At 32.2% G+C, this 144,179-nt stretch overlaps 4 protein-coding genes across 11 annotated transcripts in view; 1 reads left to right on the forward strand and 3 right to left on the reverse strand.

Annotated features, from left to right (window-relative positions):
- Positions 1–3,896: 3,896 nt before the first annotated feature.
- Positions 3,897–7,268, reverse strand: LOC134704864 (uncharacterized). The gene has a single exon (XM_063563653.1). The coding sequence runs from the start codon at positions 7,266–7,268 to the stop codon at positions 3,897–3,899; it is 3,372 nt and encodes a 1,123-aa protein (XP_063419723.1).
- A 17,130-nt stretch (positions 7,269–24,398) lies between these two features.
- On the reverse strand, positions 24,399–92,218 carry LOC134691350 (uncharacterized). Of its 5 annotated transcripts, none has more exons than XM_063551840.1 (30): positions 92,135–92,218; positions 89,574–89,646; positions 89,029–89,090; positions 88,244–88,373; positions 87,550–87,656; positions 86,776–86,866; positions 83,708–83,820; positions 77,412–77,592; positions 76,585–76,613; positions 75,551–75,679; positions 72,543–72,624; positions 71,784–71,885; positions 70,900–71,012; positions 57,060–57,163; positions 53,671–53,947; positions 53,297–53,382; positions 52,595–52,643; positions 51,450–51,578; positions 50,170–50,415; positions 48,871–49,045; positions 47,832–47,991; positions 46,658–46,902; positions 45,046–45,127; positions 44,273–44,306; positions 41,658–41,774; positions 39,646–39,795; positions 35,602–35,700; positions 28,183–28,299; positions 26,345–26,410; positions 24,399–25,288 (listed from the first exon to the last, which is right to left on the reverse strand). In XM_063551840.1, exons 1-30 carry the CDS (start codon positions 92,174–92,176, stop codon positions 25,283–25,285), a joined length of 3,396 nt encoding a protein of 1,131 aa, XP_063407910.1. In that variant the 5' UTR covers positions 92,177–92,218; the 3' UTR covers positions 24,399–25,282. The 5 variants fall into 5 exon arrangements, with proteins under 5 accessions (XP_063407910.1, XP_063407901.1, XP_063407930.1 ...); XM_063551831.1 differs by having other exon boundaries at positions 72,531–72,624; XM_063551860.1 differs by lacking the exon at positions 39,646–39,795 and having other exon boundaries at positions 72,531–72,624.
- A 9,029-nt stretch (positions 92,219–101,247) lies between these two features.
- Positions 101,248–134,979, reverse strand: LOC134691370 (F-box and leucine-rich repeat protein 13-like). 4 transcript variants are annotated; one of them, XM_063551888.1, is made up of 24 exons: positions 134,804–134,979; positions 132,437–132,540; positions 131,690–131,786; positions 127,651–127,695; positions 122,766–122,833; positions 121,743–121,863; positions 120,727–120,760; positions 119,975–120,084; positions 114,288–114,389; positions 113,870–113,968; positions 112,160–112,185; positions 111,104–111,266; positions 109,794–109,894; positions 109,112–109,241; positions 108,540–108,638; positions 107,884–108,004; positions 107,328–107,487; positions 106,325–106,444; positions 105,931–106,057; positions 104,671–104,808; positions 103,895–103,975; positions 103,118–103,200; positions 102,181–102,261; positions 101,248–101,861 (listed from the first exon to the last, which is right to left on the reverse strand). In XM_063551888.1, exons 1-24 carry the CDS (start codon positions 134,879–134,881, stop codon positions 101,765–101,767), a joined length of 2,385 nt encoding a protein of 794 aa, XP_063407958.1. In that variant the 5' UTR covers positions 134,882–134,979; the 3' UTR covers positions 101,248–101,764. The 4 variants fall into 4 exon arrangements, with proteins under 4 accessions (XP_063407958.1, XP_063407950.1, XP_063407967.1 ...); XM_063551880.1 differs by lacking the exon at positions 127,651–127,695 and adding an exon at positions 129,232–129,321; XM_063551897.1 differs by lacking the exon at positions 127,651–127,695 and adding an exon at positions 130,948–130,962.
- A 4,912-nt stretch (positions 134,980–139,891) lies between these two features.
- LOC134691412 (uncharacterized) overlaps positions 139,892–144,179 on the forward strand; it is a 5,281-nt gene continuing 993 nt past the window's right edge. Inside the window, exons 1-5 of the mRNA XM_063551941.1 lie at positions 139,892–140,384; positions 140,803–141,036; positions 142,285–142,514; positions 143,334–143,485; positions 143,869–143,985. Coding sequence (XP_063408011.1) covers positions 140,051–140,384; positions 140,803–141,036; positions 142,285–142,514; positions 143,334–143,485; positions 143,869–143,985 — 1,067 coding nt within the window. The 5' untranslated portion in view covers positions 139,892–140,050. The remainder of the gene's footprint in view (positions 140,385–140,802; positions 141,037–142,284; positions 142,515–143,333; positions 143,486–143,868; positions 143,986–144,179) is intronic.

Raw genomic sequence — 144,179 nt, forward strand, 5'->3', positions numbered from 1 at the left:
GAAGAAATCGGGAATCTGCTTAAATTTTGTGAGATAATGAAGTCATATACACATATACATGTTTTATGAAAACATGTATATGTGTATTTCTTCTTTTTCAATTTATGACCAAAATAATAGCAATGCAAATATAAGGTAAAATTCTGAGTTAGCCTTTTCCTGTAAAAAAAAATATCTAGGAAAACAATCCTCATACCTTGTTTACTGTGCCCTGACAGAAGTACAATGTAGGCCCAGTAGGACCCCTCATACCTTGTTTACTGTGCCCTGACAGAAGTACAATGTAGGCCCAGTATGACCCCTTTTTGGCCCCAAAATATAGCAGTTTTACAAAATTGTTAAAATGTAATCTTTGAGCTATTTATTGGAAAGTAGTAAACTTCTGTAAATTATTATTAGCTGTTTTTGACAATACAATGCAAATGTATTGGATACAAGCATTTTTTAGTCATGCTAAATTACTGAAATCTTTGAAATTTTAGGATTTTGATAAATTTTTAGACAGTTTCCATCTGAAATTGAAGTGGCTGCATTTGTGTAACTGTTTATTCATAATATTTAAATGTTAGTAGTATTTGATAGTTATACATAACATATATGAAGTTTGAAAATGAACAAGGATGCGCCCACTTTCATTTTTGACAAAAACCATCTGAAAAGTGACATATTATGGCATATTTAATAGATTTTTCATATTTAAGCTTGAATTTGATAGTTTTTAGAATGTCTTAATCAGTGCCAATCTTTCACATATATACATGTAGTAATTGAGTCGACTGAAGTAAACACTTAAGTGTACAAAATCTTTCATTGGATGAACCTGAATTTTGAGGTCAAAATTGACCCTTATTAATCATCTCCTTTAGGAATGATCCTGGTCAACTGATCCATTCTTTGAAATTTATTTAAATTAACTTATTCTAAAAGGATACAATTCAACACTGTAATTATATTAGATATTTGAATATTGTTTAATGTTTAATATTGGTATCAATATCACTTTTGTTATCAGTAAATTAAAAGCGACCTAAATATTATATATATACAAAATGTATGTCAGTGATTTTCCTAGTGTTTAGGGGAAGGGGTCCATGTAATTGGGAATAAAAGTTTGTGAAATGTAAGTTTTTGGGGAAATATATTAGTTCATTTATCAGCTATGTACAACCTGGAAGTGGGGTTTGGGGACAAAATCCCTGGCAAGAAAATTTTGTAAATTAGGTACTAAGTCCTGCATTCTGAGAAGGAAGAAGTTATAATTGCATGAATTGCAAACAAGACTCAAGAGATTTGTAGACAAATAACACAATAAAACACCAACAAAATCTTGCAACGATGTCTAAATACAATTGGGAATTTTAGAGCTGAAAATTGGGAAAATAAGATCATATTTTTGTTTGGGACAGAGGCCAAAATTCTGACCTAAATATGAGGGTTAGAAAATCCCTGCATGTGCACTTTTATGGATCTACAATTAACAGGCTATTATTTGAACTTGGAATTATTTTAAATTATGGAATTTGCATAATTTCTTGTGTTTAAATTTTTTAATAAATTCCATTTTTATTTGGTATAATAATCTTTTGAGCAGTTATTAACACTTTCCATACAATGTATTTTGGTTTAAGATAGTGTTGTGCACAGCACAGTACATTCTATTGAAAATATACTATTTTCTTTGTAATAGAAAGTGTTGTGCGCAGCACAGAACATTTCAGTACAGAATAAACATGGAATTTATTAAAAATTTCAATAACAATCAAGCAAATTCCATAATTAAAAAAAATAGCCTGTTAATTGTCAATTCCTGTATAACATGTCCATTGGCATTGCACAAGGTCATGTTTTTCTCTGACTGTTTATAATTTCTGTATACCAAATTCATTGGATGTGCAGTGATTGATAATTTAGTCTTATGCTAAGTTCACACGTAATTCGAATTCGAATTGCATTAACTAATCGAATTAGTTTAATTCGCTTTGAAACGTTTAACGTCCTAACGTCAATTCTAATTCGAATTACAATACGCGTCAAATTCGCTTTACTGTCCAAACAACTATAACTTTTAATTTGTATTGACAAAAATGTATTTCTAATGGGATAATCAGATAATTAGCATTAAATGTACATGTGAACGAAGCATTAGATCCATGATTTTTTGTTTTTTTGTTTTTTTGTATCAAAATGATGACTTAAGTCTTTTTCAACTGATTTTTACATCAAATGACCGTGAAGGCTTTCTGGTGAATTGCTGTTGTCTAGATGTGTCTACAGTGATCTATAGCTGTTAATTTTTGTGTCAATTTGTCGTCGACCAGTAAAGAGTTGTCATTGGCAATCACACCACATCTTCTTTTTATATCCACAACCTATCAATATTTTTATCCTATTTTGTCTGTAACTAATGTTCTTAAGACTTAAAGTATCAATTTTAAATACTAGTTTGTTTTTTTAAATTTTATTTCACCTACAATGTAAGTACATCTTTAAGAAAAGATTACTCAATGACTTCATTTACAAATGTACACCAATGGATCTCAGATAAACTAGTGAATTATATCAAACTGAGGATTTATAGTGTAATGTGTCTGGATGTTTTATAGTTAACATTGTTACATCAAGGATTTGTATAGTTCTAACTATACAAATCCTTGGTAACATGTACATAATAATTATAAATAATACATTTTGTATCATGTTTATGTTACATACATGTACATGTGCTGTGCATGAACATCATGAAGGTTTTGCTTATTTCTGGTTACTAATATATATCGGTCATATATATACATGGTATAGTATGCTATAAACTGTACTTTGTTTTATAGTAAATAGCTGTCTCATTGGCTATAATGAAGGGAAGCAGGACGTTTTTCAGGACGTCGGGATCAGGTGTTGGGGATTTTCGGATTTATCCTTTCTGGATCGGGGGATTCTATTTTCGAATTTCGGGATATATAGGGATTTAAATTTCTTTAAATTCGGACCTCTGGATTTCATGTTTTTAAGCCCTGGATTTCAGGACCAAGAGCCCTCCAACCCCACCCCTCCCTTTATAATCTTTCAAATGCATAGTTCATTTTTTAATTTTTATTAAGTTCTTTATGTACCTATATCTTCTAAATAACTAGCTAGTAACATAACTGCTGTCTTTTTGTTTTCATCTAGTACAGGTGTATTGTTCTCTGCAGCAGTGAGTAACTGAATGCCTGTTACCTGTTACCTATTCTGTACATTCCACCTTTATCAGATGAACCACTTCAGTCGGAATATCCTCTTGAAGTGTAGAATCCCTTATATTCACTATTGGATTAAAACATCTTCTTTATACACTTATATACACCGCCACCACACTTATTTAAAAGTATTCAAACTGTATATACAGTCATATTTTAAAATCTAACACTTGATAGATTCATCCATTGTTATTTTGTCCTTTATCTCACTCGAGTCTCTCTCCTCATCGATAGAATATATATACATCACATCTATCCACCAATCACATAGACTGTGAAACTTGCTCAGCTCAGCAAATGTCTAATTCACAATCCTTATACTTAAACATACTCATCAAATGCAAACTGTAAGTCCTAACCCTTACACTTACTCTTAGTATATACCCCTAATCAGAGAGCCTTATTACATAATAAGATTATTCATAGACTTAAGGTTATGAACCATTACATTGTTATTTGTACTTAAGACTTAGCACCAAATAAACATTTAAAATCTAAAAATAATATGTAAAGTTATTACTGATCATATAAGCGTTAAAAAGACCACTTAACTTTAACAGTCAGTTTAAATCTTGACTTATCATATTCATCTATACCACACTCAAAAAATAAATTTCACTATATATGTCTCTTTAACTTGGAAGACTATATGAACAGTCTTTATAGTAACAAACTAGTTCTCTTCTGATGTAGACCAAAACATAAGCTGCTTGACAGACGCTCAATTGTTGTCCATAATTGTTTTAAAAACTGGAATTTTGTACAGTCCACTATTAATTGTAATAGATTATCTTCAAAGTTAAATAAGTCATCCACAAGAAGAGCATTTATCTTATCATTTAGTAGATTTCTTAGTAGCATAATGAATTTCCTTCTCACTCCTTCCAAAGAGTTACATTTTATAAGAAAGTGCATTAAGTCTTCAGATTGTTTAAAACACAGAGGGCATAAAGAACTTGATCTATTTCCATTAAATTTTGCTCGATCAGCTTGAAGAGTGTAAGTCCCACTTATTATTTTGGCTTTGACACATGCTCTTTTAACGGATAAAAGTTCTGAACCACAACTCTCCCAGATATTATGAACTACACCAACTTTAAAGTTATCAACATTTAACATTTTCATAGATACTTTTGTCCTAGCTTCAAGAATTAAAATGTTTTTCCAATAGTCATTCACTGCGTTATAAACCAATTTTTTCCAAATATGCTTTTCTGGGACTAAGTCCATTACCTCTATAGGGGATGGTAATTCATACATTTCTGTTAATTTTATAATTTGAATAAACCAGCTTTCAGAGTCTCTTGTTTTTAAAGCAAGCTGTCTTTGAGCGATACTGCGTTCAACTGACCCGTGATTATCTGCAATGTTACGAAATAGGGAAAGCATTTTTTTGTGAATTTCAGATTCTATAGGAAGCTGACCAGTCAAGACTAAAACAGCAGAATTCGCAGTGCGTGACGGCAGATGCTGGATTTGTTTCAGCAATTGTATATAGTAAACAGATAGTTTTGCTATATCAGTTTTTGTTAATCGAATAATATCCAGGCCGAACAGTAGCCTCGGAATGACAAAGCACTTTATCATATGAACTGAGACCTTCGGATTTATCCCATTCAGGCCATAGAGACCAGCGCCCATCAATGCATACACTGTTTTACGAGCAGTTTGTATTCTATCTGGTACAACTTCTTTAACTCCAAATTTAGAATTTATGTCCCTTTTTATTCCTAAGTGGGTAGCATTAATTGGTGTATTTAACTTTTGGTCGTTCATATACCAGGAATGTTCTGACTTGTCTCCTATTTTCAATACACAAGATTTCTGTTCACTAATCGTATATCTAAATTTATTTGCATGGTCCATTTGAATATTAATCATAGTTTGTAGATCATATGGATCATTAGCTATCAATGTAACATCGTCTGCTACAGTTGGAGCACCACAGTATATTGAACCTATGTACGATCCAATTTTGTTTTCCTCATAGATTTTCAGTAAAGAGTTGATAAAAACTTTATACGCAGTTGGAGACCAAACCCCTCCTTGACGGACACCTTGTTTTTCTTTAAACCCACGTGAATAATTTCCTTCCCATTTTACTTTTGTAGTTAAGTCTTCATACCAAGCCCTAAATAATAACCAATTATCTCCAGATATGTTCATTTTATGCATTTCTCTAAAAAGGCCAGCATGCCATACTATATCAAACGCTTTTTTAGCATCAGTTAATCCAATATATATGGGTAAACGTTTTTCTTTAGCTTCTATTCTTAGTTCAGTTACAACCAGTCCCGCTACAGTAGGGGATTCCCCTTCAGTGAACCCTTTTTGTAATCTACTTTGCTGATTTTTAATGGAGCTTTTGTTACGGGATAAATGTAGCTTTTCTATAGTTTTTCCAATAGCACTAGTTATAGTTATACGTCTATATGAATTTGGATCTTCTTTTGGTTTTCCTCCATTTTTAAACAGAGGGCATCCTATCCCAATTTTTAAATTATTTGGGACAGCAACAGTTTTAAAAATTAAGTTTATCAATTTAGTTAGTATATTTATAACTGTCTGTCCTCCATATTTCAAGTGTTCTATGGTGAATTTATCAACATCTGGAGCTTTTCCATTTTTAAAAGATAAAATACATTTATTCAATTCGTACTCAGTCACTTCCTGAATCGGTTCTCTTGTACTTAAGAAAATATCAGTTAATATTTTAATGTCATTATTAACCAAATTAAAAAATTTACTATCGAATCTGTCTTGCACAGATGGTGAGGCCAAATCTTCAAAGTATTCGGCCCAAGCTCCCAGAATAGAGGCTGAATTATTATACAGTCTATTATTAACCTTCAAGATTGAAGTAGTAGATGGCCTCGAGTTTCTCTGCTTATTTACTAATGCAAAAAATTGTTTATCATTATTCTCATTTAATTCCATAATTTTGGTATACGTATTTTCTCTTTTCTCAGCAGCCAATCGTCTTTGGGCAGAACGAAGTTTTTTCTTTTGCACTTTCATTCGAATATAGTTAATGCTAAATTTATTATCTTTATTACCTTCATTTTTCCATTTCCAATAGTGAAATTTACCCTCCTTAACAATTTCAGTCATTTCTGGGGTCCAATCCCTTTTTCTCTTAAATAGTTTTTTCCTTTTTGGGCATAGACTTTCAGCAGTAGTCACAATAATATCAGAAAATTTTGTTAAAATGTTCTCTATATTTTCAGAAGTTTCAACCACAGCCACATCATTAAATTCAGTTAATCTCTCTTGTAGTAAATTTTCATATTTTTGTTTATCAATTTTATCCCATTTTATACGTAAGGGTCTAGGATCGCTAGTGCTTATATCCATCCTATCAATACAACAGTTAATTGAAATCATAATTGGATCATGAGTGGATAGATTTTGAAATTCACGATTAAATGACAAATATTTCTTGACCAGTGCACTAGTTTCAACAAAATAGTCAATTTGAGATTCATCTCTATTATTGAAGTGAAAAAACGTACTCTGCTTTTTGCAAGTGGAAGGTATTGACAGTCCATTTGATTTTAAGAATTCATCAAAGACAATGTCACGAGGTATTTTACGCTCATTTCTATGCAGTGAGGCATTCATGTCACCTCCTATAATTATATCAGAAGTAGGTAGATATTTTTCTATAATTTCACTTAGCTCATCTAGTACAGATTTAAAATCTTCAATAGTGATATTTCCACCTCTAGTTGGCATATAGACACATATTAGCACAAGTGGCTGTTTTATGTTGAGACGGATAGCTATTACTCTATTACATCCATCCGGTAAAAGTTCAACAAGATTTTGTAATGTTTTGTTAACACAAATTGCAACCCCAGCATGCCCCCTCCTCCTTTCAGTTGGGTCACTAGTCTTATCATCATCAAAGCATTTTACAAGACATAAAAAGTCAGTTAAAAATTCCTGTAAAGCTTGTTTTTCCCTATTATGTAACCAATGTTCCTGTAGCATAATTATATCAGCTCTTTTCTCTAGCATAGATAGATACATATTATTAGATAAAAAACCTTCAATGTTAAAAGATAAAATGTTCAGCACGCTATCTGTACTTATTTCATTATCATGAGGCTCTTGTACATGTATATCCTTTCCTACATTTTTGTGGATTGACCCATTGTGGGCATCATTAAATTGTCTCTCTGTGTGCAACCCAACTTTTCCTGTTGAAGACGTAGGAACCTCGGCGGTACTTGTTTCATTTGCTTTCTTGGGGGTATATATATTTGCTCCGATTTCTCGTGAAATCTTTTCCTTGCTTGTGTTTGACATTTTGATTTCCCTCTGGAATGAATATTCCCTAAAAAATTATCACTATTGTTTGTTTGACCATTAACCACAGAATTGATCTCATTTTCACTACCACTAGTATCAATGTGAAGACTATTGGGTTGGGATTCATCGTGCCGAAATGACATGCCCCCATTAAAATCTGCAAAATCATTCTGAAATTTACAGTGCTGGTTTTCGCTATGTCTATCAAATTGAGACCTTTCATTTCTACTGTACTTATTAGCATTATTTTGCCTCCCTCTATTTTGCCTTTGTCGAGACCGTGTTGATTGATTATTGTTGTCAAATCTCAAGTCCAACAGTTTATCACTTAGATTACTTATTTTATTATCTTGTTTACTAATTTCCAATTCCATTTGCCTCATCCTTTGTTCAAGAAACCAACTTTTTAAGTTTTCTGATTCGGATTTATTACTATTATCACTACAAGGGCTTTGCCTGTTAAAGTCCGCATTCACGCTTGAACTTTGTTTTTGTTTTTGAATTAACAAAGAATGTTCTAAATCCCTAATGTCATTTTCCAGTTTTATAGCATACGCTCTACTTGCTGCAAGCTCTTTTTTCTGAGTGGACACTTCTGTTTGTAACTTATAAATTTGACTGTCCTTTTGCTTGATTCCTTTATCTTTATTAGTAATTTCTAATTTTAGAGAGATTATTTCTTCTTTTAAAATGTTAGAACCCATTTGTACGGAACTATAGGAGCTATCACTTCTTGAATTATCCTTATTTATATCCGCATCATTTGTGGAATTATTATTAGAAATCAGTCTATTGTCTTTATGTATTATAGTAACACCAGAAACAACCGACCCCCGAGCCATGGGGTTAATATCAGCACTTGAGAGGGACGATCTTGGCATTTCTTCCCCCTTACTCAAGTCATTACTTTTATCAGAGATAGACCCTCCTACTACACAATCAGCCTGCAAGGCTCTCAACTGTTTGCAGCTTATACAGATATACTCTGCTGTTAAGTCATTTTCAATTACATGAATGTCACTTAGACCAAGTTTTTCACATCTATAATGGACCCATACATTACATATGTCGCACTCTACTGCCTTTGAGTCATTTCCACAGACCTTCTTACATGTTGGACATAAGATGTCACTTTGAATAGTTTTTAGCTTAATATTGGAACAGGTCCCCACTGTCTGTTGTTTAGAACTAACCACTGAAATCTTACTTAAACTTTGTAACCTTTTCTCATCATTACTTGCTGTGTCCAGATTACTTTGTTGCGTGTTATCTAAAAACATTTTACAATATTCTCTGATCTGATTGTTTATAAGACTAAATTTGGAGTTACGGTCAAGAATACACAATATGTCCCCGAGAGCAGTGGTTATAAATTCCTTTATATATGATTGGTTGCCATTCAGAAGGACTTTTGTTGTGGTGTTAAAAAAGTTCAAAACAAATAATTTTGTGCTTCCATTATGGATAGCCAGTGATTCAGATACAATGGCACCTAATTTATCCTTAGTCTCAGTCTTATTTATCTGCAGACCAGTGTTATTTACAACAGACTGTGTTATAACTTTGAATTCTTCATAAGCAGCAGCAGAGAAGATAAGGACCAGATTGCCTGGACTTATTTCAGTTTTTACAGTATACAACCGTTCGGCAGCATCGAGCTTCTTACTAACAGCCTTTCTTTTATTTAATTCATAATCAACAGTTTTTTCATTTATACTACTATTACTACTAGACTTCTTGTTTTTTGTTGCAGTATTAGATACAGTTTTACAGGGAGTAAACATTACTTTCTTTCCTTTAACTCGATCACTTCTTCTTCTGGCAATTTCCATTTTACCCCAAAAAGAATTTAATGAGTGTGGTAATAGATTTACACAAAAATATTTTTGAGCAAAAATAACTTATCTGCTAACATGTGCTAATCAAGGGCAGTTTAAAAATTAAAGAACTGAGTATAAAACACTTTAAAGTAACACAAACTTAAAAGTACTGGCTTAAAATTTAATTTGAACTGTACTATCAGAAAGGCTATATAAAACTGAAGTCTGTGCTGGCATTCAAAGGTGGTGTTTAATAAATCAAATGCAAATACGCATACAAAATATAAATATGCAAACACGCATAAAGAAACAATGTTATTTCACCAATTGTCATATAAAAAATGAACACCACAATTACCTATAAAGGTAAAATAATTTTAAATTTATACAACAAAAAATAATACAAAAAAAATATTGCAAACAACATTTCACTAAAGTTGCAAGCTAAGACATGTCGAGAAAAAAAAAATTTCAACATAATGCATATGAAATAAGACAATAATTGATAGGGTGGGCGGGAGGGATAAAAACGTGGTTTCCAAATTGGATCGATAATTGATGTGCTAAACATATCTCTTTTAAGAAAGAGCTATATTGGTGAATCTAAAACATGGAGTACGCCCCGAACAAATTAAACAAAATGACTAGCCATTTTTAACCAATTTGAACTGTACTATCAGAAAGGCTATATAAAACTGAAGTCTGTGCTGGCATTCAAAGGTGGTGTTTAATAAATCAAATGCAAATACGCATACAAAATATAAATATGCAAACACGCATAAAGAAACAATGTTATTTCACCAATTGTCATATAAAAAATGAACACCACAATTACCAAGGCAACGCAATGCCAAGCACAGAAATCAGAAGGAAGGACAAAATAAAATTTATCATGGATGTTTATCAGTTGGAAAGTTTGCAAAAAAGTCCCATCTTGCTTGAAATGTAATAAAGTTTGTCAGTAGAGTGTTTGATGTAGCCCTTGTAGCAAGAGGAAGTCCAATTGCCTATTGTACAAATTTCTGAGTCTGAGCATCCAGCAGCTGATGCACAAGTTGCACCGCCTCTACGCAAGCTGTGAAACGAGTATTGTGAAGTGTCTATTCCACAACGCACTAAGAGTTTGTGAAGAATTTTGTCTATGTCTGACTTTGAAAAGGCACAAATCTTTCCCTTACTATCACTTAGACCGAAAGCGGGTTCTCCTGGTAGTGCAGGCAACATTGTTACCATTCTAGAATAAGCCAGTACCGGGCATAGAGTACAATCCTCGACTCTTTTAAGAGGAATCTGGTGAATATTTTTATGTTTTTGACTAGTTTTTGACCACTGTATATCGATAATTAATCCTTCCTCAGTAATTTGAATATCACCTCTGGTTAACTGCTCCTTAGGGTTAAACGTTGTCCTTGAATTGTTAGCGAATTGTGATTTTCTAAGCATAGCATAAAAGCTTATCATAATAACAGCCCACATCACAGCATCCTGTACACTTGTCATATCTAGGACTTCAAACATGCGGTTCAAATGATATGGTTCAAATGGTAATTTTATATTTGAAATATTAGTATTAAGCTTGTCAATACCTGACAAGGTTAGCCTGAGCGACGGTGAATTAAACTCCTCAGTATCAAAATTTAACAGAATGGCCCACGTTTTAACACCTGATAAGTAATTTCTAACGGATCCACTATTCTTAAAGTTATCTGACAAAAAACACACATATCCGCAGAGTGTCTCTTGATCAACAGGAAATGCTGATCTACAAAATTTTTCACAAAACAAAAGGTATGTATTTAGCTGAGTCCTCAAATTTTTAAAAGTTCCCGGTCTGAAAGCTGCTTTTAACACTGTTCTTGCTTTCCGACGAAGTGATAGCCATTCGTCTGATCTGGTTTCTTAAATTAAATTGAAAAGTCTAACTTAAATAATTTGTCCAGCACTTCAATATCTAACATACAATTGTCATCTAAAGCAGTTGACAGTTTTGCATAAGGGTTTTCAATTGATGTCCAACGCGACAAAATATCTGCTGCTCGATTGTTTATTCCTTGAATATGAATCGCTTTGATTTGAATGTTATATTGCGCACAAATTAACCAAATGTTTCTTGCTATGCTAAGCATGATTTTATCACGACATCTACCTGTATTAAGTAGACTGACTGAAGATGAATTGTCACATTGCAACACAATACGTTTATTTTGCAGTTTTTTACCCCACACTTTTAAACTGATCAGGACAGCCAAAAGTTCATAAACACTAATATGGTGGCCTGACCAAGATGTATGTATATCACTATGAAAGTACTCAGTGATGCCACTATTATAAAAAATACCACCTATTCCTGATAAAGACGCATCAGTTTGTATTAATTGGTCCGGTGTGGTCCAGATATGCTCTGGAATTGTGGTTTTTCCATTGAACCTTGTCATGAATTTTAAAAACCATTTCAAGTCTTTTTTGGCTTCGCCATTCAAATTAATATGATGACCTTTGCGTGATACAGTTCTGAGTAGAGCAAGCAAGCGTGCAATGAATAACCTTGCAGATCTAATACAATCAGCTATGTAGGACAACTTTCCAATAATTGATTCAAGCTTTTTTCTTGTGATAGTTTTCTTAGTCAATAATTTCTCAATAACTCCTTTTATTTCACATAATTTGTCCATGGGAATAGAAATTGTCATATTTACAGTGTCAAATTGTTTTCCAAGAAATACCATATTTGTGTTGGGTGCACAACATTTTTGCTCTGCAACTTTAAAACCAAGATCATCAATTAAATTTTTGAGAATGTGAAAACCATTCCCCGCAAATTCTGTCGTTTCAGCTGAACCTATATCATCAATATAGTTAACACCATTGTAACCCATGTTTCTGTACATGTACATTATAGCATTTGTGGTCCTTTGTGCTGCCATAGCCCCTGTACGCAAACCGAAGGGAATTTTAGTGTCAAAGTATAACTGGTCATTCCAGACTAGTCCTAATAAATGATAATCATAGGGATCAACCGGTAACCAACGGTAACATCTCTTTATGTCCACTTTGTACAATAGACAGTTGGGACCCTTTTCGTTTATAAGCTGTACTAAGTGATCAGTGGCAGGGTAGTGTAATGTGAACGGGTCACCCATGTAAGTATGTTTTGGTATGCCATCATTGACTGAAGTACCTATGGGAAAGGACAAGTCCATGATAGTTCTTCTCTCTATTGTATCTTTTTTGGGAACAGAAGACAAAGGTGAGGTAGCTAAAGGAACTTGAAAAGGGTTGACCTTAAAAGGGCCAACTAAAGCATTATATGATAATTCTTTGTTTATGTATTCGTCTATGTGCTCACTAAAAAACAATGCTGACTTGTGATTTCTAACAATAGTCTCTGGAAATTCATGTTTGCTATAGCCAACAGGCCAACCAAATTCTAAAAAATCAACAATTTTATAGTCATGATAACCATCTAACAATTTTCTCCATATAGGAATGTTCATTGTTGAAGGAACATGTATTTGTGATCCAATATAATTTGGAACCCCTGATTTAAAAACAATATCATGAAGAACAACAGGATTTTGACACACCTGATTAATATCATCATTTACATTATTATCTACCAGTGTAAAGTCATTTACAATTTTTCTACATGTATGATCTACACAAGTACCAATATTAACAGTACTTTTAAAACATTTATCTATATTTGATCTGCTTTGAAATTTTGAAGGCATAATAAATGGTTTTGATTTTACATTGATTTCATTATGTGTGTAAGAATTGTCAGTTTGTGTTGATACATCAATAGTTTTAGCTGAATTACCACATACTTTTCCTAGTCATCTGTGTGCAGGAAAGTCATGTTGCCAATTTTGGACATAGTCTGAACCTCGACCTCGACCTGCATTACCCTGGAACTGTTTTTGACTTTGACAGTCTTTAGCAGCATGATTCATTATAGTTTTTCGTTTAATCCAGCATGAACTACAGAAATGTTCCTCCAATAAACCCAGAGTATTTTTGTGTAATTCTTTTTTGTTGCATGAACCTTTGTTGTAAGCTGAACAATAAAACCTAGGATGAGACTGATGCAAGCGACGTGCTTTGCAAAATTCAAAATTGTCATTCCATGAAGCACGACCAGTTTCTATTTCTCGTAGTACATCTTTGTGAAATGCAAGCACATCAGACCATATAAATTGTTCACTATAAAACATAAGCTGTGTCAGATGTTCAGCACGTTTGTCTCTATATTCTGCGGGTTCAATATTATGTATAATGTAATTTTCTCCCCTGACAAGAGCAGGCATACTTAAGGACATGAATTCGATATCGTCACTCCCGGCAAACTCATGAGGCCATGCGATATGAAAAATTGCCTTATCACTAGATTTTCTAGACGAACCAGATTTTGAAAGGTTTTTATTCTTTTTGAGTTTGAATTTAGGATAGTTAAGTGTTTTGAATGTTTGTGTGAAATGAATCTCACCTTCTGATTCTGTATCACTATCGGAATCATCGGATATGAATAATTTGCTCACTAATCCTTTCTGTTTTTCTGTTATTTTCTGTTTCAAGTCTTCGTCTTTTCTCAAGGATTTTAAATCAATTTTGTTAGTTTGGTCCTGTTTTTGTTTCACGTTAAAGTCTGTTTGCTTAAGTTTCTTTTTCAGAGTTTTGTTCTTTTCGACAAGTTCACGCAATTTAATTTCTTCTAAAAGTTTTTCATTTTCTTGTTCTAGAGCTGACAAAGTCTCGTCAAGGCTTTGTTTCGGGGTTTTGGGTACATTACCCGCCATGGTTTCCAGCGCGCCATTTTCACTTTTATCGGGGGTGGAAGAAAGATTTTCTAAAGACATAGCATCAGCACCCTGTCCCTGATTACGTGTATCAAAAGAAAAGTCATAAGATATGTTCTTTGGACATCTGATCCCCGTTGGTCCTCTATGATCAACAACTTTGATCCCACAAAAGCTACAAATCCTTTGGGACATAAAAACGTGGTTTCCAAATTGGATCGATAATTGATGTGCTAAACATATCTCTTTTAAGAAAGAGCTATATTGGTGAATCTAAAACATGGAGTACGCCCCGAACAAATTAAACAAAATGACTAGCCATTTTTAACCAATTCAAGTGTTTTTAAAAGGTAAAATGAAAGACCTTACTACATACAATAAAATCTTACTACATACGATAAAATCTAAAAAACAATTATCAAGCGATAAAAGGTAAAATGAAGAATGAGAACGAGTACACAGACTGTGAAACTTCTCGATTTGGATAAAATAATGGACGATAAAAGTTCGTTAAAAGTTCATTAAAATTCTGTAAACATTAACAACACATTGTTATTGTTATTATTGTGTTTCTCGGGAAAGGAGAGATAATTTCAGGTGAAGTAATTGACTTAACACCTTTGCTTTATTAAAGTTTTGAAATTATTTCCAAGATGGCGCTGGGTGACGCTATTGAGTATTGTACCTGTCCTTCACTTGCAAAGAATTTCTGCTAAAACCACTATTAAATGACAATAAATTGTCAAATACTTGCACTAGTGTTTGAGTAATGACACAATCAACTAATAAGTGGGTGCGGGTAAGTGTAGGCGACAGAATAGGTCAGCTCAGAAAACACGTCCACCTTCCTCCACGTCCGGTTTACCTCAATTTTGGGGCCCTTCATAGCTTTTTGTTCGGTGTGAGCCAGGGCTCCGTATTGAAGGCCTATTGTGGTTTACTTTTATAAATTGTTATTTGGATGGAGAGTTGTCTCATTGTCACTCATATCACATTTTCGTATATCTATATACATATATATATATTTATTCACACGAAGCACATTTTGATCACATCCATTCTCTTTAGTGGACCCTTGGTATCATTGACCAAATAAATACAATTACTAGTACTTTAACCACTTCTGACCAGTCAGTAGTTTTTCCTTGCATGTGGACATATAGACAGTCATTTAAAAATGTAAAAAGACTAGAGGTCACATATAAAGACTATTGAATAGAGAGACAGACTTGTTGACTCATAGACAGGCCGTACTGTGACCTATAGTTGTTAATGTTTGTGTCATTTTTGTCTTTTGTGGATAGTTGATTCATTGGCTGTAGAAAGATTTGTGTAAATGTAAATGAACAACAAATTTGTATATTTATAAATAAATCTTATTCTAACACTGTTCGGTTTAATTTCCAGACTCTATATAAACATAGTGAAATCTATGATGGGGGAAAGATTGGCATGGGGGAAAAGTTACTATATGTATACGTATTGTCAACTTTCCGCAGGGGAAGAATCACAACGATCCAAAATTTCCCCGGGGGAAAGATTGGCTCATGCCAGTCTTTCCCCCGGGGGAAAAACTGGCATGGGGGAAGAATGACTATATAACCCCGGTGCCAATTCTAACTCAAGTTGTCTGTCAACAACATAGACTTGAACATGAACCAATATATCGTAATTACTAGAGCTATTTTTTTTTTAAATAAGACAGATGAATGATACGATTCTCAAAGTAAAATTAATGATATATCCTTATATAAACTTCGGCGGAAACACTAAGCCGAAGATTGTCATGCTGAATCACTTGTCTTTCACGGTCACCAAGGATTAATTTTGTATACTAGTAATAAGACTATACAAATCGTTGGTGTCATCAATATGACTGAGGGAAAAAATATATTTAGTGAATAAAAGAACAAAGATAAACACTAACAAAAAAAAAACAATCGCGAACACCAGTGAGCCCATCAAAAAGAGATCAAAAGGGTGTACAAGCTTAAATATCTCCTTCTGCATTTCTGATATCTAATAAGAATTCAAAGTCTTCAACACATGCAGGATTTTCCTTCATTATTACATAAACAACATCATCAATGGTCCATCAAAACGAAGCCCAAAGTCGGATGAAGACACGCCCTCCATCATGATGCATGACCTTGAAAATCAATATTTGGATCGCCGATCAGTGATTTTTTGCGTACAATAACAATGTTTTAAATGTTCATTGCCTATATCTAGGCCTGTTTTGTGTCCCCAGTTTTGGTCTTGGTTTTTTTATTCCGTCATACAACTCATCTGGTACACCTATGCCTAGTCGTGAGGAGGATTGTGGACGAAAGAAGTGAGAACAGGAGCTACTTACCCTTCCGAAATCCCGAGGCCGTCCCAGTACTAGTTCTTCGGGTTCGTTTTTTTGGGATACGATTGCTTTCAAGCAAGGTGTAGACTTATACCAATGGCTCAGAGCAATTGCCCTCACGTCATTCGTTTTATTCTAAACATTAAGGAACATCTCAGATTCCTATGATTGTCTTGCTTTAAAAGGTAAAAACAAACAATAGGATTGAACTTAAACAACTTTCCTATAATATTCTTTTCATAATCTTCAAGTTTGATAATTCCCTTGACTTATATGCGTATTTTTAACAACACGGAAAATCAGAATTAAGCAGTATTTATATTTAGTGTTTTTATAAATTTAGAAACACGTCAGAGGGAATTTTGATAACATGCGAGAGTTCTCTGAGTTCCGATCGATAAATCAAATTCTGTCATATAAGAACAGAAGTGGAGTTTTTCTTATATTGTACCGTTATGAAACTGATATCTGAGATTGTACTTCCATAAAGAAAGAGACAACCATCTATGTCGTTTAATAAACATTTAATATACGTTCTTGCTCCAGGGTTTGTTTTGGAAATTATGCGCATGCCTATAGTTTTCTCGACTTCAAGGGGTTTTAGATTGAATGGTTGCACTGGATTCCCCACTCAATTATTTAATTTATAACTCATGGGATCTTGTCTATGTATATCTGCTATTGAGGGTTACTGTTGTTGCATAATTTTAAATCATATGCATCATTTATATTATAATTAATGTAGTCCTCATCGTAGCACACCCCTTCAGGCGAAATGGAGTCTTCCATATTATCGTTTCGAGATGTCTCCCTTCCGGAAGTGTCCGTCAATTCTCAACCAAAGCAGTCAATTCTCAACCAAAGCACTCGTCCTCTCAATAAACGTCGTATTATTTTAAAATCGATCACAATTTAAACCGATAAATGTGTACGGAAAGGAGTCATGATCACTGACCCAAAGGAAATTAAATATTTAAAGAGTTAGGAATGGGGTTCCTCATAGAATTAACGTAGGAAACTAGGTGATAAGATACGAAGTGAAATACCTTAAGTTCTCTCACTCTGAGTCTCAGTGACTGCTGTGGAAAGTAGACTTGGAATTGATAGTACAAAAATAAAACACAATACGCCTTGTTACATTGTTCATACACTTTTATACGGTGATGGCTATTTTGTAAACTATTTTACATGTGCAGTTGAACAGTTGAATTAGTTTTGAAAATAATATCCAGCAACATGTGTCATTGAAACAACGGCAATCGTATCCCTCAGAGCAATCTGCTCTTTGATTATCCCACTTGCCAACTTATAGGAACGTCTCCATCCGTCCGTAACAATTCTTGTAAACAACTTGAACTTAGAATCAACATCCTGGATTAGATTTTAAACAAACTTGGTACAATGAATGTCAATAGCAAGATCTTGAAAGCTATTGATTTGTAAGGTCATTGGTCGAAGGTCAGTGTAATTTTAGACTTAAATTTGTTTCAGCAATTATCATCCTTCTGAACACTCTTAGTCTAGAATTAAAATTGCTAAACGGATATCAACCAACTTGGTACAATGATTCTTGAATATCCATAACAAGACCTTGTACTCTATTGATTTTCAAGGTCATGGTTAAGGTCATTTTAGGACTTATTCTTTTAAAGCATTTTTTGGTATAATTGAATGTCTACTTCTTCAATAATCTCTTTCAACTTGTTCATCTTTTGGCAGTTTTGCGCCATTTCGGTACCAGTTACGGGAGTATACAGGGTCGGGTAGTGCAACGACATGGGCACTGTTTGGATTTCATGATTAAGCGCATCATAATAAAGAAAAATTTCATCAAAATAGAGAAAAACCTCATCATAAAAGAGAAAACCTTCATCAAAATAAAGAGAAAACCTTCCGATGATCAAAATAAAGAAAAAACTGAGAAAACCCTCATCATAATCAAGAAAGACCTCATCATGTTATAGGAACCTGATCAGAATAGAGAAAAGGCTCATCATAAAAGAGAAAAAGGTCACTATAAAAGAGGAAAAGCTCACTATCATAGAGGAAAAGCTCAACATGATAATGAAAAACCTCATTATGATAGAAAAAACACTCATTATCATAAAGGAAAAACTCATTATCATAAAGAAGGAAGTCACGGCGTTCCATGGTCATTCTTTTAGTCAAACAAATAGGGTGTATCGATTTATCATTTACACTCTACCGGACTACTGCTTTGACTAGGAACCAATGATTTAAAAGCCTAGGGTGAATAGATAAATCAAACATAAGAAACTATAAATACTAGTACAAAAAACGAACTGCTGACCTTTCTTAAGAGCACACTTTGTTGTTCTTTGGATTTATGTTGCTCAGGTGTTTTTTTGCTACAGTTAAATTGTTTTCCCCTTCTTTCTTTAGGACTCCTCTTGCACAGAGGGCCCGAGTGAGCTATTCTCATCAAATGACGATTGTTGTCTGCATGTTAACTTTTACCAAAACGTGTCTCTTAAATTTTTTGACAAGGTATAACTTGTCCAATGATCTTCCCTGGTAAACAACATTGCAAGATCACATAGGATTAAAACGTCCCGTTTAATGAGAAGTACTAACAAAAGGTCAACGATGCTCAGTACTTATTTGCATTATCATAAGTAAATTTCATTTCCATGAGAATTGGTCTCACAACCCACGATTATGTTTAAATGTCTTTGAAATTTTTGCACAGTTGACATTTTGGTACTATTTTGCAGACATTGCAGTAATTTGAATGATTAAATGATGGATTCGGAAAGAACAGATAATCAGGATTAATTCAGACAACAACGTATGTTTAAGTAAGAAAATAATTAAGTGAAATGACGTTTGATTGTTGCTTATACAAAAGTTAAAGCATACACTAATAATTAGTATAACATATCTCTTCTATTTGGGTTTCAAAAGTTCTCTTCATATGAAGACTTTATATGAAGAGTTTCAAAAGTTCTCTTTATATGAACAGACTTACATTTTGACCCCTAATGACTTTAATTATTCATTTTTATTTTATTGTTTTATCAATAAATATATCACATCTTTTCTAATTTACATTTACAGTTTTTGTTTCTCAGCAGTAACATATCCTCTGCCCTTCGTATGGTGTTTACATATCTTAGTCAAGTTAAACGTTATGCTCGTGCTTGTTCACACTATACGGACTTCATATACAGGAATGTGCTTCTTACACAGAAACTGCTCCATCATAGTTATGGGCGAAAAAAAAAGATTAAAAATGACTCTCCGTAAATTTTATGGACAGCATCATGAATTGGTTGATCCATACGATGTGTCTTTGTCCAAAGACATTTTAACCACGTCTAAGATTGTGGTTAGCCATTACATCGTCTGATATTTTTTAAGTACCGAAAGTGACTTATTCCCGATTGTGACTGTTTTGTTGAATGTGAATTCAAATTGCTATATGACAATGGATGAATCTATCAAGTTTTAGATTTTAAAATATGACTGTATATACACAGTTTGAATACTTTTAAATAAGTGTGGTGGCGGTGTATATAAGTGTATAAAGAAGATGTTTTTAATCCAATAGTGAATATAAGGGATTCTACACTTCAAGAGGATATTCCGACTGAAGTGGTTCATCTGATAAAGGTGGAAAGTACAGAATAGGTAACAGGTAACAGGTAATGACGTTTAATTCACGGTATTTTGCAATCCAAAATTAATGTATTTAGTTTTAATGTTATATTTGTTATTTTTAATCGGATATTGTCAAATGTCTTATCGTTTGTAGTTATTTTTTTCTGTTCTATTCGTTTGTTAGAGAAAAGATAATAAATCACCCAGTTCATTTATAATATTTTAGTTTGAGTCAAATAAACTTACACGATGTATTTGGGTTACAGTTTGATTTAGAAGAAAATACCGACATAGCTAGGTAACACAATTAATTATCTAACTACTACAACGATTTTATATCAATAATTACTAGTATTTTATTCTTAATTGTTATTAATACATGTAATATCAGTTCCATCAAAACTGTCATCTTTGTTTGGCTTTCTTTGCTATTTTGGCATAAGCATCACTGAAGAGTCTTATGTAAACGAAACATGCGTCTGGCGTATTAAATTATAGGCCTTGTATATTTAATGACTATTAGCGTGTCGTAATGTTCTATTGTATTGTTTATTTGTGTGTTTCTCTGTCCTGTGTGTTCTTACATTTATTTGTATTGTAGTCCTGTTATTTAATTTTGTCATTTTAAAATGATATCATTTAAAATTTCCATAAAAGCGGGAGTTTGGCTAACCACAAAACCAGGTTCAACCTACCATTTTGTTTCTTAAAATGTACTGTACCAAGCTAGCAAAATGGCCATTGTTATACCGGTATTATAGTTCGTTTCTTTGTGTGTTGCATTTTAGTGTTTCTGTTGTGCCGCTGTTCTCCTCTTATATTTGATGTGTTCCCTCAGTTTTAGTTTGTAACCCTGATTTTTTTTCTCAATCGATTTATGAAATTCGAACTACGGTATACTACTGTTGCCTTTATTTGTAATATGTAATACTTAGCCACTGAAAAACTAGAGGCTCTAAAGAGCCTGTGTCGCTCACCTTGGTCTATGTGCATATTAAACAAAGGACACAAATGGATTCATGACAAAATTGTATTTTGGTGATGGTGATGTGTTTGAAGTTCTTACTTTACTGAACGATTTTGCTTCTTACAATTATATCTATCATGAACTTTGCCCATTAGTAACAGAGAACTATATTTGGTAAAAATTTACATAAATTTACCAAATTAATGAAAATTGTTAAAAATTGACTATAAAGGGCAATAACTCCTTAAGGGGTCAATTGACCATTTAGGTCATGTTGACTTATTTGTAGATCTTACTTTGCTGAACATTATTGCTGTTTACAATTTATCTTCTTGTCAGATTTGCTCTAGATGCTTTGGTTTCATAGTTATAAGCAAAAAACTGCATTTTACCCCTATGTTCTATTTTTAGCCGTGGCGTCCATCTTGGTTGAATGGCCAGGTCATCGGACACATTTTTCAAACTAGATACCCCAAAGATGATTGTGGCCTAGTAGTTTCAGTGGAGATTTTGTAAAAGATTACTTAGATTTATGAAAAATGGTTAAAGATTGACTATAAAGGGCAATAACTCCTAAAGGGGTCAACTGACCATTTTGGTCATGTTGACTTATTTGTAGATCTTACTTTGCTGAACATTATTGCTGTTTACAATTTATCTCTATCTATAATAATATTCAAGATAATAACCAAAAACAGCAAAATTTCCTCAAAATTACCAATTCAGGGGCAGCAACCCAACAACCGATTGACCGATTCATCTGAACATTTCAGGGCAGATAGATGTTGACCTGATAAACATTTTTATCCCATGTCAGATTTCCTCAAAATGCTTTGGTTTTTGAGTAATAAGCCAAAAACTGCATTTTACCCCTATGTTCTATTTTTAGCGGTGGCGGCCATCATGGTTGGTTGACCAGGTCACGCCACACATTTTTTAAACTAGATACCCCAAAGATGATTGTGGCCAAGTTTGGATTAATTTGGCCCAGTAGTTTCAGAGGAGAAGATTTTTGTAAAAGATTACTTTAATTTACGAAAAATTATTAAAAATTGAATATAAAGGGCAATAACTCCTAAACGGGTCAACTGACCATTTTGGTCATGTTGACTTATTTGTAGATCTTACTTTGCTGAACATTATTGCTGTTTACAGTTTATCTCTATCTATAATGATATTCAAGATAATAACCAAAAAAAGCAAAATTTCCTCAAAATTACCAATTCAGGGGCAGCAACCCAACAACCGATTGACCGATTCATCTGAAAATTTCAGGGCAGATAAATCTTGACCTGATAAACATTTTTATTCCATGTCAGATTTCGTCAAAATGCTTTGGTTTTTGAGTTATAAGCCAAAAACTGCATTTTACCCCTTTGTTCTATTTTTAGCCGTGGCGGCCATCTTGGTTGGTTGACCAGGGCACGCCACACATTTTTTAAACTAGATACCCCAAAGATGATTGTGGCCAAGTTTGGATTAATTTGGCCAAGTAGTTTCAGAGGAGAAGATTTTTGTAAAAGATTACTTTAATTAACGAAAAATGGTTAAAAATTGACTATAAAGGGCAATAACTCCTAAACGGGTCAACTGACCATTTTGGTCATTTGACTTATTTGTAGATCTTACTTTGCTGAACATTATTGCTGTTTACAGTTTATCTCTAACTATAATAATATTCAAGATAACAACCAAAAACAGCAAAATTTCTTCAAAATTACAAATTCAGGGGCAGCAACCCAACAACCGATTGACCGATTCATCTGAAAATTTCAGGGCAGATAGATTTTGACCTGATAAACATTTTTACCCCATGTCAGAGTTGCTCTAAATGCTTTGGTTTTTGAGTTATAAGCCAAAAACTGCATTTTACCCCTATGTTCTATTTTTAGCCGTGGCGGCCATCTTGGTTGGTTGACCGGGTCACGCCACACATTTTTTAAACTAGATACCCCAATGATGATTGTGGCCAAGTTTGGTTTGATTTGGCCCAGTAGTTTCAGAGGAGAAGATTTTTGTAAAAGCTAACGCCGGACGACGGGAGACGGACGACGGACGCCGGACGCAAAGTGATGAGAAAAGCTCACTTGGCCCTTTGGGCCAGGTGAGCTAAAAATAATCTTGGGTACAAGGTAATCGTACTATATTTCAGTCACATACTTTAAAAAAGCTGTACGCAACCTATATAATATAGGAAAGAAAACTACTTCATTTATACATGTGATTTATATGATATTAGTTTTGATACGTTTTATTTCATTATTTGTCGTTGGTCATTCCTTAACTTACAAATTTATTTCAGATGACAACAGTACAACTGAAATAAGATAATTGTAATAATAGCTTTCACTAGTTTAATAATCTTATACAATATCAGATTTCACAGAAAAAGGGAAATCACAAAAAGGACTGAAAACCGAGGAAAATTCAAAACAGAAAATTCCTAATCGAATGGCAAGATAAAAAGCTCAAACACATCAAACATATGAAATGACAACAGAATCTCAAAAAAAATAATGTTATAAACGGACAATTCAATAAAAGTTTGATAAATAAAATGTATCACACCAAACATTCTTAATTTTCAAGGACTTGACTACAGACTTTATTTCCCTCTTGAATGAAATAGTTATCAAAGGTACCAGGATTATAATTTAGTACGCCAGACGCGCGTTTCGTCTACATAAGACTCATCAGTGACGCTCATATCAAAATATTTATAAAGCCAAACAAGTACAAAGTTGAAGAGCAATGAGGATCCAAAATTCCAAAAAGTTCTGCCAAATATGGCTAAGGTAATCTATGCCTGGAATAAGAAAATCCGTAGTTTTTCGAAAATTTCAAAGTTTGGTAGACAGGAAATTTATTAAAATGACCACATTATTGATATTCATGTCACAACCGAAACTTTTTCATTAAAATTATCATAGAAAAAGCGAACAGCTACCTAATACAAAAAGGACTTTGCAACCTGGAGTGCTTCAAAAGGAAAAAAAAACTTCATGTTTTCTCAGTAATGTTGAACAGACTCTCATCTTTTGATTTCAGATTCATGATTGATAATGATTTTGTCTTTTAAAACAGCTAACAAATCTCATAAGCAGATTTGTTTTGCTTATTTTACAACAATCAATTTTCTGTTATAATAACGACAGCATTATATAATCCAATCAACTGACGTAAATGTTTAATATTCTACACGAAAACAAAGTGTGGTCACATTTGGCATATCGACGACGACAAAATTTAATCATATAGGTTTTGTTCAAATAAGGTTAACTGAACAAATGATACAATTGCAAAGGCTTTTATTTTAAATATAAAACGTACATATTTTTATTTACATATTCAAAGTAATTTATCAATATACTGTAGACATAACATACTATGATTACAAATCATTGCAAACACAGAATGTTAAAAAAAACCTACACACCAATAGGACAAAACAAGCGCAACTCCAAAACAAAATATTGCTTTTCATCTGGTCTCAACTAACCTAATACTTTTATGACCAGTTGTCAGTTGAATGCATTCATATAATTTTCAGGCATTTTTCAATGAGACCAATTTCGTTTAAATACAATTTTATAATAAACAATAAAATTCTCCACGAGAATCATAACAGTTTCATGAATACGAACTAATAAATGAACAATATTATCAGGAACATTTACTCATTTGACATCATGACATTAAAACACAATGACACCTACTATCTTTGGCGGGGCACCACACAAAACAGTGCTGAAATGACTTTACAGAGGTTTTTTTCTCTTATTTTTACTCATTTAATTACCCTTTTCTGCATTAGATACATAAACAGCTAGCCCATTTTTCAGTGTATTATTTAATAATTGCTTGCAAACTTTACGAGTTACATAATTTTGCAGTTTTTTACGATGCATAAATTCTAAAACAATTAACTTAATGCCATACAATTTAAAGTTGTAAACTTATTTATTCTTTTATCTCGGCTTCTCTAATGTCACAAAAGTGCAAACCACGTTTAAATATATATAAAGTTTCTATCACACAACAATTCTTTGAATTCTCAGTACAGCATGAGCGGATTCTTGGTACAACATGAGCGGATTCTCAGTACAGCATGAGTGGATTCTCAGTACAGCATGAGCGAATTCTCAGTACAGCATGAGCGGATTCTGGAGACGACATCATTCCTGTTAATTTTAAAAAGAAATCAGCTAATTAGCATAACTAAATGTGATTTCATCATTACCCTTTCTTTATTATAAAGGCATTGACAGAACAATTTGAAGGATCATTAGCTTGAAACTACAAGCACTAAATGGAGACTTAAACTATGTCAAAAACTTTTAATAATTTAACAAGTTTTATAAAGAAACAAGACGGCTAAGCATCAGTTAATTTCAAGAATACTTTCTACTACATATCTTTTCCACATGTCATTGACTTAACTCGTGATACCATTCTGAGCTATGCATAGACAGTAATAGCATATATACATCACAAAATAGAAATGAAACAGACATAAGTTAACTCACTCATTACGATTTAATAACGAACGTTTTTTTCTTCAGCATCTCCATACATTAGCATCTCCTCTAAATGTCTTACTGGTACCCTGTTGAATGCCATTCACACATATCCCAAATAAAGTCACAAAACTTTAGGAAATTTCTGTTCATGTCAGTATGCACTTGCAGGTAACTTTTCTAAGATTTCTTTAACGGTTCTGTAGAACCTAATAATTCACACATTTGCTGCCATATATGGCCAAACGTTTTATCATGCATTAACAATAGACGTAAGCTTTCTAGAGTGTCTCAATTCAATGGAGTTACAATCATGAATTCATTGATCATACTTTAGAATTAAAATTTACGTGATTTTTCCTCAGTTTGAAACGAAATGATCCATGCATAAATGGCAAACCATTAATTGCAACCCCTAACGTTTAGAAGACAACACAATCTAGACTAAACTGGGGTGATTGGTGAGAACCCCTACATTTGGCAGGAAATATTGATGTCGAACACATTTTCCACGCGGGAGATAAACTCACAACCTCAATAAAGATAGTCGATGAACTACTTCGACCACCCGGCCATCGATGCCCCTAGTAGTTCAATGATATGGCAGATGACAATCACTTACACAGTCCAATAGGCAAAATGACATAAAATAGATTAAGAAATATACTGTTGGTCAATATGTTTGTGGATATTTTAACCGTAGTCATTATAAATACAAACCATTGTCTGCTGACTTTTATCGCTACCATTTTGTTTTTCCTGCATTTCAACCAGTTTCTGAAGAATCTGGAAAATCAGTTGAAAAATCATGCAATAGACTTATCATATTTTTGTTTAACCAATGTCGATAACTTTCATATACATCTTTCTATAGTGATCATCTTAGTTTAATACATTATTTTATTTTAATTCTATGATGATGTAACGAAAATTATGCTTTCAAGATAAACGGTCAAATGGACAGATAATCAGTAGACCAAATTTATATATGCTACATTGGCAAAACCAAGCTTACAATCCAGGATGATAATATATTTGGGGGTAAATTATAAAGTGATTTGAATATGCATGATGTCAAATATACACTAATTGTGTGAGTTTTATTGGCATTCGCTCATTCAAGACTTTATCGGAGTACATACGTAAATTTTGTATTTGTTTACCTACCAATAATGAGTTTTACCACTTTTTCGTGTTTTTTTATTATTGTTTTTTTTTATGTTGTTGGGTTTTTGTTTTGTTGTTGGTTTGTTGATTTATTCGATAATAACTGTTCTTTCCTGGATTTGGATATTTCAGTTTTAAACGGGAAACTCCACACTTGTTCCTTATTGTTAATTTTCCATTTTTAGATGGCGATGTTCCTTTGGCACCATCTTACGGTGTTTATATTTCACAACTTGTTTGCTATGCCCGTGTTTGTTATGACGTTTTTGATTTTAACGAATGCAACCTATGTATTACTGGTAAATTATCAAACCAGGGATTTTGTTACCATAAATTACCGAAAACCTTTACTAAATTTTTCCATAGATATAAAGATTTGGTTTTTAAGTTTGGTTGTACCTGTAGAAAACTTATTTCAAACGGGATAGCACATCCTCATTTTCAAGGAAATGTTGTTAACCGTGCCCGGAAGTTTAGAAATGATCCATGTAAACTTGTCGCTCCTTTAAATAAACTTATTCTAAAAGGTTAACTATTCAACACTGTAATAAGATCATTGAATATTGTTTTTATTGGTATAAATATTGATTTTGTTATCAGTAGACTAAAAGTTTACTAAATATTACTAGTATGTTATATACATATACATATTCATGGATCTACAATCTGTCGTTACCTGTAACTTGGCATTGCACAAGGTCATGTTTTTCTCTGGCTGTTTATGACGTCTTTATACTAAATCCATTTGATGTTGGATGTGTACGGATTGATAGTTTAGTCTAAGATGCATGATTTTTTTATTAGTGGTTAGTGGCTTTGAACTAGCTGTGGGATAACTGTGAGTACTCTCAGTTCTGTTCATTGTGTCTTTTTGTGTCGGGATGTATAAGTACCCGGCCACGTGAACTTGTATTTTTGTCCATCTGATGAGCTAAGCCTTTTTCAACTGATTTTTATAGTTCGTTCTTATGTTGTACTGTTATACCACTGTCCTAGGTTAGGGGAGGGTTGGGATCCCGCTAATATGTTTAACCCGGCACATTATTTATGTATGTGCCTGTCCGAAATCAGGAGCCTGTAATTCAGTGGTTGTCGTTTATTTATGTGTTACATATTTGTTTTTCGTTCATTTTTTTTACATAAATAAGACCGTTAGTTTTCTCGTTAGAATTGTTTTACATTGTCACATCGGGGCCTTTTATAGCTGACTATGCGGTATGGGCTTTGCTCATTGTTAAAGTCCGTACGTTTACCTATAGTTGTTAATGTCTGTGTCATTTTGGTCTTTTGTGGATAGTTGTCTCATTGACAATCATACCACATCTTCTTTTTTAATACACGGTAGTATAAAAGCATTTCAAAATTATTTCAATCGTAGATAGAAACATTACCATTTGATTTCTTTCTTGTTGTTCCTCGAACCTTTCTGTTTGAAATTCCATCTGCATCTTAAGTTTTTCTTGATTTGCCCTCATTATATCCTGAATTTTCATTTGTTCTTGATGAACCTTTCAAAAAGTTAGAAGAACGCATGTGTTCATGAACATATTGTAAAAGCAAAATGTTTAATTGGATCAGGTAAAATAAAAAGTCATCTTTAAGATTGTTCAGTAAAACTGAAATAATTCCAATTTAAATACTTTTCAAAAAAGCAAAAACCTTTAAAACAGAAATTTTGTTTAACCCGATAAGTAATACCACAGCTCACTAGACCAAGATCGAACTACGATATGTGAAAAAAAATGAAAATTTACAATAATACGGTCGTGGTGAGGTCTTCAAGATCGTGATGGGCGGGGCATGTTCAAAATAATTAGATTCGGTTGTGGCGAAATCAGTTCGTAGAAGAAGTGTAGTTAGATCGCAAAGGTCGCTTTCCAATCGTAGCGAGAGCGTATTGAAAACGTGATTCAACTCGGTGAGACTGCGCTACGATCTCACAGCGACTTAACTACGACCTCACTACGACCATCACGTTCTCACCGCGATCCTTCTTGATTCAACTACGCATATACAACGTTCACACCACGCCAAGACCATGGTACGATTCTAGAACGCAAAAACCGTCCTAATCACGCCCCTCTTACGATCTGAATACGTTCATGCTACGACTGTCAAGCTCATTGTCATTTTTACATGAAATATATAAAAGTTTTCCATGTTTTGTTTGGCTGTATGTAATTTGGACCTCTTGTACATTTTCTCCAACGGTGTAACCATACTTGACTAATCTGTGTTATCCCTGCTATCGTTCAATAAAACATCCTCATTTAAGCTTGATGGACTTGCAGCAAGAGGTTGTGATTCAGGTTGGATTGGTCGGTCTGACATCTCTGCTAGATCAGGATTCGTCACTATCATAGCTACCTCTGACTCTACGCCCACGTGTTCTGGTAGATTTTGGTGGCATGACTGTTGTTTCCGAGAAATTTACGTATTAATGAGACATAGAAGGAATAGAAGAGTACTTATAAGGAACACGATATTGACGTTATTGCTGAGAACGTAGTAAGATTGCGATGACGCAACGTTAGATTTTGCTACTACCACGCAAAATAGCGTTAAGTAATTATTTTTTTTATAGAAATGCTGAAATAAATATTTCAAATTATACATGAATATAAAGATTGATTCTTAAATTTTTACATTATAATAGAGAAAGAATAAAAATATAATATTCATAGGCTTAGGAAGACACAGATTATCCGAAAAACGTTTACTTTAGCGTTGTCCCATGTAACAATCTAGAAACATAAAACTCTAAAAATTCGCGAAATGTTCACGCAACTCTTCAAAATTTTGTATGAACATTCTATGACGTGATATATTTCAGTATTGGTTAACATGGCTGTCTCTATTTAAAATTTGCATACACATCTTCAAAAGAATATGATGTTCGGAGATGTCCCATCGGAAAATTAATTTGGAAACTCGAAACATTTCTGTTAAAAAATAAAATTTTGACAGATAATTCATTAAATTGTAAGCACGATCGTTTTGTACTAAGTGTTAGCTCCCAAAATTCGAATTGAAAAAAAAAAGAGATACATATTTCATTCAAAACAATAGATTTGCAATGTCTTGCGGAAATGTCCGAGGTAAACTTTCATGCCTACACAAAACTTGTATCGCAAAAAAACCAGATTTGATTTCGTGAAGATTATTTTTCAGCTCTGATAACTTTACCAATAAAAAGTACTTTTAAAGTTGAAGTTGGTACACCAAAAAGCATGAAGATTACAGTGTTATATATAAACTAGAGGCTCTAAAGAGCCTGTGTCGCTCAACTTGGTCTATGTGAATATTAAACAAAGGAAGCAGATGGATTCATGACAAAATTGTATTTTGGTGATGGTGATGTGTTTGTAAATCTTACTTTAATAAAAAGTCTTGCTGCTTACAATTATCTCTATCTATAATGAACTTGACCCAGTAGTTTCAGTGGAAAATGTTGAAAAAAATTTACAAATTTTATGAAAATTGTTAAAAATTGACTATAAAGGACTTAGGGGGTCAATTGACTATTTCGGTCAGATTTACTTATTTGTAAATTTTACTTTGCTGAACATTATTGCTGTTTACAGTTATTCTTTATCTATAATTATATTCAAGATAATAACCAAAAACAGCAAAATTTCCTTAAAATTACCGATTCAGGGACAGCAACCCAACAACGCGTGTCAGGTTCATCTGAAAATTCCAGGGCAGATAGATCTTAATCTGATAAACAATTTTACCTATGTCAGATTTGCTCTAAATGCTTTTTTTTGCAGTTATAAGCCAGAAACTGCATTTTACCCCATGTTCTATTTTTATCTGTGGTGGCCATCTTCATTTGATGGCCGGGTCACGCCACACATTCCTTAAACTAGATACCCCAAAGATGATTGTTGCCAAGTTTGGATTAATTTGGCCAAGTAGTTTTAGAGGAGAAGATTTTTGTAAAAGATAACTAAGATTTACGAAAAATGGTTAAAAATTTACTATAAAGGGCAATAACTCCTAAAGGGGTCAACTGACCATTTCGGTTATATAGACTTATTTGTAAATCCTACTTTGCGGAACATTATTGCTGTTTACAGTTTATCTCTATCTATAATAATATTCAAGATAACAACCAAAATCAGCAAAAATTCCTTAAAATTACAAATTCAGGGGCAGCAACCCAATATAGGGTTGTCCGATTCGTCTGAAAATTTCAGGGCAGATAGACCATGACCAGATCAACAATTATACCCCCATGTCAGATTTGCTCTAAATGCTTTGTTTTTTTTTAGTTATAAGTTGGTTGACCGGGTCACGCCACACATTTTTTAAAATAGATTCCCCAATCATGATTGTGGCCAAGTTTGGTTTAATTTGGCCCAGTAGTTTCAGAGGAGAAGATTTTTGTAACGTGTTGTAATCGTAGAGGGATCGTTGTAGAAGCGTAATGAGGAGGTAGTATCATGGTGAAATCAACGAAAATATACATGTTCATGCCGCTCATACCGCGACCTCACCAGGATCTGAATCAATTTAAGAATTTTAAGGTTCAAAATTACTCTGAGTACAGAAAATCCTGCGCATCTGTAAAACATTTCAGGCATAGCATGCCCTAGATAAATAATTTTCAAATATGTTTTATGTTTTAGAAAAAAAAAAAAAGTTGGGAAACAGGTTTGAGAACTTCCCCACAGGTAATAATTGAAGTGAGCTGTATTAATTAACATGGATATGAGATGGACAATAGATACATGGCAATAATTGGTTATTTAAACTGTGTCCCTGAGTGGACCATATCAAGGTAAACTCAACTGTTTGTTAATTTAATCATCTTCAGCAGGGACAAAAAAAAAGTGTACTGCAAAATCCAGATAAATTATGAATTTTCTAAATCATGCAATGAATTTGATTTCTATTATCTAGGGCATGCTATGCCTTAAAACTTTTCCAGATGCACAGGTTTGCCTGTACTCAGAGTAAATTTTGAGGTGAAAATACGGCCATTTTAGCCATAGGGTCCACATAAACCTTAATGATAGTAGTACGATCTGTGTAGATCGCAGTAAGGTCGTAACACAGTCGTTGTGAGGTCTTCAAGATCGTGATGAGCGTGGTCAACTTTGAACATGTTCAAAACAATAGTGGTGGGGTCGAGGCGAAATCAGGTCATAGTAGAAGCGTAGTGAGAGCGCACTAAGATCGTAGTAAGATCGCTGCACCACCATAGAGAGAGCATAGCGAAAGCGTGATTCTATTCGGAGATACTGCGCTGCGATCTCACAGCGACGTAATTACGACCTCACTGCCACCATCACGTTCTCACCGAGACCTAACTACGCTTCCACTAGGACTATTCCAAGCTGTTCACGACCATAGCAAGATTGTAGCACCCCCTTGCCGTCCTCATCACGCTTTTCTTACGACCTGACAATGTTCGTACTACGACCCTCATTCTCATTATCATTTTCACATTAAAGGTGTTAAATCTCTCCATGTTTTGTTTGTCTGTATGCAATTCTTGTCCATTTTCTCTAACGGCTCAATCATGCTTCTCGTTTTAATATATATTATACCGTTGGTTTTCCCGTTTGAATGGTTTTACACTAGTAACTTTGGGGCCCTGTATAGCTTGCTGTTCAGCGTAAGCTAAGGCTTCGTGTGGACGGCCCTACCTTGGCCTTCAATGGTTTACTTTTATAAATTGTTAATTGGATAGAGAGGTGTCTCATTAGCACTCATATCTTGATATATCTATGACACACCTGTGTTATCTTTTTTATCGTACACTAAAAATATTGTCATTTAAGCTTTATGGACCAACAATAGGTTGTAATTTAGGTTTGATTGGTCGGTCCGACATCTCTGTTTGATCAGGATTCGTTACTATCAGAGCTGCCTCTGCCTCTACAACAACCCCTACCACCACGCCAATGTGTTCTAGTAGATTTTGGTGGCATGACTGTATTGTTTCCGAGAAATCTGCGTATTAATCAGAAATAGAAGGAATGGAACTGTATTGAAAATTATGGAACACGATGTTGACGTTATTAATGAGACGTAGTAAGATCCCGGTATGAACGTAGTATAATCGTGGTAGTGCTATAATCGCAGTAGAAGCGTGGTAAGATCATGTTGCAATCGGATAACTTAATTGTGGTATGGTCGTAGTGAGAACGTGATGAGCGTAGAAAGATCTTGATAAGCATAGTGAGGTCGCAGAATAAGCGCGGTGAGAATGTGGACCATTTCATTGACTGATTTGGTCCACATAAGCTCATTCTTAATAACTTAAACAGGTAAAAACAATGATTAACATGTATTTCTACCCTATAATATGAAACCAAACAGACCATAAAACAATTGCATGAGTGCACTATCTATATTTATCTATCAATGATATGACCATCAGCAGTTTTATGAGGTCACCTTGATGGATAATTAGATGGTGTGTAGACTAAAAAACACATGAAATGTGATAAATATTATCGAGCCCATTACAGGATCGTTGTAGAAGCGTAATGAAGACGTAGTAGCATCGTGAAAGCAACGAACATTTTCATTTTCATGCCGCTCATACCACGACCGCACCACGATCTGAATTTATTTTAGATCGCGGTGAGCGTGGTGCGATCCTGGTCTAGTGGGACTGGGGATTTAAAGAGATATATCTGTAAATAGTAACTTACAAGTGAGTTATGCAATTGTGTTACACGTATTTAAGTTCATGATATGGAATGTAAATAAATTCGTTTTGCATCTACCAATAATACAGCTTCAAATGACACATTTAAAAATATGTGTGAAATGTGTGTATGCTCATTTTTATAAATTTCCTGTTTACAAAACTTTGAATTTTTCGAAAAACTAAGGATTTTCTTATCCCAGATTACCTTAGCCGAAAGTTTTTGGTATTTTGTATCCTCAATGCTCTTCAATGTTGTACTTGTTTGGCTTTATAAATATTTTGTTATGAACGTCACTAATGAGTCTTATAGAAGACGAAACGCGAGTCTGGCGTACCAAATTATAATCCTGGTACCTTTGATAACTATATGCACTAGAAAAGCTATTTTGTTATTGACATGTAAGGATGTTAGCTGTCCAGAGTGCGATTGTTGTTCGTATTTTATGTGTTGAACAAATGAATGCAGCTCATCCAGACAATGTTATAGACAGAAGTACACATATACACACGATATAAAAGACAAACTAACAAAAACGTTAAAACTGTTCATCTGATGAGTTAAGCCTTTTTTAACTGATTTTTATAGTTGGTTTTTATGTTGTACTGTTGCAACACTGTCCAAGTAAGGGGAGGATCGGGATCCTGCAAACATGTTTAACCCAGGCACATTCTCTATGTATGTGCCTGTCCACAGTCAGGATCCTGTTATTCAGGGGTTGTTATAAGTTTGTTTTACATTAATGTTTGCATATAAATTAGGCCGTAAGTTTTCTTGTTAGAAGTGTTTTACAATATCATTTCTTGACCTTTTATATCTGATAATACGGTATGGGCTTTGCTCATTGTTGAAGGCTGTACGGTGACCTTTAATTGTTAATGTCTGTGTCATTTGGTCACTTGTAGACAGTTGTCTCATTGGCAATCATAGCACATCTTCTTTTTTATAAGAAGACATAAAAATCAATACATTCTATCAACCTATTACATCTGTGAAATCATTTGTTTATGAGTATTGGAAACATGTGACAAATCTAGTGCATTTTATAAGGAATAAACTAATTATTAAATGTTAAAAGAACGCAAGTGTTCATGAACATATTGTTAATGCAAAACAGTTATTGGATCAGGTATAATAAACTGTCATCTTAAATATCGTTAGGTAAAACTAATAATTCCAATTAAAAGACTTTTCGAAATAGAAACAAATCTTTAAAACAGAATTTTGCTGAACCCCCTATGTTAAAGAGATATAATTTTAAATAGCAACATACAAGTGAGATTTGCAATTGTTACACGAATAACCCAATCGCACTTTCACTTTCTATGATCAATGGACTGTGCAATTGATGTCGTAACTGTAATTTGGCATTCAAATTAAAAAAGATCATGTCATAAGGAACCTGTGTTTTTAGTTTCAAGTTGATAGGACTACTTCAAAAATTACCTTGACTAATAACTTTAACCTGAAGCGGGACAATCAGACGGACAGACGCACGGACGAACAGACGAAGGGACGAAGGGACGCACACACCAGAAAACGTAATTCTCATAAATGGAGCATAAAACAACATTTGTAAAATGTGTGAATAGACATAGCTGTCATTTATCTGCGAGTACTCTCAGATCTGTACCTAGTATCGTTGTACCTGGTTGTTGGGATGTACAAAGTACCCGTCCGCGTCCACTTGTATTTTTAACTATCAGATGAGTTTAGCCTTTTTCAAGTGATTTTTATAGTTCGTTCTAAAGTTGTACTGATATAACCGTGTCCCAGGTTAGGAGGAAGGTTGGGATACCGCTAACATGTTTAACCCGCTACATTCTGTATGTAAATGCCTGTCCCAAGGCAGGATCCTGTTATTCAGAGGATGTCGTTTATTTGTGGTTTTCAAATTTTTTTCTTCAGTTTTTTGTACATAAATAAGGTCGTTTGAATTGTTTTACATTGTCATTTTGGGGGCTTTCATAGTTGACTATGCGTTATGGGCTTTGTTTGTTGTTGAAGGCCTTACGCTGACCTATAGTTGTTAATGTCTGTGTCATTTTAGTCTCTTGTGAAGAGTTGTCTCATTGGCAATCATACCACATCTTCTTTTTGAATATGGAAAGCTTTATTGTTATCGACTTGAAATGATGTTACCTGTGCAGAGTGACTTTGTTGATCATTCTCAATCCTATACAGCTCATGCAAACGCTCATCCATTTGACAGAGTTTATTCATCTGTTCTTCCATTAGCCGCTAATAATAAATAAAGGGAGACATACAATATGCATCCAGAAAAAGCTACGTTAAATGTTTGTTAAATAAAGGCAGCACAAAATTGTGTATGGAATTTAAATCACAATTGAAAAGAATTTGTTTAGTTGGTCATTGGCAATTATTGATTCCTTTGTACTGTCAAAAGTTATCCAATTTTGGTAGTAATTGCAAAGAAATGATCCAATCAAGAAAGAAAACAAAGGCTTAATCCTTATCCAAAAAATGTTCGCCTGTAAATTTTTATTGGTTTACATTAAACGTAAACTAGGTGTCCCACTCAGACAAAGCTGAACTTTTTTTCTGGCTATTTTTTTAAGATCCATTTTGGTTATTATGCTCTTCTACGGTTTCTGTTTCCAAAACCAGGTTTGATCCACCATTTTCTACCTAAGAAAATGCCTGTACATACATGTCAGAAATGACAGTTGTTTTCCATTCGTTTCATGTGTTTGAGCTTTTGATTTTGCTTTTTGATTAATGACATTCCGATCTGAATTTTCCTTGAGTGAGGTATTTTGTCTTTTTACTATTTTTTCACATGGAGAATTGTGGAATGCATGCAGGGTTGAAAAATCTAACGTAAGGGTACCCAAATGTCACCGAGTACCCAAATTGCACCCATTTAGAAAAAATAGCAACGGAAATCTAGAGACTAAACAATTTGTATTTATATGATTCGATTCTATGCACGTCTTTCAACATAGGTAAACATATTTAGATATACACAAAACGTTCACAGTATTTATCAACAGATGGACTGTTTACTGAAAAAGCAAACTGTACGAAAACGTCATCATGCGACGTCATCAAAACGTCATCTTTTTGAATTTAGCAAATACAATATATTATAAGTATCCATTTCGTAAAATATGAAGAGTAAGCATGGACTAATATCTAATTGTTCAAAATATTTGAAGAAATTAAACAAAAGCTCGGTTATTAGACTTTTGACGATATGAATTTAAGCATGGATGCAATTTGGGTACTCTTCATTACAGAATCATGGATAGTTTGGAAGTTGATTCAAACCCATTTTTTTGTGACTCAATATGGATTAAAAATTAAATTGGAGTACCTATACAATAAAGAAGGATAGGGCTACAAAATAAACACATTAAGGACATTTATTTCTTGATCATAAAAAATCGTAGGTGAAAAAACTGTCAAAATAGGTGCAATTTGGGTACCGTCACGAGTTTTTATATGATGAATTTCAGACTAGTTCATTGATAGTTAAAGTGTGTTTTGATAATAAAATTTGAAACTCTCAATGGATATATTAAATGCCATTGGAATTAACAAAAAAAAAAACAATTTCAATATAAATATTCTGTAATTAAAAAAAAAAATGTGTGTATGGAACAGTTTAAAATATAAGAATTACACACACATGATATTAGGGCTAGGAAGACAGACTTAAATTGAATTTTGTTTTTCTATTTCTTAGTGTTCCTCTTTAAAAAAACGAATAAATGATTAATCTCATTTTCTTGGCTAGATATTTTGTTTTAAATTGTCAAAGAGAAACCAATTAGAGGGAAAACAAGAGTGCACACACTGAAATGTCCCCTCTCCTTTACCAACCATTTATATTATGTTGACAGTCCAAAATATAAAGCTTTGCTACAACTATCACATAAACTTAACATGATCCAAGAAAATAAGGTCACGGTCAAATGAACCAAAAGAGAAATACATGTATACCTTAAAATCATACAATACTATAGATTAAGTTGACCTTTTGCTTATCACACTTCTAGTCTCTTAGAAACACTTAACCAAGATAACTAAACATTGAACAATGAACCACCAAAATGAGGTCAAGGCCAGATGAACCATGCCAGGCAGATATGTACAGCTAACAATTCGTCCGTACAACAAATATAGTTGACCTATTGCTAATAGTTTAAGATAAACTGTTATCACAGAGATAAGTCTCGCCTTTTGTAATTTTTATTATGTAAATGTTGAAATCCAAATAGCAATACTTTGACATCTTACACAAATTATGCAAATTTTCAAAACAATAAACCATGACTGAGTTACATAGCTAAATCATCTTCTTGTAAATGAGATGTGCCAATGCTAATAAAACTATATACCAAATACCATTGACTTATTATAATTCGTTCACAAACCTAAACACAGACAATAACTTGTTAACTATGTAAATGTTTCAAAGTCAATGAACCAGGAAGAGGGAACGAGGCCAAATATTCTCCATGAAAATGAGATGTGCCAATGCTTAAACAACTGAATACCAATAAACATTGGCCTACCACTAACGATTCCCCTTGAACTGACCTAATCATAATCTAATACATGATAACTTAGTAAAATTTTCAAAGTCAATAGACCATGACTAAGGGGTCGAAGCCAAATTATCTCCATGGAAAAAAGTAAAATCACAAAAATACTGAACTCAGAGGAAAATCAATTTGGAAAGTCCATAATCACATGGCAAAATCGAAAAACAAAACGCATCAAAAACGACTGGACAAGAACTGTCCTATTCCTGACTTGGTACAGGCATTTTCAAATGTAGAAAATGGTGGATTAAACCTGGTTCTATAGCGCTAACCCTCTCACTTTAATAACAGTCTCATCAAATTCCGCTACATTTACATGATGCGTTAAATAAACAGTCACAATTAATAAAATAGTCAAAATATGGGTACATCAGTCATCATCGTATAACAATTTTAAAAGGAACAATTTAACAGGACACAAAAACATCTACTATCTACGAACACATGGATTGATTTGAGTGGAAATGAGATATGCCAATGCTTAAACAACTGCATACGAAATATGATTGCCCTACCATTTGTGGTTCACCATAAACTAGACCTAATCACAAACTACTAATGCATTGTTGACGCCGCTGTTGCGTCTGCCGCAGACGCCCGAAACAGCGTGCTTATGTCTCTTTTTTTACTCCGTCAAGGCGAGACAAAAAAAAATTAATACACAAAAACTTACCACTGAGCAATGAACCGTAAAATTGAGGTCAAGGTGAAATAAAACCTACTCAACTGACATATATATCAAAAAATAATTCTGTACACCAAATATAGATGACCTATTGCATATAGTATAAGAAAAAAAAGACCAAAACTAAAAAACCTAACTTTGACCACTGAACCATGAAAATAAGGTCACGATCAGATGACACCTGCCAGTTCGACATGTACACCTTACAATCATTCCATACACCAAATATACTAGACCTTTTCCTTATAGTATCTGAGATAGGGATTGACCACCAAAACTTAACCTTTTCACTATTCCATGAAATGAGGTCAAGGTCAAGTTAAAACAGTCTGACGGGCATGAGGACCTTGCAAGGTACGCACATACCAAATATAGTTATCATAAGGCAAATATATATACAAAGTATCAAGCATCCAGGTCTTACAACTACTTAAATATAACGCTTTTATGAAGTAAGTTGACGCTGCTGCCGCCGCCTCAGGATCACTTTCCTTATGTCGAGCTTTCTGCAACTAACTCGTAGGCTCGAAAAAAATGAAGAGGAATTTTTACCTTGTATTTGAAAGTCAGATAACCGTAAAAATTAATTAAGTTGTTCCCGTTTGTTGTTGTATATCATATTTGTCTTTAATTATCATTGTTTGTAAATTACCAAGATAGTTAGTTTTCTAGTTTGCATTGTTTTCCAATTTGACACACATCTGTCTATGTATTGCTTGCTCCGCGGTGTTGTTATTGCACGTTGTCGAAACCCGAACGTTGAACTATATTTGCTTAAGTCTACGTCATTTTGTTACTGGGGGAAGCATAACACATCTTCTTATTTTTATATTTATTATATATTTCGATTATGTAAAACTTATCGACCACAGACATGCTGATATTGTTATTTTCCGGAAATTTAATGTAGTTTTAATAACAAATAATCACCATTAAGCGTTCACTTGTTCGACTCATTTGCGCATACTCTCCATTGCCTCTACTTGCAGAGATACCCCCTAATCCAATCTCTTCTCTTCCCAACCCTCTAGTACGTTCCTTCGATCTTACTTTCACCGTCATTAGTTGTTCTTTAATTTTCTGTGAAATAGAACATGCATGTAAACGACTAACGCCTGAAGATTTCTTCATATTCAAAAACTAATAGTTCTGTACTATGACATCGGTACCATTGATACAAAATTGTAAACACCGAATCCAATATTGTTCTTGAAAATACAAAAAACAGGAATGTGTCCAAAAGTACACGGACGCCCCACTTGCACTCTCATTTTCCATGTTCATTGGACTGTAAAATTGGTTAAAAAATCTAATTTTCTAAAATTAGAAAGTTTATACCATAGCAAATTTATGTACTAAGTTTCAAGTTGATTGGACTTCAACTTCATAAAAAAAAAACACAATGCCCCTCTACTATCGTAAGTGGAGCATAAGTATATCATGCTTCGCTCTCACCCTATATGGAATTTACTGACCCCATTAATACTGTATTAGGTCAATAGCGCACTATGTAACTTATAATACACAGTTTATAATAAAAAATATTTCATGTCTCCACTTTTCCCATCAATATATACTGAAATGAAAAAAAAAACGATTTCGACAATTCATGGTGTTATTAGACAATAAGTTACATTGCTCGATTATTTGAAATACAGACAATGTTATAGGCAGAAGTACAGATGGAAAAACGATATAAAGGACAGACAAACACACAAGAATATATAAAGATCAATACATTCTATCAATCTATCACATCTCTTCATGAGTATAAAAAGACTTGTGACAAAACCATACCTGTCAACCTGTGACGATTAAAATGCAGGTCATGACCTGCATTGAAGAATCAAATCTCAGGTCATAACGCGTACGAAGATTTTCGAGCTGAATTTCAGTATTTATGGTACATTTTTTTACAATGTATATCAAAGATACCAAAACATCAATGCATGTTCACTTGGTTCAGTCATTTTAAATCTTATTAATTTTTGTTTCATTGCACTCTTAAAGATTTTTATAAATTTGTGTGTTTCATTGCACTCTTAAAGATTTTTATAAATTTGTGTAACTTAGTCTTGTATCCTTTACTTTTTGTAATCATCAACCACTACCATTTAATTTTTGAAATGTAATATTGGGAAGTGTAAGGTTACTAGCTATGTTGGCTTTAAACAAATCATTTTGTCAATTATAGGGAAATTAGATTATGATAAAATATAGTAATACAGTAAAAGAAAGTATAAATGTAAAAAATAATTTACTTTTTTTTAAATATTGTATAAAGGTATTAAAATATTGAAAAGTTATTTTTCAATATGTATTTGAATTTTATATTTCTTATGATATTATCCTTTTCACCTATAAAACGTAAATATAAGGAATAATTTTGAATGGTGACAAATAAGGGGAAGTAACTAGTTGAAATATGTTTGTTTATGTTTATAGTGCAATTTATTTACGACCTAAAGCTTAGGTAATTGGTGTTAATGAACAGTGTGTTTGACACCAAAGCTGTCAAATGAAGCCATGCACTTAATGGGTCACTTAATTTGACAGTTTACATAGCTAGATGAACTTCCTGTTCATGGAAGAATTACGAATTTGCCGGTATTTCAAAGGAATATTACTTATGAAATCAATCTCAAGGCTAAGAAATACGGGTGAAATCGGGTCATTTTCGGAATTCCCGGGTTATTTCAATGACCCGGCAGGTGTCCCGGGTGATCCCTCAGAATTGTGAAAATCTCGGGTCACACCCGCAGAAAACGGGTCAGTTGACAGGTATGACAAAACTGGTATATTTTAAATGGAGTTAAATAGCTTGTTTTCAGCTGATAAAACGATCCAAAGTTTGTTATTCATACCCCTGTCCTTCCAAATATTATGCAAGTTATTAGTATAAAACCATTTCAAATTAACTCAATCGTAGATAGAAACAATACCTTTATATTTTTTTTTTGTTGTGCCTCGAATCTTTGTGCTTGAATTTCCAACTGCATCTTAAGTTCGTCTTTATTTGCCATCATTATATTCTTGATTTCCATTTGTTCTTGAAGTACCTTTAAAAGAATTAAAATTCATGAAAATATTGTTAATACAAAAATGGTTATGCATCATCAAGAACTATGTTGCATTCAATTAACATTTTAATTGGATCAGGAATAATAACATTTCATCTTTAGCATCGTTAATTTAAACTGAAATTCTACCTTCAATTTAAAGATTTTTCAAAATAGAAAAAAAAAATTAAAAGAGAAATTTTTTTAAACCCCATAAATTCAAGAAATAGAAAAACAATTTCACACAGTAACTTTTATTATTGTTAAATCTAACAAGAGTGCACATGCTGAAATGTCTCGCCTTCTATATTAATCATTGATATTATGTTGATAGTCCTAAGTATAAAGCTTTATTACAACTGTCACATAAACTGAACATTAACCATGATAACTAAACAAAGACCTATGAACCTTGAACATGAGGTCAAGGTCAGATGAACCATGCCAGGCAGACATGTACAGCTAACAATGCTTCTATACAACATACATTGTATATAGTTGACCAATTACTTATAGTTTTAAAAAAATACACCAAAACACAAAAACTTAACACTGTGCAATGAACCGTGAAAATGAGGTCACGGTCAAATAAAACCTGCAAAACCTACATAAAGATCATAAAATATTTCCATACACCAAATATAGTTGTCTTATGGCATCTAGTGTTAGACAAAAAGACCAAAACTCAAAAACTTAAATTTGACCACTGAACCATGAAAATGAGTTCAAGGTCACATTATATCTGCCCGCTAGACATGTACACCTTACAATTATTCCATACAACAAATATAATAGATCTATTGCATATAGTATGAAAAAAACAGACCAAAACACAAAAACTTAACTATAACCACCGAACCATGAAAATGAGGTCAAGGTCATATGACACCTGCCAGTTGGACATGTACACCTTACAGTCCTTCCACACACCGAATATACTAGCCTTATTGCTTAAAGTATCTGAGATATAGAGCTGACCACCAAAACTTAACCTTGTTCACTGATCCATGAAATGAGGTCGAGGTCAAGTGAAAACTGTCTGACAGACATGAGGACCCTTGCAAGGTACGCACATATCAAATATAGTTATCCTATTACTTATAATAAGAGAGAATTCAACATTACAAAAAATCTGATTTTTTTTTAAGTGGTAACTGAACCATGCAAATGAGGTCAAGGACACTGGACATGTGACTGACGGAAACTTCGTAACATGAGGCATCTATATACAAAGTATGAAGCATCCAGGATATTTGCCAGTCATGTCCTAAACTGAAACTATAATGTCCTAAACTTTTAATTGGGATTTAGGTCAAATTTTATTTTTCTACATTAATAATTTCGGTCATTTCGTTGAGATCAACTTTCAAAATCGACATTTTGAACATATTTTTGTTTAGTTATCGACTTCCTGTAATTAAACTGCCACTCCAATAAAGTGTTATAATCCTGAGGGCTCTCCTAATAACTATATTAATGCCTCGGGGAGCTATTGGCTAATGATTGCTAATCTCTTTACCTGTGTTTTTAATTCATTTAATTCACACCTGGCAATTAATCACAAGCTCCAAACTATTATTATAAAGAAATAAAAATTCCATACCAACTGGCTTCAACTGTCTTCAATATTTAATTACTCAACAAGTCAGACAATTGTCAATTATGATTTAAAATCAAATTAAAACTTGGTTTAATTTTGTAGATTTTTTTTTTTTACTTCTAACACACGTGCTTTGTTTACTATGTAATACGCATGCTTGAAATTCTCTTCCACAGATTTAGACAATTAATCGTAAATTTTAAATAATTTCATCCTAAATAAAGCCAGTGCAACTACTTTAATTAATATTCTTACACTATTAAAGATAAAATATTAAAAAGCCGATGATTTCCTGTGATTTGGATAAACAAAACTAATCCCGGAAATGAGTCCGGAATTGTTCGTTTTAGTATTGTCGCAGTACATCCAGTTTGAATTTTGACTTCAGAATCGAAAGAAACGTAAGCGATAACTGAGAATATTATCGTTTTGAGTCATTAAAATCATTTTATTTTTAAACTGCTGCCTTCCCTTAATTGCCCTTGATCTATTTTTGGAAAATGGTAGGACAAATAATGAAGTAAATGCGATGCGATGCATCAGTGAAACAAGTTTGTTGATGCTACGAACATGACGATTGAGTATGAGCATACTCATAATGAGTCTCATGCAGTAATGTGATTTTGGCAATCATCTTTTGAAAAGGGGTATCAACTTTTAAGTTGTATGAAAATGACCGAAATTAGGTGAAAAAATTTCCGGATCCTTGATCCAGGTACCTTCTAAAATATAAAGCTTTTAAGAAGTTAGATAACGCCGTCGCCGTAGCTGCGGCCGCCGCCGGATCACTATCCCTATGTCGAGCTTTCTGCAACAAAAGTTGCAGGCTCGACAAAAACACAACAGACAATGTTGGATTTGAACTGATTTTAAATTAAGGTGAATATATTTTTCCTACCGTTATTTTTTCTTCTTTGATAACATCGATGACCCTATTAATGGAAGAAAACATTAAGCATTAAATGACAGTAAAGCAAAGTTTTCATTCACTTGCATAGTAAAACTATGGGCATGTCCAAATACTAAACAAAGAGGAAGGTCTTCCGAAATTTACAAGGTGTTCATGCCAGGATTGTATCCCTACATAAAAACCTGCTCTTAAAAGGTAATAAGGAAGAACGAATGATATATGTTTTACGGTCACCATCACGAATTGGTTAACTGATACAACATTTCTGAGTCTCAGCTCTCTAGCGAAATGGTTTCGAAGTCTTGAATATTTAGAAATCAGAATCGTCGTCTGATTTGTTCTTTAACAAGTTGTGTCATTTTTACCATTCACATATAAAGTGATGGACGTATCGGACGAAACTGTTATCCTGGGGATTCATAGCTACTATCGGAGTTCATGGGATTCCCACCATATTTTGTTTGTTACTTTGATGTGTCGTCTTTAGCAATTTATGTGATTTAATATCGGTAAATTACTGTTGCAGTTATAATCAAAGACCTTGTTGCATAAATATGTATTTACCATTTGGTTTTTGGGCTTCTTTCAAATGTCAATTCAATACATCCATTAGACATAAAAACCACAAAGTTTTATTTCTTTTCATTTATATCGTAACCAATAATTGATGTACGCTTTCGTTCACAGTGTTTCCTAACAATAAATGCATCTGAATTTGTATACAAGCAACTACAATATAATATCACAAATTTATACTTTACCCTTTTGATTTTACTGTAGCTTCTGTTTCTTTCAATTCTGTAGACTTTAATCTCTGGTCGTAATTTGTGTTGTAACAAAAAACTGAAATAACACATAAATTTTTAGTAAAAAACATTTCTGACTTTCGTTAATTTTTGTTTCCCCAAATGAAATATAGGGAAAACTGTTGATAACAGATGTTTTGTGTAGAATAAGTTCATAATGTTGCTTTGTAAAGTTCTTTCTTCATTCATTCTTCTATTGTATAAAGTGAATGACAAAAATAAATCCAAGGAAAATCTTAAACAGAAACTCTTTTCAAGTGACTGAATCAAAAGCTCAAACACATCAAACGAATGGAAACAACAATATTAGTTTATCACGATTCTTTATTATTCCTTTACAAACGTTTTTCGATTTTGAATATTGAAAGAACTAGTTCCAGTATTTTTTAGACCTAATATGAAGAATCCCAAAAAACTAAGTTCATTTTATATAAGAATTAAGACAAGAGTGCACACGCTGAAATGTCTCGCCTTCTTTACTAATCATTGATATTATGTTGATTGTCCTAAATATAAAGCTTTATTACAATTGTCACATAAACTCAATACTAACTAAGAAAACTATACATTGACCAATGAACCATGAAAATGACGTCAAGGTCAGATGATAACTGACAGCTAGACATGTACACCTTACAATCATTCCAATCCAACATATAGTAGGCCAATTGCATACAGTATAATAAAATCGGACGAACCAACAAAAACTTAACTATAACCACTTAACCATGACAATGAGGTTAAGGTCAGATGACACCTGCCAGTTGGACATGTACACCGTGCAGTCCTTCCATACACCGAACATACTAGAAGTCGATGTCAAGTAAAAGACTGTCTGACAGGCTCGAGGATCTTATAAGGTACGCACATACCAAATATAGTTATATTATTACTGTTAATCAGAGAGAATTAAACATTATAAATAATATCAACCTTTTTTCTAGTAGTCACTGAACCATAAAAATGAGGTCCAAGACAATGGACATATGACTGACGGAAACTTTGTTAATGAGACATCTATACACAAAGTATAAGACATCTTGACACAAATTATAGTATGAGCCATCTATACACAAAGTATGAAGCATCCAGGTCTTCCATCTTAACAAATATTAATTTTTAAGAAGTAAGCTAACGCCGCAGACAAATCACTATTCCTATGTCGAGCTTTCTGATACAAAAGTCGCAGGCTCGAAAAAAACAGTAAAATGAAGAAAAAAAAAGGTTTTGTATTTTACTCTGGATGCTGTCTTTTGATCATACAACTACAACTTCTGTCCAAATTTCAGTAAGTTTAAACACAGTTATTCATGACTACAAGAACATTACCCACCGACTGAACTAAATGTTGACAACACAACAACCGCCGATGACAATTGATTCCATGATCGCTGTTTCGCTTTCGGGAAATAGGAAAATAACGAACATAAATGACCACTAATAAGTGGGTTTTTAGAATATCAATTTAAATGTAGTGTTGTAGTACAGTTGCAGTAACATTTCATTTCATTTCATTAATAACATATCAAATTTAATTTCCGTGTCAAAGAATTCAACATTGACATACCTCGAACAAACATTGGACTGCAATACAACTTGTAAGCCTTTTTGAAATTATTTGTTTCTTCGTTCGAGCAGCATTTTGACCAATTACGAATACACCAAATCAACCAGTGTACAAGGCATACAGGTAAGGCTATGAGTTGTAAATGTATAGGGAAAATTGTCCTCAAGCTGTATTCTTCTAGGAAATCTTTTTGTAGTAACGACCAATGAAACTTAGATTGTACTTGCACTTGTTGGAATGTATCACTACAAAGAAATAAATTAATAAGATTTTTCAAAATATTGAATTTATTGAAATAATACAACACCACGATAAATATTTTTTTCTTATTTTAAGAAATTGGTGCTGATAACATTACTTTTAGTAGTATGCAGTAACGTATAATTTATCAAAATTGTCGATCATTAGACTACCATTCTTGGAGGCAAATGAATAAATAAATAAGTTTATTATTAATACGGTAGATAAAAGATGTGATATGAGTGCCAATGAGACAAATCTCCAAACATGTCACAATATGTAAAAGTAAACTATTATAAGACTGATCAGCATAATAATCTCATCATTATTGAGAGCCAATATAATATCATAATATCTAAAAGTGTTATTGATTTCTAAATTAGATGTTGTTTGACCTATAATGGTTAACTTTCACAAATTGTAAATTGGATGATGCGTTGTCTCATCTTGTTATATCTAATTACAATGTGTGAATACTGTTTAGGTAAACCTTTCTCTTATCTATACGTTTTTATCTTATTTTAATGGTTTTTAAAATTTTCTTTGAATTTGTATTTCATTAAAAAAAAGTATTAATGTTTTGCTTCAATAATATTCTATGAGTTTTTGATTCGAATTGTACTTTAATGTGGTTCCTTAACTACAGGGAGATAACTCTGTAAAATCAGCTAAACGTTTTGATTACCTTGTGTTGTTAAGGTAAAATAAAGCTTTTCAAAGATCAAAATAAGTTTTTGTCAAACTGCTATATAACCAGTGTAATTTTTCTGATAAAACGGTTGGTTGAAATTTTTTGAAATTTTAATATTTTTGTCAAAGGGTGAAAGTAAATACTTTGTCAACATTTTAAGAAAATTAAACGAGCCAAATTAATTTTAGTTAAAGTGAAGGGTACCACCTTAAAGGCGTTCACATAAATTTATTAGTTGCATACCTGTAAATAGCTATCAACAAGTTTAACAACAAAGTAACAGCAATCAAACTATATATTGCTTTTAGATATGGTGCTATATGCATTCCAATTGTTGCGGGACATCTGCTTAACGCTCCACTTGAATATATCGTTTTGTTGAAAGTACAGTCAGGTTCAGTCACTGAAATTATGCAAGGATACAAAATTATACATAGTTATACATAATCACTAGAACACACCCGTGATATCGCGGGTCTGTGACTGAATTAAGGTATATAACTATGCGCAAGCCTTATTTTAGTATTAGTATTGTCATCAGATAAAGTCATGCCGATTATAAGATACACAGTTTTTCTCTGCTTTCAAATCTTTCTGTTTGAACCCGTCGAACTGGAACTTATCAATTATTGGTAATATTAATTATTTGGAAAACAAAAGGGCCTGGAGTGGTGTAATTTTCAATCTACACCTTTGTACTATATTAGTGATATATAAAGTTGAATTCTTTGATTCGTCGTTTTTACGTGATGACGGCTGAAAAAATGGACTTCGTAATTTTAGTATTATAGATATCTGTTCAAGCATTCACATTGCTATAAAAGTAATCTCTGAATGGAGATCATTTACAGACCTAATGTATTTTTAAATGAGTTTCTATACAGTTACTACTCATAAAATCATTTTTTTTTAAACAATTAACTTTTTACCCAAGGTAATAAATGACCTGTCAGATTTGTATAACTTGTCGGAATTTGCAGACGATTTTAATTTAATCTTCCAAGTTATTTGGTCAGAGCGCTATATAAACAAAACCCGATGGTGTATTCAATTTGAAGCCTTGTACCTTTGATATGTTCTATTCATTCTCAGATAATTTTTCAGAAGACAATCCTTGATTCTTATTCTTTTTTACTACTACATGAAATGTTATCGAAAATATTGCTCTAACAATTTGGTAAAATTTAATGTCTCAAGTATTCATTCCAATATATCGCGTTATTAAGTCGCAAGTTTCACTTATAATCGATATAAATAAATACACTTATGAGGTTATACTAACATGCATCACTATTGACATTGTTTTCTCCAAACAGTGTCCAGTAACCATTTTGCATCACTTTTTCTATTTCTGACCACTTGAAGTCAGTATTTGGGTACAGCAGAGAGTGAAATGATACATTATAACTTATCATTATCACTGTCATAATTACAATGAAACCAAACGTGTCTTTGAACTAAAACGAAATAATTAGATTAAGAATAGTTTAAAAGTGTAATAAGATATAGTTAAAATATTTTAGTAATATCTTATTATTGTAGGTAATAAAAATGTCACCCCTACAAATACTAAATACTGTAAGTAACTTTGAGGGGGTAGCTTTTTTATTTTTATCATTTTATTTACTTTTAAACTAAAATCAATACATAAAGCTTGAAATTTCATATATTTACAAAGCATCCCTTTTTCCTTTAATTTTTATGTGTACTTGTTCAGTTCAACTTTCGAATAGTTTTCACTTAAACATACAGTATTAAATAACCTATCTGTACTGATACATGTAAACATCAAACGATATTCTTAACATAATCCACAAAATATTTCTTTCTACATTATGTATTGTCAATTTTTCTAAATGAAACATTTTTGATCTGGGATATTTTGTTCAAAAATTTAAGGGGAAAATATAGAAAAAAATCTTGAAAGGCATAACAGTTAAATGTTTTATACTGTTGCATGTGTACTCAGTTAGGATGTTCATCTAAAAGATTTATTCAAAATGATTAATGTTCAAATCTTATCCACACCTTCATTAGAGGTAGTAGTCAATAGCAACCCAATACCCAAATGAGCAGTTTCGTGAAGCATTCGATCGACCTCAAAATACGACGTTTTATGCAAAGTCAATTAATAAATACTGTTGGTATATAGAAGTGAGAGGAAAGATACATATTTTCTTATCTTTGTTTAAAATTTAGATAATTGACACAATATTGCACCAATACATTTTTTAATGAATCCCGTTTATTTCCGTAAGCCTACTGTACGTCACTTTAGTGTCAATAACTCCTGTTTGAAACACCTTATATATATAAGAAGGAAAATTAAGACTGAAAGAGTGCCATTCAAAATGTTAAAACAATTTCATAAAAAAAAAAAAAATTCAGAAAAAGAAATTACTCTTCAATTATTTCATTTTTTTTATAAGTATTATTTCTTTTAATTCATTTCTTATTATGAACATACATTAAAAGAGAAATGCACAACCGTGTTGAAACAGGACAAATTCTGTGTTTTTTTGTGTGTTTTTTTCACGTTGTATCAATTCAAAACCTTTTAATTGTACTCAATCACACTTACCATTTTCCTAATCATGACAAGCTTCGGTCCAACAAATGCTGACCAGCTGAACATATTTAGTATGCGAACACAAAACAAGATAAAAATCAGAACCAGCAATATCTGAGAAGCGGCTAGACAGTTTTTATTTGCACCACTCTTCAGTAAAAATGCAATTGTGAATCCAAGAATTAAAATCCAATCCAGTATATTCCAGCAATCACTTATATATTTCTTAAATCTTTTTCTAACGACTGATACACGTGCCTGAAAATTAATAATGACTTGGCTTAAGTATTTTCAAACGAGACTGCATAGATATGCTCCAAAAAATATTAGTAATGTGCGATATGAACTGGTACCACTTTAAAATTTCACACAGAAACGGAAGTTAAGATGTTACAACAGAGACTGGGTCGAACTTCATTCCAACTGGGAAACAATTGACTGATTTGAATTGATATATTACTGAAATTCCAAAATATGTCGAAACTTGAGTATTTAAAAATTGGCTGCGCATTTAGACATCCCAAAAGGAAAAGCAGTTCATTTATGTATGGTGTACATAATCGTTTCTCATAACGATCCAGTGAAACCGCAAGAAAGATCGTGGACTAATATCTAGACATTTATTGATAAATAATATATATTCGGTTCCTCTAAATATTAAAAAGTGTGCCAATTTTACAACAAAAGAGACCCTATGATGTATATAATTGATATTAAAAATATTGCAATTCAATGTACCGTTTCTTCTTTAATGTTTTCAGACAATTACTTGACATATTTTCTGAAACCAAAAATGTAGTTTCTCCTCTCCCCCTTATTTTTTTTTTTATTTGGCTCCTTGTCATTTAATTCAGATTTTTTTTTTATCTAAAGTAATGATGTATGCTGCTTGTGTCTATCAGCTTTTTTTATTAGTTCTGTTTGAACCACTATTCCGGGTAAACACGAACAAACTAGTAAAAGCTTCAAATTACTTAATGTGTATATATAGGACATAAAAGTCAAAAGGAATACAGTTCAAGATACATAGAACAATGAAAATATTTTTTGAATATAACTTCTATCAGGTAAACTTTACAAGTTGGTAATTAAAATACTTTCACTGGTATATGAGAGAATAGTTTTACATTTCTCAGCTAGTCCATGTTGTAAATTAAGTTGTATATATATGCAACAATACATCAGATAACAGTTTACAGAAAAGGGTTTGCAAAAAGTATATAGCTGAAGTTAAAAAAATGTATAGAAAGTGTAAACAGACTTTGTGTTTATATTTGTTGAAATTTCGTTACCTGTTTTGTTTCATTAAGAAAAAGGCTAATCATCCAGCAAATGATAAAATAATCTGTATACGATAAAGTTCCGTAAAGATTGAACACCAACATGTATGCAAATGCCATCAACAATGCTGAGTAACTTATCTGAAAAAGTAAAGAAAACTTGTATTACTTATTTGATAAGTGTTTAAAAATAAATTCTAATGTGACGTGCTTCTTTTGCTTTGTAAACAAACACATGCTCTAAATCCAATAAAATTTATTTGCACATGCGTATATTGATTTCTTCAAAATAATGAATTTTATCAAATTAACATGCATTTAATATATTTCCTTAACTTTCAAACACTTTCAAACTCGTAAATGGTGCACATGATGTTACTAATTCATTTATTATGACTGTTGCATTCCGAAATTGACATATTTGAACATGATACAGCAACCCCTCATGCTGGCTGATCAAACTTCTCCCTCTGAAAAAATCATAGTGCCAGCCGTTTGCCTCTTTACAAATAAACAAGGAAGGTTCATAGGAGAGCCTACACAAACGTGTTTACACTTATAGTTATTGGACATAGAAACAACCTTAATTTTCCTATTCAGAATCGAAATAATTGATGCAAGCTATACTTTATTGTAGTTTTAACATGGGTAAGCATTATATTCATGTTATTTTAGCCCTCATTATCACTCGGGAAAGACTAATCACGAATACAATGCCTACCCATGTTAAAACTACAATAAAGTATAGCTTGCTTCAATCGCTCTGGCAAAAATAATCACGAATATGATGCCTACCAATGTTAAAACAACAATAAAGTGTAACTTGAATCAATCATTTCTTAAATAAAAGTGTAAGGAGTAGAGCTTAGAAATAATTGTACCTGTAGCACAAACGAGATACACATATGGAATCATGAGTACCACGTTACATCCTTTCCATAAAGAAAAAATGCAGTGTAACGCAAATTGAGCTTTATTTTGACATTGTTTTTTGCTGATCATATTGAGTAATAATATTATAAAGTATCTGACGAGAGAACTATATTGTTCGTTTTTTTAAAGATGATTTTATTTACATTGAATAAAACATAATTGAATATACACTTTATTACAATATAGCAGCAGGTTGTGTCGATGATTAAATGTATGTTACATACCAGTTGTAAGAAGACCTTCATTAGTGGCAGATTATATTTCTTATAAAACCTGCAATTAAATGAAATGAATTCAATGTAAGGTCTCCGAAAAAGTTATTTTTAATAAAATATAAATAACGCCTTGATAAAATAGAACAAATAAAGACAGGATTTAACCACCAGAAGATGTTGGATCTTGTTTTTTTCCCCATTTTCTCAAAAGAATCAATGAACTAAGAAATTTAGACAACAAGTTACAATTTGAGACTTAAATCATGTCTTATTTTCTGTAAAAATTCGTTACTGATATGTGACGGTGTCTTTACTCACTATATATACATGTTTTCGTGATCTTAGGTCCTTCAATATCAGAGTAATTGTCTAACCGGTAAATTAACAAATTATGTATATAGGGAAAATCAATTAAAAAACACGATACATATACATAAACTTGTCAAGAGTGTGGCATATATTTATATTCAGATTAGAAAGCAGTAGTATTTGGTAGAACTAATTACTAAAGCTAATTAATATATGTGTTAGCCATAGACACTACTAAATGACATCTAGATGTCCTATTCTTTTTAGTTCATGGTAATGGGTACAATGTCATGTACCAAAAACCACTATATAAAGATAGGATAATTTGTCTTTCATTAAAATTAGGCATGTAATTTGCCATGAAAACTTTTATCTGTTAAAGCCGTTTTCTAAATATCTTACCATTGAAGTGGTTGCCTTTCCATGGTAACCATCAATACAGGTAAAATAAATAGGTGCATCAAAGCCAATAAAATAAAACAACCAATCTACAAGTCATTTAAAAGATCAATTATTTTTCATTTCAAATCATACTTGCATTACTATTAGCACATTTATATTTTCTAAACATATTTCATTGACAACCATAAAAACACATATGTATTGATATACCAGTCAATGCATACTTCGATTTTAAATAAAAGCTTGGATTTCACTCTTAGTGATGTTTATTGAGTGAACTATTGACTAAAATACTTTCTTCGAAAAGCAGAAATTAAATAGTAAATTGAATCATAGTCTAAATTCTGATCACACAATTTAAACATTAAACTTACCTGACGGTATGAAAGTATTTCTTCCCCATACCACATTTTATTTAGAACCTTGGTGACAGTTTCGTTGTCAATATAAGTTTTGTTTTCCGTTTTAATGGCGTCTTCTAAGTATCCATGATTTAGTAACAGTCTACCTGAGTGATTGACAGGATACCCAAGTTCTAATTCTACATCTTCATTGTGTTCATTATTTGTTCCGTGGTTTTTTTTTTCTTCCTTTTCACTTTCTTCATCGTAAATACATTGCGTGATTGTAATAGCTCGTTGAGTAAAAGCACTGGAATGATATTACATATAAATCTCAATGATATAAAGTTACTGATGCAGTAATGAATAATTCTATGCCTTTCCTCAATGTGACTTTCATTTCCATTATATGTAATCTATATGAGACAATATCTGAAAAAGTCGATTTTTTGGCAATAAGAAAAAACCAAAAAAAATATCTTTAAACCCGGTATTTCAATAGCACAAATCGAAGAATACACATTTGGGATCTAGGAACTGTTGTCTGTAATTCAAACAATTGTTTAATAAGGAAACAATGGCAATTTTAAAAATGGTACAAAAAAATCCAGTTCTTTCCTGTTACCAAAGGGAATCAATTTTAAAAAGTTTCTAATGGGAATAAGGAATAAGTTTAAGACATTATTTGTGGTTTACTAGTATATCCTGCAATAGTTTATCAAATGCCAATTATTGATTTTAACATTTGCAATACAAAAGGTTTAGAAATATACTTAAATATAGTTCGGTATGTCGGTAACATGAAAGAATCTTGAGTAACAGGACAACGGTAACAGGACAGAGTTGGTAACAGAAAGGATTTTTCTGCTTTATTTTAAAGTTTAAGAAAAATACATCATTTTAGATTGGTCACAATTGGAAGATAACAGCAAACGATGTCATTTAGTCTTTGAAACTGTATTTGCAAGATGAAAAATCTGCCTAGGTAATAAAAAATTCTAAAATAAATTCCTTTCTATTACTATCTACTATACTTAAATTGCACAATGTTCTCTGCTGTTATCAAAAGCAAAAAACCTATTTTGTTATTCAATATACTGTATATTATTTTGAAATTTATTTGATATGGTCGTGATAACTTATATTAAATGAAATGGTTGACATATAGTAGATTAACTCTTCGATTCTTCAGTGAAAATGTCTTGAATATCCTTCCTGTTACTAATGATGGTTATGCTGTTACTTTTTATCAGGTAACATGACAGAACGTTACAGAAAGGAATTACGCGATAGTTTTTGTCCTTTTTATCACATTAAATGTAAGTGTATTTCCTGTGTCCTATAACTTTTAAAAAGATGATATAAAAACACACTTAATATTGTGGTGCACACTTAAAAATATTCTCAGAAAGTGGAAGAAAAGGCCATTACAGGATGGAACCCCAATAAGTATTTTTCTATAAATTCTTACCTTGGATGGGCTTGAATGTTCAAACCTGGCCGCCTTTTCAACTATTTTTTTGTACTAATGCATTCAGGAAATGATGCTGTTCACAATACATAATGGGAAAATAACTATTGGTCTTGTAAACGTTTCCACAGGTAAAAAAACTCAGTGGTAACAGGAGGTAAATCACCTCTGGGGACACATTTTTTTTGTCTTAAAATTTGCAAAATTTTATTACATGCTATAGTTGTAATATAAAAAGACAAATAAAGGGCAAGTTTATTATATAATTTATCATATATGTGAGAATCGGACGCCTGTTTAATTAATTTGGATATTTTTTGAATGATTTAGTTTTCCAAAAAACACAGGGGACAACATGATTTTAGGGGGGGGGGGTTGAACATTTAAATTACAATATTTTATTGGAAGAAATATAAGAATGAGTGTTTAATTGTCAGGGGTTGGTGCATTATATAATTTAGTTTATACTGAAACTTGAAATTTTCAAAAAAGATGGTTGAATAAAAAAATAATTGCTGGTGAAGTTGGGGACATGGAAAATCGACTTTTTCAGATATTGTCTCATATAGTAAAATGACAGCTGGTTTTCTTTCTTTTGATGTGTTTGACGACTTCACATTAAAATCTATGACAAACGGGACGATTTCAACTTCCCAATTATCAATTCCCATTTCTCAGCAGCAACATACCCTCAACCCCTTCGTATGGTGTTAACATATCTCAGTTGATACGTTATGCTCGTGCATGTTCACACTATAAGGACTTCAAATACAGGAGTATGCTCCTTACGCAGAAAGTGCTCCGACAAAATTATGAGGAGGAACGATTAAAAGTGACACTCCGTAAATTTAATGGACACCATCACGAATTGGTTGTCCATATGATGTGTAGTTGTCTAAAATAACTAAGGACATTTTTATCACGTGTTAAATTGTTTTCTGTCATTTACGTCGCCATGCCTTTCAGGTACTGAACGTGACTTATTCATGAATTTGACTGTTTTGCTAAGTGTGTTTTCGCATTACTATAAGACGTGTCAGGGTACTTTGATATCTAAAATTACTGTATTTAGTTATGATGTTGTATTTGTTTTTGTTTTTTTGTTGTTTTTTTTTAAATGATGTTGTATTTGTAGTCCTGATCGGATATTGTTAATTCTAATGCAACAACGTTTGTAACGTTCATTTTGATTGGATAACGTCACTTATTTACATGGCATCAATTGACAATTGATGCGATGGGACGTACATGTAAGCGCAAGTGCAGACGGTATATGACAGATTTTAAATACATGTTTTCATGTTGTTTTCTGTCAGTTTCATTATAATGGAGATATCAATATTGTATTTTAAACTCCGTCGCCAGTTAACTTAATTTGCGACCATCAAATCCCCAATTGATGCCGTCGGAGTTTAAAATACAATACAGTTATCTCCTAAATGTGTTGTCGTATGAAGTTGTAATTCTATTTTTTTAAATATTTTTTTATTACCTAATATCTGACACAATTCTATATTAATTGAATTGTAATTGTTATATTATACATCAATTACCATGATTACAACCTGATTTTGAACTGTATCAAACTTTTAGAAATTTACTTGTGACATCACTTTTACCTGTCCCGACATTTTGTAGCATTATCCATTCAGTGACAATGCATGGTTCTTTTGTTCTGTTTTATGTGCTTTCCTTTTTTGTTTTACGTGTTCGTTTTCATTCTGTGGTAAGTCACCACGTCGGTGTTGTCATGAACATCAACTATATGGTAATTTTAATGAATTAACGGTTTGCAAAAGTAAAAATTATTCTTAATAGTAAGGATTTTCTTATCCCTTAGCCGTATTTGGCACCCTTTTTAAGAATTTTGAGTCATAAATGCTCTTCCACCTCTGGTGTATCAAATTATATACCTGTTCCCTTTGATATCTTTTTACACAGGTTAACTTACTTGTTCAATCTTTGCAATGTTTCTTTTTGCACAGGTGTTGTCTTCCAATTCCTTTCAGCATCCTTTAGAATAGAACTTCCAACTAGGATAGGCTTAATGTGAATCTGACGTTCATAGAAAATAAGAATAATACATATAAAAAAAGAAGATGCCAATGAGACAACTCTCCACAAGAGACCAAAATGACACAGACTAAAATACAGTATAAGAAATTGAACATACACCATGATAATGGAATAAGTAGACAGCTCTGTCACAAGCAGTTTGTTTTATAATACTTCGACTTCGTGATTATTGATAAGGAAGAAATAACCAATACAATGTTTTAACAACGTTCTGTGGGAATTCAAAAAGAAAAGTTACAACATTTGGTTTGGTTTTTTAAAAGGAAAATATTTGTAGTTTCAACACTTATGTTCATAAAAACTGATTAACATATATACTTCTCATGCTAAAGGTATATTTAACATACTACTCTATAACAAAAAAATAATCTAAACATTAACATTGACCAGTGAACAACCAAAAATAAGGTCATGGTCGGATGATACCTGCCAATCTTTCAATCCTTTCATACAATAAATTTAGTTGACCTATTGTTTATAGTTTAAGAAAAACAGACCAAAACACAAAAAATAACACTTAGAAATAAACCATGAAAATGAGGTCAAGGTGAGATGACTATTGCCAGTTGGACATGGTGACCTTCTGCTGTTGTTTTTTTAATTTGGTCGGGTTGTTGTCTCTTTGACACATTCCCCATTTCCATTCTCAATTTTATGTGTCAGCCTCAATTTTATTGGACTCGGAAAAAAATAACATTGATGAATTCCATTCTGTGAGTGTCAAAAATTTCTTATGCAGTCAAAAATTTCTGTAAAGATTTTTTTATTTTGTTATGAAAATATTTATAAAGCATTTTTATTGGAAAAATTTCCTTTCTTAGCATAGTCGAGGGATATCAAAAATTATCGCTAGAACCTAAGGGGGCATGTGGCGTTGTCAATGAAATTGACATGAAATTGACAACGTCGTCATAGGTAAAATAACGATAACAGATTTTCATTGGCCATCTCAACTTGATTACTTTTCTCACTTTCGCCGTACTGGCTCAAGCGAAAAAATAAATATCGCTGAGATGATCAACAATAATCTATAATTACTGTAATTTACTAAGTATTATATATGTGTTTTTTAGAACAGATTGTCCAGATGTTACAATTACACATTACAGGGAACAGATGGGGAAAGGGTTGGGTTATGGGTCCTTCATATCTGTATTCTTTATCATTAGAAATGGTGACTATTCTGTAATTACGATACTTAAATGTAGTCTGGCTATTGTTCTTTTCAGTATATAAATCAATATATTTATATGCCCAAGGCTCCAATTTTACAGTTATTCTTTATATTTTATGTTTTTTATTTTAATAAGCGTGCTTAGCATCTTATGTTCTTTATGTTTTCCCCATTTATATTGATTTTATAGACCCCATCCAACCTTTCACACATATTACAAACCCTTTATTATTACATTAAACAGATGTGATAAATTGAACCAATATTTTACTGTGTAATACATTTAAAATTATATCCATACAAAGCCTATTTAAGAGCAGCTTTTTTAGGATGAGAATTTAACACCATGTAAGCTTGAAAAAGTAAGGGTGTACAACTTTGTGAAAAAATACTCATGATTGCCTAGAAGAAAGAAATTGTGGTGTAAATTGTACAAGAATTATGCAAAGCAGTAAATAGAAAGTTCAACTAGTATTTTTTTTTCGTATTCTGAAATGCATACAAAAAAATGCAAAACATGCTTTATCTATTTTGAAATTGATGTTTTTCAGATGTTGTACAGGGTCAAGGTATGGATAAAACTTTTAGGACCAGTACCATATGTTTTGCCAACAGCCATTTACCTGGTCATGTTAGTTTTCTGTAAGTATAAGTTTGATGTGTTTATAGTTTCATAAAAGAGAATTGAAAGAACACAAAAGGATATTCAAACTTATAAGTTGAAAACAAAATAAAAATGTCATTGTGGAAAAAACCGAAAGACAAACAACAGCCTACATAACGCATAAAAAACTATAAAGACCAAGGGACAAGAACCACACATCAAACAGAAAGGGATTTCGGTACTCGTAAATGGTGAAGCAGATCCAGCTCCATATGTGTCACTATATGTGTGGCTTTAACATTATTGTAATGTACTTCTGTTTGCTAACTGTAACCTTTTCATCTCAGTGATTCCTATTAGGTGATTATTGTATTGTATTTTAGCTTAGCCTTCGTAAAACGTAGATTTTGCAATCGCAAATTGAGTTTACCTAGCAACTTGGAGCGGAGTTAAGGTCAAGCTTAAAATGCACAAGTTATCTCCATTTTAATGTCATATGCTAAAATAAATTCCTTTTTATTTATATCTTTTGTTAAAAATGCATTAAATGAAAATGTCCGCGAAACTAATGCATCGTCTATAGCATCTAAACAATGTGACGTCAGATTATACTCATACGTATTAATACTTTCCGTTCGCTTCAGAATGGTTTCAATATTGACAAATAAACAGCTGCGCCATGAGCGCATGATACGCCCGACGTCTTGTGTGGAAGTTTTATGCAATAATCATAAATAGTTTCTGAGAAAGTTTTAAGCAATAATCATATATTGTTTTTGAGACACGCAGGACATGTGAAACCCCCAACCCTGTTTTTTTTTACAAAAAACTAAATATCACTAAAATAAAATTTTGAATCAAAACCAAAAAGTATACAGATCTTTAGATTAATATAACAAAGAAGTGTGTAAAGTTTTAAGCAATAATCATAAATTATTTTTGAGATACGGCGCGACATGTAAAAAAAAAACCTCCCCTGTTTAACAAAATACTCAATAACTCCAAAATAAAGTTTTAAATCATCACCAAAAAGTATACAGATCTTTAGATTAATATAACAAAGAAGTGTGTAAAGTTTTAAGCAATAATCATAAATTGTTTTTGAGATACAGCACAACATGTAAAAAAAAACTCCCCCTTTTTTACAAAATACTCAATAACTCAAAAATGAAATTTTGAATCATCACCAAAAAGTATACAGATCTTTAGATTAATATAACAAAGACATGTGTAAAGTTTTAAGCAATAATCATGAATCGTTTTTGAGATATGGTGCGACTTGTAAAAAACCTCTCCCCCTTTTTTTACAAAATACTCAATAACTCAAAAATAAAATTTTGAATCATCACCAAAAAGTATACAGATATTAAGATTAATATAACTAAGAAGTGTTTAAAGTTTTAAGCCATAATCAAGAATCGTTTTTGAGATACGGTGCGACATGTGAAAAAAACACCCCCCTGTTTTAGTTACAAAGTGCCGTAACTCAAAAAGTTTCAATCTTATTTTCACAAAAAAGTATACAGATCATTTGACCATCATAAGAAACAACTATTTTAGTTTCATGCAATTTGGATAAGTCGTTCTCAAGTTACGGTGCGACATGTTTACGCTGGATAGACGGACAGACGGACGGACGGACAGACGGACGGACACCGGACATTTGTATACCAGGCGTATAAAAACAAGATTTTGAGGCTCAAAATGTGATTTTCCTGTTTATTTTTTGAGAAATCACATACCCTTAAAAATCGGAAGTCAAAATGGTGGATTGCTTAGTTACGGACTGGTGGAACGTGGAATCTTATCTCTCAAAATAATTGTCAACGTCCAATGAAAATTATCGTTACAAACGAAATGCATTAGAATGTACCAATTTAAACTTATTCGCATATTGTCATTATTTTGTCTGTGATTCAAATGTCCCAATTTAATCTACTGGTAATTGTTATTGGTTTCAGCTATTCAAATGTATCAATTGAAGGCCTAGAGGATGACTACCTAAATTTAACCGAAAAAATGTATTTAAATTCAGAATAAAACTACATAAAAAAGACTTAAGTTTTATTTTCTTGCGTATATTGCTATATTTTCTTGATGTATAAAGCTATATTTTCTAGTGTATGTTTCTTTACAGATTGTTTTCAAGATTATATAATAACAGAAGGATGGTCTGATGTCAACTGTAAGGTATGATCAGAAAGGTCAAGGTTTATGCAATATCTGTGGATTCATTTAGTTTCGTGGGTACCAGTTCTGGTCGATTAAAAAAACAATTATATTTTCGGTGATACTTAATTTCATGATTTTGCAAAAGTTTTTATACAATATTATGAGAAATTCTTACAGCGTTAAAAATATAAGTTTGTGTTCTATTTATACATTGAACCAACAAAATTCAAGAAAATTGGTATGCAATGAATAATAAATCCACAGTACTTCATCAGTACAGCTTCAAGTTCAGAAAAAGATACATTATTGTTGATAGTATGGCAATTTAATATTTCTTAAAGCGCAGTTACATGTAACCATAATAAAGCCTTAATATTACTGTAAACAGTTAAAAGAAAACACAGCGTTGTTTTAAATGCATACAGACAGTCATCTACCTCGTTAAGATATTTTTAAAACGTTGAACAATTTTTGGTAATCATATTCCAGTTGTTTAAGTGTTCTTCTTAATAATTTATTTGTTTAATGAATTATTATAAGTTACTGGAAACAAGGGCATATACAACTGAGAAACATGCAATTAAAAAAGGAACCCACAGCTGGAATCAAAGAGAAGGTCAAAAGACAGGGTGGGATATTTGACCTTTATTTTTACTGAACTTTATAACTTTTACATTAATATAAAGTTGTTTTTGTTTTTGTTTTCAGGAGCCTGTACCTCCAGATGTGTTGGACGGAGCAGACGAGTATTTGAGACGAAATCAAAGCAAGGATATCACATTTGTCACAGCTTATTTTAATCTCGGAAAATTCCAGAAAGGTTCATTCAAAACATACACTACACAAACATATTACATCTGGATGAAGAATTACGCATTTGAGTATAACACAATTATTCTTTACACAGATTTAGAAGATTTAGCGGTTAAATTTAAAGCGGAACGATCTCATTTTCCAGATGATTTGACTAGAATATTTTTAGTGAAGCAGAATGAATTTTGGGCATTTGGGTTAATACCAAAAATTGAAAAAATTTACAATCTAATAGACTATCCGAAATGGTATCCTAATACAGTTATGGCTTCATATTCATGTGCCATCCAAGTACGATCTTATAAGATGGTGATTAAGGAAAAATTATTAAAAACAAAATATTTAGCATGGATAGATATAGGCTATTTCAGAGACGCTGAAAAGGGAACTTTTCCCTTAAAACCACCACAAAATATCAAAGACGATCATATAGCATTTGTACAGATTCACAAATATGTTGACATGATGCCAAAACAAATCATGTTTAGAAATAGTGTATTTTTAGCAGGTGGATTATTCATTGGTAGACCTGAGTATTTACTTCTTTTGGTTGAAGATAACATAAAAGCAGTTGAAAAACTGATTGCAATGAATTTAATGAACACAGACCAGCAGGTGCTTTACTGCATGTACTCGCAAAAATTTGCATTTAAGCCTAGAGTACCAATCCAGAGATTTTACAGCAAGAGTCGTTTGTTATGGTTCTATCTTGGTGACCTCTGTAGAGAAAGTAGTTTAATTTTTGTTAGATCAAAGACAAAATTAAGTGAAGTTGTAGCAAGTAGTATATTTTTGTAATGAAGCTATAAGCATAGTTGTGAAGTTACATAGACTGTAGACGAATCTGGTATATGTTTTAAACAAGAATGTGTCTTAAGTACAAGGATGCTCCACTCGCATTATCATTTTCCATGTTCAATGGACCGTGAAATTGGGTAAAAAATATAATTTGGCCTTGAAAGTAAAAAGATCAACCAACCAAAAGGGAACATGTGTACTAAGTTTCAAGTTGATTGGACTTTAACTTCATCAAAATCTATCTTGACAAAAAAACTTTAACCTGAAACTTACACTTTTAATTTCTATGTTCAGTGGAAAAAAAATATTAAAAAAAGCCAAATGAAGTACAAAGTTGAAGAGCATTGAGGACCAAAATTCCTAAATGTTTTGCCAAATCCAGCTAAGGTAATCTATGCCTGAGGTAGAAAAGCCTTAGTATTTCAAAAATTCTAAATTTTGTAGACATATAATTTATAAATATAACCATATCAATGACAATTCATGTCAGCACAAAAAGTGCTGACTACTGGGCTTGTGATACCCTCGGGGAAATAAATCCCCACCAGCAGTGGCATCGACCCAGTGGTAGTAAATAAACTCATCATAGATACCAGGACTTAATTTTGTATATACGCCAGACGCGCAAATATCATTCAATCATGTGGTATTGTATGAATTGCTCATATGTTACTTATACATTTTAATTGGGTTATATACTGGTAATCCTTAATAGGAATTGTCCGAGAAATAATACAGCAATATACAAATATTTAAAAAAAAGATTCTAACGGTAATTGAAGTATTAATCCTTGACTTTTTTTATGCCCAGCCTAACAAATATGATTTCAAGTCTGTACTTCTGTCTGTCAGGTAGTCTTCCACTGTTCAGAGGCTGGTAAAGGGTTATTTTCGTGCAACGTTTTCGGCTTTGGTATTTCCCGTATTTCCGTGTTCTGAAATTTTATTTCTCGTTTTCTTGTGTTTTGGCTCGATTTGCGTGTTTTGTGTTTCCCCTTATTTATTTTCTGGTTTCGTGTCTGTGCTCTTAGATTCTCGTGCATGTCCCACATTTGATTAAAAAGTCAGTATAACTTCCAAAATGTGTGTAATCTAATAGTAATTGATGTATGGTGTTACCATTCTCCTTTTGCAATATGTATGGTATCAATGAAGTCCATCAAATTACTAGGAATAATAAAAAAAAATCAAATAAGATGCAAGTAGCGGACTCTAAAAGTTGATCACAAGGTCTCCATGTTCATTAACAAAGACTGCATGATCTCGAAAAACGACTGAGTAATAACTTCTGGTACTTTTTTCCTTAATATTTACGATTTTATTTCTCGTGCTTCGTTTTTTCTTTTTCGTGCGATTTTTATTTCAATTGTTTCCGTGTTCAGTACCCCCTTTACCACCCTCTGTTCAAGGTAGTTTACATTGTATTTTTGTTTGCATCAGTTTAAAACTGTAAAAGTTTGACCTAGATGTCACAAATACAAATTTTGATTTTTTAAGATATGTTAACAATGGTGTTATGACAGTGTGAGCTGGGCATGATGTTCAATGGAAACCGTAGAAGGTGTACATGTTGTTGATGATAATAACCAGATAATATCTACAAACATGTGTATATTATTGACAGAAATTAAATAATTTTTATTTGTTACTCTTTTAATTAAAGGAGGAAATATGAGACTTCAGCATTTATTCTTCCCAAAATATATATTATTTTAATTTATGACTCTAAGGGAAGAGGTATGATAAAAGCCATTTTCAACCCCTAAAATTTTAGAAACAATGTATTCCTTAAAACCTTCAAAAACTACCAGGTGTGTTTATTCTACTGGTAATGAAAACCGGTTTATTATTATGGAAAATTCAGTTGTCAAGGTGATATCATTATGAATTCACAAACATGCTGAAATTGTGGGTAATTTGATTATTTTACACATAATGTTTCATAAAATAAGTTATGAGCCAAGGCATTATACAAAAAGAAATTTCAAGTTTGAAGCGATATAGCAGATATGTGGAGCACAGTTAAAAATATTATAATTGATATCTAAGGTACCAATGTCTGGTGAACATTTGAAGGATGATATTTTTTATAGAATATAACACTTTTTGGTTTTCAAATTAAAGGGACAGAAAAAAGTAGCATAAGACCTATGTTTCTTTATTTTATGGGGGTTTGTCATCGTCAGTGTCGTCAGCGTCGTCCAAAGCAGATGGTTTCAAGATAATTACTTTAGTATAAGTAAATAGAAATCGAAAACAATTAACACAATGTTAAGAACCACTAAATTAGATTGGGATTGCTTTTTGGGATTGATCCCAACTGTTTAGGAATTAGGGACCAAAAAGGGGTTCAAATAAGCATTTTTGTAGTTTTCAGTTAACATTTACTTGTGTTAAAGTGTATGAATCTCTATAAAAGAGGGACAAAAGATACCACAGGGACAGTCTAACTCATATATCGAAGATAAGGTAGGTCACATTTATAAAAGGGAATGGGGATTGTAGTTACAAATTAAGGAACATATCCGATATCATTTCTGACACGGTTATTCCTTAACGGTCAACCAACTTGTGATGGCGTCCGTAAAATTTACGAAGAGATGATTTTAACTTCACCATTTGGAACTCTTGATTTGATATCTTCCTTGTGAGCAACAACCCTCTATCAAGACAAGAGTGCACACGCTGAAATGTCTCGCCTCCTTTACTAATACATTGATATTATGTTGATAGTTCTAAGTATAAAGCTTTATTACAACTGTCACATAAACTTAACATTAACCAAGATATCTAAACAAAGACCAATGAACCATGAAAATGAGGTCACGTTCAGATGAACCATGCCAGGCAGACATGAACAGCTAACAATGTTTCCATACAACAAATATAGTTGACCTTTTACTTATAGCTTAAAAAAAATTGACCAAAACACAAAAACTTAACACTGTGCAATGAACCCTGAAAATGAGGTCACACTCAAATAAAACCTGCGCGACTGACATATAGATCATATAATATTTCCATACACCATATATAGTTGACCTATGACATATAGTATTAGATAAAAATACAAAAACTCAAAAACTTTACTTTGACCACTGAACCATGAAAATGAGGTCAAGGTCAGATGACATCTGCCCGCTAGACATGTACACCTTACAATCCTTCCATACACAGAATATACTCGCCCTATTGCTTATAGTATCTGAGATATGGACTTGACCACCAAAACTTAACCTTGTTCACTGATCCATGAAATGAGGTCGAGGTCAAGTGAAAACTGTCTGACGGACATGAGGACCTTGCAAGGTACGCACATACCAAATACAGTTATCCTATTACTTATAATTAGAGAGAATTCAACATTACAAAAAATCTGAATTTTTTTTTCAAGTGGTCACTGAACCATGAAAATGAGGTCAAGGACATTTGACATGTGACTGACAGAAACTTCGAAACATGAGGCATCCATATACAAAGTATGAAGCATCCAGGTCTTCCACCTTATAAAATATAAAGCTTTAAAGAAGTTAGCTAACGCCGCGGCCACCGTAGCCGCCGCCTGCCAGATCACTATCCCTCTGTCGAGCTTTCTGCAACTTTACTCGACAAAAATCATGATAGTAACTGCAAGCACGGGAATATCGTATCAATTTGGGAGGAATGTTGCTACTTAGAAATGGAAAGCTCACAATTGGTAAGCTGAAATAATCTCTTTTGTCGTAAAGTTTTGTTTTCAATCGACCCTCATTGTCAATTTCTAGATGTAAGTCAATATATGAGGCTGACTTAACTGTATCTGTTGTTTCCTTTATCTCTAGTTCAATGGGATAGATGCGTTTGACATAGCCACCAAATTTTGAATTATTTAGTGGAAGAACATCATCTATATAGCAGAAAGTAGAGTTAGAGGATATTGGTAAATTCTTATCTTTCTTCCTAAGAAGTTCCTGCATGAAGTCAGCCTCATAATAATAAAGGAATGAGTCGGAAAGAAGAGGGGCACAATTCGTTCCCATTAAAATTATACAACAAGTTTCCATGCAAATGAGGGATGGTTAGGATTGACAATAGGAGGTTATGGCTCAAACCAGTCAGAATTTAGAAGCAAAATAGGGAAAAACAAGTATTTTTCTGGTTAACCCTTTCCTCCACAATGACACATTTTGACGCCACCCTTTTACTCCATAATGACGCCTTTTGACGTCTGAGAAGTGCCTCACAAGAAACTTCTAAACTAAGAAAGAATTGAATTTCATAAATGAAATATTCGTTTTTGCAATGTTTTAATATTTTGAACCTGATGGGTTTTTTTTAATGAAAAAATCCTATGCAAATCAAGTATGTAATATATAATCCAATTAAAATCTGAATTGAAATTATGACTATAACTGGGGGAGGAATATGTTTTCTTATTTCAAATTTCAGAAAGTAAAAAGAAAAATTGTTCAAATATTATTTTTGCAGGGGGTTAATATTCAAAATGATAGTGTGTTGCACAAAAGCAAAAGAAAAACAGTTTTATGAAGGGGGAGGGGGTCAATTCGTAACAGCATAGTGTATTACACAAAAGCAAAAAAAAAAAATTTAAATTCAAATCATATAACCAAGTTCTTTGACTACAGTTATTATGTGGCAGAAACCTATTATGTGTCAAATATTTAATTACAATCCCATCAAACCTGTATCAAGTGTGAATATTGTGTCCATTTAGGCCCCAACTGTTTAGGGTTTGACATCTGCGGTCGTATTCAGCTGTGCTCAGCGAAGCAATTTTTTATACTTTGCCTAAATGAAGATTTTACTATGCTTTTTCCAAAAAAATAACAGAAAAGGATTGGTCACCGTGCTAATTTCCAAGCTAAGAGTCGTTGAAAATTGTCTAAATTTGATGGCTCAAACCAGTCAGAATTTAGAAGCAAAAAATAGGGAAAAACAAGTTTTTTTCTGGTTAACCCTTTCCTCCACAATGACACATTTTGACGCCACCCTTTTACTCCATAATGACGCCTTTTGACGTCTGAGAAGTGCCTCACAAGAAACTTCTAAACTAAGAAAGAATTGAATTTCATAAATGAAATATTCGTTTTTGCAATGTTTTAATATTTTGAACCTGATGGTTTTTTTTTAATGAAAAAATCCTATGCAAATCAAGTATGTAATATATAATCCAATTAAAATCTGAATTGAAATTATGACTATAACTGGGGGAGGAATATGTTTTCTTATTTCAAATTTCAGAAAGTAAAAAGAAAAATTGTTCAAATATTATTTTTGCAGGGGGTTAATATTCATTCAAAATGATAGTGTGTTGCACAAAAGCAAAAGAAAAACAGTTTTATGAAGGGGGAGGGGGTCAATTCGTAACAGCATAGTGTATTACACAAAAGCAAAAAAAAAAAAATTTAAATTCAAATCATATAACCAAGTTCTTTGACTACAGTTATTATGTGGCAGAAACCTATTATGTGTCAAATATTTAATTACAATCCCATCAAACCTGTATCAAGTGTGAATATTGTGTCCATTTAGGCCCCAACTGTTTAGGGTTTGACATCTGCGGTCGTATTCAGCTGTGCTCAGCGAAGCAATTTTTTATACTTTGCCTAAATGAAGATTTTACTATGCTTTTTCCAAAAAAATAACAGAAAAGGATTGGTCACCGTGCTAATTTCCAAGCTAAGAGTCGTTGAAAATTGTCTAAATTTGATCAGATTGTTCATGAAAAAACATGTGTATGTGTGTAAAAAAAAATTCTATTGCATAGAATTTTGAAATAAATGATGAAAAGATAGGTTTTATAATAAAATTTCAGAAAATAAAGCGCAAATGTGGTGTCACAGAACTTGATTTTCTTGCTACAAGTAAAAATGTGTAAGGGTTCTGCGGAACCCAGTGTCTCGCCTACTTTTGCTGTAAATTGCAGGCTAAACAAAAATGAGGAAAAAAATCAATAAAAATATTCCTCTTGATACTATCTTATGATTGTAAGAGGCTTCTGTCCAAGTTTGGTAAAAATCTAGAATAGTTAATGAATCTAATAAATGTTTTGAAAACTTTAACTGCAGACTGTATGTAATGTTAACTGGAAGAAAATCCAAGTCCATTTAAAAGTAAAATACAGAAAAAAAATGGAGTTATCTTTTTACAAAATTTACTTTTGGATGCTATCTTATGATCATAAATAAGCTTCTGTCCAAGTTTAGTACAGACCCAGGATAGTTTTAGAAAGTTGTTAAAATTTTAAAAACTTTAACCACAGAGTGAATGTAATGTTTCCCCGCAGAAAAAACTAAGTCCATTTATAAGTAAAATACGGAAAAAATGGAATTATATTTTTACAAAATTTACTTCTGGATACTATCTTATGATCATAAACAAGCTTCTGTCCAAGTTTGGTAGAAATCCAGTAGAGTTTAAGAAAGTTATTAAAATTTCAAAAACTTTAACCACAGAGTGAATATTTGTGGACCGTCGACGACGACGGAATGTAGGATCGCTTAGTCTCGCTTTTTCGACTAAAGTCAAAAGCTCGACAAAAATGAGAAATTTCGCTTTCAGTCATGTATATATTTTTTTTTAATGAAAGAGTTATCTCCCCTTGAATGGCTTATTTGAAAATAATTGATTCTTTAAACACAAAATTTGATATTTATTTAAATATTTTGAATAATAGAATATATCACAAAGCTTTCTTTAAATAAATAAACAGTCTAGCCATTAAATTGCATATCTGCAGATTTGGACAAACTAGATATCATTGAGATGGAAGCCATCTCTGTGGGCCCCGCTGTCAATAACGTGGGGTAATAGTGATAGTACTATTTCATAGTATAATAGTGATATGACTGCATGATGTGAACTAATTGTTGACTACTCTAAGGAGTCTCATGTGTGATTTCAATCTAAGATTTTAAGTTAAAACTGATAAATATTCTCATCTTACTTTCATAGTATAATAGTGATATGACTGCATGATGTGAACTAATTGTTGACTACTCTAAGTTGACTTCTGGATGTATGGATTGATGTTTGAACAATATGTTTAAAGGTGCTGCCCAATTGATATTTGTCACATATTTTTAGAATTATGCCTTCAATATATTATGACCCACCAAGTATAAAGTATGAAATATTAACGGTTCTCGAGAGGTAGAGCGGACACAATTTGTTAAGAACAACAAACGGATGGACAGACTGACAGACTGACCTTAGACCTAGGATGCATACATTATGACACATTCTCTGGTGTTGCTTTATATATATGTTAAGTTGAAAATGTTTGTCAGGTATAAAGTATGAAATAATAACAGCTGTCCTCTCAAAATATAGTGTGGATCAAATTTGTTAGCGATGGACAGATCAACAGACAGACAGACAGACCTTTGACCTAGGAAGTGGTACATACATCATGACACACCCTCTGGTGTTGGTTAAAATGGATGTCAAGTATAATATTTGAAATCATAATGGTTCTCAAGATATAGAGCGGACACAATCTTCACCACAGGACACAGGATTGTCAACTGAAACCAAAGGTTTTTTGACGTTGACCTTTGACCTAGGAAGTTGTACATACATCATGACACGCCCTCTGGTGGTGGTTAAAATTGATGTCAAGTATAAACTTTGAAATCATAACGGTTATCTAGATTTGGAGCGGACACAATCCCACAGGACACGGGGTTGTCAACTCTAAACCAAAGTTTTTGACCTTGACCTTTGACCTAGGAAGTTGTACATACATCATGACACGCCCTCTGGTGGTTGTTGAAATGGATGTCAAGTATAAACTTTGAAATCATAACGGTTATCTAGATATGGAGCGGACACGATCTTCACCACAGGACAGGGGGTTGTCAACTAAAACCAAATTTTTTGACCTTGACCTTTGACCTAGAAAGTTGTACATACAACATGACACACCCTCTGGTGTTGGTTGATAATCATGTTAAGTATTAAGTATGAAATCATAATGGTTCTCTAGATATGGAGCGGACACGAAAGTGTTACGGACGGACGGACGGACAGACTGATCACTATAGGGCGACCCGCCTTAGTCGGCGGGGCCCTAATAACCAGACCGGTTGTGTACTGCCCAATCCAAAATGGCGATATACCATGAATCTACTTTATTGATAAAAAAATACTTACATATCCAGTTTCTACAAGCTGTTTTGAACCGGCAAAATATTGCTTTTGGAGCAAGGCGTAGAAAATCAGTCCATATAATTCATGATTGGAAGCATTCAAAATTGTTTCCTTTTCTGAAATACGAATAACATAGTAAATTTATAGTGTGCTTAAACGAAATGTTCCCAAAGATCTATATAGAAACTATACTGTTAATTAAATGGTGTGCTTAAAATACATTCTTTTAATTGATAGACCTTAAAAAATAACGTATTATTTGTGCAAATATTATTAAGGTCATTAGTAATAAAAAAAAAAAAGTACTTATTCGAAAATTGCCACTACCTCAGGCAAATATTCCTTTTCATGCTCTTCAAAGTTTGAGTCTCGAGGGTACTGAATGATGGCTAATAATTCACTACAGAAAAAATGCCGAGTACTCGAAAATCGGATAATTTGTAGTGAAACATAAAATGTGAAAAACAATTAAAAAATGTTATAAATAAAGGCAACAGTATTATACCGCTGTTCGAAAGTCATAAATCATTAAAAGAATCAAATGTGTACCTTTAAACGCCTAATAAATTTAAAATAGTACTAGTAAATTACCATAAAGATGATATTCCTGCTTCAAACAAGATAACGTATACAAAAAGGGTGGGTTAGTATCTTGTATCTGATGTCAGGTAATAGACAAGGTATGCAGGTAAATAGCTTTATCGTAAATGTAGGAACCCCTTTGATTAACACATCCCAAACTGTGTGTACTAGTATGACTGTTTAGATTAAAAACAAACTACCATACACATATACAGACAGTCTCGGACGCGACCGTGAATGGAGAGAGTAATTTCCTTCCCTTTTCTACTGAATTTGGAAAAAGGCGCCAAATCTATTTACTATACCTTCATAAGACGTTTCGTGTAATGTGTGTAAAGCAACTGATTCACCATTTAAGTCTGGTATTTCTGCGTTATCTTTCCTAGAAGATTTCTTTATTGTTGTTGCTATGAAAGAAGTAAAATGCATTAATATTATTTCATCAGTGGAAATGAACTGTATGGCATATACTTTGATACAAAGTCCAAAACCAGAAAACGTCAATCTTACTAGATATTGGATGCCACAAGAAGTCTAAACAAAATGACTTGTATAATCTCTCCATTTGCTATCACAATGTATGCATGGTATTCCTTTTACTCCTTAATATAATGAATAAATATGTTAATACAAGTGTGTGTCACCCTTTTTGCAATTCTTGTTTTTCTAGACTTTGTATTGTTTCATGTCGTTATTGGTTATACATAGTCATGTCTTTTGTAAATTGTAAACCGAATTGTATTAATTATATAATCAAATTGTTTAATACATTAGCTACCTCTTATGGATGTTGGCATGAGGGTACTTGTCTGTGTTGGTTAGTCTTAATGATTAAATACAGATCACCGTCATAATAGTAACAACCAATCCCAAATGAAACACATCAACTATATGAGAAAAATAACGGAACTACAGAACTAAAACACTGCACTGAATCAACATACAAAGAAACAGACTACTTGTATTTGATGATAACAGATGCTATTGAATGAATGACTTTAAAGGCAATTATTAAAGACTAGTCTACAAGGCACAAACCAATGTTTACATACATATAAATTTACATGCTTCAGGTGGGATAAATGCATTGCCACTCAACTTCTTTAAGTCTTTCCATATACCATTTTCAAATTCCGTTGTCAGTTCCTAATAATTCAATATACACCAATTTAAACAAGCAAGGTTTATTATAAGTGAAGTTAATTTCAGGTTATCTGTCAGAATCACCAAACAATACATTTCACTAAGGCAAATACAAGTGCATGCATTTTTGTAAAATTTATTTAAAATCAACTTGTCTGGTTGTAATTGGTCCTGGTGGATACGACACGTCTGCTTGAAAATATGAACATTTAAGCATCATCCTTAGGCATCAAAGTTTCATTAAAATACCTTCCGTTTCTTCGTAGATTTGTTTCAAGGATTTTAACACCAAGGTTTTGGGTTTTGAAAACAACTTCGACAAGTTGAACGAAAAAGTACGGGTATGTTGAATTTCGAAATACTTAGGGTTTTCTGGCGCAGAAATAGAGTACATGAGTTGTATTCGGCAAAACCTTTCGAAATTGTGGGTCCTCAATATCCTCAATTTCGTACTTTATTTAGTACGTATACGTATACTTTATACGTATATAGCCTGTTTGGGATATTTCAATAAGGATACATAACACGCAACTGCTGTCTCGTTTTGTTCAAACATTTTTGTCTCTTGTGGACAGCTGTCTCATTGGCAATCATACACATCTTCTTTTTTATATTCTCTTTTGGTTCCTTACATAAGGCTATTGTTTTGTGTCATCAGCTCGAAGAACTGTGATGAAGTCAGGTGTTGATGGTTTTTGATTGGTGGGATCTGTTAAACTGTTGAATTGTTTGGGTAATTTCTGTTTCCGATTTAATGTACTTTAAACGAAGTTTGAATTGTTTACATATTCAATTAAACATCCTATTCTCTAATCTTTAAATATTCATTAAATTATATCCTCTAATCTTCATTTCCTTATATGTTAACATCTCACAAATCGTATTGGACAAAAAATACAGCAGATTAAAAGTCCATCCAGTAAAAAATTACAAAACTCCAATGAAAGATTGGGGACACTTTTTGAGCATATAAGTGTCAACTTCAGTCGATTCAATTAGTTAATGTGAAAGATTTGAACTGATTTGGTCATTAAAGATGCTGAAATTAAAACTTTAAATATGAAAAAAACTATTAAATATGCAATAATGTGTCACTTTTCAGACGTTTTTTTTGGTCAAAAATGAAAATGGCTGCATCCGTGTTTAATCTCAACCTTGATATATGTTATGTATTATTATCAATACAACTTACAAACATAACGAATGAACACAAATGTGGCCACTTCCAGTTAAGACAAAAATCGTCTAAAATTTAACTTGAATGCTAAAATTGTGAAGATTTTAATAATTAAACATGATTTAATGATGCTAGTCCCCGATATATGTGCATTGGATTATCAAAACCAGCCGATATTTATGTAACAGAAGTAATCTACTTTCCAATAAATAGTTAAAAAACTGAGTTACATTTTAACAATTTTGTAAAACTGCCATATTTTGGGACCAAAAAGGGTCTTACTTAGACCATAAAAACGTGTGCACATGTCGACAAACAAAATATTCGAGTTATCCGTTTGAAATTTCTTTACAAACCTTATTCTAAAATATTTTGTGTAGACGTATGAGATCTATGTTTCCTGTCCAAGAAGGATTCAATAAGCAATGGAAATTTACCATGTACATTGATTTTTTTCGTGGAAAAAATTAAAATGAGTACTATCTGTGACATCATGAATAAAACATAGGTTGGTAACTTTTCAACCTAAAAGCTTATTTCCTATTTAGTCACTATATTAGCTATGATTCATTTTTATATTCGTCAATAATTCCTGATTTGAAATGTAAGATAAAAAGGGTTCCTTTTAGGTCCATATCGAACCTTATCCTTGTTGTTTTTTTTCATTTTTGTTATACCGATATAAGGAAAGAGTTGTAATTTGCATTTGCATTAGATCACAAGTTCTATCGCCTCCATCGTAAATCAATTAATCAATACAGTGCTTAGAAAAAGAAGGGAAACTATTGTCGAAATGCGCATCTGGTGCAAGAAAATTGGTACCGTTAATTTTATTATTACCAAAGTGGGAATAAAAAGTTAAAGTTAGAAAAAAATCATGATTAAAACAAACGACACAAAGATAAACAACTGTCTTTAAAACACAACATACAAAACTTAAAACCACCGACGTTTCACACTTTCTTACATCTATGAGTTAAAGAACATTCAAACTCTAATATTGATCTCATGTTGTTCAAAAGAAAGGAGGTTCCTATGCAGTTTCGTACATTTTGCTTAAGTTACATGTTAATTTACTGTGAATGTTTTCAAAAATATGAACTATTCTAAATACTAAGGATTTTCTTATCCAAGGCAGATAAAATAACCTTAGCCGTATGTGGCACAATTTTTTGAAATATTGGGTCATCAATGCTCTTCATCTTTGTTTGGTTTTCTTTACCTTTTTTACCTGAGCGTCACTGATATCATATGTAGACGAAACACATGAATTTTAAGCCTTGTACTTTAATAACTATTAACATGTCGTAATGTTCTATGGTATTGTTTATTTGGGTATTTCTCAGTCCTGACATGCAATGTTGTCATTTTAGTGTTATATTTAATATGTCATAAAAGCGGGAGGTTTGGCTTGCCACAAAATCAGGTTCAACCCACCATTCTTTCTTAAAAAGTGCTGCACAGTCAGGAAAATGGCAATTGTTTTCTTATAGTTCGTTTCTGTGTGCGTTGCATTGTTGTTTGATTTTTTGTAGCACTCTATTGTTTCTTTTGTTTCGTCGTTTTCCTCTTATATTTGATGGGTTGCTCTCAGTTTTAGTTTATAAACCGGATTTTTTTTCTTAATTGATTTATGACTTTCAAACAGCGGTATACTTCTGTTGCCTTTTTTAGCCCGTGTTAGTTAGATTGTTAGAAGTGACAGTATTATTGTCTCTCCCTGCTGACATAATCACATGAATCGGAACTTACCTTTTCGTAGATGTATTCCAGCGAACGATGATTAAACGATCTAATTACATCATTTTTCGGGATTTGCCATTTACCAATTTTCAAAAGATACATAGATAATGCATTCCAATATATTTCTGTATCATCTCCCTAAAACAATTGACATGAGTGTTTTATTTTCAAATCAAAATATACTTGCAGAAACGCAGTTAAAAATGCGTAAATATGTGAATAAATAAATTTAAAAAAAAAACGTATTATCACAGATTAGTTTTTATATTTTCTTTATACATCTCATTCTGTTGTAGTTTTACCGGGTAGTTCTGGTTTGTCAGTTTTATTTGATTAACAATGTTTTGCAGATTTGTGGTTAAAATCGCTTGAAATGTCTTTGTCGCATTTGAACAAAAATTCAAAAAATGTTTTCCTTCTCGTCAGCTGAAGTGTCATTGGTTTATTAGTTTTCCAGATGTAACTTTTATTCAGAACAGAATCAATACCCATGGTAAAAGTTGTTCATATATAGGAACATTTACTTAAGTATTGTATGATTGTATAGGATATTAAGGAACTAAACTGTCATACAAGTGAGAGGTTTAGCGCTATAAAACCAGTTCAATCCACCATTGGTGGGGAGAAAATGTCTGTACCAACTCAAAAATATGGCAGTTGTTGTCCATTCGTTTGATGTGTTTTATCTTTTGAATTTGCAATTCGATTAGGGACTTTCCGTTTTGAATTTTCCTTGGAGTTCAGTATTTTTGTGATTTTACTTTCTACTGTAACTTCCTGATTGCTGTATTCGTGCATTCAAATCTGCTGACGTTAATGTTGTATGCTTTGTTTCACCTTGACATTTGTTAACGGAAAGATTTTTTCAGTGATGCAGTGTTTTTTCTTTTCCGATATTATATCCGGTTTCTTTTTTTGTTAAAAAGAAACAGAGGCAAGTATAGGATAGATAATATATGCTTTGTTTCAAATTAAATCATATTCTTGTTTGTTGCGTTTCCAGTTCTAACGTGTAAAGGTTATAGTTAAATGATGTATCTTACATATATCGCATCTTCTCCTGTCATTAAAACTGAAAATAAGACAAAAAATAGTTTCTTCTTTTTATAACAGTGTTCATATTTTGAAAAGCCGAAACTATTTAAAGTACATTAACTGATATTTGTCTCAATATTATCGTAAAACTATCATATTAACATCAAAACCATTATTAATTTTGATTGTGTATAAAAACTCCTTCGAAAAATGTTATATTTGACATAAGAGAGTAATTCAGACGTCATGGTGCTAAGTAAAATATTTTTAAAGTTTTGCGAAGGATGTTTACATCTGTAAAATAATAGAACAAATTTTATATATTATATATTCCTGTCTTCGAATGTTGCTAATATGCTTGGTCTATATGTCATGTTTTGCTTCTTTGTTACATTTTTTTAGTGATTAGGATTGTCACACTATTTTTGACAGTTTTACCTATTATGGCTGTTTGTTTTGTTCACGTATCGTAATCAATGTAATGAAAGATGCGACTGTCATACAAGTGTGAGGTTCATCTAGCTATAAAACGAGGTTTAACCACAGGCACTTGTTTCTATCCATACGAAGGTCGACTATCCATAGAAACAAGTGCCTGTGGGTTTAACCCACCATTTTCTACATAACAAAATTCCTGTACCAAGTCAGGAATATGACAGTTGTTTTTCATTCGTTTAATGTGTTTGTGCTTTTGCCGTTTGATTAGGGACTTGATTTTACTATCTATATATTAATGAATACGAAGTTTTGGTTGCACGAGGTTAACTGGAAACCAATTATTCACATAAATAATACTTTCAAAAATTAAAGCTTAGCATGTCATTTTATCATGTACCTCCGATGAGCAGGTTACAAATCAAGAGGTCCAAATCCATTGTGCAATGGATTTCAGAAAGGGATGATATATCTTCGTGATCATTATTCGCATGTATAGAAGGTGGTTTCCTTGCATCCCATGGAGTGTTCAGATCTACATTATTTCCGTTCGTCAGCTCGTACACGTTAGAATTGTTCTTCTGCAACAAAAGCAATGTATATCGATAAGTTTCTGGTATTTATGCACGGAACACATTTATAACATAAAAGTATAATATGAATACACGGTTTTAATTATTATCTCGTAACTCTTAAACAAAGTAACACTTTCAAATTTCGTGAGTTTGCAGCTTTTTTATTGATTTACCTTTATTTGGAACGTTCCAATCAAAACCTGTCCAGGGTGTATAAATGGTTACTTATCAAACCTTTGTAAAACAAGAATGTGTCCCCAGTACACGAATGCACCATTCGCACTATCATTTTCTATGCTTAGTGGACCGTGAAAATAGTGGGAAATCTCTAATAGGAAACATGTGTACTAAGTTTCAAGTTGATTGAACTTCAACGTCATCAAAAACTCCCTCGACCAAAAACTTTAACCTGAAGCGGGACGAACGAACGAATGGACGAACTGGAAATCCTACTTGCCTTATTAATGTATATCTTCCTTCTAGAAGTACTGATAGTGGACATGATGCTTAGAGAACAGCCTTAGACACTCTTAACAAAATTATCCTGAAGTACCAAGATACACACTCAATCATGATAGCAGGGGACTTTAACGCCTCATTTATTAGACATTACAAAGACCCCCAAGATAAACTCTTCAAACAATTTTGTAAAGAGAATGGATTAGAACTTCCAGCAAAATACCCTACTGATCACAAATATTTTCAAGGAACATCTAGATCACAGATTTACTACATATTGATAAAAGTCATTGAGAACAATATACGTTTAAAAGAACTAATTCAGGTTAAAATCCTACGTGAAGGTCACAACACCTCTGACCATTATCCTGTGTCTACCGATCTCTGTATAGAACTAAGTGCCAGTCAGAAACAGCAAAAAGAAGTTGTCCATACAAATATTAAATGGGAAAAAGTTAATAAGGATAACTATGCTCTTAAAGTTCAGGAAGTACTAAAAGATAGAAAATACCTTAACATTAGAACACCATATGGAATTGACCAAGCTACAAATCAATTATTTACTGGATTAAATAACTTTGGATACATGCTACCCTCGAAGAAAATCAAAATTTAATAGAAGGAAAAAGATAAGTTGGTCACCAAAACTTGCCAATGCCGTCAGTAAATCCAAAAAGACATTCTTCCTCTGGAAAAAAGCAGGATCTCCCCCTTCAAAAGATAACATCTATAGCATACACAGGCTTGATTCTAAACGGTTAGTAAGATCAATACAAAGACAACAAAGTGCTGACAAAAGAAATCAGCTACATGAAGAAATTATGAAAGCATCCGATAGAGACAATGAACTATTCTTTAGGTTAATAAAAACCCAAAGATCATCTTCCTCCCAATTCATTCATACGCTGCAAACTCCAGATAAAGAAGCTTCTACGCCGGATGATATAAATGAACTCTTTAAAGAACATTTTGCAAATTTAGCTAAAACAAAAGACAATCCGTTCTTCAATAAAGAACATGACAACCTGGTCAAATAAGACGCAGAAACAATTGTTAATTTTTGCGAAAAATGATGACATACCTGTTCAATCGGCTACCTCTTCTGAAATTTCAAAACTTATTTCACAATTAAAAAGCGGAAATCTGGAGATGTACTAGACGGTCTTACTACAGAACATTTTATATACGGAGGTATAGCTCTAATTGACTACCTGACAACCCTGATCAATAACATTTCTATACAAAACATGTACCTGCTGCCATAAAATAGGGGACTTTTAACTCCAGTCCACAAAAAAGACAAGGATCCAACATTTCCATCGAATTATAGAGGAATAACTGTAATCTCTATCATATGCAAAGTTTTAGAACTCTGTTTACGAGTTAGAATTGAAGATACCTTAAATAAGCAACAAAATAGACTACAGAAAGGTTTCACAAAAGGCGCTTCCTCAATAAACATTGCTCTTTTAATCACAGAGGCAATAAATGAAGCAAAGGATAATAATGAAAAACTAATTTTAATCACTCTGGATGCAGAAAAAGCGTTTGATGTGGTAGATCACATACATCTTTTCTGGAAACTTTATCACCAAGGAATTACAGGCCCTACCTGGTTACTGATCAGAGTTGTATAATAATACATCAACCAAAATCTCAAGGATGTATCTCGCAGGCTTTCAAAAACGAGCAAGGAGTAAAGCAGGGAGGTATTTTATCTGCCAACTTTTATAAATCATACAATAAGAATATCCTAGATACACTTGAAGCGACAAATATTGGATTTAAGATTGGAACCAATTACTACGGGGCGCCGAATGGGACTCTTGTGGTTTTGTACAAAATTCAATTCTGTCATCACAAAATCATTTTTGTCTTACAAAACTATGTGCTACAGACTTGTTTTGTGAGAACTTCAATTTTGTGATGACAAAATTCATTTGTGTAGACAAAATTGATTTTTGTGATGACAAAATTCATTTTTGTGATGACAAAATTCATTTGTGTAGACAAAATTCATTTTTGTGATGACAAAATTCATTTTTGTAGACAAAAATCATATTTGTCATGACATCATTGACTTTTGTTACCTGATATGGAAATTAAATCACAAAAGTCAATGGTGTGAGGTAAGATTCAATTTTGAGAGACAACATTGACTTTTGTGAGACAAATTTAACTTTTGTGAGACAATATTGACTTTTGTGAGACAAAATTGACTTTTGTGAGACAAAATTGACTTTTTTGAGACAAAATTGACTTTTGTGAGACAAAACTGACTTTTGTGAGACAAAATTCAATTTTGTCAATTTTGTTGAGACAAAAGTCAATTTTGTTAATTTTGTTGAAACAAAAGTCAATTTTGTCAATTTTGTTGAGACAAAAGTCAATTTTGTCAATTTTGTTGAGACAAAAATCAATTTTGTCAATTTTGTTGAGAAAAAAGTCAATTTTGTTAATTTTGTTGAAACAAAAGTTAATTTTGTCAATTTTGTTGAGACAAAAGTAAATTTTGTTGAGACAAAAGTAAATTTTGTTGAGACAAAAGTAAATTTTGTTGAGACAAAAGTCAATTTTGTCAATTTTGTTGAGACAAAAGTAAATTTTGTGACGACAAAATTCATTTTTGTGACGACATAATTCACTTTTATGAGACAAAATTGACTTTTGTGAGACAAAATTTACTTTCGTGAGACAAAATTTACTTTCGTGAGACATAAATCAATTTTGTTGAGACAAAATTCAATTTTATCAATTTTGTTAAGACAAAATTCAATTTTGTCAATTTTGTTCAGACAAAATTCAATTTTGTCAATTTTGTTGAGACAAAAGTCAATTTTGTCTCACATTGGTCAATTTTGTCTTACAAAAGTCAATTTTGTCAATTTTGTTGATCACATTGGTCAATTTTGTCAATTTTGTCTCACAAAAGACAATTTTGTCTCACAAAAGACAATTTTGTCTCACAAAAGTCAATTTTGTCTCACAAAAGTAAATTTTGTCTCACAAAAGTCAATTTTGTCTCACAAAAGTCAATTTTGTGTAACAAAAGTCAATTTTGTGTAACAAAAGTCGATTTTGTATGCAAATTAGTTTACAGAAACCAAACTTAACTAATTTGAATACAAACTTGACTTTTGTCGCCCAATTTTCAAATTAGGTAACAAAAGTCAAGTCTGTGTAACTAAAATGAATTTTGTCATGACAAAAGTGACTTTTGTCCGCTAATAGATAATTTTGTATGACAAAATTTTAAATTTGTAGTATGATACAAATTTTGTTAAACTGAACTCATTTTTGTTGAACAAAAGTCACTTTGGTCCGTACAAAATTGAATTTTGAGTACAAAACCACAAGAGTCCCATTCGGCGCCCCGTTATTACTTAGGTTGGTCAACATGTGCAGACAATATTATGCTATGTGCAACTTCTGAACAGGATGCTTCAACTCAACTCCGTATAATTGAAAGCTGTACAAAGAATGATAGAGTAAAAATCAATACTAGTAGTAAAAAGACGGAAATTTTACTGATCAACAAAAAGAGCAAAGAATTAAATCTTGAACTTTTCAGCGAGAAAATCAGCGAAAAACAAACCATAAAACATCTGGGTATTGAAAGAGAAGACCGAAATACCCCAAATGTAGTTAACAGAATATCCACTGCTAGAGCTACCATGTATTCTCTCATGGGAGCAGGCTTGCATGGAATAAATGGAGTAAATCCGTTGATTTCATATAAACTATGGAGAACATTTGTCATACCAAGAATGCTATACGGTTTTGAAATTTTAAATTTTACTAAGACTGATATTTTGAAATTAGAGAATTTCCAGAAAAAGACATTTAAACATCTGCTATCTCTACCACAAAGAACTGCAGATGCTGCAATATATATTTTGCTTGGGGCAGAAGCCATTGAACAACTCATCCACAAGGCAATGATTTCTCTATTCCTTAGAATTTCAAAAGATACAAATTCCATTGAGTACAAAATAGGAATCAGACAATTAGCAACAAAAGATGATAACTCCAACAGCTGGTATATCAAAGTGGATCATATTCTCAAGGCATATGGATTGCCCTCTGCGCATGAGATAGTCTTAAATCCAAACAAAAACTGGAAAATATTGACCCATGATATGATAGACTCAACATGGAAAACAAAATGGTCTGAGATAGCTAAAACAAAATAATCATTAAATCATATGGAAATAAGCAAATGGAATTTCCGAAGTCCTAATAAGTGTTGGAGCAGTGTCAGAGACAACAAGAGAGATGTTGCTAAAGGCATAATTAAATCCAGAATACTCACTGCAACGTATAAAACTCAGAGTATAAACAACCGCTTTGATTCAACAAAATCTGCACAGTGCAAACTATGTATGGAAGAAACAGAAGACTATAAACATTTTCTTGTGAACTGCAAAAGCCTTAACTCAGTCAGGAAAATTCACCATATCAGACTCAAACATTTGTTGATTGAAAATCAATTCAACTACAATTACATCATTAAATCTGATGACGATCTACTCCAATTGTTAATTGACAGTTCCACTAACCTTCGGATACCAAAATCTCAATTAGTAGATATAGAAAGAATCTGCAAAGACTGGGTATTTGCATTACACACCAAGAGAGCTGAATTATTGTGAAATATACATAACAATTACACTACATATTAACTGTAAGAGTTCTGGAATTCAGTGAAGGATTATGAACAATAGTACTCGACTCCCTACTGATGAACATCACATCATCTAAAATTAGCTAGTGTCGGTCATGAGAATGGGTATAAATATTAACTTATCGTCATGGTTATCAATGACATATATGATTGTTCCATTCTAACCATATAAAGTTTAATAAAATAGAAAATTAAACCTGTTGCTAGACGATAATTTAAAATCTAATATGAGCCTCAATGTTATAAGTGTAACAAAATTATAATACATGTTAAAATAAATTTACAACATGAATTAAATTAAAATAGTTTTTTGTTTTTTTTAGATTTTATATAAACATCTAATGAGGAACCTCGATTGATCTAACTCTTTATCTTCACTGCCATAGATGAACCTTAAACATATTTTTAGCTTTTAACAAGTGGACTCTTATAAACTTATTAACTTTAGGTTTTATCCATTTTTTAAATTTTAAATCAAAATAGTGTTTTAATCTTGTGACAGTATGCTATGTACAGTGTTTTTACCTTTTATCCTTATTATTTTGTTTTACTATAACTAAATTACATATCTACCATTTTTATTTATTTTGTAAATAACTACGCATTTTAAAAAATTAACCTAAAACTAGGATATTTTTAATGCGGTGACCCTGCAAATAGGGTGGACTTCCGAAGAAGAAGAAGGACACACAGACAAGAAAACTTAATGCCCATAAATGGGTCATAAAAACAAAGGTTGAAGCTCAAATTTCAAATGTATAAAACCAAGTGGCTGTCATCCATCCTTATGTTATTCCATCTAAACGAAAGTAATAATATTCAAATCTGATGTATAATTTTGAAGAGTTGTATTGGCTAAGTGCTAAAAAAATTTGCAAACAACTTTTGTTGCTTGAACTATAACTGAAAATCGAAAAAAATAGTTCATTTATCTCTTTTATGATTTGAAATTTTACTGATTGAATTATTTCTCGTTACCTTGAATTGCACAACTGGAATCTTTAACTTTTTTGCATTTTCCCGCGTGTATTCTGTTTGTTCTCCGTTGCTTAATGAAACAATCACTGGCAGAACTTTCTCTCCTATGACAGCTAAAATGACACCAATGTAACCTTAGTAGTTATTATCAATAATACGTTGGTGTTGGTTTTTTTTTTTTTAAAGTTTTGCCACAATGTTACAAACATTTAGTTTTGTCTAGATTTTTTTTCTGATGTTACGGGAAAAAATTGCTACAATCTTGTTGGAAATCTGTTTCCTTGTTAGATAATAGAGATAAAAAAGTATTGTGATATCTTTAAACAAAAGCTGCACACGCCGAGTTTAAGTTCAAAAACTAAGGAGTGTCTAAACGCTAACTACAAGCCTATTTATTGGTTTAAAAAAAATATACATATAAGACTTTTTTTTTAACTTCATATGCTATTTCTAGATCATAAAGGAGTTTCTGTCTAGGTTTCATTAAATTTTGACAAAGATATTGATGTTTAAACCAATGAATGAACCCAAATGTTGACGACTCTGTCAACGGAATGTACTTCAGTATATTTATACAAACAATTTAAACCGCTTCCAGAACAGTATCAATCTGTCTTTGATTCGTCACAGCAGAGACATATAATATGTATTATATGTCTCAGGTCACAGGCAGGCGGAATTGATTAATTGATTGATATTTAACGAAATTTCAACACTATTGAGCTAAAATTCGTGGTGGTCAGTTTATATTGGCGGAGGAAGTTTGAGTGCTCGGAGAGAAACACCTAGCCAATTTAGATTTGAAATTTGTTAACATAGGATTATTCCTTTTTTTATGGCTACAAATTAGGTAACGAATAGGCAACGAATAGGGAATAGGTAACGAATAGGCAACAAATAGGGAATAGAGAATAGGTAACGAATAGGTAACGAATAGGGAATAGAGAATAGGTAACGAATAGGTAACGAATAGGGAATAGAGAATAGGTAACGAATAGGTAACGAATAGGGAATAGAGAATAGGTAACGAATAGGTAACGAATAGGGAATAGAGAATAGGTAACGAATAGGTAACGAATAGGGAATAGGGAATAGGTAACGAATAGGCAACAAATAGGGAATAGGGAATAGGTAACGAATAGGTAACGAATAGGTAACGAATAGGTACCGAATAGGTAACGAATAGGTAACGAATAGGGAATAGGGAATAGGTAACGAATAGGCAACGAATAGGGAATAGGGAATAGGTAACGAATAGGTAACGAATAGGGAATAGGGAATAGGTAACGAATAGGCAACGAATAGGGAATAGGGAATAGGTAACGAATAGGTAACGAATAGGGAATAGGGAATAGGTAACGAATAGGCTACAAATAGGGAATAGAGAATAGGTAACGAATAGGTAACGAATAGGGAATAGAGAATAGGTAACGAATAGGTAACGAATAGGGAATAGAGAATAGGTAACGAATAGGTAACGAATAGGGAATAGAGAATAGGTAACGAATAGGTAACGAATAGGGAATAGAGAATAGGTAACGAATAGGTAACGAATAGGGAATAGGGAATAGGTAACGAATAGGCAACAAATAGGGAATAGGTAACGAATAGGCAACAAATAGGGAATAGAGAATAGGTAACGAATAGGTAACGAATAGGGAATAGGGAATAGGTAACGAATAGGTAACGAATAGGGAATAGAGAATAGGTAACGAATAGGTAACGAATAGGCAACAAATAGGGAATAGAGAATAGGTAACGAATAGGTAACGAATAGGGAATAGAGAATAGGTAACGAATAGGCAACAAATAGGGAATAGAGAATAGGTAACGAATAGGTAACGAATAGGGAATAGAGAATAGGTAACGAATAGGGAACAAATAGGGAATAGAGAATAGGTAACGAATAGGCAACAAATAGGGAATAGGGAATAGGTAACGAATAGGTAACGAATAGGGAATAGGGAATAGGTAACGAATAGGTAACGAATATGGAATAGGGAATAGGTAACGAATAGGCAACGAATAGGGAATAGGGAATAGGTAACGAATAGGCAACAAATAGGGAATAGGGAATAGGTAACGAATAGGTAACGAATAGGGAATAGAGAATAGGTAACGAATAGGGAATAGGGAATAGGTAACGAATAGGTAACGAATAGGGAATAGGGAATAGGTAACGAATAGGCAACAAATAGGGAATAGAGAATAGGTAACGAATAGGCAACAAATAGGGAATAGAGAATAGGTAACGAATAGGCAACAAATAGGGAATAGAGAATAGGTAACGAATAGGCAACAAATAGGGAATAGAGAATAGGTAACGAATAGGGAATAGGGAATAGGTAACGAATAGGGAATAGGGAATAGGTAACGAATAGGGAATAGAGAATAGGTAACGAATAGGCAACGAATAGGGAATAGGGAATAGGTAACGAATAGGTAACGAATAGGGAATAGAGAATAGGTAACGAATAGGGAATAGGGAATAGGTAACGAATAGGGAATAGGGAATAGGTAACGAATAGGCAACGAATAGGGAATAGGGAATAGGTAACGAATAGGTAACGAATAGGGAATAGAGAATAGGTAACGAATAGGGAATAGGGAATAGGTAACGAATAGGGAATAGAGAATAGGTAACGAATAGGGAATAGAGAATAGGTAACGAATAGGGAATAGGGAATAGGTAACGAATAGGGAATAGAGAATAGGTAACGAATAGGGAATAGAGAATAGGTAACGAATAGGGAATAGGGAATAGGTAACGAATAGGGAATAGAGAATAGGTAACGAATAGGGAATAGGGAATAGGTAACGAATAGGCAACAAATAGGGAATAGAGAATAGGTAACGAATAGGTAACAAATAGGGAATAGGGAATAGGTAACGAATAGGTAACGAATAGGGAATAGGGAATAGGTAACGAATAGGTAACGAATAGGGAATAGGGAATAGGTAACCAACTTGACGCCCATCAAATTATTAAAGTCTTTATCATGTAGCATGTCTGGACATTACACTGCCGAAAGATTTTTAGTAAAGAGAATGAAGCTATAAGTTCATACCTTCAGTCATTCTCTTGAAGTAACTGATTTCACACTCGTCCTTTACTGTATTCCCTCTTTGAAATATCGAGCATCCTTTTTTTACTAGTTTCTAGCAATAAATCAAACATAAATATGATGCATACCTGCCAACTGTCACTATTTGCGGGGGATTTCACCCATGGAGGTGCCCAAATGGAAATTTTGAAAGAGAAATTTTGTACATAATTTTAAACAAAACAATAAATTTTATAATGGCTAAAGGGTTGTTACAGTATGAGGAAGTCAAAAAACAACATTAAAATATATTTGAAGACCCCCTTGAATGTGTTTTAGGACCATATGAGCCATCTTAAACATAAAAACCCCATGGGCATTTTGAAAAGTTGGCAGGTATGCTGATGTCTTTCCTGGTTTAAACTTAAACTACATGCATTTAATATTGGCTTTACATTTTAAACTGACGGTCACTTTTGTGCTAAAGCTACGATGCAGTGCTATTCTGGATTAATGCTTAAAAAGAACAATTAAGTAGCTCGTATAGTAAAAAAGATATAAAATAGAGTATATATGAAATTTATACGATTCAACGGCGTGAAAGACACTGAGTATGGATAATCTATAAAGTAACTTTATGTCAATTTTTATTTTATATAATCACTGGTGCTGTGTTTTTCTTTATTTCTCTGTGAATAAAACATTGTTATTAACTTCTTTTTTAAGATTCCAATATGTCCCTCTACTTTACTATGTGCTAAATAAAAAAAGAGCCCGAGTAGGAACATTTTAGTGTACCTTTATAGATTCGTCTGACGTATGTCTATTGGTGCAAACAGAACTAGTGTTGTCTCCGAGAAATACCAGTTTCTGCTCTATCATATGACATGGCAACTTCTTCTTTTCTGAATAAAAATACTCCTGACTTTTATAAGGGTATCAACACCAATCACACTTATACAAAATATTGTTAATAGAAATACAGAAAGCCTCTAAAACGAGACAATGGCTGAGAGACCGGTATAAAGTTATAGAGAACATCTTATGGTAAGTTTCAGAAATTATATATAAATGTCACAAAAACATTGGTCCAACACTCTCATATAACAATTCTATCATAATTGCTGCCTTATATAGCACCTTCGAAATATTTGCACAACTGTTAGACGTTTTTGGTTTTCAATGCTCTCTAACTTCGAGCGTGATTTGTCTTTCCAACAGTTTTGATTTGAGCACCACTAGTGAGTCTTATGTAGACAAAACGTGCGCGCGTCTCGCGTACCAAATTATAATAAATATAAAAATAAGGAGCTGTTGTATGATTGCCAATGAGATAACTATTCACCAAAGATCAAATGAGTGGGATGAAAGCAATTATAGGCAAACATAAGGCCTTCAACACTGAGATATATACACTGCTATCTTTTTTTCACTTTTTTTCATGACCCGAATTTTACTTGTAAATCATAAATTGCACGTTTTTATAACTTACTAGAGAACTGTCGTATTTCATCAATCAATGTTTCACTGGTAGGATCTTTGGTTTCAAAAATGAGATATAACTTTGGTTTGTAGGTCATTTGTTTCAATTGTGGAATACCATTCCATTCATTTATCTCAATCTGTAAAAACATCAAAGATTAATTACCATGAAGTTGATTAATTGTGTTTTCCCTTTTCCCTAAATAATTCCATCATTTAATAGTAAAAAAAACGTTAACTATATTGATAGGCAAACAGTTACATAAGGATAAGTTATTGATAAAGATGAAATATTAGTGAACAATTATTATCGTCTTTTACATTTTCAAAACAAAATAATTCGACATCGACTGCCAATGTGCTGCTTTTTAAATGGCACAAAATGCTCTTCAATTTCCAATAATTAAGGGAAAGCTTTGATAAATGTTCGCCTTTTTTTTTCTATATTTACAAAACTGATATTAAATTTCAGGATTTGTAAGGGTGCCTGAAATGATAAAAAAAAAATACATGGAAGAATATAATTAGACCCAGAGTGTTAGAAATATTGTTTTCCCCTGATGGTCATTAAAGAAAATCTGCTGGTCCTCACAATTATTTCTATTTTAGAGTACGTTAATAATTGTGTTTGTCCTTTTTTTACATTTTACTGGTCAAAACTTCGAACCACCACTTTTGTGAACTCTGTAGAGATTACCAGAGATTTTTTGTAGAAATATACACTTGTGTGAATACTTATGCATCATCGTATTGCATGGACCCTATATAAGCTATCCTTGTCTTATCTTTTTATACCTTTTGTGGAGGGCCTTTATCTTTTTTCACTTCTGCTTCTAGTAAACACCATTTTTTATCTTCTAAAATATGAAGAAAAACCAAACCAATTTAAATTATATATTTATCCTAATGTTAAGACAGAGAAGTCATGATGAACTTAGTTAATATTAAAAAGAAGATGTGGTATGATTGCCAAGGAGACAACTTTTAAATTTACTGCTTTTTATAATAGAGACAAATGTTAATACTATACATTTTAAAATCAGTTAGATAAATAAAGTAAAATTTCAAAGTATAGGTTTGTATTTTGAAATATTAATCATATATTGTGGATAGGGAATCCTCTTTTATGAAGTTGTATATGATACATGTAGTTAACACATATATACATACGTAGATGTGTTTTAATTACGGAGTATTTTTTACACATACACTGCCCTCGTAAATTTACTGATTTTTACCGACGAGCAAAACCAACAAGTAAGAAGAGAATGTCTAACAATTATATACATGTAGTAAGAAGAGAATATCTAACAATTATAAACATGTAAACTAACAGTTACCTGTGCGTTTCGTTATTTTATACCCAGCAAAAGATTCAAATTCTTTCTCTATATCTCCATTGTTCTGAGCGACCTACAATAAGCAACCATGAAGTTGAATACATTTTGGCATAAAATAGTCTATGGCATATGATTTGCTTAATATCGTTCATTTTTTTTTTAAAGTTATTGTGAGGACTACATATAAATATACTAATAGAACACACCCGCGAAATCGCGGGCATACAGCTTGTGAACTGTTGTAGGATGATTTTTTGTAAAAGATATTATGTTGTTATCAAAAGTCCTCCCCCTTTTTTCCAAAGTCCGATATTTGGTTCCTTTCTGTTAAAATCAATTATATTCGTGTTTCTGGCCTACGACCATAATTATCCTTCTACTTTGCTACACTGCTTCTTTTGGTAAAAGTCAAATCAAATTAAAAATTTGCACCGTTTCAATCATGAAATAAATGATACTGCTTATATATAGATCAGAGTCTGCATGATAGTCTAAAAAATATGACAATCCATCAGTGCTTTTTTAGAGCCTTATTAACATGCCAATGGTAGGATTTAATTTTTAATCATGTATAAATGACTAATACCGACTAAGGCTAATTTGAGGGGATGTTGATGGTGTCCTGATCCCGAAATCCCGGTCATAAAACCATGAAATCCCGAGAAACAGAATTTAAAGTAATTCATATCCCGAAATCGAAAAATATGTTCCCGGATCCCGTAAGGATCAATCCCCAAATCCCGAGCTTAAAACACCCGATCCCACCGCCCCGAAAAAGGTCCTGTTTCCCTCTAATCTCTACCTTACTTTCATTTTTGCCAAATTACTATTTTTCCTTTTAACAATAAATTTGTTTGCCCCAATTATGGCCAAATATAATTATGGTTTCTAGTCTGTGCATCCGTGCGTTCGTTTGTTCGGTCGTCCGTCCGTCTCGTCCGTCTGTAGCACTTCAGGTAAAAGTTTTTGGTCGAGGTAGTTTTAGATGAAGTTGAGCATGTTTTAATTATTTTAATATATATGCAAGTGGTATGACCCCTTTATAAATAGTAAACAATAAACAGAATCAGGAACTTTCTATACTAACATAGAAATTCCCTGACAAAATACAGAGTCTCTACATATTAAAGTAGAATAATTGTAGATTACATGTAGATAAACGCGAAAAACATTTGTCTTCTCTGAGGAGGTATAATAGTTTTGATTTTTGCGATTTAAACACCATGGTATGGAGAACGGTCTACGATTGGTTGTACTTGTGTCACATGTTTAACTTATTCTAATTTAAATAGTAAACATTTAAAAAAAAAAACAGTAGACAGAATACAGCGAGTCTCTATATATTAAAGTAGTATAATCGTAGTTTACATGTAGATAAACGCGAAAAATAATTGTCCTCTCTAAGGAAGTGTAATAGTTGTGGTTCTTGCGATCCAAACACCATGATATGGAGAATGCTCTGATTGACTTATCAATCGGAACAACTCGGCCTTTCTGGTTGCACGAAGAAATTGTACTGCGTAGCGAGAATGGCCGAGTAGTTACGATTGATTGACTTATATCTATTTTTCATTTTTGTTATCTATCATACGATTGGTTGAATTGTGCATGTTTCAAACCGGAAGTCTTATCTATGACTAAAAGACAGTGTGATGACGGAATCATACCCGGACCCCTTTTTTGTCGGTTTTCTCCCAAAATAACTCAATCTGAATAATCATAAGAAAGGATGACAAATGCAACTATGCATGTTACCTATAGGACACAGAGGCATAATGATTGATTTATTGTGGAAGGAAGAGAAGCGACACCAAAAATGAGGTCTTCTCGTTTAATAGTATAGATAGATACTCAGCGAATTGCGATATCTCTCCATTGCTATTCAGTGAAAAAAACGGCCTTTTACCAGTATTTTTTTGTGTAATCACATATTGCTGAACTTAAAATAGATTTTTAACTAGTGTGAAAAGTTACTAGACCAATTATCTAAATACAGTGGCCATATTGACATCTGAAATCTGAAATGAATTTTTGAATATTTGACCATTTCAGTTCAAATATTCTAGGAACGTTATCTAAAGTACGGGATAGATAAAAGACGAATAATGAAATCGAACGTATCAAAACTAATACCATATATATATATATATATATATATCACATGTAGAAATCGTTTTGTAGTATTTTTCTTTCCTGTATTATACAGATTGCAATTTTTTTTTTGAATATGTGACTGAAATAGTGTACCCAGGATTTTGTTAAATGTGGCCCAGTATTGTGTATTACAAAAACTGTTAATGTAAATATATAAGTAGATGTGATATACTTTATTGATAAAACAATCAAACAAAAGTTAATAGAAAAAAACCATTAGTAGTCAAAATGTAAGTCCGTTCATATAAAGAGAAATTTTGAAACCCAAAAAAAAAGAGATCGATTATATATAGGCTTTAACATTTGTATAAGCAACATTTAAAGTAAACTTGTCCGCCATTCCATCTATAGCTTTGCACCGAAGATAGCGATAAGTGACTTCACTTATTGATTTCACTTAGTCTTACGTTGTTGTCTTGATCCTGATCGTCTGTTCTTTCCGAATCCATCCTTCAATCCTTTAAATCACTGCAATGCCTGCAAAAGATTACAGAAAAATAAAAAATAAAAAATTTATAAAATCATATGTATCAATAAATTGAATAGTAGTATTGAATCTCAATATATGAAAATCAGGGGAGTGATGCATACGTATTACGTTTTAAACTCCTTTTTTTTTTGGAGTGAAAACAAATTCCAACCCAGGAACCAAGTCAGTATCAGTTGTGAAGTTATAACTTTATAAACTTTACAATTTTTAGGTTGAAGAACGTTTTATTGAGGATGCATATGCATCCTTAAGGTTGTCTCTAGATGTTAGGTTTGAGATTTAAGGTGGTAATGTATTCCAATATTTGATTGTTTGGCTAAAGAAAGAGAATTTAAAACTTCAAAGAAAAATAAAGGGTATTTTAGCAACATAAATCCAACTAAAAACAGAGTGTGAATTTAGAAAGGTAAGCAGTTCGTTTTGGTATGTAGCTTCTCGTGTTAGAAGTATTTATACACCCTATGCTATCAAAGGCTTGAGTTTGAGCGTTCTTGATTCAGAATAGCAATTCGTAAGCACAAAATCATGAAAGTGCTTTTGTCTTTTCGTGTAGAGTATTTTTTGTTTATTTAAATCCTCGACCTTAGATATCATATTTTTTCGTTAATAGGATTTTGATTAGCATAAACCACTACTGTATTTCAATATAATTACATTAGATGCATGTTTTATTATAATACGTTATTCTGATTGGCTAACTTCACATCACATGTTATTCTGTAAGCAATTGCATCATTCAATAAAACTTATCATTCATGATGACACGAGGTCCCACAATAAAGTGCACAGGTGAATTAAACAAAAACTTGATAGAAATCGGGTTTTAATGATCATAGCTAAAAAATGTAATTATAAGTATTGAATGCTTCTTTTTGTAACTTTATAGGGTTGTAAAAGCGTTGTCTTGACCGTGCGTACATTTGTAGAATGAAGCGCTTCCGCGCTTCATACAAAATGTACTTCGGTCAACGCTTTTACACCCCAATAAATTTACAAAGAGAAGCATTAAATTCTTAATTGAATTATAGATTAGAACAAAGACCATTGCAGTAAAAAAAAACTTTTAGTTAAGTCAGAGTTATTCCGCTTACAAACTTTATTTAACACAAGGGCTATTTAAAAATAAAAGTCCTCTAAACCTCGAAAATTCAAAGTTTGACAGTTTTATTTTTCTAATGGCACAACAGTGAACTACATAATATTTTTTTGCGCCAGATGCTTTTAAGTCTGGGCTTCAGGCTACCTTGTAAGTTGTATGGTTATGAATTCAACATCCTTATTGTTCTAAGAGAGATGAATATAAATGTATAGGTATAAGGTATAAAAAATACTTCTGTACATACCTACAATATCAGTGTATGTAAAGTGCGGATCCTAAAATATCATTTTTACTGTATATGCAATAAATGTCTAATGAAGAATGATAAATAAACAGACGAATTTTTTTTAATTTTTGAAGAAAATGAAGAAAATTAGTTAAAATGTATATGTTCAGAAATACATAATACTAATAAAACAATGTTAGAGATGCGAGCGGGGTTTTGTCGCGCCTAAAGCCATCCAGCTGTGAAATATATACCAAAATAGGTGAATATTTAGGACATTTCACGAACAGATCGTGCAGGTGTTTATAACTAACAGGTGAGATGTTGTTGCAGTAAAAAATATTCAATTTAATACAATTATTAAAGTTGTATAACGTAGAATATGTTTTTTCATTCAGTTTCTTCATATTTAACTAAATTCCACTATGATGATTTCGTAATGCTAGTCATGTTTACTGTCGAATAATGATACTATTCTTTCATTTTCACTGTGGAGCGAATCATTATTATTGTATATGCGGTGCATTATCACTGTATAATTATTTTTTTTTTATCTATTACAGCTCATTTCTTTAGACATGTAGAGCAAGACTTTAGTTGATTTGCTTGCTTTTTTTTTATTGGATAATCATTATGATAACACCCAATTTAATTCAAATATTAAAAATACAGGTTAAACTATGCCTATTCATATTGTTTAAAATTGTCAATCTTATTTACAAAGTTTGTATAAACAATTATACAAACAAAGCAAGCAAGCCAACCAAATTTTGCTTTACATGCATTAGGAAATTAGCTGTAAAGCCTTAATTTAGCCGACTTGCTCAAACAATAGATAAAGTAAGAGAAAGATTTGATAAAATTTAACCTACGGAGGAAAGTTTGGTTTTAAAACACTCTAATAAATTCAATAGAAATAACATTTATTTCAAATGTATTCCATTTAGTTTCTTATAAAGCGTATAGGGATCTTTATCCTTATTTTTTTTTATCCATTTCCATGACACTTCACCACTAATTACGTACATCTTGATATAGATTGCACCTTTGTTTTCCGTTTAAAAGGTTTTACACTGGAGCCCTTTATAGCTTGCTGTTCGGTGTGAGCCAAGACTCCATGTTGAAGACCGTATTTTGACGTATAATGGTCTACTTTTATCAATTGTGACTCGGATGGAGAGTTGTCTCATTGTCACATACGACATCTATATATGGCTCAAAAACGAAACGAGACGGGATAAAAAAGGATAAAAAAAATCTACGCTACTTTTTTAATATATTTATAATGGGCTTGATATGAGTCAAAATAGAGTAAAATAGTAGGTCGCATTTTGGTATAAGCGTCACGCCGGATTGCTGATTTTTTGCAAGCGTGACATGTGAAAGTCAAATGATTGTGTAGTGGAAAACGGGAAATGAAGTCTAGCGGGACACAGATAATTACAAAGTATTAGAACTGCATAGTATAAGCGGGATACGGGAATCTGACAAAACAATAAGCGGAATACGGGAATCTGCCAAAACAGTAAGCGGGATCCGGGATCAGAACCCCCCAATGAGACCCCAGAATAAGATATTTTTGTATATTCATCCTATTGTTACAGTCATGCCTTCAATAACAAATGTATCCGATGCATGCATTTTTTTTATATTTTTGGTCCCTTTTTCAATTTTGTGGGGTCCAAATTTATAGACAAAAGTCCTTTAATATAGATATTTGGAATTCGTTGACATGCTGAATCTAACCGTGTATCTAGTTTGGGGATTTTTTGCCTAGTTGCTGAAATAGCCCACATAGAGTTCCAAAGGGTATAAAATCAACAAAAATGAATTGTAGCATGCATTTCGTGTACAATAACCCAAATGTGCATGGTTTAACCTCTGCGGTAGTATCCATTCTCGGATCTAGAATTTTTCATAAGTAGGGACCCACTGACTGCCTAAGAGGGCCCGCTGCTGTCACGCTCCAGTGATTCCCTTAATTTTATAAGTTAAAATCAAGGAGAAACGTAATCTGAAGAATACAATATGACATTTTGAGAATCGCTTTTGTTACAAGTTTGAAAAGCTATATATTTGATGAGGAATGAATGAGGAGTTTGTATTTCAATTTGAAAATACATGTATCATAAATTCTAAAGTCATCAACTAAGTTTTTTTCATTTGTTGCAAGTGCATTTATCACATAATTCTACAATACAAATTCCTCGCATCTTTGAAAATTCTACATTAATAATGACTGCACTAACAGTGATAATTCATCGCATCTATAGTTAAAATGGATCGCTTTCAATAATCGATATGCTATATTATGATGCTTTTATAACACTTATTTGAACTTTAATGCTATGTTTGTATATTATAAAGACATATCACAATGAAAATATGTTAAAACTTAACTTAAAATCCTTTAACTTGATATTTTCAAAACGTAAACAAATACAGTTTTCCCATGATCCTTGATTCTACAATAGACATACCCGCATATAACAGTAAAAATGAACTAGCTGGATTCGCACTTTATATACACTGCAATATGCCGTATAGGTAGAGCATATATGATTGATCGATGTACCTCTTCAGTTTTGTTTGACTATATGAATAACAATTGATTGCTCACACACTTTTGGAACAGGTCACACACTGAGACGGACAATTTTATTTCCCACAGGACAGGTAAAACAGATTCAATTAACCATGAATTTGTTTTATATCCCGAGGGATAGAAAATATGGTCACCAGACAATTGAAGATTTGTATGTAATCGTAAAAAGTACTCGCGGTCATTACTAATCAATAAAAAAACATAAAAGATATCAGACATGAAGATCTAAAGAAATTTAAAGGTGATAATGTTCTAAATGCTGTTCTAATTATAGTTTGTAATTAAACTGGCTAGTTTTGCTATTGTCATATTTCTGATGTCCTAAGATCATACGATGTCCTACATTTTTGTTAGTCGAAATACAAACTCAACAATATAGATACTAATACAATTCTAATTTAAACTAGTATACTGTTATTTTAATTATTCTAGTTAAACAAACTGTTCTTCAATATATGTTTTTTTTTATAGATTTATAACTGTGTGACATTATTTCTAATTTGTGGACAAATCAGCCATTCAGTTTGAGTTTTTAGAATAACAAGCTCAGTATTAAAAGTTCTTTGTCTGGTTGTTCTAAAACTAAGCTGATTCACAATACATTGATATACTGTTAAAGGTCGTTCAGTGGCATATAGTTGTTAATTTCTGTGTCATTTGGTCTCTTGTGGAGAGTTGTCTCATTGGCAATTCTACCACATCTTCTTTTGTATATAATTTATGCTGTATGGGCTTTGCTTTTTTGTCGAGCCTGCAACTTTGTTGCAGAAACCTCGACATAAGGATAGTGATCCGCAGGGGGCGGCGGCGTTAGCTAACGTCTTTAAAGCTTTACATTTTAGAAGGTGGAAGACATGGATGCTTAAAATTGCACAAATTAAAATTTGCACTAAGTTAAAATACAATTTTTGTACAAATTATAATGATAACTTGTACACAACATAAAGATGCCTCATGTTACGAACTTTTCGTCAGTCACCTGTCCAATGTCCTTGACCTCATTTTCATGGTTCAGTGACTACTTGAAAAAAGGTTAAGATTTTTTTGTAATGTTAAATACTCTCTTATTATAAGTAATAGGATAACTATATTTGGTATGTGCGTACCTTGTAATGTCTTCATGCCTGTCACTTGACCTCGACCTCATTTCATGAATCAATGAACAAAGTTAAGTTCTGGTGGTCAAGTCCATATCTCATATCCTATAAGCAATAGGTCTAGTATATTCGGTATATGGAAGGACTGTAAGGTGTACATGTCCAACTGGCAGGTGTCATTTGACCTTGACCTAATTTTTATGGTTCAGTGGTTATAGTTATTTTTTGTGTTTTGGTCTGTTTTTCTTATACTTTATTCTATAGGTCTATTATATTTGGTGTATGGAATGATTTTGAGGTGTACATGTCTAGCTGACAGGTGTCATCTGACCTTGACCTCATTTTCATGGTTAATTGATCAATGTTTAGTTTTCTTGGTTAATGTTGAGTTTATGTTACAGTTTTAATAAAGCTTTATATTTAGGACTATCAACATAATGTTCATAATATCAATGTTAAGTGAAGAAAGCGAGATATTTCAGTGTGTGAACTCTTGTGTTGAAGGCGGTATGGTATCAAACCTATAGTTTTTTTAATTTCTGTGTCATATGGTCTCTTGTTGGGAGTTATCTTATTGGCAATCACACCACATCTTTATTATATGCCCTATGGGCATGGCGATTAGTTGAAGGCTGTATGGTATTTAACCTTAAGTTGTTAATTTCAGTGTCATTGGTCTCTTATGGAGAGTTGTCACATTGGCAATCACACCACATTTTCTTTTTTATATGATGTATGTGCTTTGCTTTTTGTTGAAGGCCATATGGTATTTAACCTATAGTTTTTTTTCGGTGTCATTGGTCTCTTATGGAGAGTTGTCTCACTTGCAATCACACCACATCTTCTTTTTTATTATGATTTATGGGCTTTGCTTTTTGTTGAAGGCCTCATGGTATTTAACCTAAAGTTATTAATTCAGTGTCATTGGTCTCTTGTGCAGAGTTGTGGCAGGCACACCACATCTTCTTTTTAGCTCACCTGGACCGAAGGGCCAAGTGAGCTTTTCTCATCACTTGGCGTCCGTCGTCGTCATTAACATTTTACATTTTGAGCTTCTTCTAGAGAACCACTGAATAGAATGAAACCAAACATGGCATGAATGATCCTTATGAGGTGCTGACCAAGTGTTGTTACTATGTAGCCGATCCATCATCCAAGATGGCCGCCAGCAGGGGACTTTTTTTAACATGGGACCATATGGGTAATGCATACAAATGACTTCTTTTAGAGAACCACTGAATGGAATGAAACCAAACATGGCATGAATGTTTCTTATGAGGTGCTGACCAAGTGTTGTTACTTTGTAGCTGATCCATTTTCCAAGATGGCCGCCAGCAGGGGACTTATTTTAACATAGGACCATATGGGCAATGCATACAAATGACTTCTTTTAGAGAACTGTTGAATAGAATGAAACCAAACATGACATGAATGTTCCTTATGAGGGGCTGATCAAGTGTTGTTACTTTGTCGCCGATCAAACATCCAAGATGGCCACCAGTGGGGGGACTTAGTTTAACATAGGACCCTACGGGAAATACATTCAAATTTTTTCTTGAAGAGAACCACTGAATGGTATGAAATCAAACATAGCATGAATATTTCTTATGAAGTGATGACCAAGTTTTGTTACTTTGTAGCCAAATTTTTATCTTTTTTTATATGATTTCAAAAACCCAAGTAGAATCAGGTGAGCTATACAGGCTCTTAAGAGCCTCCAGTTTATATGATGTATGTGCTTTGCTTTTTGTTGAAGGCCATATGGTATTTAACCTATAGTTTTTTTTTGGTGTCATTGGTCTCTTATGGAGAGTTGTCTCACTTGCAATCACACCACATCTTCTTTTTTATTATGATTTATGGGCTTTGCTTTTTGTTGAAGGCCATATGGTATTTAACCTATAGTTGTTAATTCAGTTTCATTGGTCTCTTGTGCAGAGTTATGGCAAGCACACCACATCTTCTTTTTAGCTTACCTGGACCGAAGGGCCAAGTGAGCTTTTCTCATCACTTGGCGTCCGTCGTCCGTCGTCGTCATTAACATTTTACATTTTGAACTTCTCCTTGAGAACCACTGAATGGAATGAAACCAAACATGGCATGAACGATCCTTATGAGGTGCTGACCAAGTGTTGTTACTATGTAGCCGATCCATCATCCAAGATGGCCACCAACAGGGAACTTAGTTTAACATTGGACCCTATGGGAAATGCATACAAATGACTTCTTTTAGAGAACCACTGAATGGAATGAAACCAAACATGGCATGAATGTTTCTTATGAGGTGCTGACCAAGTGTTGTTACTTTGTAGCTGATCCATCATCCAAGATGGCCGCCAGCAGGGGACTTATTTTAACATAGGACCATATGGGCAATGCATACAAATGACTTCTTTTAGAGAACTGTTGAATAGAATGAAACCAAACATGACATGAATGTTCCTTATGAGGAGCTGATCAAGTGTTGTTACTTTGTCGCCGATCAAACATCCAAGATGGCCGCCAGTGGGGGGACTTAGTTTAACATAGGACCCTACAGGAAATACATTCAAATTTCTTCTTGAAGAGAACCACTGAATGGAATGAAATCAAACATAGCATGAATATTTCTTATGAAGTGATGACCAAGTTTAGTTACTTTGTAGCCAAATTTTATCTTTTTTTATATGATTTCAAAAACCCAAGTAGAATCAGGTGAGCTATACAGGCTCTTAAGAGCCTCCAGTTTATATGATGTATGTGCTTTGCTTTTTGTTGAAGGCCATATGGTATTTAACCTATAGTTTTTTTTTTTTTTCATTGGTCTCTTATGGAGAGTTGTCTCACTTGCAATCACACCACATCTTCTTTTTTATTATGATTTACGGGCTTTGCTTTTTGTTGAAGGCCATATGGTATTTAGCCTATAGTTGTTAATTCAGTTTCATTGGTCTCTTGTGCAGAGTTATGGCAAGCACACCTCATCTTCTTTTTAGCTTACCTGGACCGAAGGGCCAAGTGAGCTTTTCTCATCACTTGGCGTCCGTCGTTGTCATTAACATTTTATATTTTGAACTTCTCCTTGAGAACCACTGAATGGAATGAAACCAAACATGGCATGAACGATCCTTATGAGGTGCTGACCAAGTGTTGTTACTATGTAGCCGATCCATCATCCAAGATGGCCACCAACAGGGAACTTAGTTTAACATTGGACCCTATGGGAAATGCATACAAATGACTTCTTTTAGAGAACCACTGAATGGAATGAAACCAAACATGGCATGAATGATTCTTATGAGGTGCTGACCAAGTGTTGTTACTTTGTAGCTGATCCATCATCCAAGATGGCCGCCAGCAGGGGACTTATTTTAACATAGGACCATATGGGCAATGCATACAAATGACTTCTTTTAGAGAACTGTTGAATAGAATGAAACCAAACATGACATGAATGTTCCTTATGAGGGGCTGATCAAGTGTTGTTACTTTGTCGCCGATCAAACATCCAAGATGGCCGCCAGTGGGGGGACTTAGTTTAACATAGGACCCTACAGGAAATACATTCAAATTTCTTCTTGAAGAGAACCACTGAATGGAATGAAATCAAACATAACATGAATATTTCTTATGAAGTGTTTACCAAGTTTTGTTACTTTGTAGCCAAATTTTATCTTTTTTTATATGATTTCAAAAACCCAAGTAGAATCAGGTGAGCTATACAGGCTTTATATGATGTATGTGCTTTGCTTTCTGTTGAAGGCCATATGGTATTTAACCTATAGTTGTTAATTTCTGTGTCATTTGGTCTCTTGTGGGGAGTTGTCTCATTGGCAATCATACCACACCTACTTTATATATGCGGTAAAGGATTTGTTTTTTATTGTCAGGTTGTATGATACTAAACCAATAGCTGTTGATTTTGGTGTCATTTGGTCTCTTGTGGGGAGTTGTCTCATAGGCAATCACACCACATCTTCTTTTTACAAGCGGTATAGGCTTTTTTCCTTGTTGAAGGTTGGCAGATATTTTTCTTTCTGACATAATCAAGATACATTTTGATAAATCAATTAATACTATCATAAAAACAATTTAATTTAGGGAATAAAACATTAAAATTGATTAAGACAATTTCAATGGCAAAGTAGGAGGAATGATTTTTTTTTATCTTAAATTGGAAATTTCTAAAATTCTTCATCTTTTCAGTATCATGTACATGTACACATATATACATGCTGACTTATTCAGAAATTGTTGTCATTTAAAGAACCAGCATTTTCCTGCTTTTTAAAATTTCCAAGGCTATCTAACTCAAGTAATTTCTTAAATTCATGATTGAGAAACTAACAACCAGGTCGTCACAAGTCTTGTAAAATAAAACGCAGCTGGTTTAGATACTGTACTTGTTCCCTCTATTTACAGTAGGCTATATGTTTGAAGGATATCAGAACCAGTTTCGACATCGAGGTTAACCTCAATAACACCAGTTTGTGATGGGCCTATGAATTTCAATGAGACATGAGTTAAATCATTAAAATAGTTCAGTCCTTCAATGAATGATTTCTAAACCAGTTCGGTACTGGTTCATCACTGTAAACAACTGTTTGGATGTATGCTAGTCTTTTCTGTACTTTTGATCTGAAAAAAATAAGGCAAATGATAATTTGTATAAAATTAAATCTTTTTAGCTAATATAAAGTTGTCAGAAGTTTTAAGTGAGGACATTTTTCTTAAGTTTTGTCACAAGAAACAATTGCATGGTTTGGTTGCAAAGCACATCTTTCTTGCATGGTTAATTTGCCCTTTGTAAAAAACCCATCTCCCTCTATATTTAGTTAATTATATAACTTTATATGCCTTTATATATTCCTTTAATTTTGGTTTCTTACATTTCCAAAAGAATGGTTTTGAAGTTAACTCTACATCATGGATACTCTCATTTAATGTGTGCACTTACTTGGAAATTTCTTTGCAGTACAGCATTGTAAGTGATTTCAGTTTTTTACAACCCTTGCGTAGATACTTCAAAGATTTATCTCTGAAAAATAAAGTGGTTATAAATGATCATTATGAAGAAAATATGAATCTAATAATAATAGTAAATAACGAAAAAAAATTGACCCAGAGTACAAAGTTTTAATCATAATTTTAATGTTATTGATAATTCAATTCATATTAAATATTTTGTTGCTTATTATCATTATTAATCAAATCTCAATCTATCTATCATAAACTACTAAAATTGGTAAAAATATCAACTTCTGATAACAACTCCTAAAAGGAGTAAACTGACTACTTCTTTGTAGATCTTGTCATGCCAATTTAATTTTTTGCACTTACAAGTTTAGCACTGTATTTAAATACTGTGGATTCTTTATAATTTGTTGAATAAAAACTTTTGTCAATTTCATTGGTTTAGGTTAACCTTGGAATAAAATGATTTCAACAAATGATTTTTTTTCCCATTAGCTTGTATACAAACTTTAAGGACAACATCAAAAGATCGATGTAGGATAAAAAACTTAAATCAAATAGTTTGGGGGTGGGGGTGAAAAAACTGTGAATTAAGTTTTTCATCCTACATTGAACTTTTGATGTCGTCCCTTAGGCAAAACCATAAATTAAATATCCACATAGCTAAGTTTTCCTTATTCCACGAAAATTGGTACCCACAAAAAATTGATGAATCCACTATATCTAGATATAACTTGACATCATTTTAACAGCCAACTTCAGTGTTGGTGACAAATTTGTTGGGATTGACAGTTCTAAGTACTGATCGATATCCCTTACATAGGAAGGTGTAAATTTTAGTCTATAACAAAGCTTTGAAGCATCAGAGACCAGGTTTTACAAAGTTTTATTCCAACTACACATCTCTGATTAATACTTACGAGATATGAAGACAACCACTAATATCTAATGTGTTTAGGTATTTACAAACTCCCGATAAATACTGAATACTCATGTTGGTTATCTACAAAAAAGAATAATCATTACTAAAAATACATTTTTTTCAAATGTCTAATGTTATCAGTGAGGACAAAATTAACCTCTTCAATGTCTTAAAGTAACTAGAAAACAAAAACACAAAAATCTGCTTTGAAAAAATCGATATAAAGACTTCAATACTATCTGGTCTGAGGCTTTCTTACTTTCCACTAAATCATTTAGTGAATAAAACTTTATAATAAAAAATTTTTAAACTTTAAAATTTCTCCCCCACATTTAATGGACTAATATAAGAAAGAAGATATGGTATGATTGCCAATGAGACAACTATCCACAAAAGACCAAAATGACACAGACATTAACAACTATAGGTCACCGTACGGCCTTCAACAATGAGCAAAGCCCATACCGCATAGTCAGCTATAAAAGGCCCCGATAAGACAATGTAAAACAATTCAAACGAGAAAACTGAAGGCCTTATTTATGTAAAAAAAATTAACGAAAAACAAATATGTAACACATGAACAAACGACAACCACTGAATTTACAGGCTCCTGACTTGGGACAGGCACATACATAAATAATGTGGTGGGGTTAAACATGTTAGCGGAATCCCAACCCTCCCCCTCACCTTGGACAGTGGTATAACAGTAGAACATAAGAACGAATAAGGTCCCCAAGACCAGGATGTCAGCACACCTTCTTAAGAGTGAACTTACATTTTTGCATCCGCACAAATTTAAGGCATTCAGATTCTGACAACAGAAAGCTAAATTCTTTATAGCACCATCTGTTATTTGCTGAAATAAAAAAATAACATTCTATTTAAGCTATCAACTATTTCAGAATACAAATATTTTTGATGCATGATTCAATAAAATGTTTAAACCCCAAAAAGGTGTGTGATGTTGACCATAATCCAAAGAATTTTTCCAATCACAGTCTAATGTTAATCTAAGTAGTATGAGATTGTGAGATACAGTGGCCGATCCAGAGGAGGGGGTTGGAACCCCCTCTTTTTTTGGATGATCAATGCATTTGAATAAGGGCATATGGTTGGAAACCCCCTCCTTTATCCTGGGTTAGAACCTAAAATGACTGGATCAGCCCCTGAGATACACATTACTGAAAATTCTGTTGGTAATATCATTTTTACCTCAATTCATACTTGATTTAATTATTTACTTATAAATGGAACTGAGGGTTTTGGTTCCAAGAAAACACTACCACACTATGTGCATGTCTCAAAAAAATGCAATCTTATCCATTTACTTAAATTCTTTCAAGAACATCTGGGTTATTAGTTCTGACCTTAAATTTTTATTTTATGCTATTTACTAGGTCATATTGAAAGTATTCCTAAATTACCATTTCATGCTGTCGGTTTCTTAAAAACCGGACAAAACAGGCAATTTTTAAATTCCATATTTTACTGATATTTTTTACCTATAAATAGACAAGAAGCCTGACAAAAATATGTCCCTTTTAAACTTACCCAACAATGAGACAGATCTAATCTTTCTATTTCTTTACACTGCTGTGTAAATTTCTCCAACCCTAAGTCTGTGATGTCAATACATTCAGATAGAGTTACATCCCTTAGTCTGTAATTGTTTCCAAGCAATGACAAAGACTGAAAAATATAAAGTAATGTTTGAAATAAAAGCAAGATTCATCTTAATAAATGAATTTCATAATCAACTTTCAAAATTGATAGCAAGCAAATGTAAATCATTAAAAGTTGTAGCTGAACAAAAATTTGACAATCTGTCAGAATTGTTTTGAATATTGTTTTATAACAGGCAAACCATATACAACTAATAACTTAAACTTAACTCCATAACTCCAATTGGTTGTGTAGGTCCTAGAGTATTTACAAGTTAGGCTTCAGAATCTCTGACTAGAACATTCCTAATAAAGATTAATTAAGGAAACGCTGTCAAACACAGCAACATAAGTATACTGAGCCAAAAAGTTTAGCAACACTTTTTTTTTTAATTTTTTCGTTGTTGTTTCTGGAAATAAATTATTAAAACATCATTGATATAATCCTCAGTTTTACCTGTAATTAAAAACAGTCATACTTTTTTCCTGGTGACTGATTTCGCACCATTTCAGTTTTGCACGTGTAATTGATGTTTTACCTTCTGTACCTGTACTTTTAAAAGGATATTAAAAATTTCTTTTACACTTAAGTTCAGAAACACACCATTGGTAAGAAAAACACATACACCTTTGAAAAAATTGCATGGAGCGTCAACCAGGCTTCCCCAAAAATGACCGTCAGAAAGCTCTTGGAATGGTTGATGCCGGAATGAGTGTTGCAGACATTGTGGCTCGATTTAATGTGCATAAGGCAACAGTTTAGAGACTAACAAACAGATGTCGACAAATTGCAACTGCACTAACTTCGATTTACGTTAACACTTGACAAGTTTTTTTCGGCCACAAGAGTAGTGCATTCACTAAGGGCAGCTGTTGGTGTGCCTGCCAATCATTCGTTGGAGCATTTAGGGCATGGCTGAGAAATTGAGTTTGAATAACACTATACTCTTTTCCACGTTTTGACCCTCCCACGCTCCATACAAAAAATCCTAATGAATGTGAGTGATAAACATTCATGTTGCTACTGACATGTCATAATTCGATTTTGTTATTATTAAAATTATATGTTGTTATGATTTTGTAATAAAATAAAATTTCACATTTTGTTGCTAAACTTTTTTGGTTCAGTATATGTCTCCAAAATACATACTTTGTCTGTAACTTTACATCCAGATATATCTAGAGACGTCAAACTGTGCATCTGTCCAAGAATTTCTATACCATTCTCACTTATATGGTCACAAAAACATAAACTGACATATGTTAAATGTTTTAACCTGTAATGATAAACCAAAACTTTAAGATGATGTAGAAAAAATAATATGTAAATCAGTAGTTTATATAATTTTTTCTTCATACTGCTTTATCATAACAAATCTATTTTAGAAAAACTGTAACTGTGAAAGCTGTATGCTAAATGGCAATATTGAGATAAGGAATACAGATAATTCAATAATGGCCCTTTTGATTTATTGCATATTGCATTTGCTAAAACTTCATTTGTTCTTGCATGAAATACGTCAGATCATAGTATTTGTACTTACTTTTTAAGCATATTAATGACAGAGAGTTCACTAACTCTGATACAGTTGGTCAGGTTTAATTCTCTGATTTTATCAGCTGAGTCTCCATCTGTCAATGGTCTAACTCCTCCATCACTTATTCTGAAACATTCATCAAACATGTTTAATTTTGATCACTATGCATAATTCTATCTATCTTCAATATTTAGTATAAGGTCGTTCTTGTTCCATGAAAAGACAGCGATGTAAATTTTGTCTTTCTTTTCCTTAATAACTGGCTTTCACATTAAGCTCCTTATTATGTTTTCAATAGAATACTCTCAATTTCATTAATTGATAGAGATAAAACAAATACATAAAACTGATTCAGTCTTTAAAACAAAAATGTGTCACAAGTACATGGATGCCCCATATCTATGTTCATTGGACCCTGAAAATGGGATAAAATCTCTAATTGGGCATTGACATTAGTCTAAGAGAGATCATATCATAGGGAGAATGTTTATTAAGTATCAAGTTGATTGGACTTAAACTTCATCAAAAACTAACTGGACCAAAAACTTTAATCTGAAGCGGGACAGACAGATGAAGGAACGGACATACAAAGGGACAGAACGACAGACAAACGAATAGATGGAAGAACGAACTGACAGATGCACAGACCAGAAAACATATTGCCAATAAATGGAGCATAAAAATAAAAGCTAACCCCACAAAAACCCCAAATATACTCAAAGTATCAACTGATGGAACGCACAGAAATGACTGGCAAATTTCACTGCCAAGCAAAGGTTTGTTATTGTTTTTATGTCAGCCCACTTCAAAACTAATTAACAACAATTCTTTCCACGGTTTAAATGAAACCCTCACCATCTGAATCTTATTAAACCATGAAGATAAGTTGCTCCATAACACAATGGCATAAATTATTTTCTTGAATTCTGAAACAGTTGCATGATATTAAGATTTCAGCAAAACCACATCCGGCCTAAAATTCAAATTTAATAAAGATTTAATTTCCTACCTAACACAATCTGCAAAATTAGCAACTCTCAATTCTTTACATGATGTCAGCTGTTTTAATGAAGCATCAGTCAGTCGTTGGCAGTCTGTTATATACAAATGAGTAAGACCTTGACACTGACCAATGGACTTCATAGCTACGTCAGATATTCTCTGGTTACCTAAAAAAATGATAACACATATAAACTATTTTTAAAGTTCTGTTATTCCAAAATTTTTCATTAAGTTTAACATTCATTTATTTTACATGTTCTAATGAACGACCTAGAGACGTTCTTTTAAAACTAAAAGATCTAGTTTTCAATCATTTGTCCCTTTAAAAAAGTCAAATATCTTTTTAAAATTTTCACCCTTTTGATGTATTGTACAGATGTGATAAAAAGATTTTATTTCTGAAAATAATTCTAAATTAATTAACCAAACAACTGTAAAGACATTGTCCATTGAACAGGGAACACAAGTAATTCACTATTTGAAAAAGTGTAAGCAACAAAGTTCTTTGTGACTAATATTATCATACTAATTCTACTCAAAATCTTTTAAAATAATGTACATACCCTCTGTTTTAAGTTTTTTGAGTCTCTTATGCTGTGCTAACTTTTTGAATGATTCATCTGTAAGAAGTGGTGATCCTAACACAGAGACTGTGTGGATCTTTGTACATTTGTTGGCAAGGGCCTACAAACAAAACAATACTTGGTAATGAACGGTAACATTTATCAATCTTCTTTCATACTACCAATGTATAAAATATCTCTTTTTTTTTTAAACAGTTTCAATTTTTCTAAAACCTACATTAAATACCAAATAAAATGTACACTATTCATACCTTATCAAATTTATTACCTAAAAATTCACTACCCCTAATTCAAGGATCTGCCTTTAATACACAGATATTGGCTAACAGCATGACATTTTAAAGCAATAATTTTAATTTTTGTTTGATTTGATCATCTCAAAAATTATTCAATTTAGTATGTTTGTATTAAAAATGTAAACAGTTTCTTTTTTTGTATTTGTATGTGTTTGTTGTATTGGTATATAACAATATCTTAACTTTGATTAAATTTGTCTTTACATGTACCTGTTTCAAAAATGTTATCAACTGACATTTGTGTATGATTACAAATCAAACCCTCGAAGCTGTCTGGTATTATATCTTCTTATGTTTTAAGATTGATTTTTTTTATTTTGAACTCTTTATAAGACTTACAATAACACACTCATCTGTCAGAGTTGGGAAATCATTTATAATCAAGGTCTGTAGATTTATGCATCCATTGGCTAGACCTTTGAAACCATCAGGGGTTATCTAAAATTAAAAGTTAAATATAAAAAAAATGGTATTCATATAAAATTCAGGACAAAATTATATTCTGACTAACATAACATAAATTCTATGCACATGAAAGTTCCAATAATTAAGGCAAAGATTTGGCAACAATATTGCAATTGTCCTCTGTTTTAACAGTTTTATTAACAGATACAAGTGCTGATAATCATACTTCACCCTGCCACATTGTATATGTACCTTTCCTAAACTAGGAGTTTGTTCCATAGAAGTTGTTGTTGTTGGTATCTGTCTATCAAAATTGTTTTTTCTTATGTTTTTTAGCTTTAAAAAGGCCTTTGAGTTTTCTCTTTTAATCTGTTTTACCTTTTTTTTTTATCCCTTGATAGCATTTTAAACATTTGTTTATATCTTACCAAATACAACATGCTTTAAATTAAACAAATTTACATATTTCTTTTATTTTCTTGTATATTACTGTATTTGATAATTACCTGCAAACAACCTGATATGTCTAAATATTCCAACTTCTTGCTACATTTGGCACTTGCTAAATACATTAAACCTCTGTCTGTAAAGCTCTTACAGTAGGCTAAACTCAAAAACTGTAAATGCTGGCTGAACCTTAAATGAACCAATAAATTAAAAAGTCAGGTACATGTATCAGCATGTCAAAAATATAAATATATAATAACAAAGTTTGTTGAAAACTATCTGGCTTTTTCTACCAATTAAATTGACAGCCACTAGTATTGTAAGTGGCATTAAGCATATAAAATCAATCTTGTAGACCAGGATCCTAAGTGAGAGCTGAAAACAGTGAAATGTGTCCCATAATATCTAATAAAGAGCTGTGCCATGAGCACATGATCACCCATTGCTTTTTCAACCAATTAAGTTCCATTAATCCTAAATGTCATATCAATTTATAAAAAATAAAATAAAAAGATATTACTCCAACAGTCTAAAACTAGAAAATCAACCCATTTTTTAAGAATAAAATACTGTTACTTGGAACGAAAATCTAAATAAATATAAATCTAAAGGGCGCTTACGTCATTAGATATACACAAAGTTTCATGCAAATTGGTTAAATTGGCAACACTATACCATATTAAGCCCTGTAAAAGGGTGTTTAAAAGTTGATAGCTATATAAATAACAAGTATAAACTTACTTTGAAATATTTCTCAAAGTAGCATCTGTAATATTTGTGAGTGAGACATTAAGATATAATAAAATTTTACATCCTTGTAAGGCTATCTTCATTGAATCATCCTTAAAAAAAAAGTATTTATACAATAAAATGCAATACAATGGGTTGTTTTAGGTGAACACTTCTGGTTAAAATGTATTATCACATTGGTTGCAATGAATTACATTGATTTCCCAGTTAAATAAAAAACGATAATTTCACATGTGAAATAATATACAATTATGGCCCATTAAAAAGGTGAATATCCAAAATTGTCAACACGAGAAGGTTATTTCAATGAGGGCTCAGCCCGAAGTGAAATACCTTTTAAGGTTGACAAATTTGGATATTCATTGATTCTAATGGGCCACAATTGCTTTATTATACTGAACTAACAGTAAAAAGGCCTGTTGAACACTTTCTATATTTTTGAAACTTTACATAACAAAGTCAAAGACAAGCTGACGTTAGAAAATACATTTGTTTTCTGGAATTTCTAGAATGTACAACAAAGGTAGAATCTTTTTTGTAAAATATTGATGGCCCTGAAAAGGACCGTTACTCTATAAGAGCTTTCATTAGCTGCTGGCACTCTATTCATGTCCAATTCCGTATTTTCCTCATCTCTCGGCGGACTTCCAGTGTAACATGAACGCTGCCATTTTGTTTATTTACTTCTGTAACATCATTTTTATGGGAGATAACTCAAGTACAAATCAACAATCTCAAAAGGTTATTCGCCAGTGAATAATAGGGTTATTCATTGCTGGTGGAAATTTTTAGAGTTATTTGTCCTTCCTTGCAATTGAATGAAAATCAACTGAATTATTCCATGTCACGTGATAACTTTTCGTCCAATAGAACAACACAGATAATTAACTCATGCACTATGCACATTCATGAATAAGTGTGTTGTTTGGTTACTTGTTGAATATTTTTCTCTATTTGAATTCTTCAATTTGTTATTCTATAAATATTCTTGTTTGATGCACTGCCTTTATTTTTTTCTAAATTGTAACATTGAGCAAAATATTATCAATTAGTATTTTTCAAGCAACAATCAAGTATATGTATCAGAAATTTTGTATGAACCATCTTAAACAGCTTTTTAACAAGTTCAAAACAAGTGTAATGTTCTGTCTAACCAAAAATAATTCTTTTGCATAATTTGACAAATTCACTTATAAATTGTGACAAATTCTGTCTTAATTCATTAACATACATTCAATGTGACTTATTATGCCTAATATATATAAGCACCTGTTTACTGTGACTTATGCTGCCTAACTTACATTGACACCTGTACATTGTGATAAATTAAGATCTTGTAGATTTCTACATTCACTAATTCCTCTAAAGGTTGGTTCTCCTAGTTTTGTACATCCTCTCAGGTTTACGTGTATTAAATATGGCCGCCATTTCATCAAATGTTTTGTTGCTACTTTATCTGTTACTCTGAAAACCAAAAATAAAAAAAAACTTTTAATTGATAAATATTTAAAAGAATAAGTCTGAATGATTTCTGGTTGATCTGAGTTTCAGACTATTTCAACAATTTCTCAAATACGTACTTATACAGGTTATTAGCGACTTTACAGTTACCTATAAATATTCATGTTGAAATAATATCAAAATAAGGAAACAAGTAACAAAAGGAATGTAAATTGCACATCATCTTTGTTGATTTTCTGGTATTTTTTCGTGCTACAGTGGTCTTCAAAAAGATATTAATTTTTGCACACCTCTTGCAATGTTTTTATCATTGCAAAAAATACAACAGGGTTCTAATCGCAAAATTTAAACTCACATTTTGATTTGTTTTGATGAATGAAACAAAATTTTTCACTATATCGCACTAATTTACATCAAATATTAGTTGACATGATAAAATGACAAAATCGCAGTAATAAATACAGCAATAACTTCTGAATTTACATTGTTCTATATTATACTTATTAATATCAAAGTAATACATCCAAAATAAATCTAACAATAATTGTAATCACTAAATTGCATTTATTTTATGGTAAACTATTAACTTTTTTGTTGAATGGGCAAAAAAGGTATCCCATGAAGACAGTATGTTGACCTCTAAATATCTTGTTGTTTGTGTCAGTGGGTTGCAGTCTCACTGATGATTATCTCCCTTTAATATTTTTTATTGCTATTAATCAAACTTGGTTTCAGGTCAATGTTCAAATATTTTGTTCAGAAGAGTTCATGTTCTAAATACTTATTTGTATGGGTGGTGGGTGGTTTGGATTTAAATCATTTGTAATCACAATAAAGTCTTATCCATGAATGCTCCTATGGCTATTGGTGTGCACAACATATTTTAGTTTACTCACTTGTTTTTTACTTGGGAAAAGTCTATCTGTAAAACAATAAAACAAACATTAAAACTGTCATAAACTGTGAAATTGGTCAAACATTTTTTTAAAACCAATTCATTTTTTTCAAATGAGGAAAAAGCAATATAGGGTTGATCTTTATGAGACACATTTCCAAAATATAGTAAAAAATTAGTATGTTTGACGAAATACTCTTCTACTGGGGTTCTTCTTGACGCTTGAACATTTTGAACGATAAGCTAAGCCTCCCTTTAAATTAATCACAATTTTGGTTCATATGGTACTACTGGTATTCACTAATAACTATTAAAAATTTGTAAGGGTTCCGCGGAACCCAGTGTCTCGCCTATTTTTGCTGTAAATCGCAGGCTCAACAACAATGAGGAAAAAAATCAATAAAAATATTCCTCTTGTTACTTTTTTATGATTGTAAGAAAATCTAAGTCCATTTAAAAGTAAATTACAGAAAAAACGGAGTAATCTTTTTACAAACTTTACTTCTGGATACAATCTTATGATCATAAATAAGCTTCTGTCTAAATTTGGTACAAACCCAGGATAGTTTAAGAAAGTTATGAAAATTTTAAAAACTTTAACCACAGAGTGAATGTAATGGTTCCCCGCAGAAAAACTAAGTCCATTTAAAAGTAAAATATGGAAAAAATGGAATTTTATTTTTACAAAATTTACTTCTGGATACTATCTTATGATCAAAAACAAGCTTCTGTCCAAGTTTGGTACAAACCCAGGATAGTTGGAGAAAGTTATTAAAATTCTAAAAACTTTAACCACAGAGTGAATGTAATGTTTCCCCGCAGAAAAAAACTAAGTCCATTTATAGTAAAATACAGAAAAAATGGAATTTTATTTTTACAAAATTTACTTCTGGATACTATCTTATGATCATAAACAAGCTTCTGTCCAAGTTTGGTACAAACCCAGGATAGTTGGAGAAAGTTATTAAAATTCTAAAAACTTTAACCACAGAGTGAATGTTTTGTTTCCCCGCAGAAAAAACTAAGTCCATTTATAGTAAAATACAGAAAAATTGGAATTTTATTTTTACAAAATTTAATTCTGGATATTATCTTATGATCATAAACAAGCTTCTGTCAAAGTTTGGTAGAAATCCAGTATAGTTTAAGAAAGTCATTAAAATTTCAAAAACTTTAACCACAGAGTGAATATTTGTTTCCCCGCAGAAAAAACTAAGTTCATTTATAGTAAAATACAGAAAAAATGGAATTTTATTTTTACAAAATTTAATTCTGGATACTATCTTATGATCATAAACAAGCTTCTGTCAAAGTTTGGTAGAAATCCAGTATAGTTTAAGAAAGTTATTAAAATTTCAAAAACTTTAACCACAGAGTGAATATTTGTTGACGCCGTCGACGACGACGGAATGTAGGATCGCTTAGTCTCGCTTTTTCGACTAAAGTCGAAGGCTCGACAAAAATGTTCATATGTCCATCCTGTCCTGATGAGAACAACTCCATGTATTTTTTGTTTCTAGTTTTATTGTCTTTTTTTTTCTTTACATTTCTGATCTTTGACTGAAGACTAATATGTTTACAGCAAGATAGATATTTCTAAATGGTATGTACCATAGTAGTTTTGTAATTCTCAAGTCTTATTATCCTCATTTTAATGTATATACTATTTACAATAATCTTCTCTTGTTGGTGGCATCAACAATGTACTTACTCTGTTCCAAATGGCACTGCTGTTGGTAATGATAACTTTCCATGATCTACAAACTCTGGAACATCTTGATAGATCAGCTATATCCACATTTTTAAATATCTGAAGAAGAAAAAACATTGATAACATAGGAGTATAGTTGCAAACAGGTAAGAAAGCTTGACTTATTCACATACTGAATGCATTCTAAAATCAAGTAATGGTCAGCATCATGTAAACATTGCAAACACAAATTCTTAAAAAGACAGCTAACTCACTCAGAAACAAAATATCTTATTTTTTTTTATTTTTTGAACACATTGTACCTAATAGTGTAATTAGTACAAGTCTGTACAAGTATGGTAACTTTTCACTTTGCTCTATTTTTGGGGACAGATAATGGTCTTATTGCCCTTTCTCTTAAATAATCTCTATTACTTACCCTGACTGCCACACTTCTGTCCAGCCAAGAAATACTGTCTCTGGCATCACCAGTTGATCCAAATCCATCTTCATCATTCAGATTCTCTCCCCTTTCTAGCCTCTAAAAAAATTAAACACCTGTGTTAGTTAATATTCTTAAAATAGCAGTAATATAAGAGTTTTGATTTTGAAATACACCTAACAATGAAATTATCTTAAGTTGTATGGTCATTTTTTTTATTCATTATACAAATAATAATTTAATTTTTACTATTTAAACCATAAACTCTTTATCCATATTAAAGGTCTGGGCTAGAATTAGTTTTAAAAAATATAACCATATCTTTGAAAAGTTTTATACCACTAAAGAGGATTTATTGAAACACAACTGTACCATTATAGAAACTACGCAAAAAATCCCTTTACCTCAATATCTCAACTAAAACCTGTAAAAAGTATTCCATGGCTGCTACTAAGAAAATAAATATTATTATACAGAACATAACATCTTCAAAACCCTATCTATTGCTATTAATAGTCATAGACTGCTCAGAGCCATTCCAACTATGCTGAAAAAGTCAAGCAGGTACTTGCTTAAAATAATTTAGAGGTTCTACTAAGTATGAAGTATCAACATCTTCCATTGGACATTGGGAATACTTCTTTGATAAAGTTTTTAATGTGACAAACCTTGGGTTCTTCTCACAAAAATTCTTATGACAAAAAACAAATGTAAGTAATTCTAAAATGTTAATGACTTATGAGTATTTTTCTCATAAAATTTTTTGTGGAAAGAGTTGCTGTACTTAACTTTGCAGTTAGATTGATACTTTAAAGCAATGCTTTATTTCTGGCATTAACAAGCTATGCCAAATATCATGCAAGACTCATGTGTAAAGAATATTATTAGTAAAGTGTCATGCTATATATGAAGCTATATAGCAAGATGGACAAAACATGCTGTATGAAAATGAACACATTTTGGAACTCTTATCATTTCAAATTTTCATAGTCTAATTTCAATGAAGTGTGTATTTTTTACAACTTTATTTTACTTCATAATTTAGAGTTATTTTTCTCCAACCCCCTTAAAATAATTTCGACGTTTGAATATAGCGATCCTATCACAACTTTTTATTTAATCAAATTGACATACAGAAACCCTACAATTCTTTACTTACTCTTATGGGATTTCTTTGGTTTAAACTTAAACAATTTTATTCATGCATTTTAAGACCTAATGCCCTCACTTTTCCCCCTCTTACTATGTTTTCCTGTTTTTTACTTTTTACCTTAACACCTAATTTTTCTCTTTATTGTCTATCTTAAGTTTTTCAAACATTAGACTGCAGAGGAGTTAAAGAAAACAAGTATATTCTGGAAACCTCAAATAATAAAATTGGGAACACAGAGTTAGATGTCAGATAGACAATATATCATATATATGACTATTTGTAAACATGGGCTTTAGATGAGAAAGAGTTTTATGTTTTCAATTTTGTTTTAGTATTTGTACCATTATTATATTGGTTATTTTGGGAAATATTGCCACAAAAATTGAAATCAGATAGCAGTTCTAATAAAGTTAAAAACCAAATTCAAATCCACACTACTCAAGACATATGTGCATATGTGCAAGGAGAGTAACAATATTTACCCATAATCTGATCTTTAAACAAAAACAATAACAAAAATAAAGCAAAATCAACAAAAACATACAGCTGGTGAAAAGTTAGTATAAAAACAAAAAATAAATACTGCAGTGCAAAGTTCAACTGAACATATTACCTAATAAATTCAACCGATCAAGTCAGGCTTATATGACTACATGACAATATCATATGAACTCTTGTCAGTATTGACTCTTTAAAACAATGGAATGCTCTTTTCTTACACAAAATGTGTCCTTAGTTTTGAAGCCTGTCAAGACTTACTTAAACAAAAAGTGACTTAAATTTGTAGCCAATCATGCCAATCCCGGTAAGGTAAAATTTATCATATACAAACAACATAAAAATATTGTAAGGGGTTCAACAGAATCCTGTTTCTTGCATGCAAATGCTACTGTCAGTGTCAAAGTGTAATGTTGACTTAAAAATTTCATTTTTTTTCTTTTGATGCCATTTTTGGTCATGAAGATTAGTGTCTGTTCAAGTTTCCTAACAATCAATGAAGGTTCACAAATTTATCATGTCAAAAACATTAAACACAAGGCCACACTCTCTGTAAATGTTAACTGTTAAAAAAACTAAGTCAACCTATCAGAAAAATAATGAAAATGAAAAAAGAAAAAAATTGTTCAGGAGTTTGCTGCATAAATTATCTGTTAATCTTAAAACAAGTAAATAAAGATTCATTATTATCATTATGAATTATATATTATATTATCATTATCATTATTATCATTATGAATTATATATTATATTATCATTATCATTATGAATTATATATTATCATTATCATTATTATTGATAAGTAACAAAATTCAACCACAAACTGTATCTACTTGTTAACTGTAAAACAATCCAAGACCATTTATCAGTGAAATACAGAAAAATGAAAATTAAGCTCTGGATATTGTATTTTGTCATAATTATTATTGTCTAAAAATCCTCAACCACAAATTAACCTAAATGTTGACATCACCAATGTCTGAGTCTGAATCTAGGATGGATATGTCTCGCTTTTACAACATAAATGTTGTAGGCTCAACAAAAATGACAACAACAATAATAATTGCCTTTTCATGAATTTGTATATAAAATCTTAAGTTTCAAGATTGACCATTTAGTATCTACTTCTAAAGTTCTTATGATCTAGAAATATCTGGTTATTTCTTTCATATGGGCTGTTTCCATGAACTTCTTATCAGATAAATGATATTGGAAAAAACAAACGTAACAATGACACTTGCTTTCAAAGTTACATTGAGAATTTATGGCTGTTATCTATCACCTAAATCAATGTGTATGCATTGATTTAAACCTTTTCAATATTTCTGAAAATTCAATACTGTCAACTGATATATAAATTTGAAAAAGCTTTTTACAAAAAAATAACTGAGTTGCCAAGTATATTAATTTTCAAACTGAAAGACTTTTGTTCATGTAATCTTTGAGGTGATTTCCTGCTCCTTTGAAACAAATTCATTCACTGCTTATTAACAATTGAAAAAGCAATGCAAAATCAAGTTCAAAGTGAACACTTTGCAATAACTGTTAGTATTAAAATTAGACAATTTTATGTACAAGAATTTAAAACATTTATAAGAAAAAGAATAAAAGAAATTAGGGTTAATTCTAAATTAAATATTGCTTTATTTTTATTATCAACATGATTATAAAATGCTAATGGCTGAATGCAAAGAGTCTGTAAATCACATATCAACAAGAATTGAAAAATATAAACTGTAGTAAAAAACTAACTTATGAACTTTTAAGAGAATGAAAGAAAAAAAACTATCATTAGTTTTATAGACCTGGATCTTTTGTGAAAGTCATATTGTATTCTCTAATATGAATATTATTTAAATTTTGAGACAACAAACCCTCAATTGATATTAATTTATTTCAAAGAATCTGGTCATCCCTTACAGTGTTTAAAACAAGCATAAATTGTGATTTTATTTAAGTGAAAGAACTATTTATATAGATATCTTGATCTGCTTTTCAAAAGGGGAGACAACTTTACTGATGATTCTTTCATTCTCTCATTTGATTTTACCTTCATTATGCTCTGGAAATAATTTTGTTCTTATCTTAAGCCATTTAGTAATATTAAAGAATTCAGATGTTGTATGAGTTATTATTAAACAGCAGAAAAAAAGCTGATAATTATGACATACAGATAATCTAACAGAAATGATATCAATTAAATATTGTGTTACACACTACAAAATCCATTGTAAAATTTGTGTTATAACCACCATTAAAAATCACTACAGAAACGTTATAACAAAGAATCCCAAATGCCACAAGATGTGTGGTACTAACCAGTTTATTCTGTGAAATAAATAAAAATAATTTAGCAAAGAAAACAATATAGGCAAGTTTCTCAATTTCATTATTTCCTTCAATAATAAACAACAAAACTAGTTTTAAGCTTGTTTCTAAACTTATAATGTTGGTGACTTTCATTAAACTGGAATTATTTTATCTTTTTTAATTTACCTGAATCTCCTTTTAAAGCAAACTTATACTCATCAAAGGAGTAAGTCCGGTAAGGACTCATTTTGGCCTCAAATTTCAGTTTCATCTGATGAAAGATTTTGACCACTTTTTAAACACTTTTAAAAGTGTCTATTTCACTTAATACAATTAGTTTTTGTGAAAGATTTTAACTAATTTAGTACGATCCGATTCAAGCTCAAATATGAAAAATCTCTCAAATTTGCCAAAAAACGTCACTTTTCAGATGGTATTTGTCAAAAATGAAAGTGGCCGCATCCGTGTTCATCCACAACCTTTATATATGTTATGTATTATCATAACATACAACTTACATTTCAATATTAAGGATGAACACGAATGCGGCCACTTTCGTTTTACACGGAAAACTAAAATGATAGAATTTTGAAGATTTCAGTAATTTAGCATGACTTAATGGTACTACAAGTAGTCTACAACCAGATATTTGTGCATTGTATTGTCAAAAACAGCCAATATTTATGTAGCAGAAGCATTCAACTGTTCAATAAATAACTAAAAGTTTACATTTTAACAATTTTGTAAAACTGTTATATTTTGGGGCCAAAAAGGGGTCTTACCGGACCTACTCCTTTGTGTGAATTTTTCCTATTTAAAAAAACAAAATCAAAGCTATCTAAGTTTAACTTGATGTGTTGTATTCCACTACCCATGATCTTTTCCTGATAAGTTTCTTGATGCAAATTAAAAGAGCACATGCATAGAAAAACATAGAAAGAGCTTTGATTCATGTTAACTATGATTTCCTTCTGAAATCAGAAATCTTTGAATTTATCTAACTTGTTTTTTACCAATCTCAAAAAGGGAAATATTATTTATAGAATAACTACATGTACCTTTAGAATCCAAATATCTAAAAATATTTAATGGTTGACTGAACAACACATTTCTTCGCATATGAGTGTATAGCATTAGTGGATTATCAGTATTAATTTGAATATTTTTCCATGATAGATTTTTATGAATAGCTATTTTTTTTTTATTACATTGACTTTAAATATAACTACTGTGGATTCATTTATTTTCATGGGTACCAATTTTCATGAATGGTTGAAAACTTGCATATTCGTGGATGTTTTATTTCATGGTTTTGACCTTCTCTGTATACAAAGCCTATTAAAAATATGCATTTCGTTGAACATTTGATTTTGTGGTTCACCTGTACCCACGAAACCCTAGAAAAATTGGTATCCAACGAATAATAATGAATCCACAGTAAAGTAGAAGGTGTGTAATGTATTATAACTTTTCTATGCATTTTCTCTTTGTTTTGATGCACCGTTATAAGCAAGATAGCTTTCTGTTTGATCTCCTTAATCATCAAACCATGAAACAAATCCATTAAAAAAATGAAATTAAAATACAAAACCAAAACAGGAAAAAAACAAAATTATATAATTACTGTATATATTATTTCAGTGATGTGAACAAAATTCTATATTTTCTGTCTAAAGCTCTGTGAAACACATCTAAAAAATACAGATCATGTTTTCTACTTTACCTCAAAATATTCTCTTTGGTTCTTAGCTTGTTCTGTGGTTATTTTCCATTCGTTAAATATAACTCGAGCTATAGCTAAATGCCAAACTTTTTGGATTACTTGGAAAAACACTGTAATGTTAGAAAATAAAAATTAGTGACAAATTCAAAACGTAGAGTGCTTTAAATATTTAAAATTTAACTGTTCAGAGTGGATATATATCTTATTGCATGAGATTTGGTGGTGGCTTCTTTTTCTTTAATGATTTGAGACAATATACAGAAAAATCATTTAATTTCAATATGCATTGTAATAATAAACTCTTTAGCTTGTGGCAAGTTGATATTAACCAATTTCTGTTTCTCACGAGTTGTAAAACCTTTTTTTTATGTTACACATTTTTTTAATAGAAAATTCTGCGACTCATTGATTTAGACATTTGCATATACATGAAACAGTATGTTGTCATTTGGGTGTTCCTGCGGCAAACTTTAATATCAGACATTAAAAAACTTTTCGTGTGAATTCGGAAGTCATAAAATTTTATAAAAAGAACATTTCCAGATGAAAAATGTGACTGTTTGTATATATTTAAGATCTAATCTATTTTCAAGATTAAACAATTCTTATTGGACATCAAAGCAAGAATAATAAATTCATATCCATTATATTGAATTTTATAAGTTAAATGTATCAGTTATTCAGTAACTCGATAACTGATTAAGTCACTGATGTTTCTAAATAATAATAAAATATTTCAACATAAAACTTACTAGCTTGGCATCCTTTTCTATATCTCAACCATTCCTGTAAAAAAAGAAAGAAAGATGATTATTATAAATAAATAATCAGATCAAAATCTCTCAACATCCTGCATCAAAAATTTCAAAAATAATAATTTAACATGAAAAATTATCAAATCTTGTAATATAGGATCTGTTTTAACATAACATCTAGTTATGTTATAATTAAGTACCAGTCTTTGCAAGAATCAGGCAATTAAGAAGGATTTTCAAAACATGTCTGACAAAAACCCACCAACTTAACCATCCTATTTGAAATTTGCCTCATCCTCAATAAGAAATGGTAGGCCTTTCATGTCCGTGTCTGGTAATTTGAGAAATCTCTAGATATCTTTTGGTTTGAATTACGGGAAATTACGTAGTTATCTCTCCTTAATTGTTAATTACTATAAATGCATTTCAACCAAATTATATCTTGTAATACCAGAATAGCCATAGGAAAATGAAACCAATGTTATAATATTTGTACACCATTATACATTTTGAACTTAAATTAATGTAAATTTTAATGAGTGTTTGTTTGTCATGTTACCACTGCCTTTTGAAGTTTACTTTTTACAAAATTGATTGTTGGTTGCTGAATGTCTAGTGGTACATTTAACTTAAAAGTGAGCCTAAACATGCAGCCTGTCCACAGTCAGGAGCCTGTAATTCAGTTTTTGTTATTTCTAGCTGTGTTACATATTTTTATTACCTTAATTATTTTGTATTTAAATTAGGCTGTTAGTCTTCTTGCTTGAAATTTTTTACATTTGACATTTTGGGCCCTTTCATGTCTTTTATAGCTAACTGTGTTTGCACTTTGGACTCTGCCCATTCTTGAAGGCTGTAAGGTGACCTTTAGTTGTTAATTTCTGTCATTTGGTCTCTGGGGAAGAGTAACTGTCTCATTGGCAATCGTACCACATCCTTTTTTTCATAAAAGCTCAACTTCAGAGCTTTTGCAGAATATTTTGTAAACATTGATCATCTCTGATCTCCATTACCTTCCAAACAACAAAATGTTCCTTCATAAGTCTCTGTGAATGATGATTTGATGCCTTCAACATTTTCCCAGATACATTTGTCTTCTTTAACTTTTTGTTCAAATAGTACTGCAACCAAGCTCTGGAAATATTAATCACACATTTACTAATAGAACAGTTTATCACTCATGAAAATTAATATATATCCTTCATACACAACATATTATATTCAGAAATAGGTTAAAGATAGTATATGCTGCTTTGTCTCTTCATTTTATGCTTCCAACTATTTTCACAAATTTCTCAGTAGTTTCAGTTATGTATATAAATGAATACGAAAGAAAAAAATGGGGTAAAATCAACAAGAATCATTAGTAAAATAATATAAACATTTTGCAGAATGACATTTAACATGAGACAGATACTCGCATGACTCTTACGTTTCCTAATTTGTGACTGCTTATAATTGAATTGATGTGTAGCCCAAAGTATGAATATGGTCATCTATTTCTGCAATGAATGATTGGATGAAAAAGAGACAGTGGCAAGTACTTAAAAGTTTCTATAGGATTGGATGAAAAAGAGACAGTGGCAAGTACTTAAAAGTTTCTATAGGATTGGATGAAAAAGAGACAGTGGCAAGTACTTACAGGTTTCTATAGGATTGGATGAAAAAGAGACAGTGGCAAGTACTTACAGGTTTCTATAGGATTAGATGAAAAAGAGACAGTGGCAAGTACTTAAAAGTTTCTATAGGATTGGATGAAAAAGAGACAGTGGCAAGTACTTACAGGTTTCTATAGGATTGGATGAAAAAGAGACAGTGGCAAGTACTTACAAGTTTCTATAGGATTGGATGAAAAAGAGACAGTGGCAAGTACTTACAAGTTTCTATAGGATTGGATGAAAAAGAGACAGTGGCATTTGTACTTACAAGTTTCTATAGGCCGTTTTTACCAAACTAGAATTCTGTTTTTGTTCGATGGTAACAAGGTACACAGTTTGCACAAAATTTGTATAAAGTAAGAAAGTATAGCCCCTTACCTGTAGCACATATTCTTCAGGAAAGTGTTGTAATGCTGGTACGCCATGTGGTACATTTCTGGGGAAGGCTGAAATAACAAATAATTTCAAATAATTTCAAGTAACAGCAAAAAAAAGAATATGATGTATGTAAATGATGAAAATGAAATATAGAAGTACAATAATTTCTTTACCTTATTCTGAAGTATTAAGTTCTTTGTATTTACATTTATGAAAGTTAACGCAAAATACAAAAAAGAAATAAATTATAAATTTACAAATCATCAAAAGCAATCTACAAAGATTTTGCATTCATTCAGCATGAAATTAAAGTAGGAAAAAATATTCTAATACATACTATTCGATACATATTCAATGAGGTTTGAAATTTAAAAAATCATTGTGCATCTGTTCTTAATATACGTTACCAACAGTCAATAAAAGAAAATAACATATTAAGATGAAAATAAAATAAAACACTATTCTTCCCTCCAAAATTGAGTAGTTTTCAATCATTACTAAGATATAACACTGTCTCCTCCACTAGCCATGTGATAATACTAATAAGAAATGGGTTCAAACATTCTTATTTTCTTTATTCGTTTACAATGCACTTCACATTTCTAGTATGATATTGATAAATGAACTGAAGTAATCCGTAAATGATATGTTGGGTGGAAATTTCTGTTTTTTAAATAAAACAAATGGATTTTTGTACTGTCAATCATAAAATAAAAAAGGTTTTCCTGATAAATGGACATTGAAATCAGAATTTGTTACCTCACTTCAATTACACAGGTGGGCAATAAATAGCAAATATGGTGTTTCTTCATTTAATTCATTAAGAAGAAAGAAAAAAACTTTCATCCGAAAGACATTATACAGAAACTATGGATTTTTAAAAAAGATGTTCTAAATCTGGACAACGATATGAGAACTTCTCATTATTTTTTGTACAACTTAGATAGTGGTTTCTACTGGGAGGAAGTCTTTCTATTTTTCAATGACAAATGTAACATTGAAGTGGATGTGATACCTGCAGAAGTTAAGGAAGTTGCAAGTGAGTATATTCTTAATTCAATAGCTGTCTAAAGCTTTATCTAATAAATTAATCAATTTAGGCTATGCATTGAGTTTAGATGATGAAATTGTCACTTTTTTCTCATTTCTAAAATTTCTCCTCTAATGCCCCCATGACAAATGCATGATTTATACATGTTTTGCAAATGTAAAATAATATGAATATGATTATGATAAGACGCAGTGATTCTTTTTTAAAATATATATGACAGTGTAATATGAGCTAAAAGATGAACTTGATGATTTGTATAATGATTATCCCAAAATTCATTTGATATGAAATTGTAAGCTTCAACTAAAATTTACAATTCTTTACACAATTTTTTTTTTTTTAAATTGATGACAATTTCAGTTATGGCTGCAGCATCTGTTACAATGTAAATTAGTCCATGCATTGTAACGATATACTAATCTGAGTGACATGCAATCTGTGTCATCTCATATATAACAAAACCTTCTCCATGCACACAGATAAAAATGTTCAGCTGGAGAAATGGAGAAAAGTGTGGAGAGAAACTGTGTATTGGTGTAGCATAAGTTGTCTCCCTTATATTGTATATATATGTATACACTCTTGTGGTTATTGTCTTCAAAAACTGTACTGTGTTAAGAATTGAGAATGCACAGGTATAAAAAAAAAAAACAACTAAAAATTGATAACCTCTGAGTAAGGATAAATATTAAATTTAGTCAGTCACCTTCTTAAGTTGAGAAAAGAAACTTAAACATAAAAGTTGTAGATAAACAACATCAATTGTTCTGAAAAGAAAACTTCAAGTAGTCTAATCAGACTGACAAAAGCATTAACAGAACACCATCCACTCCATAAGTCAGGATATGAAAATTCATCAGAATTAGATTGTAGCTGTACTTTTTTAAGTTTGTGGTAAAAAAACCCAACTGCAGATCAATTATTGATTAAGGGAGGAAAACCAACATGATCTGGACCAAATTATCTATCTTCTCGCCATTTACCAATTTGTTTTCAGATTCTTCTGAAAAATCAAAGGCCTAAAAACATTCAACTAGTTTTAAAGGCAACTTTTGTTTATATGTTTCTGTTCTTAAATAAAAAAACACAGTTTTTGAACACTTTTTCCAATGGAAAGAGATAAGCACTGAATTTAATATATATCTGAGAATATTATATCATGCTTATATATTGTTTCAAGCATATACACTGATATATATAAAAAAATAAAATCAGGGTCATCATGCAAATACATGTATATTTTATATTCCCTATATCTATTCTGCAATCAGCAATTCTATTTCATAACAGAAACCAACTGATGTAAACATTGTATATTTAATACTATTATACTAGACAATAATCATATCACACTGTCCCTTTTCTCTTGGAATCCTATCTGCCTTGTTTTCAAAATAATCATAAGGGCCAGTTTTTTTGTTAATGATGATGTATTTTTATACAGAAATAAACATATAATAGACCACTTTCGAGTTCATCCGTCACTGGAAAAAACTTGTCAATTATACGCGCCTTTATCACCGTCATCTGTGCGTTTAGGGGCGTCATCACTTCCCTACAATGTTGAGGGAGTGGTTGGAAAATTATAATTCTATTTTGTACGAATTATTCAGCAAATTGAATTCTGAAAATAGACAATCAACACTGCTGTCATTAGGGAATTGTCAGTAAGTACCTACAGAGCAACCATTATTTCTAGTTTATCCTGCACAAAGACGATCACTAAGACGCTTGATGAACGTAAATAGTGCAGGGATACAGGCGAGCCCCTCTATCTGGTAAATGACGTCATAAAGGCGTGCATAATTGACGAGTTTTTGCCGGTGACGGATGAACTCAAAAGTGGTCTATTCTCTTACTTTAGAAACATGATCACATCATATCAATCAAGAAGTCTATGCAAACATTGACCTGCCTGCTCACATCAAACCTTAACTGTAACATTGTGCAAGCAGCATTTCATCAAATCAGACAAACCTGAACAAAGAGCAATCAAGCAAAATACAAAAGTATCCCCCCCAAAAGACAATTAAAGGAAGTTTTTTTTGTCAAATTGATTGGTGTACGTAAAACTGCTTTCCTACAATGAACCATGCGATATGAAGCTATGCATTATCATTTGACTTTTTTTATATGTCTGAAAGTAATTTCAAAGGATTTCACTGTGCATAATATATGCTCAATATTTATAGAAAATTCTAATATCAGATATGAAAAAAGAAAACCTTTGCATCATGGGTAATAGAGTTTATACCAAAATAACACAACTGAAAACGTATAATTTTTAATTTTAGTTCCTTGTGTACAATTTGGAGTTTAGTATGGCATTCATTATCACTAAACTAGTATATATATTTGCTTAGGGGCCAGATGAAGAACGCCTACAGGTGCCAGAATTTCTCGCTGCATTGGAGATCAACCTGTTGGTGAGCTTCTGCTGTTGTCTGTTCTAGGGTCGGGTTGTTGTCTCTTTGACACATTCCCCATTTCCATTCTCAATTTTATTAGAAAATAATTTATAAATTTGTAATTATTTGATAGGAGTACATGTATACCTAAGCACAGTTTTTTTATTTGTCCCTTCTACTGGTTACCTCAGGGGAAGATTTTTAAGCAAATCTAGATAATACAGTCTAATGTAAACTGCCAGGGGAGTTAATTCACTCGGATCTCACACTTGTAATACTTGCCTGTAACATTTCAAAATCCATCTAAATTAAACACTGATATATTTTATAAAAGGAAGTTATCATCTTAGTGGTTGAAAAGTGTCCATTAAAAACCTTGGGTAAATTAATTTCCCTGTATGCTAAAACTTTGAATACCATTTAAGTTTAACAATATGGGTTTATACACAGATTGGATTTAAAATACCTCTAATTGAAGAAAAGCTACCTAACTTCTAAATAGATAATAAATCAAGAAAATCCAAGAAAACCCTATAAAATGCAAAAACCAAAGCTAACAACAGCAAAAAAAAAACACTTTTCAAAGAAACATAGCTCTACCTACTCGAATTCTACCAACAGAAAACCACCATCAAAAACAACAATAGCTCTAAATATTACCAGGCCTACACTCTTAACCCAGGCCAATACTGCCTTGTAAGCTGGATCATCATACTGCTGTAAAATAATAAGTATGTCCTTATACTATGATCCTTTATCACACTACAACTCAGTATTTGTAAACCTTTTATTTTGTAATACACATTTGTACCTCCATTTATACATGGTTTTCCATTATCTATAAAACTTTGTCATTCCTCCTTGATTTGAAAATTTTAATTTGGCTGGTTGATTTTTGCTTGCTGGCAGTGAATTTAATGAGATGCATTATTTATCTCTTTTGCTAAAAAGTGTTTTCATATTTATAACAAGGGCACATAAAAAGCACTAGGGTAAGTCTTAATATTCTTGTTTAAACAAACCTATAGCTTTTAAAGGTATAAAGCATTTTAGGGAATACCACAGTGTTCACTGAACCAGTTATAACCCCCCCCCTTTTTTTTTAATTTAAAAAAAAGATGTGGTATGATTGCCAATGTGACAACTGACCACAAGAGACCAAAATGATTAAATTGGTTCAAACATTTAAATTTATATCCAGTAATTTAAATTCTGATAACCTAAATTGCAATAAAAATTGAAAAATACATAATGAAAAACAAAACATGTAAAAAAACACAATCAACTTCAAAATATCAAACAAAAGTATAAAAAAACAACCAAACATCATCAACTTCAAAATGTCAAACATAAGTAAAAGTAACACAAATCAACAAGAAGAACTTTTGAACAAATTAAAAAAAATAAATCCCCCTTTGTGCACTACCTGACCATCTGTAGGTTTTGGGAAAATTGGCCATTCTACTATTTGCTGAAATTAAACAAAGGCAATCTATGTTTTGTTATACAATTTTGTTTGTAGAGTACCATTTATACAAAACCATTGTTGAAATCAAATTAAAAACTAGGGACAAATCCAGGTATTATAAAAGAAGGGGTTCTACAATGTAACTATCTACTGTGGATGCATTTATTTTCGTGGGTATCCATTTTCGTGGATTGCTAAAAACTTGCATATTCGTGGATATTTGAATTCGTGGTTCAGCCAATCTCTGTATACAAATCCTATTGCAAATATGTTGTTCGTGGGACATTTGAATTCGTGCTTCACCTCTAACCACGAAACCCACCAAAATTGGTATCCAACGAAAAATAATGAATCCACAGTATCCCCATTCAAAAGCATCAATTGTAAAAAAAAAAGTGAGGTTACAACCCTCGGACCCCCCCCCCCCCCTCCTTTGGACCTTCCACTGAAAAATATTTATAGCACATATACATTTGTTAAAATTATAGACAAAGACATATATTGCTCATGCTCATAAAAGACATATACATGTAGAGCATGTGGCAGGCACCAAAACCATAGCACTGATATGCAACAACAATTTAAAACTTTATGAAATGAAGTCTAATGTGAAGTTATTGTCAAATGAAAAATAAATATTGGGGACATAAAAAAATCTAATTGCAAAGTAGTGGAAAATAAAGACTACTATCTTCATCTTTCATGTTTGGTGTTGGGTTTTTTTAGGAGTGGGTTTCCAGTGCCTGAGTGGTCTAAGTAATACACCAAAAGTATCACCAGTTTGTTAACAATAAGTTAAATGTTTAAATCCAGCACATGACAGATGCATTTGACATTAATTTTAAATGCTTAGGATTGCCATTTTTATTGCTGAAGGTCAGTGATTCTCTCTGGTATTCTAAACCAACAACAACTGACTGCCTGGATATGGTAAAATTTTAAAAAGTCAGAATTAGAGGATTCAGGTTTATGTTCTCATGACTTGGTGGCAAAAAGGGAATATTTAGATACAGATAACCAGCCACAAAGAATGTATGTGTCTTTTGAAAAGCTGAGGTTCTTGGGCATTATATGAACTGAGGATCAAAAATTACAAATTACACCATTTTCCAGCTTCTCTAAAGAGTGGTTGGTTAAAAAATCAGTACAGCTGTTGTCTGCTCTATGGTCAGGTCTTTGATGCATTCCCCATTTTAATTTTTAATTTTACTAAGTGATATAAAGAATAATATTTATGTTTTGACCTCCCTTCCTGAAAATAGTTTTCTTTATTTTTACAAAAATGTAACTGATACAGAAACTCTTAAACCCACTGGATTCAAACAAATATATAAAGATATTGAGTCAATCAGCTAAACAATGATCACCTTTTAAATATTTGATTTTTAGATGCTGAAAATGAAATAAGTAATATGAAAGAGCTGGAAAGACTACATAAAATATACAAGAGTTAGAAACAAGAAAAACCCAGCTGAACATTAGAGTGAAATCACACCATAGTGTGTAGCACATGTAGAAAGCACATGCACATTTTTCTACCCAAATTATCTTGTTTTTCGTCAATCCATCGAATCGACCACCGAAATATCCAACACCTTTCTGAATGTTGATTGGTATATCTATAAAGTCCTAAAAGTATTAAAGGTTAAGTTGGTTAGCATAGATCTATTATTGATAAGCAAGGTCATGGAATATGGTGGTGTGCGCTGAAAAATAATCCAGTGTAGATATATGTGAGGGAAGTTATTAGCGGAATTAGCTTGCTTAAGTCTGCAAATAAATGTTCATGTGAAAGACTAGTTACTGAATGAAATTAGATGTAAAATTTAACTGAAAATGTTTAAAAATTATCACTACTTTTAAGTTCAATAATATCAGAATAAAACATGCTTTTGTTATAACTCTTAGCTTTATAACACCAAGCAATTTATATTGATATAAAGATAATACACCTTTTGTTATTTACACTCAAATATATGTTGATTAGTATTTGAATATTAAAATTAATAAAAAAAAAAAATAATCAAAAAGTGATACTGTATGGCAACAATACTATATGTTATTTTAAAAGAGAGTGGGTAAAAATACAAAAATCAAATCAAAATTTTGAGGACTTATTGCATAACTCCTGGTGAATACTGTCCATTCGAGAATATCAATGACATATATCTAAATATCCCTCATTAGACAATACACAACAATACTCATGCAATACCCTACAAGTAAGAATATCGAAGCTGTCAATTAGAATGTCACTAAAGTCTGCAGTAAGATTTGGATCTAATAGTAACCAAAATTGTGAAGTTTTAATAAACATGTAGTCCAAATAATTATGACGTCTTGAAAGGCTATTATAATTTTTTTCTTTGAAGCCTTACTTCGACGTAAGGCGTCAAAGAAAAAAATTATAATAGCCTTTCAAGACGTCATAATTATTTGGACTAATAAACATGAGGATCTTTAAAAGTGATTTTTTTTTATTTATGTCCTTCACCAGGGAATTTAGTAACTTATTTTCTCATATATGACATCCTTTATCAGATAGAGTAACCTGCCTGTATCACAGCACTATTTAATTCATCGAGCATCTTTGGTATTGTCACTTTGCAGGATGGTCTAGAGAAATATTTTTGTTCCTTTTAGTATGTAATCATAATTACCTGAAGATTGCAATGCTGATTAACATTGATTTGAATTTAATTTGAGAAATATTTTGTTCTAAACTCACCTAACATGGGATAGAGGTGCAGATGCCATTTACACAACAATGATGTTAGCTAAGACTGAAGATTTTTACATAATAGCAATTAACTTAAAAATTATGTTGTTTTTCTTCAAAGCTTTGCCATATGTACAGTAAATAGATTATTGCATAAATATTTCCCCTTGTAGAATTTTAAATGCACTCAAAGCTTGTGCAATATGATATTCCATATATAAACCTACAAACATTTGTGCAATAATCCTTAAGAATATATATATTCCCTAGCTTTAACATCTTTGCTAGTAAAGGGTTGCAATCTGGCGAGGAGAGGACAGGGTCGGATTGTAACCCCTAACTAGGGAAGATGAAGCATTTATTGTTAAGTAAATTTGTAATTCTATAGATTAATTTCCCTAGCATTACTACATGGTCAGTATTTTTGTAATTTAAAAGATATATATTCCCTAGCATTACTGGTCAGTATTTTTAATTCTATAGATAGATATATAATTAAACTACTTTTTTATTATGAAAATGTTCCGATGACTTACTCTATCATGTGCACCCTGAAAGTTTTTAAATGATCCATTACCAAAAATACATTTACTGATAATTTACTTGTTTAATAGTAACATTACAAAGCTATAAGTAAATAAATGTTTACTTCAGGAAATAATGGTCACCAACCATACTCAATTAAAATTAACTAATTGATGTTTTTTATAACTGGTCAGTAAGAAAGTTTGGCAGCAGATATATAAATTATATAAAGAAAATAACTTGTACATGTATATATATGGGGAAACAGTTTTAGAACATTTAATCGAAATGCTTATAACAATGGTAATTTTGATTTGATTATGATTTAAACATCTGAACTTTTTTTAAAACAATAAACATTAAATGTAAAAAGTTAAAACTTTTGTAAAACTGATATCATAAAAAGGGAGGTAATTCAACAGTTAAAATTACTGTATTGCTATTATACTCAGCATATATTTCAAATAAAAACAATATAAACAATGTTCTAACCTGTATCTTTAAGATACATGTAGTTGTATCCAATCAATCAATTATATTATTTCTCTTTTAACTATGAGATGAAATTTTCACCAAATTTAATCTAAAATCAAATGATCAAAACAAACGAAAGAATATTATCTAAAAAAGTAAAAAAAAAAAAATATATAAAAAGAAGTCATTTATTAACATAATATATTCTATCAAACATTAATTATTAGGACAACAAATGATTACATGTGATTATTATTCTATAAAATTTTGGATACATACAATCATACTCTCATCATCAAGGTTGAATATAAAATCCAGGTTACTTTCTGTGATTATTTTAGCTACAGGTCTCATGTCTTCATCAACAAACATATCCCTGAAAATATAAGTACAAATAAAAATGTAATATCTTAAAGTTGATTTATATCACACCTTAGTTTCATTATTATACAAAACCATGATATATTTTTTATGGACTAATGATTTGATGTATTAAATCATTAGTCCATAAAAAATATATCATGGTTTTGTCATGATATATTTTTTATGGACTAATGATTTAATGCATCAATTTACTATTAAAGTATACAAACTCTTTTTAGAATTCAATTTCCTTCTTACATGTACATCCTTTCTGACATTAACATTCTAACACCTCCAAAACAGCAAATTTGTATATTAAAAAATTATAATAAATTGAAAAGACAGCTCATCTGCATTCCACTTATCGTAACATGTATAAAAGTAGATGAACTTTTTTTACAAGTAAAGTTTTATATCTATTTGACAATTCAAATCTAATACATCATTTTGTACCTCAAAAACTTGTACATGTATGTTTTAAACAAAATTATGGAAAGACAGTACAGCTGTTATGCATTACCACATGCATTACACATTTTTTTTGTCAATATCAGTTAGGATTAATAACAAGAGACATACATGCAAAGCTAAATTGATTGACAAACAAATAATACAATAGAAATCTGTCATAAACTTTCCATTATTGTAACATGATATACATACCAGTTTAGTTCTTCCAAACCACCTTCAGTCAGAAACTTGAGTTTGTCCAGTAAAAATTGTAAGGGATCATCAGGACACATAATTGCAAGTCCAGTCAGTAGTGCCTAAAAATAAAGTTGATAAATGGTAAAAAAAAGAATTAGGATTATCAACATTGAACAAGAAAGTAACTATACAATATAATATGTCATGCTATAAATTCATTTAATTGTCTTTCAAAGTTGTCAATGAATAGAAAAAAATCTACATCAGCACCTCAAGGGTGTGCAGGGTGTGCAGCAAATATATTTCTTAAATGATTGGCTGTTGAAAGAACGAACTAGAGGCTCTCAAGAGCCTGTATGGCTCACCTGTTTCTACATGGGTTTTTGAAATCATATAAAAAAAAGATAAAATTGGGCTACAAAGTAACAACACTTAGTCAGCACCTCAAAAGGAACATTCATGCCATGTTTGGTTTCATTCCATTCAGTGGTTCTCTAAAATACATTTATAAGTTAAAAATGTTAACTGTTAACGACAGAATACAGACACTAAGTGATGAGAAAAGCTCACTTGGCCCTTCTGGCCAGGTGAGCTAAAAAAGGATGCCATGGGCATGGAGTACCATGCATAATTTGAGATACAAAAGGAGTCAACAGTATACATTTAGCTGGTCTAGTTAGTGTAGATCTTCTTTGGCTCATTGAGAGCACTGCCTGCAGATCCAAATACAATGTAATGCAGTTTCTTATTTCACTGGTACATCCATGTATATTTATGGTAGTGAAATAAACTATGTTAGGCTTTTTTTTTCTCATTCTCATATGCACAGTTAACCTATAAATGGGTCCTGCTATGAGGGGGGATAGGACCTTTATCAGGACTCCGGGATATCCCCCCCTGCTATGCTGTTTGACATCCCAAACAACATAAAATCAGTAGTGTTGCCAACAAATAAGTAAAACTACAAAATAGGGTCTCAAATTGTATTGTAGAAGAATATAAAGGAAGAAGGAAGCAGGACAAATCGCCCCACTGTCAAAACGCCCCACACCAAATGGCACCACTTTTTCACAAACTTGCCCCACTATTCAAAAAATCTTTTTTAACATTCTTAAAATAAAATTTCAAATACATTTTCGTATCATTATTGGAGAATAACTTTATACTTGTAAGCTTAGTTATTTGTACAATGTATAACAATTGAAAAGAAACCTGTTAATTATATCATAATCATGCAATTGATGCATGGTTAACAATTTTATATATAACTTTATTGCAAAAACAGAGTTTTCCGATATCTATTTTTAACAGCAATTTGAATTTATAGCATTTCAATGAAGGTTTTCAAAGGTAAAGACGTGGGCAGGGACAAAGATATACAAAGGCAGGGTACTCGCTAAGGCGATTCCATGAGTCCTGGACTCATCAAAATCTGTCTGGACTCACCATTTTCAAAACTGGTGAGTCCACAGATACATCAATATTGAAATATTTTGTATAAACTGAACACAGTTAAACACAAATATCATCATTTTATAGCAAAAGTTTAAAAAGTAATCTAAATTTAATGTCATTTCATTGCTCTGTTAGGCCATGGAAACTAAGATATTACATTATATTGAAACAAAATATATTCTTCTTGCTGTTGGACTCACCATGGCCAAAAATGACGAGTCCCTGGACTCGCCTTCAAAAATCAAGGTTGGCAAAAAAGCGGTCAATACTAGTATTGACCATGCCAGTGGTAAATACCGGTATTTACCGGGAAATACTGGGAAATACCGGCAAATACTGGTCAATTGAAATTTTGAGTGGTCAATACTATAAAAACCACTATCTACTTGGTCAATTATAATTAGAATTAATAATTAACTTGTATAGAAAGTGTTCAAATCGTTTTTAATGCTTTCATTTCTAATTCTATTGTAAATTCAAACAGGGATTTACATTGATTAATGTGTACATAATATCATAGTAAAAGATAAAAACTTTTTGTCCCTGCTTAAAATTTCCATTTCCAACATGAAGAAGTTTTTTTTCTTACAATTAGCTATAGACAGGAAATAATTGATTGTTTAAGGGAGTCTTCATATATCAATTTTATTACTTTCAACCCATATACTGTCAACTTTTATTGGAGGCTGTTGTTTTAATAATTAAATTTTCACACCTAGCAATGACAGGACCATTTCACCATGTACCATGTTAGGAACAATGCTTAAAGTACAAGTTGTGTCACATTTGACATTATGGTCAGGACTAGGACATTTTGCTAATACGAAACATACTTATCACATGTCATTTTTTTTTAAACAATACAAATAAAAGACAAAATGATCTTATGAAGTTATAGCCAAATTGATTGCATCTTTATGTGCATACCTCATAAACATCTGGTAACTTATTTGATCGCAGATAAGTCTTCAATTCAGGGTTAGAGGATTTCATAGATGCTGCCATTTTTGGAACTTTATAAAACAAGCAGCGTGAAATGGAAATAAATCAAATAATCGTTATTTTGGAATCCATGTTGTTTGTGTAGCAACGAAATACCCGGATAATGATTATAATATTCAAGTCAACTGCGTAGCGCACCTTGCAAATTCCGGAAGGAATTGTGGATTCTTCTTCCTTGCTTCTATGTGTAATTCCTTATTATTATGGAACATGCTTGGATAATATCCTTTAAGGAGGGGAACTAATTCAAACTTGGACAAACTAAAAGTTTTCCATAAATATAAATATATATTTGTTCGTTCTTTTTATTAATGACTTGCCAAACAATGTTATATCCGATGTATTCATGTTTGCAGACGATACCAAACTATTTAGAGAAATAGTCGATCAGAGCGATCAAAACCTTATTCAGGAAGACCTCGACATCCTATTTGATTGGAGCGAAACTTGGCTACTGAAATTCCACCCAGACAAGTGTAAGGTTCTACCGATTAGTGGAAGGAATACAATACATGAACAACCAAACTACACTATGAAAAAGTATGAAGGCGGACGCACTTACCTTGAAAATGTGGAATCAGAAAAGGATATTGGTGTAACTATTGACACAAATCTGACATTTGCAAAACATATCCAAAACCAAGTCAATAAAGCTAACCAGATCGTAGGCCTTACTCGCCGTTCCTTTGTCCACCTAGACAATCGTACATTTACCTTATTATTCAAGGCACTTGTTTACAAGACCGAATCTGGAGTACGCAAACAGTATATGGTCACCCTACAGGAAGGCTGACATTACTAGTATTGAGAATGTGCAAAAGAGAGCGACCAAAATGCTGCCTACAATGAGAGACTTGCCATACGAAGACCGCTTACGAAAACTCAAGCTTCCAACCCTACGTTTCCGCCGTTTGCGAGGTGACATGATAGAGACGTACAAATTATTGACCGGGTTATATGACACTAGAGTCACAAGTGGTCTGCTAGAGATGCACAACACAACAAACACAACAAGAGGCCACTCGAAGAAACTTATGAAACATCGAAGTCGTCTGGATCTCAGGAAGTACTTTTTCACCAACAGAGTAGTAGATATATGGAACAGCCTCCCTGAAGAAGTTATTTCAGCAAAAACTTTAAACACTTTCAAAAACAGATTAGATAAATTTTGGGCCAACCAACCATTAATGTATGCTTTTGAAGCAGAATACGAAATTCTATCCGGAAGTGAGAAACGAACAATTAAATATAACGATGAAGTAGAGCAGAATATATTGGTACAACAGTGCCAGCGTTCTGAAGATCCATAGGTATCCATAGGTATAAACTAAAATGATTATTTTTCAAAATCAGAGTTTTAGGAATTTCAAAATTGACTCTGATGATTTTTTTTTAACTTATCCCACGTTATGGGTGGGCTTCCAGCTGCACAGTCTTTTGTATTCTTTGTTGTGTTTGTGTTCTCAGTATTATTTAATAAAATTGAGAAACCCTTTAAGGAAATGGTGAATGTGTCAAAGCGACAACAACCCGACCACAGAGCAGACAACAGCCGAAGCCGGGCCACCAAAGGGTTGTTTTGTCTTTTTTTTTAGCCATGGCGTTGTCAATATCATAAAAAAGAAGATGTGATAGGATTGCCAATGAGACAACTCTCCACAAGAGACCAAATGACACAGAAATTAACAACTAGAGGTTACCGTACGACCTTCATTAAAGAGCAAAGCCCATACCGCACATCACTGAGATACATGTACATGTATAAAAGGCCCGTAATGACACTGAATGAAAATAAATTCAACCGAGACAACTAACGGCCTAACTTATGAACAAAAAATGAACGAAAAACAAATATGTAACACATCAACAAACGAAAACTACTGAATTACAGGCTTCTGACTTGGGACTGGCACATACATACATATTGTGGCGGTGTTAAACATGTTGGCGGGACACCCATAATCAGACGGGACAATAATTTTCGATCTATGAGTTTGAATGTCCCCCGGTATCGTTCGCCGCTTTTTAGCTCACCTGGCCGGAAGGGCCAAGTGAGCTTTTCCATCACTTTGCTACTGAGCCAAATTAAACAAAACTTGGCCACAATCATCATTGGGGTATCTAGTTTAAAAAAAATGTGTCTGATGACCCCCGCCAACCAACCAAGATGGCCGCCACGGCTAAAAATAGAACATAGGGGTAAAATGCAGTTTTAGGCTTATAATTCAAAAATAAAGCATTAAGAAAAAACCTTACAAGGGTCAAATTGTTTATCAGGTCAAGATCTACCTGCCCTGAAATTTTCAGATGAATCGGACATTTTTCCGACAACCCTTGTTTGGTTGATGTCCCTAAATTGGTAATTTTAAGGAAATTTTACGGTTTTTGGTTATTATCTTGAATATTATTATAGATAGAGATAAACTGTAAACAGCAATAATGTTCAGCAAAGTAAGATTTACAAATAAGTCAGATGACTGAAATGGTCAGTTGACCTCTTTAGGAGTTATTGTCCTTTATAGTCAATTTTTTAACCATTTTTGATAGAGATAAACTGTAAACAGCAATAATGTTCAGCAAAGTAAGATTTACAAATAAGTCAGATGACTGAAATGGTCAGTTGACCTCTTTAGGAGTTATTGTCCTTTATAGTCAATTTTTTAACCATTTTTCGTAAATCTTAGTAATCTTTTACAAAAATCTTCTCCTCTGAAACTCTTTGGCCAAATTAAACAAAACTTGGCCACAATCATCATTGTGGTATTTAGTTTAAAAAATGTGTGGCGTGACCCGGCCAACTAACCAAGATGGCTGCCACGGCTAAAAATAGAACATAGAGGTTAAATGCAGTTTTTTGCTTATAACTGAAAAACTAAAGCATTTAAAGCAAATCTGACATGAGGTAAAATTGTTTATCAGGTCAAGATCTATGTGCCCTAAAATTGTCAGATGAATCGGACAACCCGTTGTTGGGTTCCTGCCCCTGAATTGGTAATTTTAAAGCCTGAAATTTTGCTGTTTTTGGTTATGATCTTGAATATTATTATTGATAGAGATAAACTGTAAAAAGCAGTAAATGTCGGCAAAGTAAGATCTACAAATAATTCAACATGACCGGAAGGTCAGTTGCCTCCTTTAGGAGTTATTGCCCTTTATAGTTAATTTTTAACCATTTTCGTAAATCTTAGTAATCTTTTAGAAAAATCTTCTCCTCTGAAACTACTGGGCCAAGTTCATTATAGATGAAGATAATTGTAAGCAGCAAGAATGTTCAGTAAAGTAAGATGTACAAACAAATCATTATCACCAAAACACAATTTTGTCATGAATCCATCTGCGTCCTTTGTTTAATATTCACATAGACCAAGGTGAGCGACACAGGCTCTTTAGAGCCTCTAGTTACTTATATGTATACTTTTCCTGGAATTTCAATTGTTCACATATTATTAGATTTTACGAAGTTAGTAAATGCATTAATAAGATAAATGCAAAGATAGCTAAAAAATTGTGGTAGAGACTTAGTCTGTCGTAAGCGCCCCAGTTAAGCTAAGAAAGTACCTCTTTAGCTAAGTCGTTATATCGCGCTGCCTTGTAACACAGAGATCCCGGAGGGGACAAAGCACTTATAGTACTAGTATCAAATAGAACTGAATGAACTACTTCAGTATATTATGTCATGAAATCTTAAAGATTTTGCACTGAAATATTGGACCATAGTTGTTGATTTATTCCTGTATGTGAAGCTTTAAAAAAAAATTAAACAACACAAACGTTTCGTTATATCAGAGATGTGTATATATGTCTCTGGTTATATTTCAAAATTTTGAACCGACAAATTTAAAAAAAGTTTGTTATAAAACTGAAATACTGGCATCTGAACTAATAATACACTTTGGGGGCAACAGTCCACCATGTTTATCATGAGCCATTAAAATCGTGTTTAAGTTCTAGAAGAGACAAAAGTGTGAGCAGCCTTAAATAAAAGAAATAAAAACAAAAACACTGAACAGCTTAAACGGTAAAGCAAAACTAGTCTAGGGTCCACTTTGCCACAGGGAGCACAATGACTTGGTTAGTAGACATACGTTTGTGAACTGGTGTACATGAAATACTAGTAATAAAGTTGTGTTATTTATCTCCATTAAATATACTGTTACTAAACTTTAAGAGTCATGAAGGAACAACTGCAAATCTCATTGCAAATTTCATTCTGCCAATTAACATAAGAAAATGTGGTATGAGTGCCAAAGAGACAAATCTCCATCCAAGTTTTAAACCTTAAATACTGACCAAACATATGTTTAGTGTTCTTGATATTTGAACACATTCAACGAAATAACAAAAAGGACTCGTACCCCCTTACTTCGATCTTATCAGATGTTCTTTACTAGACATGGAATGCACTACAGAAAGGCATGTGTGTCAGAGAACTGATTATAAGTATGGTCAAAGTAGAACGACGTATCTACTAAAGACAATCATTTCCATAAACCATGTTGAGAAACATATTTTTTTTGTCAAGGTGACGACAAAAGAGTGGAAAGTTTTCGGGTGACCGAGAAACGAGAACTAAGGTTAGTAGTAGTTAAAACTTTTATCTACTTGGTTATATCTACGATAAAGAAAATGCTACCAACCATTTTCTATCTTTATTTAAGTTCAATGATCAGGACAGTACAAGAGTGGTACCAGCGGGAAATGTCTGGAACAGTTGATAGCAAGGACAATATCTGCAAGGTTCATGGTCAAGCAAATATATTTTTAAAGTACCAAACACAACACTAGATTTATAGAAATATGCAGTTTCATACAAACACCCACACATTTTAATTCAGCACAAGCTTTAAATCGTCCCTTAGTCTGCATCTTTTTTTTTATTAAGATGTATTTTTGTCTATTTTGTGTTCTTCAACATTGATGAATATCCCACACATATATCTATTCATATTATAAGAACATATGAGCTATCGGATAAATTATACCATGTCCTAATCTTCTAGTCTCAGAGATAGTTGTATGCAAAGTAAAGTACTGGCATGATTTACAAGTACGAAAACTTCTTACCAAAGCAGTGCTAGATAAGAAAGTTTGATAATTATATATATATATATGTAAACGGGATTCTAAATAATACAATTATACATAAAACCCAACCGCCATCGGATACAAAGCATGAAGTCGAAACAAATTTGTATTGCTACCATAGCATTAATTTCCTCAATGCAACTCATTTTGGCATACAATTTACAATACATTGGCAATTTTACAGTCAGCCATCCAGGATTTTTGAGCTTGATTCGAACACAGGATACTGGCAGAATAAACGATGATTATTCCCTGTTTGTGTCTAGTTTTAACGGAGCACCTTTTACTACAGATCACGTGTACTTCATACCAGCTATTGGAACTGTTGTACAAACATTTCAAAGCAATGGTCACCATACAGTGAAACATACTACATTGAGTAGTAATATTGTCTGGCCTAACGAGGTCAATCAAGTTCCAGGTAGGCATTTTTTTTATTTAGAATAATATGATGGATGGTGTTACTTTGGATATATAAACAAAAACTTTAAAGACGACGGACTGTAAAAAGTAAAGCTCTTCTTCAATTTCACAACAATCAATGATTGCTCCATAACATGGGTAATGCATGATACAAATCTCTTTAATACATTTAGATCTAACAGTCTCAGAAACACATCTTCTGATAGGTTAATATACCTTAATGCTCGCATAATTACCATCGTTCTAAATATTCAAGACATTCTATTTGCCACTGGACGCAAAATAAAGATATCAATCCATCATAGTTATACCTAGCAATTCTGGTCCATGTTAATTATATCCTCAATATGTATATTGACACAGATTTTGTATTTTTTTTATTTCGTGAAATTCACGAATTTGGATAACTGTTGTAGATGACGTATTCGGTAAGAAAATGATGTCGATTGCCGGTGGCTTTCTGGTTCCATTAAAAACAAAAGGAAGTATTCGATTAGTAGACTTGTCTACAGGTACCCCACAACGACCAACGGAAATTACAACTGGATCAGACGACCATCACTGGTTTTACCACAGAGTATTATGGCTCGATATGAATGGGGATGGAAAGAAAGATGCTGTTACGTGTCGAGCCAAAAAGTCACTTCTGGGTAAATTATGCACGTATAGGCACTAGCCGTTCTTTTGGTGGGTTGCATGAGTATGGGCGTGTTTTTATTCTATTAGTATTCAGTTAGTTTTGACTAATTATTTGATCCTTTATTTCTGGTGAGAAAAAAACCCCATTTGTTTCTAAAGGGAGTTTAAAAAAATGTATTTTCATTTACAATCATTTCTTTAAAAACTGATTTATAGAAAAAAATAATTCTGTATGTTATATATTTAATGTTATGCTAGTAGTAAATGTTTGTCCCGACAAAAAAAAAACCACGGTTGATCCCCATTCGCAATGTGAAAAAAATATCGTTGGTTGATTAGGTAAGCGGAGCTTATAATTTTATAATCCTGTATTGCCGTTTCCCTTTCTGAATTTAACTTGGAGATCGGTAGGTTTTTTTTTATACTTTTTATCAGTCGATTAATCATTCACTCAATAAAAGATATTAAGTACTTGTATAAATTGAACACTAAATGGAAAGATTTAAAAAAAAAATTCAACTAATCTTCTTTCTCGTGGTCACGTACATACTATACCATGCCGGGTTAACTTCAACACGAGGGAACAATGTAGATTAAGAATTTGTTGAAAAATCTTCAATATTTCCTTTTGATTTTTTAAAACTATATTTCAGTGTTATCTGTGACTAGATGATTTATGTTTATATGAAATAGAAAAAAAATCTCAGGATAAATGACTTATTACCTTAGCCGTATTTGGCACAACTTTTTGGAATTTTGGATCCTTAATGCTCTTCAACTTTGTATTTGTTTGGTTTATAACTTTTTTGATATGAGCGTCACTGATGGGTCTTATGTTGACGAAACGCGCGTCTGGCTTACTTAATTATAATCCTGGTACCTTTGATAACTATTTACACCACTGGGTCGATGCCTCTGCTGGTGGACGTTTCGTCCCCGAGGGTATTACCAGCCCAGTAGTCAGCACTTCGGTGTTGACATGAATATCAATTATGTGGTCATTTAATTTATATATAAATTTCCTGTTTACAAAACTTTGAATTTTTGCAAAACTAAGGATTTTCTTATCCCAGGCATAGATTACCTTAGCCGTATTTGGCACAACTTTTTGGAATTTTGGATCCTTAATGCTCTTCAACTTTGTATTTGTTTGGTTTATAACTTTTTTGATATGAGCGTCACTGATGGGTCTTATGTAGACGAAACGCGCGTCTGGCGTACTTAATTATAATTCTGGTACCTTTGATAACTATTATCAGGTAGTGGTACTGGACAGTTAGTTTGGTACGAGCATCCACAGACGGATAGCATTAGTAACCCATGGCACCATTTTATCATTGCTGACCATTCGGACACTTTCTTTGATATAACAACATTGACCACACCTGCAGGGACCAATACTGTCATAGTAACAACTGGCTTCTTTTCAAATCAACTGAAAATCTACTGGACAACAGATCCTGCAGGAAAATGGACGGACACTCTCAAGGTTGTTTCATTATCATTTTATTATTTTAATTTGGTCTTACTACATATTATAAATAATCTGGGTGTATTTGTATTTTATATGAGTTTACTGAGATTATCTATTTGTAAATAAATCAGCAATTGATAAAATTCTTTAACAATTCAACTCAACGGTTTGGGTACTAAAAAATATAATAACTGGATAAAATTGCGTTCTAAATTGATTCCCAGTTTTAAATTAAATAAAATGATATCGCTATCAAAGTTGCTCACTTTTTCTACACTTAATACGAGATGTATAAACACACTGCCTAGTCCTGCCAACACGAGGACGTTTAATTGATGTCCCATGTTGGTAGAAACAATGCCATGCTATATGTGCTTAAAAGAACCATTGCAGTGCTCTAAAACTTTGAAAATTCCGTAAAGTTATGCTTTTCAAATCAAAGTTTATGTCCACTTTCTAAATGCCACTTGCACCCATTTTCAATATAGCAGTACATTCCTCCGCCAAACAAATCGCCAGAATCTACATAGTAAACAATAGTACACATGATACAACATAGAAAAGTAAAGAATAAGCAACACGAACCCCACCAACAACTAGGGGTGATCTCAGGTGCTCCGGAAGGGTAAGCAGATCCTGATCCACATGTGACACCCGTCGTGTTGCTTATGTGATAACAAATCTGGTTAATAGTCTAATTCTGTAGAATATGCACTGGACGTTATACTATCAATAGACATCGTACTGCAATAAAGAGGCATGCTACTTAAAAAAAATATACATTTATTTAGGAGTATTCAAAATATAGTTATAGTTTCTATTTTTTTCTTTTAGATTAAATCAAGAGTGATTGAAGAACATATTGGTCACGTGTTTGATGTACAGATCGATGACGTAAATAATGATGGGAAATCAGATTTATTAGTCACTTCAAATGGTCTTAGTAATACCGCTGTCTATGTTTATGAAATACCAGCGGATTTCAGGTATAATATCTCAACGAAAATTTTAAAGGACTATTTTCATTAAGGGATTTCCTAATGTTGCTGTATCTATATAAAACAATTGAAAATATATGGTTTATGGAAACTGATCTTGCAATGAAAACAATAGCATTTGGGTTGATTGATAATTGTTTAGCATAAACACGGTTTTAGAATTAACCGACAGTTTTCTAGAAAAAAGAAATTGTAAAAATAAGATGATTTTTCTTGCTACGATAATTTAAATTTACATATTTCAAATCCTTTATAGAACTAATAAGGCCTAATGAGAAAGAAATTTGGATTTTAATGTCTTATTATTTTAGTGGTTTCTATAATATTGAATATACACATTTTATTACGCTCATCATATGATTTGATTTTAGAACGCAAACGTTTACTCGACACACAATCATGACAGGCTTTAAATCACACAATCTTCTTCCCGGCGGTGGTGCACCAGGATCGGCTAAAACTATTAGGAATCCATCAATAAACAATGGGTAATTTTCTTAACGTATATGTAACTAGATTTAAAATACGTAGATCTGATATGAGACAACTATCATCTCAAAGTATAAACAATTATAGGTTACCGTCAGGCCTTCAACAATGAGAATAGCCGACGTATTACATGTATCTTTAAAAAAGGGGCTGAATGGGGTTTACATAACTAGAGAATAATTGCCCAGTAACG

This window comes from Mytilus trossulus, chromosome 1 (genome assembly GCF_036588685.1).
Source record: "Mytilus trossulus isolate FHL-02 chromosome 1, PNRI_Mtr1.1.1.hap1, whole genome shotgun sequence".
Taxonomy (NCBI): Eukaryota; Metazoa; Mollusca; class Bivalvia; order Mytilida; family Mytilidae; genus Mytilus; species Mytilus trossulus.

Excerpts from the sequence above, each read along its gene's own strand:
- LOC134704864 (XM_063563653.1), bottom strand. The coding sequence starts at position 7,268 with ATGTATCTATCTATGCTAGAGAAAAGAGCTGATATAATTATGCTACAG.
- LOC134691350 (XM_063551831.1), bottom strand. The coding sequence starts at position 92,176 with ATGGATTCGGAAAGAACAGACGATCAGGATCAAGACAACAAC. Across the intron at positions 51,579-52,594 it reads TGAAGGTCTTCTTACAACTG|ATAAGTTACTCAGCATTGTT; the intron begins GTATGTAACATA and ends TTACTTTTTCAG. Across the intron at positions 46,903-47,831 it reads TTGTTGATAGCTATTTACAG|TGATACATTCCAACAAGTGC; the intron begins GTATGCAACTAA and ends ATTTCTTTGTAG.
- LOC134691370 (XM_063551880.1), bottom strand. The coding sequence starts at position 134,881 with ATGGCAGCATCTATGAAATCCTCTAACCCTGAATTGAAGACTTATCTG. Across the intron at positions 120,761-121,742 it reads AACATTTTGTTGTTTGGAAG|GAATGGTTGAGATATAGAAA; the intron begins GTAATGGAGATC and ends CTTTTTTTACAG. Across the intron at positions 107,488-107,883 it reads CAAAAAACTTAAAACAGAGG|GTAACCAGAGAATATCTGAC; the intron begins GTATGTACATTA and ends TCATTTTTTTAG.